Source organism: Cnephaeus nilssonii, assembly GCF_951640355.1.
Source record: "Cnephaeus nilssonii genome assembly, chromosome: 7".
Lineage (NCBI taxonomy): Eukaryota > Metazoa > Chordata > Mammalia > Chiroptera > Vespertilionidae > Cnephaeus > Cnephaeus nilssonii.
The window spans coordinates 79289312-79430190 of record NC_137078.1 but is presented as its reverse complement, the minus strand read 5'-3'; the positions used below and the strand labels follow the sequence as shown (position 1 = coordinate 79430190).

The window sequence follows — 140879 nt, the reverse complement described above, 5'->3', positions numbered from 1 at the left end:
GTTTTATATTGAAATTCCCCAGGCAGCTCCAGCAGAGAAAACAGACACATTTTCGTTTCATTAAAGCAACTTGAGTGAAGATAAAAAAAGAAGCTAAGAAATTAGATTTAAAAACAGAGGGAGAAGCATTTAAAGATAATGAATGAAAATGAGCTACTGCTTGGGCAGCAGAGATCATGGCTCCACCTCTGCGCAGGGGACATGGCAGCAGAAGAGGGAGGCGCCCTGAGAAGGCTGGGCCATGGACTCTCTCCCCCTGAAAACTGGGTGTCCTGGAAGACGCAGGCTAGAGGGTCTCCACCCCGGAGCCAGCAGCATCCGCTTCCTCAAGGACCTCCTGCCTGCGTGACGGTTAAACCAACTGGGTGGTCCTGGATCACCACTTACCAGCTGTGTAATGGAGGGCAAGTGGCCTCAGTTTTCTCATCTGTAAAACAGAAATAATAACGCTACTTCATTTGAGGATTCAGTAGGAGAATACCTTGAAACTCTTAAAACAGAGCCTGGTGTGCAGTAAGTGCTTACTAAATGTTAGCTTCTATTGTCTGATCCTGCTGCTACCCTTCCACTCCATGCTCCTACCACAGTCCCCTCAGCTGAATGCGCCTGCCTCCCTCCCTCATCTACACATTCCCTCACCACTTAAAGGTCCTTCTACTGATGTCCCTACGCTAAAGACAGCTAGGAGGGGTTGGGAGAAGATCTGAGGAGAAGCCCCATTCTATGGCACAATTCTTGGGGCCCTAACCAAGTCATTAAAATCCTATATAATAAAAGGGTAATATGCAAATTGACCCTGTGGCGGAATGACCGGAACAACCAGTCGCTATGACGTGCATTGACCACCAGAGGGCAGATACTCGACGCAGGAGCTGCCCCCTGGTGGTCAGTGCACTCCCACAGGGGGAGCTCCGCTCAGCCACAAGCTGTCAGTTGGACACACACACCCCACCCCCAAGGGCTCCCGGGCTGCCAGAGGGATGTCTGTCTGCCAGCTTAGGCCCGATCCCCCGGGGAGTGGGCTTAAGCCGGCAGGTGGACATCCCCCAAGGGGTCCCGGACTGCGAGAGGGCACAGGCCGGGCTGAACTTTCGTGCACCGGGCCTCTAGTGTTATTATAATCCTTCCAAGGAAAGCCAGCTTCCTTAGGTTCAAATCCCAGCTCCACCAGCTGTATGTTCTTGGACAAGAGTCAGCTGGGCCTCAGTCTCTCCAATAATAAAATGGGAACAATAACTGGATCAGCCACATGTTGTCATAAAGATCCAATCAAACAAGCTCCCGGCACAGCTGCGGGCCCAGTGACTGGCCGTTTCTTCATCAGGTCTGTGGAGGCGGAGGAGGGGTGGGCAGGTGGTTCCATAATCGAGTGACCTCGCCTCCCACTTCCTGGTTGTCGCCATGGGGCAATTATGAATGGTGTTCCCTTTCATTCCCCAGTGTCCGAATCTGATGACTAATGATATGGTCATCCTCCTTCAAATCCCCCACCCAGTGGGGGGCAGAGCTCGCCCGGGAGTTGGGGAAAGGTCCTGATCCTTGACCTGTTTTCTGCCTGACTACTGAGTGCTAACCTTGAGCCCTAACCTCACCCTTGGCTCAAGCTAATGAAGCTCATTACCTCACTTAGCAAGAAAAAGCGGCGGGGCGGGGAGAGTCCTGGGGAAAAGCCAAGGGTGCTGGGGTTGGAGGCTCGGAGCAAATTTACACAACTCCTGATCCTCAACTTCCTCTTCTCTGCAGGAGGAAATTAGCACTGTCTTACTCAGGGTTGCGAAGATCAAATCAAACCAGTGAGTGGATGTGAAAGTGTTTTGTAAAGTGTTGCTCACAGTCTGATGAGCATCCTTAGAAAGTCAATGACGTCTGCTTCAGCCCCCAAAGCAGAATTTCCTACTTCGGTTCCTGGAGGTGACCAGCGAGGGGGACAGAAAGAGTCGCAAAGAGACACAGAGAGGGAAGGAGTCGCCTGCTCAGCTCCTTGGCACATGGAGGTCCTAGAACTCATAGCCTGTGTCCTGAAGACCTTGACCTACTTCCCACAGGAGCCCAACACCTGCCTAGGGCAATCTGGCCCCCTCAGAGACCCTCCCTCCAGACTGGAGCAACGGTGGGCCCAGGCTCCCCCCCATTGGCTGTGACAGCTACCAGGATAGAAGGTGAGTGTGTGGCCTCATGGGCTGCTTCTCAGAAAAGCTCAGAGAGGACCATCCTAGGGGCTGCCAACCAGCACCCTTTCCATTCTAGCAAAATCCTTTTCCAGGTTCCCAATTTGTACACCAGGACTTAGTGACAGTTCTGAGAGTGGGAACAAGTGGGTGGGGCTCCGGGCTCTCTCTCTCCCTACCTCTTCTCCCTATCCCTCCCTCTTCTCCCTCTCTCTGTCCATCTCTCTCTCCTCGCTCCTTTTCTCTCTATATATCTCCTCTTCACTCTCTCAATCTCTCTCCTCTCCTCTTTCTCCTCTCTTTCCATCTATCTCTCTTTCTCTTCGCTCTTTGCCTCTTCAAGCAGAGCAGCTCTATTTTTACATACTCCTCCCAAGATTTTTCTTGCATAAAAATTTCCATCTTGTTTGTTTTCAAAAACACTGTTCTGCGGCTCCCCTCCTCCTTCCTCCCTTCCTAAAGCCATTAGGTGCAGCCGAGCAAGGGAGACATCAGCATGGGGATGGGGGAAGCTTTGAGGCCCAGAGCAGGGAGTCAGAGCAGGGGGTGGGCCCAGTGAGAAATCAGAGGCCCAGCTGGGTGAGGAGGGTTCCGCCTGGGAGAGGGTGTCAGGGCCTGAGAGTGAGGAAGGTGTCTAAACGAAGGGAGAAGGTGACCCTGCCTGGGCGGTCACAGCCTGAGAGGGGGGCAGTGCAGAGAGAGGAGGGGCTGCCCAGATCACCCATCAGTCAAGCCTGCTCTGCCTCCCTGCCCCCCCCCCGGCCCCTCCCCCCCTCCGGCCCATGCCAAACCCTTCTGAGAGCCAAGGAAGGCTGGGAGCACCTCCCCAAGTCAACTGAAGTCATAAATGTTCACCGAGCGCCGGTGATGTGCCTGCAGCGTGCTTGGTGCTGGGGAGAGATCAGGGTGGAGCACAACAGACAGCCCAGCAGGGAGGACGGACGGGGAGCACCCTTATAAAGTGAGGGATCGGAGCACATGGGGGGACAGAGCAGAGGCCAGCTGAGACGTGAAGGAAGATGGCCCCGCCTAGAGGGGCAGGATGCGGGGGCAATGACTCTGGACCCTGTTTCTCCCCTGCCCATCCTCACCCACCCAGGTTCACCCCATCCCCAGAGGCCAGAGCCACCGAGAACCTCACAAGAGGCCTTTCCATCCTGGGCCCCCCAAGGACGCCGCCCTAGTCATGGCCCCTCCGGAAAGACAGGGAGCTTCAGGCCGGCTGTGTCCAGACCCCACTTCAGCTGGGGGCTCATCTGGATGGGAAGGCCCCCCTCTGCTTTCCTTTGAGGCCCCTCATCCACCTTAACTGAGAAACAATTCTGCCTGGTGTTTAACTCGAATTCCTCTTGCTTTCTCTGATCTTAGGAGGCAGGGCTCACGAAGGCCCTTCACCTGCTGAAACAGGGAGAAGAGGGGGAGGAGCCAGCCCACAGGTCAGCGAGCTGGGGCTGCAGCAAAGCCCTCCCCGTCTTTCTTTTCTCCTTGGAAACCTTAACCTACCATCCTTCTCTTGAGGGTCCCTCTGCTCTTCCCAGGCTCAGAGGAGAGCTCCACTCATGCACCCTCCAGCACCACAGCCCCGCCTTCCTCTTTTTAGCATAGAAACCCTGCATAGGCCCCTCTGGCGGGGGAGGGGGGGGGTCCCTTCCATTTGGGCTCAAGTTGGCCCAGCCCAGCCCCGACTCCATCGGACCTAATTTTCATGCTTCAAACGGCCCCAGGAGTTGAGGTTGGACTCCAGCAAAGCACTTTTTTTTTTAATTTAAATTCTTTATTGTTTAAAGTATTACACGTCTCCCTTCCCCGTCCCCCACGTTGACCTCTCCCCAGCCGCTCCCACCCCCCAGCACATGCCCTCACCCCATACTGTGTTAGCAAAGCACTTCTGTTCAGAAAAGTGCCTGTGGAGTCCCCCGAGCTCCGCTCCCTGCGGTCACCAGGAGGGGGCGCCACAGACCGGTTCACGGGTCAGATGATCTGAGGCCCGGCCAAGTCCCCAAGGAGCGAGGGAGGGCCTGGAGGGCCCCGGGAGCCCAGGGGTGCAGGGCAGCTGGGGAGCTGCGGGTCGGAGGCGACACACCCGCGCCAGCCCCGACAGGAGAAAGGGAGTGGCATCGCTTCTGCCCAGACACGGCCTGCGAAGACGCGTCACCTCTGATGTCAGGGCTTCCAGGGGCTTAGTTCCCGCCCCGGGCTCCAGGAAAGGGCGTCACTGGGCCAGAGGTGGCACAACTCCCCAAAGGGCGGGGTGGAAGAGAGGGGTTCGAACCCAGGTCCGTGGGCGCCTGCCGCGTGGGCCAGCGCCCGCCAGCACCGTCCGCAGGTGGCCCGGCTCCGTACCGCCCTTTACAAACCACAGCAAGCGCACCCGCGGCCTTGGCCCAGCTTCCCTCTTTCTCTTCTCTCAGTCTTTCACGGCAAGATCTCCTTGGCAGCTTCATAATAAAAAAGAGCCTCCCGAAACCACAAATGTTTTCAATGAATTCAGGTCCCAAAATACCGGAGTGGGGCAGGCAGGCGGACGATGATGATCATCCTTTCACTGGGCAAGGTGGATGCCAGGGCGCCCGCACCCGCGCTGGCGGGGACCTGAGGGCTCTCCGCCGCGGGGAAGTATCTTCTTTAGAAAACTCTCGGGTCTTTGTGGTCTGAGTGTTTTGAGTTCAGTCCGTTATGAAAAATCTCCTTTTGAGGATGGACATATTCAAATCCAGGTGTTGTTCCCGCAGAACAAAGAGCTCTCTCCAAATTCTCTTTATGGGAAAGCAGCTTCTCGTCCATTGAAGGAATAACACCTCGTGATAAGTGGAATGTTTGATCCCCAAGCCGAGAACCTGCTGCTGGGAATTTATTAAGAACGGTTGAATGGCCTGTCTCCGTTCCATTTCAGATGCAGCAAGGACAGCAAGGACAAGGCAGAATGTCACGGCTGGTGGATCCAATAGATCGAGTATGGCTTCACTAAGAAGAGAATGTTGGCTTTTTAAAAAATATATGTTATTTGTTTAGATAGATTTCATTCAAGACAGATATTCTAATGGGACAAGTGTAAGATGAAACACAGATTGTCAAAAAACCCGGAATCACACACTCCACCTTGCTAATTCAAAAACGCTTGAATAACAACTTTTCAGAAAGGAGGATGCATTAAATGTGCACACTGATTGTAAGAAAGTCCCAATTTCAGAAATATTCATGTTTAAAGTATACTTTTAAATAGGGGAAATACGGATTACGTATCTGTTGACTATAATATGGATGTAATAGCGAACAAGAATTTCTGTCAGCAGGGTCTAGAATTTTTTGTTGAAACTGAGAGCCTGAAGCAGGAGGCCTCTCCTCAGTCTACCTGGACACCACTGGCGATGGGGTGTCCACTGCCTCTGACCGCAGTCCTTTGCATTGTGGGATGGTTCGGGCGGTCAGATTTGGTGCTCAGCCTCTTGTAATCCCCAGGACCCCAGTTCGGCCCTTGAAGCCAGGCAGGGCTGTGCTGCTGCTCCTGCCTCTGCCCCTCTGAATCTCTCTTCTCCCAGATCAGTAACCCCATGTGCTCACTGTCCTTTGCCCTCCACAAGTTGGACTCTGGTCTCGCCCTGTCCCCTCAAAAGTATGGCAACCAGCCCCCTGCCGGGTGGTTTTGTTGGTTGGAGCATCTTCCCATGCACCAAAAAGGTTGCAGGTTCAATTCCCATCAGGGCACATACCCGGGTTGCAAGTTTGAACCCAGTTGGAGTGCATGCAGTAGGCAACCAATCGATGTTTCTCTTACACATCGATGCCTCTCTCTCTCTCTCCCCCCAAAATCAATTAAAACATATCTTTAAAAAATATTTTTAAATAAAACTTTAAAAAATCTTTTTAAAAAAGTATTTAATAAAATCAATAGAAAGCATGTCATCTGGTGAGGATTAAAAAAAAAAAAAGTATGTCAATGAGAAATGAACACAACCCTCAGCTATCACCTCCCTCATCTTCAACTTTATATCTCTATAGATGGAGCCTGAGATCACATTAGTTTGGGACTAAACTAAAGTGTGATGAGGTCACATTAGTTTGGGGCTAAAAATGTAGCACAGAGAGGTCAAGGAAGTTACCCAAGGAGGCCCAGCCGGTGTGGCTCAGTGGCTGAGCATCGACTTATGAGATCAGGGTTCAATTCCCAGTCCGGGCACATGCCCAGGTTGTGGGCTCATCCCCAGGAAAACTCAGTTGGGCCCTTACACCTAATGCCAAAATTAATTCCAATAGATACAAAAAAAAACTATACATAAAAATGAAACCATAAATATGCTAGAAAACAAAGGAAGAATTTGTGTCAGAATCTTGAGTAGAAAAAAAAAATAATAATAATCTTGAGTAGAGAAGGCCTTCATGAGTAGCATAGAAAACCTACCACGCCATAAAGAGAATCATCTGTCTACAGAAAGTTGAAATTTTTTCCTGGGTAAAAAGGAAAAAGAAATTTATATACAAAGCCAAGAAACAATTGACTAAAGGAAAAGAACATATTTGAAATATATCACACAGAGCTAATTTCTCATCTTTAAAGACCTACACATCAATAAGGATAAAAGACCAATAATTCAATAGAAAACTAGGCAAAAGATGTAAACAATTGGTCATAAAAGCAATGCAATATATGAGAAAAGTGAAATACCAGCCGGACTACAATGAGATACCATTTTTCATCTGCTAGGATGTCAAGGATCAACAGGTCTGATGTGCTGGCAAGGATATGGTGACATAGGCTGTTTCCGCATTGCTGGTAGGTAATGTCTATGAAGCGCAACTTAGCAAAATTTTTCTAAAAGTAAATGTTCATACTCTCTTTGTTATGGGTTGAATTGTGCCTCCCCTCCAACTTATATGTTGAAGTCCTAAGCCTTAATATCTCAGAATTTAACCTTATTTAGAAATAGGATCATTGCAGGTATAATTAGTTAAGATGAGGTCATACTGGAGTAGCGTGGGCCCCTAACCCAGTATGACTGGTGTCCTTATAAAGAGGGAAATGAGGACGGACACACACACACACACACACATACACACACACACACACACCCCACGTGACTATCAAGGCAGAGATGGGGTGATGTGTCTACAAGCCAAGGAACACCAAACATTGCCAGCAAAACCACCAGAAACCATGGGTGGAACAGATTCTCCCTCACTGCTCTCAGAAGCCACCAACCCTGCCCACACCTTGATCTTGGACTTCTGGCCTCCAGAACTGTGAAATAATAAATTTCTGTTACTTAACCACCCAGTTTTTGGTACTATGTGACAGTAGTCCCAGCAAACGAATACACCCTTTGACCCAGCAAGACCAGTTTACCCTACTTTATGTTTGCACAATTGCAAAGTGGTGAGTAGTCCAGGGTCTACACTGCACTATTGTTTGTAATAGCTAAAGATCAGAAACAACCTAAATGTCCATCAGTCAACAATGTCCTAAGTCAGTGGTCGGCAAACTGCAGTTTGCCACTCTGCTGACTAATGAGTTTGCCGACCACTGCCTTAGGGAAAAACACTTAAAAAACATTTTAATAATGTACTAATGTCTTTAACCTGAAGTCAAAACTTCTGGGTAAGGGTAATGCCTTACGCAGTGGTCGGCAAACTCATTAGTCAACAGAGCGGCAAACCGCAGCTCGCGAGCCGCATGTTTGCTAACCACTGGCCGAAGTAATCCTTACAAAGGAATAATTTTCAGCTGAATTTTTTTTCAGTAATGAGGCCATGTAACGCATACTTTTTTTTTTAAGGTTAAATATTTACATATTATTTATTTATTCATTTATTTTTTAATGAATCTTTATTGTTCAGATTACAATTGTTTCTTCTTTTTTCCCCCCATATCTCCCCACCACCCAGTTCCCACTCCCCCTCTGCCCTTACCTCCCCCCCGCTGTCCTTATCCATAGGTGTATGATTTTTGTCCAGTCTCTTCCCATACTCCCCACACAGACACCCCTTTCCCCCTGAGAATTATCAATCCACTCCCATTCTATGCCTCTGATTCTATTAAGTTCACCAGTTTATTCTGTTCCTCAGATTTTTAATTCACTTCACTTTTAGATTCACTTGTTGATAGATAGGTATTTGTTGTTCATAATTTTTATCTTTCTTCTTCTTTTTCCTCTTTTTAAAGAATACCTTTCAGCATTTCATATAATACTGGTTTGGTGGTGATGAACTCCTTTAGCTTTTTCTTATCTGTGAAGCTCTTTATCTGACCTTCAATTCTGAATGATAACTTTGCTGGGTAGAGTAGTCTTGGTTGTAGGTTCCTGCTATTCATCACTTTGAATATTTCTTGCCACTCCCGTCTGGCCTGCATGGTTTCTGTTGAGAAATTAGCTGATAATCGTATGGGAGCTCCCTTGTAGGTAACTAATTGTTTTTCTCTTGCTGCTTGTAAGATTCTCTCTTTGTCTTTTGCCCTTGGCATTTTAATTATGATGTGTCTTGGTGTGGTCCTCTTTGGATTCCTTTTGTTTGGGGTTCTGTGCGCTTCCTGGACTTGTAAGTCTATTTCTTTCATCAGGTGGGGAAAGTTTTCGTTCATTATTTCTTCAAATAGGTTTTCAGCATCTTGCTCTCTCTCTTCTTCTGGTACCCCCATAATTCTGATGTTGGTTCGCTTGAAGTTGTCCCAGAGGCTTCTTACACTATCTTCAACTTTCTGAATTCTCTTCTCTTCATGCTTCTCTGGAGGAGTGTCCTTGGCCTCTTTGTATTCCAAATCTTTGAGTTGATTCTTGCGATACTCTAGTCTGCTGTTGGGTCTCTGTATAATATTTTTTATCTCAGTCAGTGTATGTTTAATTTCTAGTTGGTCCTTTTTCATATCCTCGAGGGTCTCATTGAATTTATCGGCCTTTTCCATGAAATTCTTGAAAAACCTTATAACCGTGGTTTTGAACTCTATGTCCAGTCGCTTGTTCTCCTCCATTTCTTTCGTTTGTGATCTGTTTCCTTGCCTCCTCATTTTCTCTGCTTCCCTGAGTTGGTAGGGTAGTTTTGTGTACTAGATGTCCTATTGGTTCAATGGGTCAGCCTCCCAGTTACTTGAGGTGGACACTCTTGGTGTACCCTTGTGTACTGTGTGTCCCCCAGCAGGAGCTACAGCAAGAACTAGTTTTCTCCTCCTTTGCTTGGGTGGTTTTGGAGCAGTCTGACTGGAGCTGCAGTTAATTTGGTTGAGCTGCCACAGAACAGGCCATTTATATGCAAAAGCCGCTGTGTGGAGACTGGGCGGGTTTGTAGAATGTGCAGGGCGGGGTCTCAGGGCGTCACTAGGCTGGGGCGTGGCCAACGGCGATGGCTGGCGTCAGCCGTCTCTGCCTTTCCACGTTTCCAAGTCCCTGCGCCCCGCGTTCCAGCGCAGTAAAACAATGATTGCTGGGCACACCTCTGCAAAAAAGTCACTCTCACTTTCCAACCCGATGGCCGAGAGTCCAGCTTCTCCCCGTAGGTGTCTGGGTCCCCCGAGTGTCCCCAGAAACTGGATTTCAGAGTGATCGGGAGCTTGTCTCCCTTTGGGTTGAAGAAAAGCCGCGCACCCAGTCGCCCGCCGCCAGCCCGATTCACGCGCCTCTGTACCTCAGCTTTTCAGCGTTTGTGGTCCTTTCTCTTTCCTTCTTAGTTGTAAATCTTCCACTCAGCCAGCTTTCCCGTGGTTCTGGGTGGTAGACATTTTGTCTTTTAGTTGTATTTTTGAAATTGTTGTGTGAGGCAGCAGATTAGTTGTTTAACTATGCCGCCATCTTGGTTCCTCGTCCCATGTAACGCATACTGACTGGAATTGTCTCAAAGGTTTATTACGAATTGAGAAAAGCAAGATGCAGTTGGTTGTGTAGGGAGACTCATTTGTATAGAAATAAAGAGCAACAAAGCAAAATCTATATGTGCAAATATTTGCTTGCAACAGCATGGATTCTATCGGGAATGATACATAAGAAGTGGCTAACTGCCATTGTTCCTGGAGAGCAGAATCATTTTAAGGACCGTGGAAAAGATGTTGGTTCTGTTATAAACACACCTGTACTTTTTGAATATTTTACTAGTACATTGTTAATGTATCACCTGTTCAAAAAAAAAAAAACCTTATGTAGAACATTAAGATGTCTCTAGTACTTCAAAACCGACACTAGAAAGAGAAAATATAGTCATTTTAGCTTTTCATCTTTTGGAAATAACAGCTATTCATACTTGAAATGGGTTATTTGAAGAGATGATGTCTTCTCTCTTACCTCCTTGTTTAGAAACAAAGCACAAAATTTGTTTTCAAAATAACTAGGTAAATCACAAAAAATGGAACATAAGATGCAAAAATTCTAAACTCCCAAGCATTGAAAGCAAGTATATCTACTTTTCTAATTCATAGCATGCAGTTAAATTTCAATCTATAATGATAATTTCAGCATACATTCAGTTCCCAAAACAAGCCTCATGAAATATTTTTCATTTATTTGTCCATAAATCTTGATTTCCCTCACAAAATTACTTAAATTCTATTAAACAGTAGGCACCATTTATGAAATAGGAAAGGGTCAAAAGTAGCCTTCAAAAATAGTAAATCTTATTAAATGTAAACTTTTAATACCATCTCTGGGGTCAGACCTGAAATTTTCTCAAGATAATCTTCATCTTACAAAAATGATGAAATTATGTTCGTATTCACAAAAAGGGCTGTAAGGTCACGCATTGCTGTGGAAGCAATCGGAGTGTCCAAACATGTTGAGAAATGCAAGCTGGGCTCACTGTGTATGGTTGGCTGTGCAAGCTGTCAACTGCACAACTCCAGGGGGTGCCATTCAGATCATAATCCCCATCATGAGAAGATGGAGGAACCACGGAAGGCTTTGGACAGGGGAGGGGAGGCGTCAGAGCTGAGGTCACATGGATGGTGAAGCCAGAATCTAATGCATACAGCCCCCATCTCTCTTAGGTTGGCCTCTCTTTTGGAGGCTCTGGCAACAGAAATATCCTCAGTGTTCTCTGAGCTTCCTAACCTTGATTTCCCTAAGGTTGGGGGAAAGGACCCATCAGCCAAGGACGACAATCACTTTCTTGGCCCCTACACCTCCAAGTCCTCTTTAAACACTCACGGTCAGATCACGGTCCTAATCATTACTCCTTCCCGAATGGAGGCACAAGTGGCTAGCACAAGGGGCGAGCTAGAGGGGGCTGAACCCGAAGTGACATTCAGGACTTCTGGCCTCGGGAACCAGCTCTACCACCGCCTTTCTATGGGACTTTCGGCAAATCGTGACGCCTCTCTGGACTCTGCCTTCCTATTTGCAAAATGAGAGGATTATTGCCATTCTTTCTCTGCCTCTTGAAAAAACAGATAAGAGAGGAAAACATGCAGTGATTTCACAAGGAATGCATAGGCATTCAAGCATTCCTATTAGTATCACTCAACACGGAGAGCTAATGGGCCGAGTCACTAAGCCCTACTGAGCAGCTATAAAACCTCAAGTAAATCTCAAGACCTTTTGAGCCTTAGCTTTACCATGTGCCGAACAGTAAAACTTGAACTAGATCAACAATTTGCTGACCTTTCATCACTAAGAGTCTGTTTTTACTCTTTCCAAACCATTCCCACAGACCTCATATTCTGCAAGATTTTATCCCCTAAGCTGTATTTAGGTAATTATGATATGCTTAATAATTATTAAGTAATTATTGTTCCCATTATAAAGGATATTTTTGGTTGTGAGTGACAGAAAGTCTAGAACTGGGAGTAGTTTCAGGCAAGGCTTGATCCAGCAGCTATTACCAAGGCCCTCCGTTCTGTCAGTCGCTTGACTGCCTCCCATGCTGTGTCACAAGGTGGCCTCCTGAAGCTCCTTGCTTTTCTCATGTGTGACTGGCAAGAAACAGAGAGCTTGCTTCCCAGTTGGTTCAAAGACAAGGCCCAGGAGGTGTCATGGAAGGCTTCGAGGGTCCGGAAGTCCCTGCACGTGGCGGGGAGGCCGTGCTGCAGGCACCTCACGCAGCGCTGGCACGGGGCCTGGAACCGCTTTATGTAACTTCTCAGCCAGTCAGGAAGGACCGGACCACGACGTCCGGCATCTGGGGCAGCTGGTAGTGGAGCAGGGCCGTGCTGGCGTGGTCTGCCACCTTCTGGAACACCTGGAGTTGGCTTTGGACCGTATCTTTTAGTGCCGTCTTCTGCGTGGACGTTTTCGTGGTACCCCTTTACTAGCGTTCAGTCGATGAACAGGCTCCGTGTGACGACAACCACGTTCAACACCTTGCCCAAGGTCACCAGAAGCATCGCTGACGTTCCAATGGGTCTTGAGAACTGGATGGACACTTCAGGAAACATCCCATCAACGCGGCTGATCACGTCCTCGACATACTGAGGCGGCAGGACGAGAGCGGTGGGCTGCACCTTCGGTCGGCGTCTCGCAGACACTCCCATCTGGGTAGCAGCACGTTTCAATGACTGTTGATGCAGAAGCCCAGATGCCAGACCTGCATGGCACTGCCGCGTGTTGGACCATGTGTACGCTTGAAGGAGCTGGCTGCAGAGAGGAGTTTGTCCTGCCCAGGATCCAGGCTCAACAGGCCGCTGTTTTGGAGAGGACGGTTCTCAGACGGCTTACCTAGCTAATAGCTCAGACGTTCCAGCTACTTGAGGTCCCGCTTGACCAAGGGCCAGCTGTTCCGGATGTGTGCGATGAAGGCCTCCAGGCCCTCCAGCGTCGCCTTGCAGCGCACGCCATCCTTCGGGCAGTCGAACACCCTGCTCACATGGGCGCGCACGCCTGGATGGCGCTGATGGCCTGGGAAAGGGCCTCCAGGTTCAGCCCAACGCTCAGCACGCCCGCCATGTCCCCGCCGGGGCCACAGTCCAGACCTCGGTTCTTGTCTTCTTGAATGCAGGATTTTGATCAAGAGACCAAGTGTAGAAAAGCAAGCAAGAAGTTACTGACCACAGCAAACACACTTAGGACGGTGAAACAGGAAGGGCATAGAAGAAGCGACCGGAGAGCCTTGGCTGGGCTGCTTTGCTCGAGGGGAAGTCTTCATTTATGTCCTTGGGTGTGGCTGGCAAATGGCACTAATTGGATTTCGGCTACCTGTCTCCCTCCGTAGGGTGACTTAAGCTCTTTACCCTCTGGTTGGGGAGGAGAATCTTAAGTGTTTACTCTTAAGTGTTCTTGGTTTAAGGGAGATAGGATTTACTAGGTAGCTGCAAACCGCTGCTTACCTGTCTTAGTTTCCCTATTCCGCTTGTCCTGGAATGTTCCTAACTTCTTTTACTATCCTAGAACACATCTCTACCTGATTTGACTGAAAATTTTCAGTGGAAACAAAAAGTGATACTTTTGTTTTAAAATCTTCACATACTCTCATTTTTGTTTCCTTGGTACCATAATTCAGTATTAATAAGATGGGCTTGCAGTTTAGTTTGATCGTACAGGCAAAATCGTTTCTATCGTTCTCAGGTACAATTAAAAGATTAACACGTATTCACATAGAATGTTTGAAAAATTTAGAAAACTGCATAAAAGCAACAACTTCACATATCCCCACTACCTTTTCATGCCTTTTAGCCTTTTAAAAAATGCTATGCCAACATATAGCTCTATAACTATATACCCGCATCAACCGGGACTTAAAACAAAAGTGGGGCCATGGCCCACGTGCCTACGTTGGTTGGGCATCATCCCATGCACCAGAAGGTTGCTAGTTCGATTCCTGTTCGCAGGTTTGGTCAGGTGCATGCTGGAGGCAACCAATCTGTGTTCCTCTTACATCGATGTCTCTCTCTCTCTCTCTCTCTCTCTCTCTCTCTCTCTCTCTCCTCCCTCTCCCTCTAAAATCAATTTTAAAAAAAAACACATTTGAAAAAAAAGCTGGGATGATATTATACACTCTACCATTTACTGTTTTTAGTTAACAATAGAATTCCAAGTGGGTATATAAGGAGGAATCACATTCTTTTAGTGGCTCTGTATTTCTGTGTAAATAAATGAGCATGTCATTTATGTAACCATTGTCAAATATCACATTGATAGATGTTTACATTGGTTTTATTTTTTAAATATATTTTTATTGATTTCAGAGAGGAAGGGAGAGAGAATGATGAGAGAGAATCATCAATCAGCTACCTAATGGGGACTGAGTCCAAAACCCAGGCATGTGCCCCAACCGGGAATCGAACCATGACCACCTGATTCATAGGTCAATGCTCAACCACTGAGCACACTGGCTGGGCATGTTTACATGGTTTTTACTTTAAAATGTTTTTTTGGCAATGTTAAGCTATGCTACATGAATATTCTTGGTATATCTATGTGTCTATATTAGTATTTCTGTAAACATACATTTCTAGAAGTACAATTTCTGGGTGGAAAACTATACACATTTAAATTTTTCATAGCTATGACCCTAATATTCTCCAAAAAAACGTGTTATCAATGAACACCCTTAGCATTAATGTGCCAAATAATTCATTTCCTCACATCCTTCTGTGGTCGGCAGTTAGACCGCCATGCGCAGAGCAAGGACGGTGCCCAGGTACAGAAGGTCCCCAGGGGGGAAAGCCCTGGGTGACTAGCAAAGGACAATTATATGGTGGCATCTCACCCTAGGGTGACCTTTTCTCCCCTAGCATGTCCCTGTCATGCAGTTTGGACCCCCTGGCCTTTCCTCCCTCAGGATAACATTTCGGCCTCAGCTGTATTTCAGCTCCGGGCCCAGAAAAGCCATCAAACCAGACCAGCGACCCCCATGGCTGCCCTCAGGACCAGCTGCACGGAATAATGACTCCTGCCCGGGCACCAACCAATTCCGTGGAGACCTAGACCCTGAAAGGACCCACATGGAAAGCTGCTGAATATTCTATTAAGATCTCTCCCTGGGACCTCCCCTACAATCTCCACCCTCCTCCTGGGAGCAGGCCTTCGCCTTCCCCTTTCCCTTCCCCTTTCCCTTTCCCTTCTCCCTTCCCCCCCTCAGGCGTGTTACCCTTACCTTCCTCACTCCCAAGCTCCTAGGTCCCTTCTTCTGCCTCTATAACTGCTTCCTAAGCTCACTTCTTCTACATATTGCTTCTTCTGCCTCTGTAACCTCACACATACTAGTAAATGTTCTCTTATAAAAAATAAAAAGAAGAAGAAGAAAGGTTGGAAGGACCCAGAATTGAGACTCAGATTGGCCTGACGGGGGGTCATGTGCCTTTTTCCAACCAATTACTACAGCTGGGAAAATGCGATATTCTCATTTGCTTAAGCCAGTTAGGTGGCACCCTTAGAACGGGGTCATTTCTGACCAGATCACAAGGCTGGGAAATTCCCAGGACCGTTACGAAGGCGGAATCAGGCAAAGGGTGCTGTAGACACAACAAGTTTCCTACGGCATGTTGATTCGCCAGCGATAGCTCCAACAGCCTGTCAGAACTTCTGACCAGCATGTGAGCTGCCGAGTAGTGACTTCCAGGATCTTGTGAGCTGGTCACGATGACACCCCCATCTGTGGGTGGCCGCCCTGCCCGCAGGAGCTGACTCAGCCCAGCAGGCAGCAAGCTCCTGACTGTGGTTAACCCTGGCCTAGTTCATCCATGTCTGGCTTATTTTTTAAGTTGATTTCAGAGAGGAAGGAAGAGGGAGAGATAGAAACATCATTGATGAAAGAGAATCATCGATCGGCTGCCTCCTGCACACCCCCTACTGGGGATTGAGCCCACAACCCGGGCATGTGCCCTTGACCGGAATTGAACCCGGGACCGTTCAGTCCGCAGGCCGACACTCCATCCACTAAGCCAAACCGGCTAGGGCCGTGTCCGGCTTTTAGCTCTCCACTCCCACCTGACTTCACAGATGGCTCAGCTGAAGACTGGAGGTAGATCTCGAGCTCCCGAGTTCTTAGGCCTGTGACTGCCCTTTTCACGTACAACGAGACCTCCATGAGCTGGACTTGGAAAAGGATGCGACAGAGATGTCCACAGCAGAACATACTTGGAACCACGCAGGCTCACTCGTGCCTTGACTCACCAAGCACCTGTGCCAGTCCTGTCCAGGGATGTGACTTTAAGGAACCAGTCAGGTGGGGGGACGGTGGTGCCCAGACCATTACAGTTCAGATGGGAACACAGTGAGGAGGCAGAAGTGGGGCCCTGGGACAAGGGCAGGCCCCTCCCAGGCCAGAGGGCAAGAACGTCCAGCCCAGCACGTGGAGCAGCAGGGCCACCCCAGCCCTAACCCAGGCTCTTGGCCCTAGGGAAGGCCAGGGCCTCTCTGGCGGCTCCCAGTAAACCACTGACGTTGTGTCCCCCAGTACAAATCAGGAAGTGTTCAACCTCAAGGCTGGGACCCAACGCCTCTGCACACTCTCAGGGCTTCACAGCATTCCCTCTGAGCCCTTCTCGGCAGTGGCTCTGGAGTGGGGGGCAGGGCGGGGGCAGGGGACAGGGAGCAGGCAGCCTCACCCTTTTGCCTTCCTTCAGATCCCACCTCTTCCTGGATCTTCCAAACCAGGTGGGATTCACTGGATAGTGGGGGGGAGGGGGGGGCGCGGGGAGCAGACTGCCATGCCAGCAGGTCCAAGGATGAACCTGAGTGGGGGCGGTGAAGGATTGAGAAAAGACAGACAAGAGAATGAAAGCTGGGTCTCGGTGGGACGCTGTCCTCTCTGATGGAGAGCCTCTCTGATGGAGAGCTAGCGACAGTGCCGCGGACCACAAGCCGTGTCTTTATTTTATAGCCAGATGTCACCAGGCAAAGTAAGGGCGTGGTCAAGATGTTTACAACATTCTCACGGGCTTCAATCCTACTCAATTACATGCACCTGAACTCTATCAAGCCCACATCACTCAGGCGTGTGGGGCCACGTGTTCGGACCATAGGTTCAAGCTTACAGCTACAGCTGTTGGCTGTAATTGTGCTGGGCGGGCTCTGCCCTCCAAGCTGGGCCTTACACATGGCCACGAGAGGACTGTGCCCTCTCATCAGTCCGAGGCTTGAACCTGTCCACACACTGTAGCCGCTCTCCGCAGGGGGGTGCACAGTGAAGCCAAAGGGAAAACGTCACTGCAACCACGCTCCCCAACAGCCACCTGAGAGCGACCATTCCTCTGGTCAGGCAGCGCCTTTCTCAGGTGGGACAGTCAGGCGCCAGCGCTCTGAGCACCTGTGTCATCTGGTCCCCATGCCTGTGGCAGAGCCAGGAATGGAGAAAGTGGAGAAAGCCTGCTGGTCCCATTCTCAGCCTGGACTAAATTAACGTGCCACGTGGCCAGGGGCAAGTTCCTCTCCCTCTTTCAGGCTCCCCGGCAAATAAAACACAGGTTTGGGGCTCCCCCACCCTAACAGTGCACAATGTGAGCATTCAAGGTCCAGAAAAGAGGGAGCAGGGGGAGCTGAATTGAAACAGGGGAGGGGAGCAGGAGGGCCAGCGGGGCAGAGCCCCACAGACAAAAGGTCCCCAAGTTCAGACTTTGGACACTACCTCCAAATGATTCTACTTAGTCATTTCTCTGTGCCAATAGAAATGAACAAAGACATCTGGCCCTATTACCAAAACATACTCCCTGCGAGGCCCGTGAAATTATATTTTTAAATAAACTTTTAAATTTTGGAGTTAACTGTAGATTTACACCGAGGCTGCAGAGATAGCACACACTGTTCCCAAATACTTCTAAGTTTCAGTTTCCCCTCATGTTACCTCACACCATGGTGCCACATCGTCAAAACTAGAAATAGGTCTGGCCAGTGTGGCCCAATGGTTGAGCGTCGACCTATGAACCAGGAGGTCACGGTCAGATTCCTGGTCAGGGCACATGCCCGGGTTGCGGATAAAGGGTGTGCAGGGGGTCCTCTCGCTTCCTCTCTAAAATCAATTAAAAGTAGATAAACTAGAAATAAAAACAGCATTGGTACATCCCTGTCAACTAAAGTCCAGATGGCAGGTGAGCTGAGCCAGCTTTTCCCATCAATGCTCTCTCTGATCCAGGACCCAACCCAGGAAACCATATTGCTTCCGGTCGGCGTGTCTCCCATCCTCTGGCCTGTGATTTCTGTCTCTCCGTGCTTTTCACGCCCCTTTCAGTTTTGAGAGTCCTGGTCAAGTATTTTCTAGAATGCCCTTCAACTGGGGTTTGTCTGATGGTTTCCTCTGGGGTTGTGGGTTTGGGGGAAGAATACGAGGGAAGGGAAGTGCCCTCTTTACCACATAATGTTGGGGGCACATGACATCCATTTAACTTACTGCTGCTGATGTTACCCTTGACCGTTTGGTCAAGGTGGTGTCTGTCTGCTTTCTCCACTGTAAAGTTACTCTGCGACGAGGGGCTAATGAAGCTGGGGGAGGGAGAATCTACAGAGACTGTTTGGAAGATCTGTCTCTTCTCCTGGCCCAGTTTGTTCTTTAGTCAATCACTTATTTCTACCGGAATGGACTCACAGACGTGTACTTTATGCTCATCCTCTGTTGTTTATTTGATTGCTCTCACTGTTGTTGCTTTGGCCATTGGAAGCTTTTGGCTCCTGGGTCCCTCAGACGCTCCCCCATCTTTTTATGTTTTGAGCACTTCCCAACTCTGGTACCACAGTCCTTCCTGGCTCACCTGTCCCCTGCCCCTGCCCTAGAACCAGCCATTTCTCCAAGGAGGTAACATATTTAAAAACAAATCCACCGATCACCTTGTCAATAGTCCAAATATATTGCATTGCAGTTGAATATGTGATGAAAAGACTCCATTTGTTCAACTCCAGTTTAAAACATAGACCTTGATTTTTGTATCTCTATTGCAACAAGTCTTTTTTTTTTTAATCCCGCCCGAGGGTGTTTTCATTGATTTGAGAGAAAGAGGAAGAGTGAGAAAGAAACATAGATCGGTTGTTCCCCCACCCAATGCGTCCTGACTGGGGATTGAACCCACCACCTAGGTATGTGCCCTGACTGGGAATCGAACCCGCAACCTTTTGGTGTATAGAACAATGTTTTATCCAACTGAGCCACCCGGCCAGATAGTACACACTGTTCCCAAATACTTCTCAGTTTCAGTTTCCCCTCATGTTACCTCACAGCACGGTGCCACATCGTCAAAACTAGAAATAGGCCCGGCCGGTGTGGCTCAGTGGTTGAACGTCACCCTATGAACCAGGAGGTCACGGTTAGATTCCCAGTCAAGGCACATGCCCGTGACAAGACTTTTATAAATACACCAGGAGCCTCAAAACCTGAGAGGAGCCGGCCCTTTCCCCGTTCCCAGGCCTTGTTGAATTTAACCTCTGCAGTCACTCTGCCAAGGGTTGGGAGCAGCCTGCCTACCCTTCCCACAGAGGTGACCTAGTTCCTGCATCCACCCCAGTCTGAGCTGCCCGCTGGAGCTACCAAAGGCCAAGGTAATTCATTCCTGGGACCTTTCCCTCTCCAGCCTCCCCTCCCCAACCCTACTCAGGGGTGGCCGGTCCTGGAGCTCTGCAGACCTCACCCAGGCTGTCCAGGTGCAGGCAGGTGGCAGGAAAGCAGGAAAGTTCCAGGAAGGAAGTTGGCAAGCCCAGCCACTGCGTCATGCATGCAAGAGGCAGAGGGGGGTGTGGCAGGGCACCGTGAGGTCCAGAGGGCTCCTGGGCATTGGGGCCAAGGTTTGCAAAATCCAGCTGTAAGTGGAGCAGGGGTTCCGTGGAAGAGGGTCCCCCGGAGCAGCCCTAAGTTCTGCAGAAGAGAGTGGGCTTCTCAGGAAAGAGCAGCCTTTATGCGCCGGAAGAGAGCTAGACTTCACTCACTCCGGGAGGGCACAAGCTGCGTGACTCATCGCCCGGTCCTGCTGCTCCCTCTGGCACAGTGCTGGGCAGCATGGAGCCTGGGAGCATGGGTGGAGTCCCAGCCCAGTCCGGGCCCCAGAGGAGATCCCAAGCAGGCAATCACAATCCAGCACGTAGGGATAGGGAGGGTGGGGGGAGCACAGACGAGGAAGCAACTCAGCATCTAAGGAGTCCGGGCAGGCCTCCCAGAGGAGGTGACATCATCAACAAGATGAATGGAATTGGCCGGGCAGCAGTGGGGTGAGGGGAAGGGGAACCCTCCTGGGCAGGGGAAGAAGCAGATGCAAAGGCACGGAAGTATCTGCAAGGTGCTGGCACGGTGCCCGCCGCCTGGTAAGTGCTTTATACATGGGAGGCATTATCGCTGTGGCATTCTTGACTTATCATGATGATGATTAACCTGAACTCGTTACTTACTATTATTCCTATCTTAAAGCTAGTTATTACAAGGAATAAATGCCTAGCATCACTAAGCTTTTCTCAGCTCTAAAAGGAACTGTTGGGAAGTGGGGGGGGGGGGGGTGCAGCATACAGTGCTCAGTGGGAGTGGCTGTGAGCATGTGATGTGGTTGCACTGTCCCTGGGGGGCCCAGAGGAGGGGAACAGCTTCAGGACAGAACTAGAAATGCGTGCTCCCTCCCTGGGGTGGTCTGTGGCCTCCGGGAACAATGTGGAGAGGGATGCCGAGGAGAGAGCTGTGAGATTTTCAGCTCAGCTTTCTGAATCTCTGAGAGTCCATTCCCTCAACCCTACCACTGCATTAAAACAGGCATGCTCTTTGTAACAGTAAAAAAAAAAAAAAAAAAAAAAAATCCTATAAACAGCAACTAATAACACATTAATGGATTTATCATCCGTGGTATATTCCACAATGGAATATTATTCAATAATAAATATAAAAAACAATGCTGCTCTGGCCAGGTATGTCAGTTGGTTAGAGTGTCATCCAGATATGCCAATATTTCGGGTTGGATCCCCAATCAGGGCACATACAAGATTCAACCAATGAGTACATAAATAAGTGGAACAAGAAATCTCTCTCTCCCTTCTCTCTAAAATCAGTAAGTTAAAAAAAAAATGTTCATGCTTCATGAAAAAGAAAGTCACATAATCATGGAGAATGATTCCACTTGCACAAAGTTAAAAAAAAAGCAAAACTAAACAATATATTATTTAGGGATTCATACAAAGATGATAAAACTTTAAACAGCAAAGAAATTGCCCTAGCTGGTTTGGCTCAGGGGATAGAGCGTCGACCTGCGGACTCAAGGGTCCCAGGTTTGATTCCAGTCAAGGGCACATGCCCCCAACATGGAGGCAGCCAATCAATGATTCTCTTTCATCATTGATGTTTCTATCTCTCTCTCCCTTCCTCTCTGAAATCAATAAACATCAAAGAAATTATTAGCACAATTAGAACAAAATTCAGGAAAGAGGCTGTTCAAGATGAGGGTACAAGGTTGTAATGGAGGCACACGGTGGGCCTCAAAGGTCCTGGCACAGGTCGGTACTTTAAGTTAGGTGATAGGTACGTGGATATTTTATTATTATTATCCATTAAGTTGCACATGTATAGGGTAAATGGTGTCTTTTACAAGAAACGATTTTTGGTTACAACACTAATAACACGTGACCTTACAGGACACATACCTACGATAAGGCAGAGAAAATATAAGTAAAGTATTGGCTCACACAGGAAACTCACTATTGAGTACTTAGCTCCCTGGGACTCAGTTTCCCCATCTGCAAAGTGAGCTGGTGGCCCTGCCCTGGACTGGTCCTCTAGCTTGTGGGTTCCGTGTTTCCTTTGTTCACACACACACACACACACACACACACTTGGAGGCAGGTTCCAGGCCTTACTCCACCAGAAGAGTCTCCCCTCTGCCCTAGGTCACTGGTGGTTTCAAAAGTGGCAAAGATGGCATCTGCTGCCCTGGAGTGGGAGCTCCCGGTCCCGGTTCCCAGTCTTTCCAGCCAGGACATGAAGCCTTTTCGGAATTTCTAGGGTAAAAGGGGCATGATAACCTCTGTCTCCCTCAGCTAAGCCCCAGGGTAGACACTGTACAGTGCTGTGCTCCCTGTGGGATCAAGACTGGCTGACCTGGGAACCTAGGGCATCCTCTGGAGGCCGGGGTGGCCTCAGTTCGGAGCTGAGTGTGAGACAGCATTCCGTGAACATTCTCAAGGTGCCTGGGGTCAGTGCGCCTCCGCTGCCGGCTTCTCCCCCTCGTCACCGTGGATCTGCTGGTTGCGCCTGCCTTTCTCTCCCGGTGCGGTCCCCATTTCAGAAAACGCGTGCCCGGCCCTGAGCGTGGCCCCGCCTCTGTGTGCCTGCTCCTCACGGCGTACCTGTTGAGTGCTCCCGTCTTTATCACCGGGAATGGTGCGCGGAGCACACTCTGTGCCTGAGTCACTCCGTGCGTCCCTGGCTGCACCTTCAGCAGCGGGGCCGGACCTGCCGGGCGTCGGGGCGGACGTGGCTGCACCTGTCCTTCTTCTCGGACTCGGTGCGCGCACCTGCCCCAGCCCGCGCTCACCTTCCGCGCGCGGGCCGTGCACTCCCGCCCTCTCCGTCCCCCCGCCTCCGGGGCCAGGAGGCCCGCGGACTGGGCGTGTCTCGGCGCCCCCAGCCCCAATTCCCGGCCGGGCGGGGAGCGAGCGGGGAGCGGGCGGGGAGCGCGCGGCCGCAGCGGCGGAGCAGGGGGCGGGGACGGGGGCGGGGGCGGGGCGGCGCGGGGCGGAGCAGGAAGGGGCGGTGGCCGACTAGCTCTTCGCCTACGGGGCTTCCGCGTCTGGGTCCTTAACTCAACCTGCCCGCCCACCGGCCGTATAAAGGCGCCACTGGCCTCGCCCCTGGGACTCGGACCCATGGAGACGCCGCCGGCCGCCCTGGGTACGCGGCGGGGTGAGTTGGACGCGGTGGGGCCGGGGCGCGGGGCGCGGACAGGGGAGGGGGCGGGAAGGGTTCCCCTGAACCAACCGGACGGGGAGGCACGTGGGGCTGGTCCCCTCCGGCCTCGAGGGTTCTCGGGACCACCTCCAACTTAGCCCAAGTTGGGGGAATCTGGGGGAAGGGAGGCCAAGCTCCCGAGCGGGGAGCCTAGGGAGCTCGCGGCCGGGACAGCCTCCGCGTCACCGAGCCCGGCAGCCAACCAGAGTTTTCCAGCAACTTTTCTTGCCGGTGGGTCTCCCTGGAAAGTTCTCCCCCAGCCAGTGAGTGCGGCCGCGGGCTCTGCGCCTCTTGGGCCTGGCTCCGAGCGTGGGGCCGGCGGGCGCGGGCGAAGGCCTCAGCGGGGAAGCCCCTGCCCCCCCACCCTCACCCCCCAGCTCCGTTCCAACGCTGGGTTTCCATCCGAGCGCCCCGCCCCGCAGCTGTGGGGGCGCGGCAAGGTCTTCTAAGGCCTCCCAGGACTTCTGGGTCCCTTGGGTTGGTGTGGGGCTGAGCTTGGGGTAGGAGGTGGAGTCAGACTGTCTAAGTTCAAATACTTGCGACACCAGCCTGCCAGCCGGATGACCTTGAGCCAGTGCTTAATGTCTGGGGCTCAGTTTCATCCTTGGGAATGATGACCCCTGGCTGGGGAGCTTTGAGAGGATTACCAGATGTGTTCAGAGTGTTGCCTCCTGATGTTGGGTGGGGCGGGGCCGGAGGGGGTGGAAGAGAGCCCTTCCCCATCCCTAACCCTGTGGTTTTCCTCCCAGGAGCTGTGACTGGTGCCTTCCACCAGTCTGATCTGTGAGTGGCTGGCGGCGAGAGGCCCACCCAGAAGCCAGCCCCCACCATGAGTCTGTGGGAACCTGAAGACAGCCACAGCTGCCAAGTTACCCCCAGGTCAGCCCAGGAGCCCCCCGCGGAGGAGGCCTCTGCTGCCGAGCTGCAGATGAAGGTGGACTTCTTCCGGAAGCTGGGCTACTCCTCCGCTGAGATCCACAGCGTCCTGCAGAAGCTGGGGGTCCACGCAGACACCAACACCGTGCTGGGCGAGCTGGTGAAGCATGGGTCCGCCGCTGAGCGGGAGCGCCAGGCCTCGCCGGACCCCTGTCCTCAGCTTCCTCTGGTCCCCCGGGGTGGGGGCACCCCCAAGGCTTCCACCCTGGAGCCCTCCTCCCTGGAGGAGGACAAGGAGGGCAGTGACCTGAGGCCCGTGGTCATCGACGGGAGCAATGTGGCCATGAGGTACGTGTCACTTCTGTGGCCGAGACGTGGCTGGGAATGGTGGCCCCGTGTCTGCATGTCTGGTAGAGGGGCCTTCGGGAAAGAGTTGGACTTCTTCTCACTTACTAAAGGAAAGGAAAGCCCTTTATGGAGGCCCTACTGTGTGTGAGGAGGCTCCCATAATCCTCATGGCCTCTTGGAAGTGGATTTGCTAGGAAGGTTTTAGGGATGAGAACAGCGGCCCAAAGACCGGCTCGGGGTCACACTATGGGGGGAGCAGTGGAGCACAGATTCGAACCTGGGTCCTCTGTCTCCAGAGCGCACCTTGTGCTCTTGGCCTTCCTGAGGGCTAGCGCTCGGTCCAAGTTCCTCTCCTGTGACTTGAGGCCGTCCCGAGGAAGCAATCAGACCGGCGGCAGCTCACCGAGAAGGGCCTGGAGTCCTTTAGGCTCGCTGAGCCTTCTTTCTCCTCTGTCATCAGGGCTAAGCCAGCCCCAGGTGCTGTCTGGAAGGAGTCACTGCAGTACCTCGAGAGAGGAGCTGCTCAGGAAACAGCAGCAGTTGATTATTCAGGGTCTGGGCTCCCAGGGAAGCAGGCCAGCTCCCGAGGCCTTTGTGGCTGTGACCAAGGGTGATCTCGAGATCCAGTTCTGTGTGGGACCTGTGGGCCAGTGACCTGAGGCTTTGGCTTCAGGTGAGCTGTGCTGCTTGGGTCCATTCTGATTCAGCTAGAGCCACCTGGGCTGGACTGGGCTCTGGGGACTCCCTGGGGCCAGAGCCAGGACTCAACGCCGGTACTCCTTCACCCCATACAGGCTTTAACAGGGAATGGGATGGGCTGGGCCAGGGTTGCCTCTGGCCGAGCTTTCTTCCAGTCCCTCCAAGGAGGAAAAGTCCCTATGGGTGTGGACGGGGAGACCCCAGACATGGGTGGGCTACTGGCTGCTCTTAGGGACCTCCCAGGTGCACTGCCTGAGGCCTCCATGCCCAGCTGGGTCAAGTCAGCTGTCTGGTTGGTCCTGGCCCAGCGTGGCCATCTTTATAGATCAGTCTTCCCACCTCTGAAATGGATAGAAGTTTGGGTAAAGCTGGCTCCCGCATGCCAGTGGCAGCTGGCCACAGCATGTGCTCTGGAAGTCAGAGATTCCCCTCTCAGGCTCCATCAGCCTGTGGCTGGAGAGGTCTATGACTCCTCCCTCTGGAAGCAGGGGCCGGAGTGCTGAGCCCGGAGCAGCCATGTGCTGTGTGTGTTTGTATCCTGGCTGAAGAAGGTGGGGCCTGGGAGGGAGGAGGGGCAGATCGTGGAGGGGTGGCTTGAGGAGCTGGCTGGAGGGGCAGAGCCACCGGGGGTTTCTGAGCTGAGGCTGTAGCCGGAGGGGAATTCCAGCCTCAGACTTCCTGTCTCAGCTGTTTCTGGGTTCCTGCCCTGCTGCCCCCTCCCCCACAGGGGCCGATGGGCCAGCCCACACCGTATGCAAATCGTGGGGAAATTCACCTCTGTTTCCTTCTAAGGGAATTTTTCTCTAGCTGGGCCCAGCCCTGGCAGATCTTTTCACCTGGGTAGCCTGGCTTGACCCAGCCCTCTGTCCTAGGGTGGGAGCCACCGAGTCTCTTACCAGGGTCTAGTTAGCCAGGCTGAGGGGCCCTGACCTTCTGGCAAACAGGACTGCGGTGGGGGTGGGAGGATATCTGGTTTTCCTGAGCGCTTCCTCCATTGCAGTGGGAGGGACTGGAGGTAGCTGTCGGGAGGCACTCCTGGCCGGGGAGGGCGGACTGATGCTCTGCTTCTGCCCAGAGTGAGGCTCTGACCACCTGCCCAGGGCCATTCTGAAGACTAGGGCTAGAGGCAAGAGACAGAACCTGAACCCATGCCTGGGGCCCCCGGATTGCCTTCCTGTCCCCAACAGCAAGATCTGAAGTTCATTAGGAGAAAAGGCTCCCAGACTTGAGTTTGTACCAAGTGTTAGGAGGGAGGGGCAGGCTGAGATCAGACTTGTCCCAGGTTTGATGCACAAAGGCAGTACGCTGACCTGGAAGGCCTGGCATTCCATTAAGTCCCAGGGCTTGAAGATACTGGCCTAGGATGGGGCATATGCATGTACACACGTGTGTCTAGGAGGAGGTAAGCGGGTGCACGTGTAGACTGCATACCTGAGAGAGGAAGCCAAGCCAGGGATGATCACATCCCTGCAGTCCTGGGAAGACAGAGCAGAAGGCCCAGGGAAGGGAGTGAGGAAGCAGAGCACCAGGTCCTGCCCTCCCAGCCTGGGAGTGCCTCCCGACAGCCAGCTTTAGTCCCTCACTGCAGTGGGCCAGGGAAGGCGTCTCGGGGGTGCTGGCCCCTCACGTGGGACCTGATGGAGGAGAAGTGTGCCAGGTGCGTCATTTTTCCTGTCCCCAGCCTGCCCCTCCCTCCTAATACTTGGTACTAACTCAAGTTTGGGAGCTTTTTCTTTTTTTAAAATATATTTTTATTGATCTCAGAGAGGAAGGGAGAGGGAGAGAGAGATAGAAACATCAATGAAGAGAGAGAATCATTGATTGGCTGCCTCCTGTATGCCCTCCTACTTGGGATTGAGCCTGCAACCCGGGCATGTGCCCTTGACCGGAATCAAACCCAGGACCGTTCCGTCCACAGGCCGACGCTCTATCCACTGAGCCAAACTGGCGAGGGCTGGGAGCTTTTTCTCCTAATCAACTTCAGATCTTGCTGTCGGGGACAGGAACGCAATCCAGTGGCTCCGGGCATGGGTTCAGGTTCTGTCTCGTACCGGTAGCCAGGGCATCTGAGAGAAATCTCAGAGCCTTGGTTTCCTTCACTGCAGCTAGCTTGGGAAAGGATGGAGCCAGGAGGTGTGGGATGCGCCTGGCCCCCGATAGGAGCTGGGTACCCGCTGATCCCCCTCCACAGGGTTGGTACCTGTGTGAGCATCGACCTGGTGCTTCTGAGCACAGGCTCTGGGGTTGCATCTCTGTCCCGCAACTGCTGCTGGGTGATGCTGCAACCACTTGTCCTCGGTGGACCACAGTTTTCTCACCTGGCTAAAGGGGAAAGGAGCCGTTAATGGTAGTACCCTCCCGCAGAGGCGTGCTCATAGATCAGGGCCTGGTGCCGAGCGCGCTAGTAAATGTTAACTTTTATCATAAGCAGCTGGCGGATGCACCTGGCGGGGGAGCCCCACCTGGCAGGGATGAGCACTGCCTTCAGGCCGGACTTTGCCTCCCCTGCAGTTTACAGAGACCTTCAGACCCGGGGGTCCCGGCCTCACCGCCAGCTAGCTTCTGTGCCCCCCAGCTGCCCTGCCTCCCCACCTTCTCTTGGGGCTCCAGCTCTCACCCCACCACCACCAAAAGCCACCCACAGGATGTGGTCGGCCACGGACTTGAGTCTTTTGTGTAACGCTTATGCTCTTTTATTTGCCAAATAGGAGTCTGAGTTGTTCACTGAGGGGTTAGTGGGAGGCCAGCAGTGTTGGGGAGAGATCCCCAGCTGGCCTCCTCCAGCCCCCAGCCTGGTGCGGAGCCCTTCCACCACACCCAGTATTACCTGGGACCCCCCACCCCCACACCCCCAGGAATCCAGCGAGACCCTCCACTTTGGCCTCAAGCAAACAGGAAAGTTGTCCCACTGATAGGGGCCCTTCTTAAGGAGGCTGCAGATGACCGGGCCCATTTTTCAGACAGAGAAACTGAGCCAGAGCAACCCAGCAGCACCTCAGGTCATGCCCTGCTGAGAGCGGGGAAGAGGAGACAGGGCAATTTAGGCATTTTGGGGAATTGGCGGTCTTGAGAGGAAAAGCTGTGTGTGTCCTTTCACTTTCAAACTAAAAGGCTGGGCGGCAGCCTCCCACATCTGTGGCTTGCCTGCCCTCCCGGGAAGGTGGGGATGTGGCTCCTTCCCCTTCACCCTCCTCAGCCCCAGCCCCTGAGGTTTAGTGCAAGACTGAACTTTAATCCAGAACAATCTGGTTTCTCTTCTGTTAGCGGGGCGGGTGCCTTCCCCACCCCCACCCCTGGATGAGGGAGGGTGGTGACTCAGTCTGCCTGTGTACATCTGTGTCCCCTGGTCCCAGCACCCTGGGTGGGGCAGGAACCAGAAGTCTCCAGCGCCTTTCCCCCACCCCCAGGTGTGTTGCAAGCAGCCTGACCCTCCCCCACATGGGGAGCGAGTGCTGCCAGATTCCTGGGCGTTTCCTCACTGTTGGGAGATGGGACCTCAGGGAAAGTCCCAGGTCTGGTCATCCTGGGCGCTGTGGGAACCAGCAGGGAATGCAGGCTGGGCCCCAGCCTGAAAGGGGTGGGCTGAGCCAGGGCAGGGGCTGGAGTGGGACCCCCTCCCTGCTGACCCCCCGAGTCTCCCCCGCAGCCACGGGAACAAGGAGGTCTTCTCCTGCCGGGGCATCCTGCTGGCCGTGAACTGGTTTCTGGAGCGGGGCCACACCGACATCACAGTGTTCGTGCCATCCTGGAGAAAGGAGCAGCCCCGGCCCGACGTGCCCATCACCGGTGAGCGACGCCTCTGGAGGGGGGCGGGCGTGGCGCCCCGGGAGCCTGCCTCTCCCCAGAACGGACCCTCTGTGTGTGACCAACCCTCTGTGTGTGACCGTAGCCTCTGCCTCTGAGCACTGGGCACCTCCCTCCTCTAAGGGTGGGGCGCTCTCTCCACACCCCCAGGGGCACGGGGCAGCAGAGTGTGGTGGCTGAGCCCGGGGGCTCTGGAATCCTGGCCCTGGCCCTTCTGGCAACCTTGCTCAGAGCCACTTGCTCCTCATCTGAGACAGGTGGGGGGTGATAATCTCTCGGGGTTGTTGTGAGGATCGTATGCGTTAACGATGGTGAGTGCTTACTTCGAAGGGTGCCTGGCACATAGTAAGTGCTCACACATGCTAGCTGCTAACCATTGTTCTTGCAACAAGAGCCCCTAACCGTTGAGAGGAAAAACCCGAGTTGATTTCCCTGTAAGCCTTGAGATCTGGGGAAGGCTGGCTGGGGCACCCGCTCTAGGAAAAGTAGCCCCTTCAAATGGGCTCTTGTCCTGGCTACACAGGAGACAGAGCCGAGACACGTCTCCACGCACGCTGGGGCTCATTCACGGACCCCTATGGGATTGGCCGGGTGAGCCCCTGAGCCGAGCCCCTCTGGCATGAACAGGCTGATGTGCAGGAGGAGAGAAGGAGAAGGCCCAGCTCTGGGCTCCGGAGCCTTTGCTGAGCGGACCTACAGGCCTGTTCTCAGATGTGCTGGATTTTTAGGCAGCAAACCGTGTGCAAGGCCCAGGTGAGGGGCTGAGGGTGACAGTGGCCTCAGCAGAGCCGCGTCCATCCCTGGAGCTCTGTGCCAGCCGCCAGGAGGTTAGGGGGCCCAGTGGCCTGGTCCTGGGTCCAGGCTGGGCTCTGACCTGAACCCCTGCCCCTCCCAGACCAGCACATCCTGCGGGAACTGGAGAAGAAGAAGATCCTGGTGTTCACACCGTCGCGGCGCGTGGGTGGCAAGCGAGTGGTGTGCTACGATGACCGCTTCATCGTGAAGCTGGCCTTCGAGTCTGACGGGGTGGTGGTTTCCAACGACACGTACCGGGACCTCCAGAGCGAGCGGCAGGAATGGAAGCGCTTCATCGAGGAGCGGCTGCTCATGTATTCCTTCGTCAATGACAAGTACGTCCCGCCAGAGGGAGGGGCCTGTGCTGGGGGGAGCCGGGCAGCTTTGATGGGGAGATGGACACAGCACCGCATAAGAAGGGTCAGGCTGGGACCGGGCTGAGGCGGGGGCGTTTTGATTGGGAGGGCAGAGCTGTAGCATTTTTTTTTTTAAACCTTTTTATTGATTTCAGAGAGGAAGGTGGGGAGAGAGAGAGAGAGGTAGAAACATCAATGATGAGAGAATCATTGATCAGCTGCCTCCTGCCTCCTACTGGGGATTGAGCCCTTGACCGGAATCAAACCTGGGACCCTTCAGTCCTCAGGCTGATCCTCTATCCACTGAGCCAAACCGGCTAGGCCAGTGGTCGGCAAACTCATTAGTCAACAGAGCCAAATATCAACAGTACAACAATTGAAATTTCTTTTGAGAGCCAAATTTTTTAAACTTAAACTTCTTCTAATGCCACTTCTTCATAATAGAATCGCCCAGGCCGTGGTATTTTGTGGAAGAGCCACACTCAAGGGGCCAGAGAGCCGCATGTGGCTCGTGAGCCGCAGTTTGCCGACCACGGGGCTAGGGCTATAGCATTTTTTTTTTTTTAATCCTCATTTGAGGATGTGGTCGGATGGTTCCCAGAGAGCCTCCAGGTTCCCAGCACTGAATCTCTGACCTGAGGCCAGTGGTCGCAGCCTTCGGTTCAGATTTTCAGGTCACCCACTGCCCTCTGGCCTCCGAGAGCGCCCAGCATGAGGGTTGCCCAGGGATGCCCTGCTGGACGGGCCCCAGTTTTAGGAGCTGCCCTCCTGTCATTCCAGGTGAGGCTCACTGTCCAGCCCCCTCCCAGCACTGGGAAGTCCCCCTCATGTCTCCCACCTCTTCTGCAGGTTCATGCCCCCCGATGACCCCTTGGGCCGTCACGGGCCAAGCCTGGACAACTTCCTGCGTAAGAAGCCACTCACAGCCGATCACAGGAAGCAGCCATGCCCCTATGGTAAGAGACCCAGCTCCACCCTCCCTGGCCCTCCTCATCCTTCCCCTTCCTCTCACCTGTCGGCCTGCACCCAAGTTCTTCCTCATAGGGACCGCCCCCCCCCCCCAGGTCCTAGAGATCCCCTGCTTAGAGTCCCCCTTCCTTCTCTCCAGGAAGAAAATGCACCTACGGGATCAAGTGCCGGTTCTTCCACCCGGAGCGGCCGAGCCGTCCCCAGCGCTCCGTGGCAGATGAGCTCCGTGCCAACGCCCTGCTCTCGCCCCCTCGGGCTCCCAGCAAGGACAGAAGTGGCCGGCGGCCTTCTTCTCCATCTCAGCCCGGCTCTCTGCCCCCAGAGCGTAAGCAGTGTAGCCTGGAAGGGAAGAAACTGGGAGCCCAGGCACCCCCAGGGTCCCACCGAGAGGGTCTGACCCAGACCTTTGTCCCAGTAACCACAGGCAGGAGCCTCCCACCCAGTGGGGGCAGTGGCAGCAGCTTTGGGCCCACGGACTGGTTCCCACAGACCCCGGATTCCCTCCCGTACACCTCTCAGGACTGCCTGGACTCGGGCATCGGCTCCCTGGAGAGCCAGATGTCAGAACTGTGGGGGGGTCGAGGAGGGAGCCCTTATGCTGGCTACAACCCCTATGGGGCTGAGCTCCCAGCCACCCCGGCCTTCTCTCCAGCCTTCGGGCGGGCTGTGGGTGCCGGCCACTTCAGCGTCCCTGCCGACTACGCACCTCCACCAGCTGCCTTTCCACCTCGAGAGTACTGGTCTGAGCCGTACCAGCTGCCCCAACCCACCCCAGTCCTGCAGGAGCCCCAGGTGCCCAGCCCAGGGGCCGACAGGGGCACCTGGGGTGGGGCAGGCGGCCTGGCCAAGGAGCGAGCCAGTGTGTACACCAAACTGTGTGGCGTCTTCCCCCCACGCCTGGTGGAGGCCGTGATGGGGCGCTTCCCACAGCTCCTGGACCCCCAGCAGCTGGCTGCCGAGATCCTCTCCTACAAGTCCCAGCATCTCAGTGACTAGGAAACCTCCCAGGGCGGTCCGGCTGCACTGCGGGCCCGTTCTCAGCCCCACGGCCCCCCCTGGAGGCTGGAAAGAGGGAGGATTAAAGTAGGGAAGGCAACCCACAAACCAAAGATACTGTAGGATTGGTTCTGACCCACTCGGCACCTCTCGCTGTCTGCCTGAGTGGGTCAGAAGTGATCACCCTGTTGATGCACATTGTATCTCTGTAGTTTAAGGAGACGCTGCCGGTAACGGCCGTCGGTCCGTGGCTAAAGCCCAAACCCTCCTTTCTCTCAGGGCGGGGAGGGAGGCCGGGGGAGCAGAGGCCTGGGCTGGGGGCCCTGTGCACGGCCCCCCGCCTCCACCCCGTCCCTGGGGTGCCAGTCTTGGCTGGCTAGTTAGGCACCGTGTGCCTGCCCTCCAAGGGCCCCTCCTCTAAGCCAATGAGGCCTCATCCGTGCTCTCTCGGGCATGAGGCTTCATGTTAGTAAGCAAGATGCTTCTTAATAACCCACCTTCTGTCCACTCAGTGCGCCTGTCCCATCACCCTCGCCAGGTGCCAAGAGCCCTCTGCCCCTGACCCTCTCTCCCTCCCCCTTCCTCTGCACTTGGAGTCATCTCGCCCTTCCCCGCAGTGGGGGGGAGACATATGTAATGTTAATGTTTTAAGTGAAAAGTCCTTGCCTCCCTAACACATCAATAAAGTACAATGTGAGCCCTTTTAAGGGGTGATGGTCTTTGTTGTGCTTGCGGGTTGAGCTGGTCTTTGGGGGATGGAAGGTCAGAGGTGTGCACACGGACCTGCCAAGCCGCACCAGGACTGCTCAGTCCCTTTGGGGCAGAGGAATCCTCTCTCTCTCTCTCTCCCCCTGGGCCAGGCCTTGAGAGGAGGCCGTGGACATGGGAGGGGTGGAGGGAGGTAGGAAGCAGAAGTAGAGCTGGTCCTGAAATTGTGGTGTGGGGAGGCGGTGGGAGTGGGGGGAGCTCTTCCCCTTTTAGGTCCTGTGACCAGAACTGAGGATGGGAAACCACCTGGCTGAGAAGTCGGCTTCCAGGAGAGCTGGGTGGAGGGGGTAGCGGGAGCCCTCGGCCTCTGGCCCCATCCTCCCAGAGATTGTGTCAGAGCAAAGAGCGGGGCAGGGGGCGCTGGGGCAGGAGCAGCTGGAGAGGCAAGGCCAGGGTAACCTCCAAGTGGGAGGGTAGAGGTCCCGGTCCCAAACTCAAGAACTGGCTCTGCCACCGATGGTGTCACCTGGGGCAAGTGACTCCTCCTCTCTGGGTCTCAGTTGCCTCATCTATGAAGTGGGGATAATATGGTACCTGGAGGGTTGTAAGGAGTACGTGAGGTCATACGTGTTGGGAGTGTGTCCCAACGCCTGGCACATATTAAGTGCTCATTAAAGGGCCTCTGGTGTTGGTCTGGGTGGGCTGTGTTCACCTCCATCCACCATCTCCACCTTCTCATCTGCCCCTAGAAGGAAAGAGGCCAGGCAGGAATATACATCTCTCTCTCTCCGTCTTTTGCAGATTAAAAAATGAGGTGTAAATGTTAACTAAGTAAAAAGCTGGGCTGTCAGATGATCCCCAAACAGCACTATCAGCAGGGAAAAGGAAAAAGTAGTCTTAATAATTACATCTTTGAACATCTCACCTAATTTGTGCTTATTGTTTGTGAAGCTTTTATGGTATCTGTATTTTTTTCTGCTAAGAAACTGCTTTGCCACAGAACAGCTGTGCAGCATGTTGGAGAAAATGCCACATTGGCAGTCTGCACACAGGGCCCCACCCGCTTCTTCACACCAAATGTTCTTTAGACGCCTGCACTGGAGGCAGGAATCCATGGACGATCCAGTGTGCTTGCCGAGGTACCCCAGGCCGGTCGTTCGGCCTTCTCGGGAAGTTTATCTGCACAAAGAAATGTCATTGCCTTATTTATATTAAAAAAAAAAACTTTTTCCCAATCAAGAAGTGTACTCCAGGTTAAAAGGCTATTTATGGGCCTTTGTTTTTATGGGACAGGAAGCTAACATACTGGACCGTCCTGTTCGTTATCAGCCACTGACAATGCTGAGTGACTGACTTGCCCAAGGTCCCACGGAGAGGAGTGGACTGGGGCAGGGCCTCAAGTTCAGGTCCCCTGAGGAAGGGAGGGCCCGGAGAGGGATGGAGGCGGTGTGCTCAGCCTCGCACCTTGCAACCCTCTCTGTTTACATCACTTACATAGGAATCCCTCCAGCATGACTGACATGACCACCTCCCACCTGCTCAGCAACAGGCACCCGGCAGCCCCAGCCACCCAGCCTCCCCTGTCTGTGTGAATGGATACAATGGAGCATGAAGGCAGTGAGGCCTCAGCAGTGGCCTGGAAGCAGAATAGGATGCCTTCACCTCTCTTCCCACCCCACCAGCCGCCTGTCCATAGACTTGAGAGCTTACACTTAGTCCTTGACCAGAGCCGAGTTCTTGGTCATTTGCTGCTTCTGCTTGGGGATGGGGGCGGGGGGAGGAAGGGGAAGATCCTACAGGAGTGGGCAGGAGTGGCAGGTCCAGGCTGGCTGTGGCTGATGTCTGGAGGCCGTGTTTGTCCCTGACGGCTTGTTGACAGACACCAACAAGGGCAATGGAGCCCAGGTGGCAGGTGCCAGCTGGGCCTGGGCTCCGGGGAGGATTGAGGTCAGTGCAGTGCCCTGTTGGCCGGAGCTTGTATCCTGTGCTTTCCGGGCAGGGCTGGCCATCCAGGGTGTAGCCTGCCCTCCAGGCCTCTTTCTCAATCTGACTTCTGGGCAGAGCCACTCAGAGGCTGCCAGGCCAAATGCCCCGGATGTCTCTCCCACGAGTTGAGTTTTAACTGGGAAGTTCTTCCCACCATCTCTTGAAGCACCTTTATGAATGGGGCCTCGGTGACCCCACCTGTAAAAGGGACACGAGGATCCCTGGATTCGACAAGATGATACCTCAGTTCTCATGGCAGCAGCGTGAGAAGAAGTCCCCCGCCCCCTGGCTGTGTGGCCCTGGGCAACTCCCCTCTCCCACCGGGAGCCTCAGCTCCCTGGCCTGCCCCACCGGACAGCTGTGAGGTTCCCATGGGCTGGTGTGGAGGAGCGGGCGGCAGGGCCTGGACGTGATTCTGGGACAGAAGCTCTAGCACTGAGGCACTGCAGGGGATCAAACGCCTCAGCTGCCCTGCCTGCGTTCCTCCTCTTCTTTTCCTGGTTCCAGAAGCCGAGAAGCTGATGGGGAAACCAGCGAGTATGCAAATTCCCGCTTTGCTGGGAAATGATCCTGGGGAGCTCACAGAGGAGGGCCTCCTGCCAGCCCTTCCCTGAACCCCACCGTCTCCCCACCCCACCCTAGGGCTGCCACCAGCAGGGCCCTCAGCCTGAGTCTTCTTGCAGGTTCTGTCTCTCACACGGACTAACCCCGCTTGGGGTGCTGGACGACTGTGGAGATCACAGCCACCTTGGCAGAGAACAAACTGGCCCACAAAGGGATGAAATTCCTTGCCCTGAACGTCCCCACCCACTCTGTCCCCATATCACTCACCAGCCCGAGAAAAACCCCAGCCGTCCCTAAAGATCTAGGGACCTAAACTAGGAGAGCTGTGGGACTCCAGGGGAGCACCTATCCCAGGGCCCCCCAATGCTACTAACACCCCAACCACGGCTAGTCTCCGGCAGGGTGGTTGTGGGAGTGGCTAGGAAGAGGCGACCACTGCAGCTGACCCTTCCACTTCCCACCAGCAGTCTGTGCCCACCCATCTCCCCCACGTCGCCTGCAAAAGCTGGAGTTGATCTCCCCAACACACAAGGGCAAGATCCCGGCCTGAAGGAGGTGCTGCACCCATCTCTGTCAGAGACAGAGTGAGTAAGCAAGAGAAACTGGGATGCAATGGGACAGATCTGGGGACTGGGGGTGCCCCCAGTCTGAGCCCTGGGTCCAGCTGGTCTCCAGGGCCTTGTGCTCCCAAAGAAGGCGGGCCAGGGATCAGCACTTTGCCCCAGGGCCTCTCAAATCTCTGGCTCATTATTTTTTTCCTAGAACACAGCATAGTGGGTGGAGTAGAGGGTGGTGAGTAAGAGCCGCTTCTGCGGACCTCCTAATTCATGGGAAGGGTGTGGGAGATTTGGCTGAAAGGGACAGGAAGTAGGGCCCTACAATTAAGAAAACCCAAGCCATCGCAGGTCATGGTATGTAAATCCTCCCAGCTAGTTCCTGGATGGGGAGTAGGCAGCAGGCTGTCACCCTGAGGTGTGACGCCTCTTGAAGCCCACCCTCCAGGCAGCCGCTGGCGATTTTCAACTGCTCACTCACTTAAGACAGGACTGCAAAACTAGGTGGAGAAAAGGATCCGGAACCCCACCCCCTCCCTGCTGAGTTGGGCTTGCTGCTGGGAGGGCAGGTCACTGGGAAAGGGTCCAAAGGCTCTGGTTCTGGCTGCTCTCCAGAGAAGAGCCTCACAAAGGCCCGGGCACTGGCGGGGCGCTGCCTGCCACCTGCCGGCGCCTCCTGGTATGACAGCCTGTGGAGCTGGAGGCTGGCTGAGCAGCCTGCACCACCAGCACTGGCCTGAATGAAGGGCCTAAAGACAAGGGTCTGCAGCTCCACCCTGGAAAGCAGCACCAGAGGTCACGGTCGTGCTGCCTACAAAGTTTAAAGTTCCAGAATATTCCGACTGTTCTGGGTAACAAATTGCCCAAGTCAAATTCTCAGGAAGTGGAGGAATAAGAAAGGAAAAGGAGAAAAAAAATACAAGTATCCTTTTTTTTTTTTTAATGATCAGGACGATGAATGAGTTCCATGTGTTTAAGCCCTTTGACAGATCCCCTCTGGCTCAGCAATCCCAATGCTAATCATCTATCCTACAGGTATTCAACACACTTGCAAAATGAGGTGCATAAAGCACCATAGGAGCCCTGGCCAGGTGGCTCAGTTGGTTGGAGTGCTGTTCCTACACCAAAGGTTGTGGGTTCAATCCCTGATTGGGGCACTAATGGGAAGCAATCAATCGATGTTTCTCACACCAATGTTGCTGTCTCTCTCTCAGTCTCTCTACCTTCTTCTCTCTCTAAAATCAATACACATCCTTGGGTGAGGATAGGAAAAACACTATATGATCCAGCAAAAGATAGGCAACAGCATTACTGCCAGCAACAGAGAACTGGTTAAATAAATGTTGGTATAGTATACACAGTGGAATGTTAAACAGCCAATAGAAATGAGGCAACTGCACAGATAGGACGTTTTCTAAGCTATGTTGCTTACATGGAAAAAGCAAGGATACAACAGTGTCACTGTGTGCTACCATTTCTGTAAGAGACACGTACACATTGCTCATGCGTACAAAGTTCCTCTGGTTAGGATACACAAAGAACTGTCTCTGGGAAGGGCGGCTGGTAGCTGAGGGACAGGTAGACTTACTTTTTAGTGACCACATTTCAGTACCATTTGAATGTATGCCATTTGCACGTATTACTTATTCAAATTAAACATCATAAAGCCTCCTTGGGGTACAGAACTAAGTTACGGGTGTGGGGGTGGGGACTTGAGGACGGTTGTATTGGCCAGAGTCTCCCAAGTTTATTCTTGGACACGAACAGTAAAAACTGAGAGCATACATGTTCCCAACAGGTATATGTTGCCAATCCATGATAATTGCCATTTTTGAAGATGGAAATGATTATCAGCAATTGCTGTGGTTCAACCTAATATTTATTTATAAATTATCTACCTGTGCTAATGAACTAAGATGTGAGTCTATTTTATAACACACTCAGAGTGAAAGTAAATATAAATCAAAGGCCTGCTATGTTCCCCCGCCCGCGTGAGCCGCCCTCCACACCACGCCTGCCCTGCGACGTGCGGCTCAGAATCCCCTGCACCGCAGCCCAGCTCAGCGGGGAGAGCTTTTACTCCACAGAAGCAGTTTTTCAAAGTGAACACCGTTTCTAATCACGCCGCCTAGCACTCGTTTAAAATTCAGAAACAATAGCATTAATTTAGATCATTATCTTTGCATCGTCCGTGCACATCCCCTTCCCAGGCACCAAATACACGTCGAGCCTGGGAGGAGCAAAGGTGTATGAAGCCACGCGATCCGCTCTCTCCACGCTGCACTCACACCAGGGCACTGTCCGGAGGGGGCTCCAGGTGGGCATTTTTAGTGTAGCAAAGCCCCAGTAATTTGGAGTTAAGGATGAGGGGCAGGAAAATCAGAATAAAAGCAAAAACTAAGTCACAGACTATTTCAAAACAGCATACTCACTGCTTTCAAGCTCAGGCCACTTGTTTGAGTCCCTTATTCATTGCATGAGTCAAGGAGTCAAGAACAGTCTTTCACCCCGCACCCAAAGGCCCCAGCTTGGAGTTGGAACTAATTCCTATGCCTGCTTCCTTCTCTTTCAAAGCAAGGGATTATTTTCTTAAGCAAACAGCATGAACTCAGTTGTGGGGAGAACGGTTAACCTACTTTTTGGTAAGTTCTTAAAGCACCCTGAAGACCCCCAAGCTATGTGGACAGCTTTCAAAGTCCGTGCTCTCTGAACCCACACTGGCCCTGTCCAGATTCATGCTTCTCTTCAGCCTCTCCCCTGGCCCCACACAGCTTCTAATCTTTTCCTTTATGGGTTGTTCCTACAGAGTTGCTGTGGACAACTTGTAGGGGAAGAGTGCTTGGTTTTGAGTTTGAATAGACTATTAGTATTTCCTCAGCCTCTGGAAGAGGACCCTTGAGACTCCCCAGGAAGCTTCGTACAGATGCCACCTCACAGGATAAGACATAAAATGTAACTACAAAACGCCTGGACTTTAAAACGTCTAACTACCGCCCTAACCGGTTTGGCTCAGTGGATAGAGTGTCGGCCTGCGGACTGAAAGGTCCCAGGTTTGATTCCGGTCAAGGGCATGTACCTGGGTTGCAGGCACATCCCCAGTAGAAGGTGTGCAGGAGGCAGCTGATCGATGTTTCTCTCTCATCGATGTTTCTAACTCTCTATCCCTCTCCCTTCCTCTCTGTAAAAAAATCAATAAAATATATATATATATATATTTTTTAAATGTCTAACTACCAAAAGGAGCAAAGGACAACCTATCCCCATCTTAGAGATGAGAAGGCTAAAGAAGAGAAAATCAAGTTTACCCAGATGGCAGGAATCAGCCAGCATGACTGCCCTCAGCCCTCCAATTCCATTCTTGTTTCCGTGAAGTGCACGAGAGGAAGAAGGGAGAACATATTCTGGGAATCATCTTCGTATTTGGCTCTAGTTCTTTGAACCAATTCATTCTCTGTCCCTAAAACCTGAAGCAAAGTCCTATTCCAAACCCAGCTAACCGGAAGGCAGGCCCAGAAGGAAGCCCCTTCCCAGTGGTCCTGGCGGTCACTGTTCAGGGGGCCACCCGGCAGACTACCCCCATCCAGCTTTAACAGGTTCTAGGAAGGCATCTGCCACCTACATAAATGCGTCCCTCCGTGTTAGCACTTTTGAGCAAGACTTATCAGTCATTACCTTATCTTCTTTTAAAGTCAAGCAAACTGTTTATAATCCAGGTTACAAGTATGATAAGCATGGCAGACAGTATCCTTTGGTGCCTTTTTCTAAACCACCCCAATGTAAGGGACCAACCTTTCAGGACTTGAAAAGCTCCAGTATGCCTGGCCAACTTACAGAACTGGGAGGTTCCCCGAATCAATGATTAAACCTCACAGAGAAAGCAGCCTGATTCTATGATCATGTATACACACGGGTGTGTTCATGTGTACATAGATATGCTTTGCAATAATATACCTTTCGAAGAGCAGTCCTAGTACATCTCCAGCAAATGTCAAACTGAGAAATGTTTCCAGGTTTGCCAGGTGCTTTCCTCAGAGTTAAGGAAACTGTAGGTCCCCTTCCCCTCCCTCCTGGAAAGGAGACAAACTGACAAGGATACTGGTTTCCACTGTTTTTAGTTTTTCTTTCTTTTTTTTAAAGGAACAATCTACATATAAGAAACTATTTCCTTAAATACCCTGACATTAGAGTTCTGCTACCAAAGACATAGCCAAAGACATCTAAATAGCCACAGGGTCAAAAAAAAAAAAAAGGAAAGAAAGGTTTATTGAGAACAAGAGTGAAAGCTTTTGTACATCTGACAAAGTAGAATTGTTCTGATAATCGACATCACCCACATTCAGCTCTACCAATAATATCACGAATGGAACATATTTTTTCTAACAAAGATATAGGCATAAGTAAAGGACTAGGACTAAATACAGTCCAAGGGAAGGGGAGGCCCCAAGTCTTATCCCTTAGACTGATTCACAACACAGGATTTAAGTCGAATCATCCCATCTCCTAACGCAGTGGTTCTTAACCTGGCTTCCTATCAGAACCCAGGGACTCTCGGAAAAAGAGATCCCCATACCAGACTGTACCCTCGCCCAGAACCTCTGGGGTGGGACCCAGGCATGAGTATTTTTCTGAGCTTCCCAGGTGATTCCAATGTGCAGCCAAGGTAGATCACAACTGCTCCACAGGCAACAACGATCAGTAACAATGATCAGCAAGTTCCTGGGCTCATAACCCCCCGAGAAGGGGGATCTGTTGGGCGATACTGGCTCTCGTTGATGCTCTCTCTCACTCTGCTCAAGAACTCTGTGTGGTTATCAGCTTTGAGTACAATTTTGAGCCTTTCCATATGCCTTAGTGATTTTTCAAGCACTATTTAATCAGGCAAATACCAGCAAAGAGAGAAAAGTGGAAAAAGAAATTTCCATAAGGCATGATATGAATAAATAAGTGAAAAAAAATCTCAGGTTTAAAAGTAAAACATGAGAAGTCAAATCCTGTGAATTTTTATTTATATAAAAAGAATAAAAATATTTTAAAAGGACTGATTTAAACTTATGTTTTTAAGCTTTTCCTATTCCTTGAACATGAAACTACTCCCAACTCAGAAAGAGTTAAGGTAAGTAATTATTAAATAAACACTCTTTAACTTTCCCCTGTGAAAAACCAAAGAGCCAAGTTCCCCATTTTGTTTATGGTAAACCAGGTCACTTTCAGTTTAAGAACATTGGCAACTCCGTGAAACAGATTATTAGATATGTCCGCCGGAAGGTATGAGCTGTACAAAGTCATTACAAAAAACCCCCAAAGAAATAAGATGGTAAAAACAACAATAGAAAAATCATGAAACACAAACAAAATAAGAAAATGACAGGTATTTACAGCCTCCCTATGAAATGTGATCAGTGCTCTACTCTCAGCATCAAATAAAAGCAGAGGCCATTTCTCAGTGGGTCTCACAGATGAAGCTGGTGCTGGCCAGGTTGCGGGGAGATACTTGTTCCAAGAAGGGAGAGAATTCAGTTAGCAACTTGCTGAGATTATAACCAGGTCTTGGTTTTCCTGCAGTTCTGTTACTAAGAATGACACAAAGTAAATGATCCAATGTGGCCTTACAGAAATGACTTGTCACCACATTTCAGAACAAGCGACTCAAGAGTCACAGGCACCGGGTCTGGGAAAGCAGAGGTGGATGGCCACACACTCAGGCAAGGGATGTTTATCTTTGTGAGGCCGGAGGAGGGAAGCAGGGCTCTACAGCCTGGAAGCTTCTGCACTAATGAGTCTTCTAATAGTCCTAAAGAGAGGAAAAACAAAGTCCCAATTTATTCTCAGCAGAACATTGGTTTGAACCTAAAAGAAAAAAAATCGCCTAAACAACTCTGCTAGGCTATTGTTCTGCAGCCAAAGATTCTATTTCAAATGTAATGTACAATAATATTTCACCCCTGAAAATGACCTGTCTTCTGAATCCACAAAGGGACTGAAAAACCAATTGTGTCCTAATTATTAGACATCCTGAGCTCACCAGTCAGAAAAAAAAGCTAATATTAACAATTTATTATTTAATCATTCAGTAAAAATGTGCAACTCCTTTCTCTCTCCAATATAAAAAAATTAAGTTGCCCTGACCAGTTTGGCTCAGTTGATAGAGCGTTGGCCTATGGACTGAAGGGTCCCAGGTTCGATTCCAGTCAAGGGCATGTACCTTGGTTGTGGGCACATCCCCAGTGGGATGTGTGTAGGAGGCAGCTGATAGATGTTTCTCTCTCACCCGATGTTTCTGGCTCTCTATCCCTCTCCCTTCCTCTCTGTAAAAAATCAATAAAATATATTTTTTTTAAAAGTAAGTTAACACCTAAAAGTTGAAGAGTATATATACATGGACACCCCAGATTTTTAAATTACAGTTGTGACCCCAGGTTGTGACACTCAAGCTCTGAGGACATTTTTCTAATCATTTTCCTAATCATCAACAATATTACCAGCCTCTCTGAAATGGCCTGGCTGATACTTACAGCTCGTGGTTTTTTGTTTAACTTCAGATCAATCCTGTATGAGAAAGATAAGATATTTGCATTTCAATTTACAGAAAAAGAGTCCAAGAATCAGCTACTGCATAGGGCACAAGCTATAACAAAGACTATTTGGTTAAGTAAAATCCACATTCTTCATTAGACTATGTCATATTTAGTTGTTTATCCAGATATTATTAAGCAAGTATTTAAAAACATGAGCAGATATTCCTGCCACGAGGCAAACTTAGATGACTCAAAAAGAAATATACAGCAGTTATGAAAGCCATATAATTCTTAAAAATTATTCCAAAATTACACGTTAAAGAGACTGAATTAAGAGGGCATGCTCTATGTTACTGTGTTAGCTCTGTAACTATATCACTGATAATCAATGAGACACATGTGATTAAGAATAGGAAAGAGACTAGGAGCTTGTATTTTCAGACATGAAACACAAAAGAAATTAAACAAATTTCAATTTTTAAATCTTTCCAAAGCAAAATATCAAGATCTTAAACTATTAATCTCCTTATGAAGCAAAGCCAGAAAATCAATTTAAATATGAATTAAAGTGAAAGTTATCTATTTTAAAAGCAATTAAAATGCATAAAAGTGAAGTTTACTTAATTTTGCTGAAGTTATTAAATAAAATGTTACCTCCATCACGTTTTTCTGTTTTTAAAAAAAACTTCCCAGCCTAACCTAATATACATACCTACAATTAAACAGATAAACTATGGGTTAGAAAGGTCTCAAAAAGGCATATTGGTCTCTACACACTAAACAACACAGCACAAATACTAATTCAAATCAAACTTACTCAAAGTCATAATCAAACATGCCAGACGGGCTGAGGGGCAGCATTTGAAAGGAAGAAAGCAATAGAAATTAATATACTAATTGAATAAATTAGTTGATTAGCCACCCTAGCAAGATTTATAGAAACAAAATCAGCTTTAAGAATCTTAAGCCATAAAGTTTCAAACATGAAAGCACCAAAGATTTTGTGGTTGGGAGATTCCCTTCCCTCAATGGTTTTCATATCGGGAGAGCAGACTACGAAAGGAAGTTATTTCATTAGAAAACTAGACACCTGCAGGCCTTCTATTAGCTGCCAGATTCAGAGTTAGAACTTGGAAAATATTTAATTGTAATGACAAGTATAATTAGGACATTAGAAGAAACAGAAAAAGAAGGGTTTAGTCATATGAAAGGTGCTTTGAAGACAGTACTAACAACTCAGCAAAATATACTTGCACTAAAACAAAAGATAAAAAACATCATACATTTTTTAAAAGAAAACATTCTGCAACTTTTAACTCAAGTTTTATGTTCTAAACAAGTTATATGTTCTAAGCATGTCCAGGGAACATGGCACTCCTTGTCTACAGCATTCATTTTAGAAGCCCAGGGTCGAATGAAGGAACTTCAGTGACAGGTGAGTCTTGTTCCAGAAACTGGAGAGCCTGCATTGGTGATGGCAGTTAACTGTTTATGTCAGGGCTGCAGTTATGGGACACCAAAGTCTGCAGCACCCCTATGAAAACAAAGAAAAGTTGACACCCACAAGCACCCAAGCCTCAGGGATCCGGATGGGAGTAGTATGAAGAGAAAGTAATTCGGGGCCATCACTGATAACCACGGTGTGGGCAGACCTCCAAAGCAAACAGAACCCAGAGTAGGACACCAACCCTGCTGGCTCCAACCTTTCAGACTATAGATAGGTGGTAAAACAATATGCAAAATGGCTATCTTTTCCTCCTAACCAATGTTTGCAAGAGTGAAGCTGGAAGAATGCTTAACGTCAATATCCCTTATGCAACAGTTTCACTCAAGACATTGGGAAAGAGTATACAGTGGTGTACAAACCAGGAACTATTAAAAATTTTTCTTCCAGCCTCATTTAATCTTATTCACAAAGTAGACTGTACCTACTTAATGAAAACTTCACAAATCTTGAGGAATTCCAGGGGTATAGTAATAAATACCTAAAAGAGCAGCTGTAAGTTATTATTTCAACTGTTTTCTTTAAAGATACTGAAACTTATCATTCAGATAATTTATGAATATTAAATATTACTTGATAAATTTTCATATTCCTGAAGAGAACAAATTCAAGTTATTCCTTTTTGCTAAAGTAACTTATTTATTTCCACTTTGCTTCACTCACCGCTAAACAGTACCTAGCACATAGTAGGTACTCAGACATTTGTTGAAATAATTTACTATTGACTTTATCTGAATACATGTGTGGCAGGTTGGAGAAGAAACAAGTACAAATATGTACTAAGTGCTCCATCCGGCCACCCCACTCTGTCAGACCCACTAAGAAAGACTTTAGTCAGAGGCGAGGGGTTTGGGCCACACATTTCCTGACTAAAGACGGCGGAATCTGAGAATCTTCACTGGCCACTGAGCTGCTAGTCAGGCACACTCAATCTGTTTTCCCGAGAAAGAAGGTAAATAGCTCCACTCTGCTCCCTTGGGGCAGGCGAGAATCTAAGTCCAATGGAGAAGCCCAGCCAGATTAAACCAGGGAAATGGTCAAAGGATCCTGCTTTCCAAACAGAAAGCACCATTTGTGAACAATAACTAACATCAAAGATCTTTATAAATCCTAGTTATTTTTCTGGAAGGAGTTAGCTTCTAAGGCCAGGAAAAAGGGGTAGAAAGAAGTATAGTTCCTATGGAAATCTACTACAAACCTTCAAGAAGAAAGTTAGATTCAAGTTCTAATTCCATTTTATCACCAGCTGATCATGTCACTGAAGGAAATGAAGTATTACCTGAAATAAACAATAGCTATCTAGAGAATGTCTATTGGTATCAGTAACAAACCTTCATGGAATTTCCCCCCTACTCTAGACACTGAAATTGGAAAAGCATCATTTCTTTAAAATGACACTGGAGTAAATTTTAGTAAAAGCAACGGAGAGCATAACATTTAATTTTCTTGACAATTTAAAAATATTTTTAAGAATATGGTTCTCTGCTACTATTTGTGATAAGCTAGGATGAGTCCTATCACAGTGATCAAACACACAGCCTTACAAAAATGAAAAGATATGTAATTTTTGCTATTTCTTTCTGCACTTATGAGATTGGCATGGTGATCTGTGGTTTGCAGGAAAATGCTAAGCTAGCAGTCCTTAGTCTCTATTTGGAGGAAATACTTTTTCTGCAGTCTAAAAACCACACCACCATCGACAATAAAAACTCTTAAAAGAATGAAGATTCCAAGGAGGCTTAAACCAGTTAGAGTTGATTTTATATTATCCCTGTGTGCCACATCCACAGAGCTAACAATGTAATGCCTGGGTGCATGAAGGAAAATCCTACAGGTTTGTAAAACAATCCATCCCAGAAGCAAACTGGAGGACAGGGAACCCCACCCATCCCTTGCATGCCTCCTTTCATCTCCTCAGCATGCAGGCTCCCAGAGAAGCGGGACAAAAGCCAGCCCATAAAGAACTGGTTTCCATGCCTCCCAGAGAAGGTCTTGAGGCCAGGGCAAGATTCCTCACTCTAGAAACTATAACCTCTCTGAATGCAGCTGTATAATTTCCAATTATCTGAGTTAATAGGCCCGTATTATCATACAAACCCCACACAGAGTGAATACTAAATCCTCTCTGGTGATACCTGACCTCTCTGTCCACTGATGCCATTCCTATCTCATTATGCACTGCAAAAAAACACAGTGGACAAACGTTACCTGGGAGGCACTCTCATATCTTACAGACTTTATACTCTTCCTCTGATATCTGGAATCAGCGTATTGCAGAGGTACATAAAAACAGAGAATCACATGCAATAAAAAAAACTCATATTTAAAAAGAAAAAGACACATCAGATCGGTTCTCTCCATTCACCAGGAAACAAGAGTAGGCAGGGATTGGGATTAAGAACAAAGGACTTTATCCCACTTTGCAGCTGCCCAACATGGACTAGGGGTATTTTTCAAATACTATTACACAGACTCTGTTTCTATTTCCCTTTTTCCACTTCTAAAAGGATTCCAAATTCATTATATTAAACAAATTTTTTATGGAACAAAATTCTTCTACATTAGAAACAGTGAGAATGCTGTCCTCCCGCATGGTTATGCTAAAGCCCACTAATTACTCCCCTAGAAAGAGAAAAATTATTGTTTCATTTGTACCAACGGAAATTCTTCCCAACAGCACAGAAGAACTAAACCAATCCTGAAGACTTTTCATTCTAGTAAAATCCCTTCATAGCAATGGTCATGGAAGCTGTGGGCGGGTGGGGGTTGGTGGGGCGGGGGACATATGAGGTGGGAGGAGGGAGGTGGTCCCTGCCACTGACCTGTGCCGGTTTTTATTCTTTCGTTTTTTATGGCTGCTGTGATGGCTCCCTGAGGAAGAGGAAGCAGCCTTCTGGGGTTTCACTCCCTGCACAGATCCGTCCAGATCCTCAGGGTCCTCCGGGGTGGGCTCATTTTCCTGATTGTGGAAGTCTGGAGAAGTATCGCTTTCCGTCCCACTTCCTGGCTCCCCTTGAGGGAAGAAACACAAATCCCCAGAAGCACCATCAGTACTCGGGCAATCTGTCCGTCGGTCAGGAAGGATTTTTTTGAGCACTAATATATAAAAAAGACTACATTCCTATACTCATTGATCACACCATCTAACTAACAAGAAGATACATACAATCAAAGCTTCGAAGTTACCAGCGTTCCTGACATGTAATCAGAAATAGTGTAACCAGAGGCAGATCTAAGGAGAGCTGGGAGATGGGGACACACAGGCAGGATAGCCTCACTGCATAAAGGTTCTATAAACACAGAATATATTAACGGGATTAAGAATGATGCAAGAAGGTGACAGTGACCTTGGAAAAACTTCCTATAGCCAGCCCTGATTCCTTTCCCCAAACCATCCAGGAATCCTGTCTTTCTGTCAAGAAAAGAGGCCCATGAGAAAAGTCCTACTACCTAAATCACTCTGAGAAATATTAAGAGTATTATTTTTAAAAATAGCAATAACACTCTTCAGCTGACACATATTCCCAATTTTACAACATCCCTTAAATATATTATGCAAGATAAATAATAATTTATATAAAATATTACATATATTTTGGTAAATGTATACTTTTTTTCTGAAAGGAATTTCTTGAAACTCTTAATAGAAAAGGATGGGCGAAGATTTTCACTTTGCTCACTTCTGATGTCTTTGTATTATAAACTGCTGGGAAGAGACTTTAAATTGAGTAGCACATGGACACAAGAAGTAAAAGAAAGAGATGGTTCCCAAAAGGCAAAAGAGAAACAGAACCAGATCTCAGAAATCATGCAATACTATTTTTTGATCACTTCATGAAAGCAACCAGAAGAGGGAGCTCTAGAACTACAAAGCTAGAAAAAGTGTATTGATCTGGCCCTTCCACAGTTCAGAAAAAAACAGATTTCACAGAAAACTTAGCAAAAGAACGCAAAACTTACCCATAAAACTAGAGTAACCAAAAGTATGTAGTATTGGCATAAGAAAAGACATACAGAAACCAGGGAAGAGAATTCAGAGGCCAGATACAAACCCTTAACACCAACTGATTTTCAACAAGGGTATATTGACCAACCTGGCCCTTCTAAGTTTGACGGGCAATTCAATTAAAAGACACTGATGAGCAAAACGAACACTTATTCATTGCGGGCCAGATGCTCTGGGAGTACTGGGAGTAAATGGATGAGTTGGTCATAGTCTATAAGGTAAGCACACAAGTGCATACAAAACAGTGTAAATCAAAGCCCTAGGAATGAAAAAGGTAACATGCCAGGCAGTAACCCATGCTCCAAAGTCCTGATATGGCTTTTAAGTATCATCAGTCAGAGAAGAAAGAGTGAATTCCTCAGGAAAAGCTTCATTGAAGGGGTAGACTTTAATTGGACCTTGAAAAAGGAAAAGCCAAAGTAAGGACACAAAATAAATAAATAGCACAAGCAAAAGTGTAGAGATGAGAAAACACAAGGTATATTTGGGACAAATGAATCAAACAACATCATTTAAACAGAGAGCTTGGGAAATGAGAGGTAAAATGGAGTGGCAGGTTAAGAGGACTCATGTAAAGGATTTCATTTCGGGAAGGTGCTGGTTAAGAGAACTGACTTGTAGTTTAGCCTTTCTAAGCCTGTTTACCCATTTGTAAAGTAAGAATTCTTTCTTTCATGTGTTCAGTATCTCTTATGGACAAGGCATTGGGGTCGACATTGAGCTACCACAACATTCCCTATTTTCAAGGAGTAGTTTTAAAGATTAAATGAGATAATGCAAGTACAGTGTTTACTTGGTGACTAGAACACAGTAAGTGTTCAATCTCAGTATCTGTGAGATCTACAAGCATGCAATAGGGTGGTGAAGACCTAGAGGGAGGGGAAGGGCTGGAGGGGGAGGGGTAAAGGGGGGGAAATGGGAGATATCTGTAATACTATCAACAATCAAATATATATTCTTTTTAAAAAGAATCTCTGAACAGAGAAGTGACATCCAACAATGAATATTTATGAAGTTCTGTATAAATCTCTGTTTTAGGGTTATTAGGCTAGAAGTAGTTTATAAGAGGATCTGGAACCAGGGAACTAAACACCATTAAAGTGAGCTCTGACCAGCATGGTTCAGTGGTTAGAGCATCAGCCTGCACAACGAAGATCTCGGGTTCAATTCCCGACCTTGATGTGATCAAAGGCCCGTATCTGGTTAGCAGGTTCAACCCCCACCCCGAGTCAGGGTGGGTGCAGGAGGCAACCAATCGATGTATCTCTCTCATATTGATGTTTCTCTCTCTCTTTTTCCTTCCTTACATCCCTCCATCCCCCCTCCCTTCCACTCTCTCTAAATATCAATGGAAAAAATATCCTCACTCCTCAGTGAGGATAAAAATAAATAAATAAATAAAACACAAAGTGAGAATAATTTTCTTCCTCGGCTCAGGGAAGCAGAAGAGGAGTGATGACAAAAGGGCTGGGTGACAACATCTCAAAGTGCAGCGGTGAGTCAGCCAACCGCAGGGTGCTGCCACCACAGAAAGACCAGCACGTTTGTTTCTCACTCACATAAAAGTGAGCAACTCCTTTTTAGAGCACAGAACATCAGATTTTGATTAAGTTTAATAAATCTACAAATGAGACACTCTACTTATTAAAAGAAAGGAACAGCTATTAAACAGCGTCAAGGCAGTAACTTCTGAGCAGCACAAACAGAGGAGGAAAGGAAGGGACCAAGAACAAAGCTTCATGCAGGCGTACACTTACCCACAGGGCAAAGTCAATGCTGAGGAGATCTGGCTGGATGAAAGCTCCAGAGGAGTCCAATAAAAACAGTAGAGACTGTGCTGATCCTTTATTTCTACTTTTTTAATTAAGTATTTTATTTTACTTGTATTACTTTTATTTTTGTTAATCCTCACCTAAGGATATTTTTCCATTGATTTTTAGAAAGAGTGGAATGGAGGGAGAAAGATCAAGAGAGAAACATCAATGTGAGAGAGACACATAGATTGGTTGCCTCCCACACACGCCCTGATCAGGGCTGGGGGTCTAGCCTGCAACTGAGGTACGTGCCCTTGATTGAAACCGAATCTAAGACCCTCCAGTCCCCAGGCTGATGCTCTATCCACCAAGCCAAACAGGCTAGGGCTATGCATATCCTTTAAAGGAAACTGGATACAACCTACCTGTTTTGTTTTCCTCTTATTCTTTTAAAAATATATATACCATGGTTCACTAATCTGCATAAAATTCCCCTTTAGGAATGATGCTAACCCACTTTATTATTCTAATTTGAGCACATCCTAAGCCAAAGGAAGCAGAAAGCAATGCATTTCTGAGGAAATTTTTCAAAATGGTTTGAAAATAAAATGCCAAAGGTCTAAAACTTGCCTGGCCAGCGTAGCTCAGTGGTTGAGCACCGACCTATGAACCAAGAGGTCACGGTTTGATTCCTGGTTAGGGGACATGCCCGGGTTTCGGGCTCGATCCCCACTGTGGGTGTGCAGGAGGCAGCCGATCAATGATTCTCTCTCATCATTGATGTTTCTATCTCTCTCCCTTCTTCTCTGAAATCAATAAAAAATATTTTTTTAAAAAAGTGTAAAACTCTAAAATCTTTGAGATCTAAGGATATATGCAAATTAGAAATCTAAAAAAAAATGTTCACTTCATTGCCACTAAAGATCAAAAACAGAGACATCGTTCCACAAGGTTTGTTATATAGAAATTCTGAGATATTGGAGAAATTTTCTACAAAGGAAAATATATAGAGGCAACATAGACCATTCCTTCCTCTCATGGAATTAGAGCTTAGTTTGAGTCACTTGGGTCACTTAGACACACTCAAGCCTTGAACTTGGTCTAAAGAGGTTTGAGCACCTAACAGAAGCAAACATTAAGTCTTCTCTGGAAGACAGCACCTTTATCCTTGCCTTCAAATTATTCTATGAATACTTTGTTTTAAAATATGTTTTTATTGATTTTAGAGAGAGAGGAAGGGAGAGGGAGAGAGACAGAAACATTGATGAGGGAGAAACATTGATGGACTGCCTCCTGCACACCCCCCACCGGGGATCGAGCCTGACACCTGGACTGTGCCCTGACCAGAAATTGAACCTGAGACCTCTGGTACCTGGGATGATGCCCAACACTGACCAGGGTCTATAAATACTTTTTTTTTTTAAATCCTCACCCGAAGATATTTTTCCATTGATTTTTATAGAGAGTGGAAGAGAGGGAAAGACAGAAAGAAATATCGATGTGAGAGAAACACATCAATTGGTTACCTCCTGCACGTGCCACAACCAGTGCCCGGACTGGGGAGGAGCCTGCAACCAAGGTACATGCCCTTGACCAGAATCGAAATAGGCACCCTTCCGTCTGCATGCCAATGCTCTGTCCACTGAGCCAAACCGGCTAGGGCTATGAATACTTCTAATAATAATGAGCAGTACACAAAGATAACCAAGCACACAGAGAAATTAGATTCCATGGGTAATGACTAGTAGAAATAAACAAATAGGTCATTAAGGATTTCAGAAATTGAAGTTAAATACAGACTATAAAATAACTACACTTACTACACTTAAGCATAAAAGACACGTTTGAAAATAACTGCAAAAAAAGCTATTGGAAAATGACATACCAGATTTTTTAAATAATTAAGTAGAATTTATGGAAATAAAATTGTAATAAGATTTAAAATCAAGGGAACAGCAAGTCAGATTTAATTGAAAAGAGAATTAGAAATGGGTAGATCAGGGGTGGGATGAGGGCATGCGACAGGGTGTAGGGGAGGCTGGGGGGAGGTCAATGGGGAAAAAAAAGGAGATATATGTACTAATATATGTAATATTTTAAACAATTAAAAAAAGTGGAAACAAAAGAAATGGGTAGATCAAAAAAAAATTACTCATAATGCAGCACAGAGACAAAAAGATATAAGGTGCAGAAGAGATAATAAAAGACATAAAGGTTAAAACGACAAGAGTTAACATACATTTAACCACATTACAGAAGGAGAAGAGAGAAAGCATGAAACAAATAGAGTACCTGAAAAGATAACAGCTGGGAATTTTCCAGAACTGATAAAAATACCAAACACAGTTTCAACAAGTCCAGTGAAACCCAAGCCAGATAAATGGAAAAAATTCATACTTAGACACAGTGCAGTTAACTATAGAAAATCAAGACAAAAATAAAATCTTATAAATAGCAGTGGGAAGTGGTAATGGTGGAGGTGGTGAGATAAAATACAATAGAATTACTTTAAAAGGGCTCCAACCATTTGAATTAATGAACTCCAGCATTTGTGTAATTCTCTGCTTTATTAAAAAAAAAAAAAAAAACCTAGGCAACTTGCCAAGATTCATGTCATGTAATCCAATAAAATAAATTTAAAATGAGATAAGGCAAAGAAGAACAGAAGAGGAAAGTAAGCTGGATGAAGTACTAAGATTCAGTCCCCAAATGCATGCTATAAATTCCTATCTGCTTTCTAGAGGGACACCACAAATTTGGCTTTACGCATTTTAGCACCCATACATAGAGGGAAACAATTACAGGACTTTCAGTAAAAAACAACTAGGCCCTATTTCTAAAGGAATGATAACAACTATTTCTAAAGAAATGATAATTAGAATAATAATAAACAGCATTTGCCACATCCTCTTACAATAAAGAGAGACACATTTTACAAGACCAAATGCAACTTCAGAGGGAAGACCAAGGAATACCAATATGGAGGCTCAATCTAGGAGGAAGATTTTAGGGTAATGGATGGTCTGCATATGCTTCAGAAAATCTTTCATACATAAGCACTTTCTCAGGTAAGCTTCCGAAAGGAATGGCTTTAAGAGCCTTTTCCTGACTGGTACCGAGGTGTAGGTGCTCTGTATGAGTAATTAGGTAACAGAGCACATACTAAACTATCTACTAAGCAAGGGGCAGGGTAAGAGGCTCTTATGAAAACTGAGGAGTCAGACATCATTCCATCTGAGATTCAGAAAGTTCCTTAACCAGCCTCATCACTCTACAAAGTAGGTGAAATGGCTCTACATTCTACAAGTGGCATTAATTGAAAAGAAACAAGATTTACTGGGCCTGCGTGGCTCACTGGCATATGCCCTGACTGGGAATTGAACCATGACTTATGAATCAGGAGATGACGGTTCAATTCCTGGTCAGGGCATATGCCATGGTTGTAGGCTGAATCCCCAGTGGGGGGAGTACAGGAGGAAGCCGATCAATGATTCTCTCATCACTGATGTTTCTATCTCTCCCTCTCTCTTCCCCTCTGAAAGTAATAAAAATATATTTTTTTTAAAAAAAGGAAAGATACAAGATTTACCTGACAGTCACAGCAAAAGAAAAAAATTGGCACAATTGATTAGGTTGGCAAAAATCAGTAAAGATGCCTACAAAGTTTTGAATGATGAAGAACAGAAATACTATAACAAAAATTGGGCAGACACATTTTGAAGGAAATAGAATGGCTCAGTTTTAGACAAAATGTTTGGGTTTGAATATCTGAATGGAAATGTACAGAAGACATTTTCTAGAAGTTTCTAGAAATGTATCACTAAAGGGGTTAAGGATAGAACTAAAAATTTAGAAATCTGTACACAGAGATGAAACTGAAGTCGCTGAATGAGTAGTTCTAATTCCCACACCACCAAAATCTCTTCTCCTCAAACAACTGCAAACAAAAGAAGTGGATCCCACAAGATATGCCACAGCCATGATACAAAAAGCAGGTTGGATTTCAAAGTGAGGCAGTGCACAGGGAGAACATTCAATACAGCTACAGAGTCTGACTCAGAAAGATAAATGTACAGCTATATATGCCATCACTAAAAATGAGAACAGAATTGCACTATATGGCTCATTACAGGGAATGCCACAATTGCTCTATCTATTGTCCTTTTTTATTTATTTGTTTGTTTGTTTATTTATTTATTTATTTTTGTTAATCCTCACCCCAGGATATTTTTCCATTGATTTTTTTAAATATATTTTATTGATTTTTTACAGAGAGGAAGGGAGAGGGATAGAGAGTTAGAAACATCGACCAGCTGCCTCCTGCACACCCCCTACTGGGGATATGCCCGCAACCAATGTACATGCCCTTGACCGGAATCGAACCTGGGACCTTTCAGTCCGCAGACGGACGCTCTATCCACTGAGCCAAACCGGTTTCGGCTTTCCATTGATTTTTAAAGAGAGTGGAAGGGAGGGGGAGAGAGAGAGAAACATCGATATCACATGGATTGGTTGCCTCCCGCATGTGCCCCAACCAGGGCCAGGGATAGAGCCTGCATCAGGTATGTACCCTTGACCAAAATCAAACCCGGGACCCTTCAGTCCGCAGGCCAATGCTCTATCCACTGAACAAAACCAACTCGGGCTCCATTTTATATTTAAGAACACAAAGGTACATTCTGCTTGAAAGATCAAATTTCCTAAAAATTATTCATTTGGGTACATGGGGATTTATTAGATATGTCTGAAATTTTCCATGATAAGAGTTTTTTGAAACTTATAAAAAATTCCCTAAGACTTATCAGGAGTGAAGACATACCTTTCTGTCTTTGAGCAGCTAACATCAACCTTCCTGTGATACAAGAGGCAGGAAGGAAGGACATGGTCATTTCTTTCTCATAAGAAAGACAAGATTAAAGATACACAAGGTTATTAACTTCTAGAAAGAAGACACAGAGTGTAAGAGATGCAGTCTTCAGATACACCGTTGGAGAGGTGTTAAAGATAGGAACTATAGTAGCTTTTATAATAAACTAATAAAAAAAAGTAGAAAAATAAACTTACTCTTTTCAATGAGCTGGTCCTGAACTCCTGCCAATGCACTTACTGCCTGAAAGAAAAAACCACTGGTTACAAGAAAAATTATCACAGACCTCAGGAGAGCACTCACAGAGGGAGGGAGAAATAAAACTCACAAAAACGCATCTGAGGTTTTCCTAAATAATGGGCCACATAAAGATCCCCCCACCTCACTTACAGCTGCTGAAGTAACTGAAGATTTACTGAAGAGCCGCTCAGCTTCCTTAAACTTCCGGTTCCTTCGATCATTTTTGCTATTGGAGTTCCTAAAACACACACAAGGATTCATTATGAGCACCAAGCTTTGTCTATGGCTCAAGCTGAGGATGTCCCAGGGAAAATGTAAGGAACTTCTTTGTTTTTGTTCTTATTTTATTTTTTATTTTTGTTAATCCTCACCCGAGGATATTTTTTCATTGATTTTTTTTTTTTTCTTTTTAGAGAGATTGGAAGGGAGGGAGAGAGACAAAGAGAGAGAAACATCAATACGAGAGAGACACACCAACTGGTCACCTCCCACACTCGCCTGAGGCATGTGCCCTTAACCAGAATTGAACCCAGGACCCTTCAGTACACAGGCCGATGCTCTATCCACTAAGCCAAACTGGCCAGGGATCCTTTGTTTTTATTACTTCCACCCACTTGGATTGACCAAAACCACCTTTATGCTGAATGCCTATGTAGATAGACAACAACGTGCTCCACAGTGGTACCTGAGACTGTTAGTTGGCTCATAATCATTTTCATTTTAATATGTATATACTAGTGGCCCAGTGCATGAAATTCATGCATGGGGGGGAGGGGCCTCAGCCCAGCCTGCACCCTCTCCAATCAGGGACCCCTTGGGGGATGTCCAACAGCTGTTGCCCTTAAAACCCCTCCTCAGCCCCATCTTAGGTTCTAAACCAGCAGTCGGACATCCCTCTCACAATCTGGGACTGCTGGCTCCTAACTGTTCACCTGCCTGCCTACCTGATCGCCCCTCACTGCCTCTGCCTGCCTGCCTGATTGCCCCTAACCCCTCTGCCTTTCTGATCGCCCCTAACTGCCCTTCCCTGCCAGCCTGATCTCATCCCCAACTGCCCTCCCCTGCCGGCCTGATCTAGCCCCCAACTGCCCTCCCCTGCCGGCCTGATCTCACCTCTAACTGCCTCTGCCTTGGCCCCCACCACCATGGCTTTGCCCGGAAGGAAGTCGGACGTCCAGAAGATGGCTGGTTGACCCGGTCTAATTAGCATATTACCCTTTTATTAGTATAGATTTTAACGATTTTAAAAACAACTAGCATAGACTAGTGATATGAAGTGTCTGTTAACTTAAATCTTAAAATTTTAAAGAAAAAAAACAGGATTTCTTAGAAAAATGGTCTGGGACAAGAATAGGAAAAGGTGGCAGACAGAAACAAGGCACTCAAACCTACAGGATCATGTCAAAAGGACAAAGGAAATCGGCTTAAGGAGGCTCCTTCCGGCCATGTTTGGGATAAACTAAGCATCAAAAAGAATGACGGGAGCCCTGGCCCTGGCCGGTGGCTCGGTTGGTTGAAGCATCACCTCATACACCGACAGGTTGTGGTTCGATTTCTAGTCAGAACACACACCTGTGTTGCAAGTTCAATCTCCAGTTTGGGTGCATACAGGAGGCAACTGATTGATGTTTCTCTTTCACATCAATGTTTCGCTCTCTCTCCCTTCTTCTCTCTAAAATCAATAAATACAGGCAGTACTCGGGTTATGTCAGACTCGACATACGTCGTTTCATCGCCATCTCCCATTTACTTATAAAAAAAAGTTCCGTCATTTCGACGTATGTACATATGTGCTTTATGTTTTTTATTATTTATTTACCACAAGTAAAGGTCAGGAATTGTTATCTTTCACTTTAGTTTTTTTTTACTGTTTCACTTCATTACTGCTGTGTATGTGCTCCATGTGAGTGACGTAGGTGCTTATGTAGGTGGGTTACGACTTACGGTGAAAATCGCGTTACGTCAAGCCGTAGGAACGGATCTCCGACGTAACCCGAGGACCTACTGTTATTTCAATAAATTAATTTATACTAAAAAATAAACCTCTGTAATAAAAAAGTGACAGGGCTAGATCCCAACAGTAATTTTTTAAATAAATATTTGCTATCTTTTTTAAAAATATATTTTTATTGATTTCAGAGAAGGGAGAGAAAGATAGACACATCAATGATGAAAGAGAGTCATTGATAGGCTGCCTCCTGCATGCCCCGCACTGGGGATCTAGCCAGCAACCAGGATATGTGCCCTGACCAGGGATTGAACCTTGACCTCCTGGTCCATGGGGCAACACTCAATCACTAAGCCACACCAGCCGGGCCCAATGGTAATTATTTTAAAAATCCATGAGTATATAGTGATACAAGAGAGAAAGAGACAAAAAGGATGAAAGAGAATGAAGACAGCCGGCTGGCGAGGCTCAGTGGTTAAGCGTCGACCTATGAACTGAATAAAAATGGGGGGTGTAGTATATTACTACTATCGAAAAGTATGAGCTCTAAATTTACATAGTTAATTACAAAGAGAAGAAATAAACTTTACAATGGAGAAATCACATGGTCAAACTTATCAGTACCAATAGTAGGACAATCTGACATTATGTGCCTCCTGATGAAATAGAGGTAAACAACAAGAGGTACACAAATCACTAATGCAACATTTCTGCAAAAAATGTGTAACGGATCTCTCATGAGGTGGCAAAAGAAAAATCTGGAATTGGGACATTCTACAGGACAATGTCATAAACAACTTCCCCACCAAATAGGGCGGGAAGCTCTCCTACCTTAAGAGACTAAAGAGACATAGCCAAACGCAATGGAAAACTCTGACTGGATCAAAATAAGGCAGCAAAACATGTGGAGGACAATGAGGGAAATTTGAATAAAAACTGTATATTAGATGATACTATCAATGTAGTGCTAATTTTCTTGGCATAATCGTGGCTAGGAAAAAAATGTTCTTATTTTTGGAAGATAACTGCTGACATATTGAGGGATAATGTGTCATGATATCTGCTTCTAACTTTTTCTAAAAAATATTTTTTTAAACCTATTTTTATTGATTTCAGAGAGGGAGAGGGAGAGATAGATAGAAACAACAATGATGAGAGAGAATCATTGATTGGTTGCCTCCTGCAAGCCCCCAACCGGGGATTGAACCTGAAACCTCGATATATGCCCTGATCAGGAATCAACTGGGCACCTTGTTGTTGTTGTTAATCCTCACTCAAGGATATTTTTTCCATTGATTTTTTTAAAGAGAAAGGAAGGGAGGGAATGGGAGGAAGGGTAAGAGAGAGAAAGAGAGAGAGAGAAATCAATGTGAGAGACACACATATATTGGTTGCCTCACGCATGCACCTGACTGGGACGGGGATTGAACCTGAAACCCAGGTACACGCCTTTGAACAGGAATTGAACCCTCAACTCTTCAGTGGGCAGGCCGACACTCTAACTACTGAGCAACACTGGCCAGGACTCGTACCCAGGGCTCAAACCTGGCACCTTTTGATATGCTCCAACCAACTGAGCTATACAGGCCAGGGAGGGCTCTTGCAATTTTTCTATACTAGTATATTTAAAATTTTTTCAAAGTTTAGAAAGTTTTTGAGAATACTATTACTAAATAAATGGTGGTACAGTTGGTACATATGTCTAGAGGGTGGAATTCATGACTGATTAAAATGTGGAAAACACTAACAGAATGCTGTGTGTAAGGTATTATATGCTGTATTTCATTTAAGCCTCACACACCCCTGTGCCATAGACAGGACTCCCCCTATTCTACAGATGTAGGGTTTGTTTAGGATTACTCAGTGAGGCTGAACCAGAATCCAAGTTCAAGCCCAAACCTCTTCCCACACTACCACCTATTATATCCCCTCCCTACAAAGTTGCTACCAAAAAATGTACACAGTCTTAAAAACAAGTATTAGCAGGTCACAATACAAAACACCACAGGTTTCTGACACTCACTTTTGGTTGGTCAGATACCTATCCCAGCCACGAATGATATTGCCATACATCTGGGTGTCTTCTAGGTAGCTTCCTTCAAAAGCATAGATCTGTCTCTCCAAGTTTGCCAGGGTTTCCTGCGAGGTGAAAAACAAGGGAATGGGTAATGCCTTTTAAATGCAAAATTGGGTCTGACCAAACTGAAATCTTGCGATTAGATTTACAAACTCAAGCAGAAATACACTCAACCACCCTTGTGGAGAGACGGGTGATACGGGGAGGAGCAGGCAGATTAAGGCAGTCTAGAATTGTCCTCTTGGATCCCTGCGAGAACAGAATGAAGCAGAGCCTGTCCCATGAAAAATGTATGCACATGCACAGTTCTGGATCTACCACAGAGGGCTCATGGAAACCCAACTGCGGGAAGCCTGGCTCCTGCAGACTCCACTCCCATGCATCAAGGTATTGCTGGCGGGAGGGAAGGGCGAGCAGCCTCCCAGCGCCAGCCAGCTCGCTCCCCTCCCCTCCGAGAGGCCGCCAGCACTGGACAGCCAGTTGCTATGGAAACCTGGAAGGACAGCTTCAGGTGAACGGGCCTCACGGGTGCCCACGCCAAGACTCGGGGGTGGGACAGGTAGGACTTGGCCACCAGGGTGCATGGGACCCTGGGTGCACCTCACAATGCCTAATTCCCCGACTGAGTCCGCTCCCCTCGCCCGTCACCTTCCTGACGTTCCCACACACGTCGCATCCCTGCCCATCAGAAATCCCATTCAATGGGTCTACTAGTTCCCAGCGGACACCCGTCCCTCCACCCTCCAAAGGCCAGACGGGATGACTGAGTCCCCCTCCCACAGCCGCCTCCTACCCCGCCGTGCCAAACCCACCAGCAAGCCCGAACCAATCTGCTCCAGCCTGCCGACACGCCCGCCCTCACCACCCGCCAAAGCGCACGGGCACTAGCCTCTCCAGGGCTCCCACACACAAGCCCACGGCGCCCCGCGCCACCCTCCCTCCACGCCCCCCGGCCCCTCCCCGGCTCCGCGCCCCCGCCCCCGGTCCCGCTCCCTCACGGCCGGGAAGCCGCGGCGCCGGCGGGCCGCGAATGCGCAGCCCAGCCTCAGGCCGCCGGCTCCGGGCTGCCGCGCAGCGCCCGCGAAGTAACGGCCTGGCGCGGCGGGGCTGGCGCCTGGAGGCGGGGGCAGGCGCGGGGTCCTCACTCGGGCTCCCCCGGTGATAGCCTCTCACCGCCAGCTCCTGCTTCCGCTTCACGAGCTCCGCCAGCTCCCGCCGGGTGTCCGGGATCTGCGGTGGCGCTGCCTTGTTGTGCATCGCCATGTTGGGCCGAGGCGGGCAGCGGCGGCGGCGCCGGGCTGGGGGCGGTCCCTGCACGCCGCCGCCAGGGGGCGCCCGCGCCGCACTGCGCCTGCGCGCGCGGCTTCCGGAGCCGCGCGCGCCCTGTCCGGGGACCCGGTGGTGGGGCTCCCTGGTCCTGGTACAGGCAATTCTGCCCCTGGTGGACGGTTTACCTTTACCGGCACCGCAAACACCGAGATGACTCACTGTCCCCCCAGGAGCCCAAATCAGAAACCTTCGTATTCTCACCCTCCTTCACACCTTAATCGTGTACCCTGGCCGGCCTCCGGGAGACCTCGCAAATCCATTTGTTTCTGTGGGCCACCCCCCACGTTCATCGAGGACCTCCCTATTGTTAGCTACATTATTCCAACAGACTTGTTTCCACACTTAGCTGCATTTAGTCCATGATCCACAGTGATGCCAGGATAATTTGATTTTGGGAAACAAATGTAGTGTCATGCCCCTGGCTTCCCATTGTCCTTTATAGAGACAAGTACTAAGAAATGTATATAGAGTTTTTCAAAAGAGCCAGAAGTATCTTGTTCAAAATCCTACCTCTACCACTGATATCTGTGCCACCTTGGGCAAGTAGCCAATTTCACTTGTCTCAACTTCCTCATCTGTAAAATGGAGGTAATAAATAATACAATTGCTGTGAGGAGCAAATCACTTGTCTGTCCAGGCTTGGCAAGTACTGTAATAACACTACCTAAGGGTTAGCTTTTAACATTAAGTCCAGTCTCCTTAACTTTGTCTTCACTATCATGAATCTAGGTAGGACATTTTTCCTTCCCTCCCTCCCTTCCTCCCTTCCGATGTTATTGGAAAGGGGACCTGGCCCTGTGCAGGTCTGCTTAGGGCCAGCTGGTAGTGTGTGTGTTCTTGACTTCGTGCAGGAAAGATTTCACAATGAGTCCAGGTGATTTTGAGACTACAGGGTCTTTTATTGTGTGCTTTTTAAAAAAAGAAAATTGTATCATTTGGGGGAAAATTTGGAAATAACTGGAGGGGAATTAAAAAGTCCCTCTAAAGAGTATTTCACCTATTTCTGACAGACACCTGAAGGCACTACTAGTACAGCGTCATCTTAAATGGAGTTCAAGGCTTGATGTTTCCTGAGCTCCCAGGCTACAAATACCTGGGAGGATTCTATTTCTGATCCACTCTTTTATTCTGAAAATTACAGCCCGTTGGCATGCCAGCTTTTCATAGGAAACATCTATTATACTACCCATTGTATGTGGGTTTTGACTTCTATCTCATGCAACCTAGAATAAGGTCTGATTTGCTAGTATAAATATGGTTTGCCTTTAAATCAAATGTGGTTTCAAAAATAACTTAATCCCTCATTATCAGAATCCAGAAGTCACACTCACCCTTTTCTCCCTAACTGAACTTTAAGTACTTCCAAAGCCTCATTAATTTACCACCTCAGGTATTTCCTAGTGCTAGTCTCTCCGCCTAGAAATGTGTTCCTTTCTTTTTTCATCCCCACTGGCCTCTTTTGAGTAACTGCTCACTCTTCCATGACTACTGAGGCTTCGTTGAATACTATTTCTGAGCTTCCGTAACTCCCAATGCTTCTTCTATCTAGCACTGTGCGTAGCTCCTGGTTATATTGTTCTGTGAGGGCCAGACCTTATGCATCTCATAACTATAAACGGCAATATAGCCCTAGTCGGTTTGGCTCAGTGATTAGAGCATCAGTCCAGGGACTTAAGGGTCTCGGGCTCAATTCTGGTCAAGGGCACATACCTCGGTTGCAGGCTCAATTTTGGGAGGCAATCAATCAATGTTTCTCTCTCTTTTTTTAAAATATTTTTATTGATTTCAGAGAGGGAGAGGGAGAGATAGAAACATCAATGATGAGAGAGAATCATTGATCAGCTGCCTCCTGCACACCCCCTACTGGGGATCGAGCCAGAAACCTGGTCATGTGCCCTGACCGGGAATCGAATCTTGACCTCCTGGTTCATAAGTCAATGCTCAACCACTGAGCCACACTGGCCAGGCCACTCTATCTTAAATAAAAAAGGGAGGGGAGGTCAATATATCATAGTAGCTAAGAATGTGGCATCTGCAACCAGAGTGACTAGGTTTGAATCCATCCTACCTACCACTGTGAACATAACCTCTCTGTTCCCGTTTTCCAGTCTGCAAAGTGGAACAATTAAAGAAGCCTGCCTCACAGGATTAAGAAATGAATTAAAGTATGTGTTAGTGTACATGTAAAATGCTTAGAACTGTGCTCATACATAGAAAGTGCTCCTAAATGTTGGCCAGTTTTATTATTGAGGTCTCAGTTCATAGCCCTTTTAGGCACCCAATTATTGAATATTTATCTATTTTTATTAATCAACATGATCATTTCCAAGCAGCCCTGGCTATGACTTGGTGGAGTGAGGATTTGCCCTGAGCCACTCTCTACCCTTGAAAATCCCACCGTGATTTCCTTGAACACTCTATGAATAGGACAGCCTACTTCTCTTAGGTCTCCCCAATAAGCTCTACTAGGGTGGTGAAAAGCAAGGGTCCAGAGGAAAGACCACTGAACCTGGACTGAGGTTCCTAGCTCTACCAACTTGCTGTGGGTCCTCAGCTAAACAGCTAAATTTTATAGGATCCTTTCCACATCCTCACTCCAGTCCTGCTGTCCCCTGGACTGCTCGGTGTATAACAATGCCCTCCTCCACTACTGGTTCAAAACCCACTTAGTCTCTAAGACATACCTTAAATGCCATCTCTTGCCCACAGTGCAGCCCGCCTCCATATTATTGCTCCCTGCTTGTAACTTACAGTTGTAAACCAAGTGCTAGCATAGCAAGCTTATGCAACTATTGCTTTAGTGAATTACTTAAACTTTAGAGTACATGTGAACAAATCAACTGTCATAAAATTGTTTACCATTTAATAAATACACTGGAAACTTCACCCAAGAGATTGAATGAAGCTTTCAATTCCAAAGCTTTAATTTAAATCAAGTAGCCCTTTCAGTTCATATAAACTCACATGTCCAGGAACATTGTGGGCTCACAAGTAGGCACTGCTGGCATGTTGTGTGTGTCACCCTTTGATTAACGTCGTATCTTCTTTCTTCACATCCATAAATTTCCCCAAAGGGAAAGATGTTAAAAAATATTACCATTTGGGCAACATATTGAATGATAATCAACTCAAAATATATAAGTTCTAAGCCTTTTGAAACCAAGCCATGTTGTATACTAATATACTCAATACAATAACATAATTTTTAAAATGTTTCAGTTATCTGAATTGCTAGCTTTCACTTATCACCAGGATACAATAAAAGTATTTTAAAGTTACCAGCTACGCCTGGCCGGTGGCTCAGTGGTTGAATGTCGAACTATGAACAAGGGGGTCATGGTTTGATTTCCAGTCGGGGCACATGCCTGGGTTGTGGGATCAATCCCCAGTGGGTCAACCCTCAGTAAGGGGCGTGCAGGAGGCAGCTGATCAATAATTCTCTCATCATTGATGTTTCTTTCTCTCTCCCTCTCCCTTCCTCTCTGAAATCAATAAAAATATATTTTTTAAAAACAGTTACCAGCTGCACTTAATGAGCTGTCCTTGGTCAATGTTAGAATGAGGGAACGAGAAGATGACTAGGAAAAGGCTTGAGAAAATCTGAAGATCCTGTCCCATACCTCTGCAAAAATGTAGAACCACCACAGAGGTTTTGGGGAAGGGTCCCAGAAGCAAAGGGCTGTTTTACATATTACTTGATTTTGACAGTGATTTACAGACAAGCCAACCAGAGTGGAGAAAAGATAGGGAATGAAGAAGTTGCAAATAGCTTAGATGAACATGAGTTTCTAAGCAATAAATGTACTAAAAAAAGAAAGCTTTAGGATTATGTCAACTTCAAATGAGAAGCCTGCTGGTGATATCTGCCTCTGGAGATGGATGTCTTTCCTTTAACCCTCTTTCTTAAAAAAAAAAAAAAAAAAAAAGAGGGAGAGCACCTTTCTAGGTATTTGGCATGAAGAATCTCTTAATCCAGGAAGCAAAAGTTTACTACACAATTGGGACCTCTTATTGAAAATGTAGGCAAAAATGGTCATCACAGTGCCCACCAGGATGGCATTTGAAGCAAAGCCCAAGGCCTCCAGGAAGTAGTAGGAGTAGCACAAACTGAACAGGAGGCCCTGAGGTGAGATGCCAGATTAGTGCCTAAAACCCTGAAAGACAAAACCATCAGTCTGGATCAACAGAATAATCCAAAATCCATCACAATAAAACACACCTTTTAGACATGCACATATGTAGTTTGTGATCTATGGCACATATAAAAATTAGAAAAATAGCCATTACATGAAGCCCATGTAGAACACAGTGGGGATATGGTAATTGCTCTTACATGTTTATAGCTTCCCTTCATCTAACCTTCCATCTTACTAACCTTAAGTGTTCACTCTTCAAAGAGGATCTTTTCATTTCTTTTGAGTAAACATTAGTCAGCTGCTCCCCCGAGTACACATGGGTGAGACCTTAATGGAAAAACAATATAAAGACAATCTAATAGTATCGTAAGTTTCAACCCAAGAGGAATAGTTAGCAGCAGCAATGATTGAGTTATATGATCTCTCCTTTCTCTCCATCCCACACCCCCATCACCACCTGAGGGTGAATTAGTGAGGGCAGGGATAAACTGGTACAAGGCCCACTATGTATAACCTGACCCAACTCTATTCTGGGAAAGAAAACCCCTTAACTGCCAATACAGAAAGCACTGCCGCTTCAACAGGACCAATACTCACTTGCCAAGATATGGGGCTATATTTACAAATTTTATTATTTTTTTATCCCAAAAATACATATAAATGAAAACCTGCTCTTCAAATGCAGGGAGACTTTACCTATAATGTAGCATTACATTTACATCACAAAACATCCTCATATGAAAATCAATTGCAGCTCTTTCACACACAATTAGATATATATTCACACTATATATATGTAAGTAGTTATGAATTATCTACTTACACAGATTCCTTTAGTGGAAAATTAGGAAATTCCCATGCTTTCCAGCCTTGGGAAGGTAAATACAACCTCTCTAGATGTTTTTAAAAAGATGAAACATGTAAACTACACAACCTCCTTTAGACATGTACACAAGTTGTTAGAAGAAAGGACCCTGCCACATAAATAATAGTGTGTTTCTCAAAAGAGAAAGAGATTTAACATTTGAATAAAAATGCAAAGTTGAAGAACAAATAAGATGGTCAAAATTGTTCTGTACATGCTCCATGGAGAAATCAGAATTCTCTCACAGGAAACAGATCCTCGATGCATCTCAGCCTCTCGTGACATTAAATCGGCCCCCGCTGGCAGTAGTCATGATCTTCCTGTACAGTCAAATGCTTAATCAGGCTCCTTAAAGCATCTGTTTAAGTCCAACAGTCAATAATGAGGTCATGTGGTAAATTCCCACCCCCCAAAAAAGAAGTGCAAAATCAACTTCTGTGACTCAAGAGCTCAACCAGGTCAAAGCTTTGGTATATACAGGAGGCTGTTTTGGTGATAACCAAAGCTTAGAAAGAGTCTGTTAAGGGATTTGCCCCAGGAAAAAAAACGAAAAACAAACCCAGTCCACAAAGCCTATAAATAAAGTAACTGTACAAAGAGAACAAGCCACAATTCCCCATTAGATAAGGGTTTATAGTTTCGTAGGCAGCAGTTCTGAAAGCACCAACTAAAGCCACGATGCTTCTACGAGAACACGATGTGTTGGTGAGACTGCTCTGAAAACATATGCCCACAGGCAAGTGGGTGATGTGCCACAGAAAAAAGTTCAAACACGTCAGTTTTCTTACATTATAACATAAGCTGGTCAGCAACCGAGGAGAGACTTAAGGCAATAAGAGGCATTACAAAGAGCGCCCCGGTGCTCTTGAGTCAATCACAAAGCCTTCTCAGAAAGGAAAGGTCTCTCAAGAGTTTGGGTCGTTTATTAGTTTGCTAGCTGTCAGATACTTCTTCCTCCTCCTCCTCATCCTCGTCTTCTTTCCTGTCTACTTCAGAGGTGTCAGAGGACTCATGAAGCAGAACATACTCTCTGCTGCTGAACCCAAATTTAAGTACATCTTTTTCCTTCAGTTCGTAGTATCTCTGTGGCTCAATGCGCTTGTTATTCAAGAATGTTCCATTGCCTGAGCCAAGGTCAATGATGTAGGGCTTCACCCTGCGGCCAACTGTCCCATCAGCACGGGTGTATTCCACAAGCCTAGAAGAGGTAAGAGAGAGAAACCTAAGGGGGGTGAGGGTAGGTAGAGGAGGACATAGGAGGGATAATGATGATGGAAGACTTGACATATGGTGGTGAATACACAATACACTATATAGATGATGTATTATAGAATTGTACACCTGAAACCTCTAATTTTATTAACCAACTAGAGGCCCAACACAGAAAATTCATGGAAGAGGGGGTGGGGGGTGTCCTTCAGCCCGGCCTGCACCCTCTCCCAGTCTGGGAACCCTCGGGGGATGTCTGACTGCCAACTTAGGGCGGCTCCCCACTGCTGCACTCACCAGCCATGAGCCCGGCTTCTGGATGAGCAGAGCTCTCCCTGTGGGAGTGCACTGACCACCAGGGGGCAGCTCCTGAGTTGAGTGTCTGCCCCCTGGTGGTGAGTGCACATCATAGTGACCGGTCGTTCTGCCATTGGGTCGATTTGCATATTAGCCTTTTATTATATAGGACTAGAAGCCCGTTGCACGAAGTTTCGTGCAATAGACCTTCCTTCACCTGGCTGCCGGCACCCGTTTTCCGACAGCAGCAGTTTTCCTCTGGCCACCTGCCGATCGGAGCGCCTCCCGCCAGCGCGATCGGCCACCCTGAGAGGAACTCCGATTAAAAGGCGTTCTGATCGGCGGGTAGCCAGAGGAAAACTGGTGCTGGCGGAAAACTGGTGCTGGCAGCCACGCAATCGGCCACCCCGAGTTCCGCCACCGGCGCCTTCCGCTGGCTCCATCAGTCCTCCCGCAGTGCCGGCTGTTGGGGCCTACGGGAGGAACGCTCATCCTGTCAGCCCAATTGGCCACCCCGAGTCCCACCCCCAGCCTGCCGCTGGCCCAATCGTGGGTGTAGCGGAGTGATGGTTATTTGCATATTTCCCTTGTATTAGGTAGGATGTCACCCCAATAAGTTCAATATAAAAAAAGAACAAGAGAGAGAAAACTGTGGGCCAAATCTTGCCTCTGATCATCCAGCTTTTTGTTAACACTGCCTACATGTGGTAAATACCTGGCTTCAATACAGCTCAAGTTCAAACTAAGAAACAAGGAGAAGATATGCCCTTAAATCTAGAAATTAGAAGCAAGTTAAATAATACTTAGTAAAAAGGTGAGACCTAGTACTTGGTGGACAGGAAATTCATGGTAGATCAAAAGCTTAAAAGGCAGTCCCTGCCAGGTAGCTTAGTTGGTTAGAGCATTGTCCTGATATGTGAAGGTCATGTGTTCCATCCCCAATCAGGTTACATATATAAGAATTAACCAATGAATGCATAAATAAATGGAACAACAAATCAATGTTTCTCTCGTTCTCCCTTCCTCTCTCTAAAATCAATCAATAGCCCTAACGGGTTTGGCTCAGTGGATAGAGCATCAGCCTGCAGACTCAAGGGTCCCAGGTTCGATTCCAGTCAAGGGCATGTACCTTGGTTGCAGGCTCATACCCAGTAGAGAGTGTGCATGAGGCAGCTGATCGATGTTTCTCTCTCATCGGTGTGTCTAACTCTCTATCCCTCTCCCTTCCTCTCTGTAAAAAAATCAATAAAATATATTTTAAAATAAATAAATAAATATCAATAAATTTGCCATAATTACAAAAAAATTTTGTGTTTATAATTAATATAATATTTCTTTCAACTATATTTCAACATATTTTATCTCCCATCCCAAAGGGAATAAAGCAGATTTAGACTTCAAAGTTAAGGGCACTAGATTTGAGCCAGATTTCTATTATGGGGACCACTTACTAGGCAAGTCACTTGGCTTTGCTGAACATTAATCTTCTCACCTATCAGATGGGGACATTAGTACCTATGCTATCCGCCTCACAGGATTGATGGGAGGATCAAATAATAGCAGATATACTATGCAAACTGTCAAGATACAGACACAGCCAACACATTCTCAATTATATTTCCATAATAACCCTGTGAGGAAGGTAGAAACTGAGGCCCAGAGAGTGGCTTGTCCCAGGTCAAACACCTGGCAAGTGGCAGTGGCAGGATTCCCAACACCAAGTTCAATGCTCTTATACAAATATAAGTAATTATTTAAAGGGTAATTAGATTAATACTCAAGAGGAATATTAGATTTGAGAGGTATGGATTCTTTTGCATATACATGCACACAAAACTTAGTAATCCTAACTGAGACACTAGCTTCTGCTCACACTTGAGTTCCTTTCTGCAAATGTACTTACCTATACTGAAAGACCGCGTGCTGCTTTGAACAAGAGGGATGATCGATTGGAATGTCTGCAATACGGCGGTGTCGCCCCAGGAGGTAAGCGCTTTGTCGATGAATGTACATGATTGGAAGCACCTCATCATTTTTAAATGGGTAGAGACGCCACCGTTTTTTAGGGATACGTGCTTCGGGGGGCTCGCTGTATTTAATGACTACACCTCGGAAGGTGTTCGTGTCCTCAAGAAGTGCCCCAGAAAGTTCAAAGCTTGGCTTTTCCTTGACGGGCACCTCTTTGTTCTTGTTGTTGCCACCAGGTGGAGGAACCAACTCCTGAGACTCGTTTCCACTGGTACTGCCTTCATTCTTTTGGCGGTGCTCCCGCCTTCGGGCATTATAAAACTCCCGCTCTGCTTCCTGAGCGGGCAGGTTCTGAAGGTCTCGATCTCGTCCCTGAGCCGGCCCACTCCCAGCTCTCTCGTTAGAGGTTCTCCTCTGGTGGGAGTGGCCCCTGTGCCTGCCTCGGTCACTACTCCTAGCTCGCCTGTGTTCCTGTCCTGATGCTTCCCGGTGCTGCCGATCTTCCCGTTCTCTCCGGGGTGGATGATCCTCACGTTCCTGAAATTTGAGCAGACTCAGTAAATTCAAGGCAGTCCAAAATCTATGAACAAGCTACATTCAAAAAGTCATTTGTGATTTGGACTTTGGCATTCAAGAGCAAAATGCCGCCCAGCCAGCCTGCCTCTGTGGTTGAGCTTCGGCCTATGAACTAGGACAGTGGTCGGCAAACTCATTAGTCAACAGAGCCAAATATCAACAGTACAACAATTAAGAGCCGCATGTGGCTCGCGAGCCACAGTTTGTCGACCACTGAACTAGGAGGTCATGGTTCAATTCCCAGTCAGGGCATATGCCCAGGCTGCAGACTCAATCCCCAGCTGATCAATGATTCTCATAATTGATGTTTCTATCTCCCACTCTCCCTTCCTCTCTGAAATAAAAAAATATATATATTTTTTTTAAATGCAAAATGCCCCACAGAAATAAGGTTATCAGTGGTGGTTATGTTTCCATGCAAGGCCACACTGACTGTGTATCCCATGCTGTTGCCCAATTATAGCTCTAACAGTGCCAGCCCATGTTCAGAGACCTAGAAACAAGAGTATCTGCAGGCAAACTTAAAAGGGATCATATACAGAAAATAGAACTAACAAAGAGAGCTAACTAGTCACAAACAGGATAAATGTGTAAAGAAAAAGCTAGCTTTCTCGTATGCCAACAGTAATTTAAAAATGTCTCATTTCAGCCCTAACCAGTTTGGCTCAGTGGGTAGAGCATCGACCTGCAGACTGAAGGGTCCCAGGTTCGATTCCGGTCAAGGGCATGTACCTTGGTTGTGGGCACATCCCCAAGTAGGGGGTGTGCAGGAGGCAGCTGATCGATGTTTCTCTCTCATCGATGTTTCTAGCTCTCTATCCCTCTCCCTTCCTCTCTGTAAAAAAACCAATAAAATACATTTTTTTAAAAAAGTCTCATTTCAACAGTAACAAAAATTATTCAATACCTAGGAATATACTTAAGAAATATGTAAAAAAAAAAGAAAGAAAGAAATATGTAAGATCTGCACCAGAAGATCCCATTTGATTCCCGGTCAGGGCATATTTTTATGTCTTGACTATATAGAGGTCACCATTGCGAGAAACAAGGCAAAGAGTATACGCCTATATTAGTTTTACAACTGCAGGTGGATACGCTTTCATTCAACAACAAAAGTCACCCAGTTTTGAGAAAATCCCATTGCCGATACAGGTGAATACATGCACAAGACTTTAGCTACGGTGGCAACAGGCTCTAGATTCAGACCCTGCACCAAAACATCTCAATCCACTTACCTGCTTCACTTTGACTGTTGAGTGGTGAGGACTTCGGCTTCTGTTACTCCGAGGAGACTTGCTTCTTCTCCCTGAGGACTTTTTCTTTTTGGCTGGGGATCTGTTAAGAGAATGGTACACACAGGATTTTATCTCCATTTCCCTCCCCCATGTAAATTACCTTCAAATATCAGACTTACCTACCATGCAGACATCACATTTGTGAAGGTCTCTGCTTTTCTCACTGTAGGAGTCAGGAGCTTCACCTTCCTACCCACGGTCTCCCCCGAATTCCACACCCACAGACATAACTGCCTACCAAACCTTCTCACACTTAGATAACATAACTCTTGATTCTCAACCCTCAAAACTTTTCCTCTCTCAGTCTTTGCCATGTCAGTGTCACCACCATCCACCCTGCTCAAGCCAAAAACCTAGAAGTCATCCTTGATCCTTTTTTCCCCTCACCAACAGCGTCCACACCCCTCCCCCACAGTCACATTCAATCCGTCAGCAAGTCCTCTCCCTCTGTCTCCTCCCTCATTCCAACCATTCCCCTTGATCACCACACTGGATTTTTTTCTATTTCTAAAACAATCACAATTGTCCTGGCCAGGTAGCTCAGGTGGTTAGCGTGTCATCCAAATACACCAAGGTTGTAGATTCCATCCCAGCCAGGGCACATACAAGAATCAACCACTGTATGCATAAATAAGCGGAATAACAAATCGATGTTTCTCTCTCTCTCTCCCTTCCTCCCTCTCTAAAACCAACCAATAAAAATAAATAAGATTATCACAATTGATTCCATTACAGGTTCTTTGCACACATTGTTTCCCCTGCCTGGGTCCTTACAAGGCCAGATTAGTCTTATCATTCAGGTCTCAGCTCAAATGGCACCTTTTCAATGCGGCCTTCTCCCACTTCCCTCCAATCTCTATCACATTAAATGTTTTAACTTACTCGTAATACTTGTTACTAACATACTTTTTTTTTTATTTGCTAGTTATTTTGTCTCAGGGTCATAGGACATCAATTCAAAAGGGTAATGTCCATCTATATTTTATTTTTCAGAGAGAGGGAGAGGAAGAGGAGGGGAGGGAACAAAGGTAAGGGGGGTGAGGGGAGGAAGAGAGAGACATCTATCTGTTGTTCCACTTACTTATACAATTCACTGGTGGGTTCTTGTTTGTGCCCTGACCCGGGATCCAGCGGGAACCACACGAGGCTCTAACCAACCGAGCTATCCGGCCACCCTTTCAGCCTCAGTACCCAGGGCGGTCCTCAGCACAGAACAGGTATTCAGTAAAACTATGTGGAATGAATAAATGAACGCGTCTAGCAAGAGACAACCCTAGGCGCTCCATGCGGAAACCTTTTGGGGCCGATCATTAGAAAGACACCGCCCACACTCTATTTGCAGGCAGACAGGGAAAACCTTTCATTTCCACTTAAAATGATCCTTGCCAGCCGCTAAGTGCTGGGCACACAGACATGAAGAGGTGGGATCCTGTCCATTAGGCCCTTAACGCCCAGCGACAACGCTAGTAACAAACAAACAATAACACCAGCACCGCCGCAGGGTGAAGTCCAAGCCGCTGCGCTCTGCATTCCAGGCGTGTGTCTAACGCTGGCTGCCCACCCCGGCGGCTGCCCTCTTACCGGCTACGCCTTTGCGCTCGGTTCCCGCGGTGACCAGGGCGGCCAGGCTCGCCGGCTGGCGGGGACGCGCTGCCGCCGGAGTCCGGGCGGCGGTGAGCGGGAGGCGCGGCCTCCGGGCTGAGGCGTTCTTGCTTCACCACCACCACCGCCGCCGCCGCCGCCACGTCCTCGTCCCGGTGCCTGCGCCGGCTCCCCCGCTCCCGCTCGCTCTTCACCTCTTTCATGATGAGATATCCGCGGAGCGCTGGGAGAACTCGGCCGTTGCGCTCCCCTCCGTAGACAGGAAATGACGTGCCAGAGCCCTGGACTTCCGCTCTTGGAGTACACGCTCTCCCAGAAACCCTCGCGAGGCAGAGGCTAAGCACGTGACGACTCTGTTGTGGGCGGGGCCGTCTGGACGCAGCTCGGGTGGCGGGAGTTTTAAGTTTCAAAAACCAACTCCTGGGGAAAAAGCTAGGCTCCAAGCTGTTGCCGCGCCATTGGTACTTCCTAAACCCGGAGACAACCGAAAAGCTCAGCAGTCGGGCATTGTTTAGTCAACTGATGGATGTTACAGCGCCATTGGCAATGCTATCTACAAACTCTATTATGACAAAAACAAAACAAAACCCAGACGTTAAACGAAAGAAACAGGATACAAAATTGTGCGCAAACTGGGCTTACATTTATGTTTGGAAATACGAAGAGAAGAAGGGAGTAAATGCAATCATAGATAGTATACCGTGGGCAAATCATTAGTATTTCTCCAACTGTTAGGTTGTCTTTCCGTCACTTAATTAAAAAACATGATTTTTAAAACCTGGGAACTTCAGATGTCTTCCACTAGGACTCCCACTTTGCAGATGACAAAATCGGGAGTCGGAGAAGGTGATCTGCCACCTCATTCAAATAGGGAGCTAAGCGTGGCACAGGAACTCGAGCCCGTTTTCCCTACTTCCAAGAGTAGAAGAGCGACCCGTGGAGCAGGAAGCCTGCCTGCCAAGCTCAGCAAGGAAGACCCTTACCCGGATGCTGCGCCGAGAGAAACTCGCGCGATGCTGGCCCCGCCCAACTCCAAAGCCCCGCCCAGGCCTGGAGGCTGGGAGGAGAGGTTTCCATGGTGACAGTAAACAAGGCCCTGCCTTCGAGGGGCTATTGCTGGGCTACTCTCCGGCACCATGATTCCCCCCGCGGACTCTTTACTCAAGTATGACACCCCGGTGCTGGTGAGCCGGAATACGGAGAAACGGAGCCCCAAAGTAAGGATGGGTCTTAGGGGCAGGGGAGCCCGGAACTCCTATGGGGAAAGACAGATGCCTGCGTTGTTGAAGATCCGGAGTCCCAAGGAATAGAGGCTGAAGCAACTGAGAGTAAAGAGAATTGGGATATGAAAAGGAGGATAGGAGAGCGGATCCAGAAGCCCAGATGTTGGGCCACTCCAGAGGGTAAATTTAGGACGGGGAAGTCACAGGGAGATGAATGGGATTCACCGTTTTTTCATGGTAGTCGGTGCAAGAATAGATCTGGTAGTGAAAGCAGACGCCTGAGCTCCCAGGCCAGAAACATCGGTTCAAGGAGATACAAGCGTTGGATTGGGGTGGGACCAGAGACTCTTGGCCTCCTTGCGCTCTGAGACATAACTTCTGCTGAGAAGACAGATGGGGAGAGTGTGGGGGAGACCTGGACCAAGGGCCAGAATGTGTGGTGCTTAGTATCTGAATCACCTCCTGCCCTAATGTGTCTCTTCCTCCCAGGCTCGGCCATTGAAAGTCAGCCCCCAGCAGCCTGGACCCTCAGGTCCAATCCCACCACCACCCAAGACCAAGCTCTCAATTTCCTGTGTCCCAGATCCTACAAAACAGGCAGAAGAAATCTTGAATGCTATCCTGCCCCCAAGGTGAGAGGAAAAAAAAATTTTTTTTAATAAGCAGGAGTAGTGGCCCAGGCTTTTGCATCCCAGAACTTGGGAACATGGAAAGAGGCATGCTGTCTCTGTTCCTGGCTGATCTTTCCTCCCAGTGTCTCTGAGTTCCTAGAGCTTACAGATGGCTGGATCCTGGGAAGGTGGGGCTACCTTGTTCCCTATCCACCCTCATTTCCAGAGTGCTCGTGGCTTTAAATGCCATCTGTGTGCGGAGGCTCTCAAATGTATATTTCCAGAGCTGTCCTCTCCTCTAAACTCCAGACCCATATATTCTACTACTGCTTTACTACCTTCATGAAGATGTTAACAGGGCACTCAAGCCACCCCATCCACTTGGCTCCACATGTCCAACCCTAGCTGGTTTGCTCAGTGGTTAGTGCATCGGCCCATGGACCGAAGGGTCTCGGGTTCAATTTTTGGCAAAGGGTATGTACCTCGTTTGCACATTTCCCAGCCCTGATAGTGGCATGTGTGGGAGGCAGCAAATCGATGTCTCTCTCTCACGTTGATGTTTCTCTCTCTCTCTTTCCTTCTTTCCTCCCTTCCACTCTCTCTAGATATCAATGGAAAAAATATCCTCGGGTGAGGCACACACACACACACACACACAAAAAAAAAAAACAAAAACAAAAAAACCTCAACATGTCCAAACTCATAATTTCTTCCTTACCCCCACCTGCTCATCCCGTCTTCCCTTTCTCCTAGGGGCTCAGGCCACCTCTCATCCCTCTTGGTCTTTCACATCACAGATGTTACCCTTTATCGATTTCTTTTGGCCCCACCTTGAAATCATATCCCAAACCTGACCATTTTTCACCAGCTCTGCTTCCATCCTCTTGTTTCTAGTCACTGCTTATCACCTGTACTACTGCAGTGGCCTCCCACTGAAAACCTGGCTTCCCCTCTTTGCCCCTACAAGCTATGCTCCACACAGCCCCCAAATCAGAAGTCAGACCATGCCAGGCTTCTGCCAGAAACTCATGGCTTCCCATCTTACTCAGACTAAAACCCACAGTCTTTTGAATGGTCTGTAAGACCTGGCATGATCTAGCCCCAATATACCCGGGATCTTATCTCCTGTTATTCTCTTTCTTGTTCACTGTGCTAATGCCACAGCGGCCACTGCTTGCTGTCTCTGAAACACTTCACTCTTCCACCTCAGGGCCTTGACAACTGCTATTCTTACTGCCAAGGATACTCTTCCCCTAATATTCACCTGGTTCTCTTCCTTTCTTTACTCTGGTCTTGCTGAAATGCCATTTCTTCAAGGAGGACTTCCTTGAGAATCCTTATAAAAGAGCCCCTTCTCCCTCCATGATCCCTTTACTCTGCTTCTTCTGCAGCCACATTTATCACTGGCTGACGTGCCTCTTCCAGTTTTTTTATATAATACGTTGACAGCACAGTTTTTAAGGCTATGATGAAAAGAGAGACTGCAGTGTCCTCTCAGATGGAAGTCAAAGAAAGTGGAGGGGTTGGTTTTCCTGTGGATTCCTTCCCACCAATGCATGGAAGTCCTCTCCCCCATGGCGACTCTGCCCTTAGGCTCCCTCCCTGTGATTCTAGAATCTGGCCACGCCTCTGACCCAAGGTTTGCTATGAGGAGCTACATGCCTTTAAGAACGTCCCTACCCCCCACTGCACACATGCACCTCTTTCTGACTGGCACAAGGTTTATAGTGCTGTGTCTCCCACCCCACAAGTCAGTGGGCAATTTCCACTGGGCCTTCTGTTCATATCAAGCAACAACCATACATTTGTCCTCAACACATCAGGAGGGTAAGATCTGGAACCTGGGTGTTGATTTCACAGAGGGCTGTAGGAGAGTGGAGCTTGCCCAGCCCCGACATAGGGGCCCTGTGGAGCAGCTGAGTGGGTGTGGCCTTGGGGCCACACACTCCCTAAGGAAGAAGGAAGGATGGAGGATTCTGAGGGGTTGGTGACAGAGCTGCCCCTCACTCCTGCCCAGGCAGAGAGCTCAGAGGGCCATCTCTGCTCATGCCCTGAGGACCCTCTCTGGCAATGGGTTTCTCTCAGCCTGGCTGTGTCTGTGCCGCAGGGAGTGGGTGGAAGACACGCAGCTATGGATCCAGCAGGTGTCCAGCACGCCCAGCACCCGGATGGATGTGGTGCACCTTCAGGAGCAGCTGGACCTGAAGCTGCAGCAGCGGCAGGCCAGGGAGACTGGTATCTGCCCTGTCCGCAGGGAGCTCTACTCACAGTGTTTTGGTGCGTGGCCAGGGGGGAAGGATGCACTACACTCTGCTACCTCTTTCTCTTCTCCTTCAGCACAGCCCCAAGCTCTGAGTATCCCTGAGCTGAAGCCCACCCCATCCTGGAATCATCTGTGCCCCACCACCTGTCTCCCCCCAGATCTGCTAAATGCACCCTCTTCTCCCTCCCAGCCCTGCCTTTCCCATCAGTCCCCCCACTTGCCGGTCAACCTGACAACTTGGTTCCTCACCTCTTAGCAGATATTGGAGTGAATGAGAACTTCCATTTTAAATCTTTGTGTTTTTTTTTCAAAGATTTCTATAATAAGCATGTGTTAATTTTTTAATCAGAAAAATTTATGTGCTATATTTATATCCATCTATCAACATTCAGCCCTTGGTCCAGAAAACACTTCAGGGTAATTTGTTGTTAACAGACAGGATTTAAGTTCTCCCTCCTCAAGTGCAGGTGTGAGTGGCTGTCTGTCCTCTGCCCAATATCACTGGCCCACATGGACTTGGACATGCAAACCACCTCCAAGCCTGAGGCAGCTGCAAGGGCTGCAGGCTCCCTGTGGTCTGAGTGTGACTGTGGTTTGTCCTCCAGGACAGCATTTATGGAGGAGATAGGTGGGCAGGCTGTAGACTATGCTGTTTCCAGCCCCAAACCAGTCCAGCCAAGGAGACACATGGGATTTCCCAGCTGCTTTAAAGCAGCCACCATCTTCAAATGGAAAAGTCAGGTTTCTTTGAATAGTACCCAGTTCTTGGCTGAAGATGGAAGAGAGGGGCCTCATGCTGCAAGCAAACCTGGGGCTCCTGTCTCCCTCTGCCCTGGGCTTGCCGACTACCAAACTCCCAAGTGCCAAGTTCAGAGCAGTGGCTACATGGCAAGGCTCCTGGGACCACTGAAGGCCCCTGCCTGAGATCTGTCTCCAAGTGAGGAGGACACCTTTCCAGTAGGAAGGGTGGTTTGCAGTAGACAGGTGCATTTCCCCTCCTGCCTACCTTCTCTGACCTCTGTGTGTGTGTGCATTGGAAGATGAGCTGATTCGTGAGGTCACCATCAACTGTGCGGAGAGGGGGCTGCTGCTGCTGCGAGTCCGGGACGAGATCCGCATGACCATCGCTGCCTACCAGACCCTGTATGAGAGCAGCGTGGCGTTTGGCATGAGGAAGGCGCTGCAGGCTGAACAGGGGAAGTCAGACATGGAGAGGAAAGTGAGTGGGGTTTACACAAGCCTTTGGCCCTCTGGACTCCTCTGTCTCAGGGTCACATGGTTGTCATTCTGGCACTAAACTCTGGCCTCCTAGGGTGCTCTCCATCACCTCAGTGAGGACCTTGGTTCAGAGTGTAAGGGTCGCCGCAGGGTTGTCTCCACTTGGACGTGCTGTGTCAGGCACTGACCTCCCACTGGGTGGCAGTACAGACCTTGGCAATGTCTTGGGTTGGACAGCTGTGTTCCAGGGCCCCTCCACAGGGCACTAAAGCCGCCCCCTCCACTTGGCGACGTCCCAGGATGACTGGGGTTCTGTCCTCAGATTGCAGAATTAGAAACGGAAAAGAGAGACTTGGAGAGGCAAGTCAACGAGCAGAAGGCAAAGTGTGAGGCCACGGAGAAGCGGGAGAATGAGAGGAGACAGGTGGAGGAGAAGAAGCACAACGAGGAAATTCAGTTCCTGAAGCGGACGAATCAGCAGCTGAAGGTAATCATCGCACAGACCCAGGTGGCGGTGCACGTCCACCCGCCCTCCAGCCACGTAGGCCAAGCATTTGGTTCTTTTTCCTACGGAAGACTATTGTAAAATCCTCACTGGAGGACATTTTTTTCATTGATTTTTAGAGAATGAAAGAGAGAGAGAGAGAGAGAGAGAGAGAGAGAGAGAGAGAGAGAGAGAGAGAGAGAGAGAGAGAGGCAACATCGATGTCTCACATGGACTCGTTGCCTCCCACATGCCCTGACCCGGGCTGGGGATCAAACCTACGACCCTTCAGTCCGAGGGCCAACACTAACCACTGACCTAAACCAGCCAGGAGTAAAGGAAGCTAATTTTTTTTTGGGGGGGGGGGGAGGGAGAGTAAGGGAAGAAGAGGGTTCATTACCTGGATTCTCCATTCTTCTGGTTTCTGGAGGGGGCTCTGTTCTCAATTCTGAACCCCCATGATCCCTCAGTCTGGCTCTCCAGTATATTCCCCCCCCCCCCCTGGAAAAGTTGCCCATTCTTGGGAGAGGTGGATATGGCAAAAAGCAGAACTTCTTCCCCAAGGCAGCTGGTGATCTGGCCCTTCCTAGAGTGAGCAGAGCTCTCAGCGGGCTTCCGCGGGAGTGCTTGCCCACCTGCAGTCAGTTCCCGCCTAGGCCCTGCATTTGGGGCAGTCAGGGAAGGCCCTTTGAGAGGGAAGAACCGTAACAAACCAGGATGTGTGCTCAGAGGAACTCGTGTTTTTCCTCAAAGCCCTCTTGCAGATGTATACTTTTATCCAGCTGAGCTGGAGGGAAGGGAAGGAGGGGGGCTGGTGAAGAAAAGGGCTGAGCAGGGGCCAGGCCTCTGAAACTCAAGGCTGTCTGGTCCAAAAGTTCTCAAAGACTGGGTTCCAGCCCTGGCCCGTGTGGCTCAGTTGGTTGGAGCATCATCCTGTACACTGAAAGGTTGTGGGTTCGATCCCTGGTCGGGTGCATATGGGAAGGCAACCGATCAATGCTTCTCTCTTCCCCTTCTCTAAAATCAAGAAGAATGTCCTCAAGTGAGGATTTTTTTAAAAAGGTTGGATTCCAGACCAGCATTATTCTCATCACAGATGATTGGGCCCACCCCAGACCTACCAAATCAGAAACTTTGGGGTTGGGGTCCAACAATCTATTCTAACAAGGTCTTCAAGTGATTCTGATGCTTGCTACAGTTAGAGAACCACTGTTCTAGATATATGGCCTATTGACATTTAGTGGCTGTCTCCCATGGCCCTTAGCCAGAAGGGCCCCCTGAATTTTTCTCGCTCTCCACCCTAGTCGCATAGAAAATTTACATTCTTGGGACTGGCAGGCTTGTTGGCACTACAAACCAAGAAAGGCACTTGAGATAAAGAAGGGCTTGTATTAGCGGCTAGTGCTAGTGCAGGATGACACGGATTTTCTTGTTGCTGAGTTTAACAACAAAAAAGCTACATTCACTGCCAGATGTGCATCTGTTTACTTAGCAGCCTCTGAAGCTGCCTCCCTTATCTGCCATCCTCCTTTATCCTAAGCCCAAGTTCCTCAGTTCCTCTATAGTACTGGCAGCTAGAGCACCTTGGCATCTTTCTAACATTAACAAGCAACGCTATAATCCCCAGGGTGAAGGACTCTTTAGAAGTGAGTTATTTTTATTGGCTCAAAACTGCACTGCAAATAAAGCAGTGTTTGCAGTCCCCAGGATAGACCTACTTAAAGATCTGTCCACACACCATGATAGTAAATCATGTTACTGGCTGCCAGAGGAACAGAGCAAATAACTCCCAAGTGTCTTCGGCTTTACATGCAAGACAGACAGCTCCCTACTCACTGGTAGCAATTTTCTCTAATTGGGTGTCAAGTTGTCTCAGTGGCTGAAAATTTGCTGTTTCCCAAACCTCTTGTCCCAGCACAGAGCTCCCAGGATCCCAAAGTTTAACTTAGCAGACATGTTTAGGCCTGAAATCTGAGCCATGAAAAACCACTATTTCAACAACTTTGATTCAATTTCCTTTTCAATGCTTTATATTACGCACTGAGCCATTATTGTATGGAAACCAGCACAGCTCTGGTTTCTCCTAATGTAGCAAGACAGTATGCCAAGCCAGAAACCAGCTAATCTAGAAAATATGGAGTTGGGAATGAGGGGGGGAAGGGGGAGATGTTTGGAGTGGCAGCATTGGGTTTATCCTTCCCAGAGACTTTTATCACCTCTCAGCTATTTGTGTTAGGCTGCAAGTTTTAAATATTAATGAAGTTTGTTTTTGCTTTGCAGGCCCAACTGGAAGGCATTATTGCACCAAAGAAGTGATAATTTCCATATGGGTCCCACAAACACTACTACCCCATCGTAAGCCCTTTGTAATAAAAAGCTAGTTTCCTAAATGAACAAAGCCATACGCTCCCCTGATCACCACCTACATATTTGTCAGAAGTCACACCATTGACCCAGTGTCATGAAACACCTAAGTCTGGCAGCCAGGCTCCTGGTTGGGCAATGGAAGGTGGTGAGGCCCAGGCAGTCTGTCTCTGGCCAGCCTTGGGATTTGCCAAGTCAAATAGTAAGACTTAGCACCCACCCTTCCTGCTGCATCCCTCTTAGGTGAAGCGACTGCTTTCTCATCACTAATCCTAGCAGGACACAGCTGGTTTCATCCCATTCTGGGTCCACAGTTCATCTTGTACCTAACTTGGGCTCCTCTGGCCTCAATCTTTCCCTTATTTGATGTCTTTTCACCATCCTGGCTCACAGTTCTAGTAACTCATTTTGAAGGATAGATTTATACTGTATCTGATCTCCGCTTGTCAATTGGACCCCTTCCTTAGTTTCAGACTGCCTAGGTGAGAAGACAGTGGCAAACCCATGGCTTTTAAGTAAATGTTTCCTGGAAAGAACTCAGTGTCTACGGTGAACTGCTTATACCTCACCTCTTCCTCCAAAACCAATTTGTTCACTTTCTTCTGCTGAAAATCAAACCCTGGCCCTACACCCCTCTAAGTAGCTAAATGTAGTTAACAATGGGAGAGGTGCCCAAACCTACCTGCAGTCCTGATTATTGTCAGGCTACGACCTGCTGCATTTTACTATTCCTCTTAAGTTAAACTCGAAGCCTGGAGGCACAAGTCTCTTCTGGCTTTGTAGACCCAGACTACGTAAGCGACAAAAATCTTTAATTCAGGGCAGACCAGGGAGGGCGAGGGCAGCAAGCTGCGTGACTTCAGCACCCTCAGCTGGAATGTTTCCCAGCACTCTGTATCCCCCTGGAGATGTGAGGGAGCCTGATCTGCCACCATCCTGGTAGGGTTTCCAGGCTCACTGACAAACTGCAGACCAAGAGCTACCTTCACCTTCCACCAAGTCAAACGCCCCCATTTAACTCTCAAATTTGAAGGCACAGCTTCCCCTTGTCCAGGGCCCTGAGGAGTTCTCAGACTCCCTCTGCTCTGCATGCTGTCTTTTTCATGGGAAAGAATGCCACTCACTGAGATGTACTAGTGCCACGCCTCCTTAACAGTATAGCACGCACATCCCAACTGGACCCACCTACCAGATGCAATGAGGGGCAAGAGAAGCTGCGGTAGCCTTTTCTTCATATTTTGAAGCCTAGGCCATGCCCACTACATCCTTGAAATTTTGTTCTTACTGTTCCATTCCAACAGCTTCTGTTCCATAATGCTAACTGCTGGGACAAAAGTAACACCACCCTCCCCATTCTATAGATATCATCCCTGTTTCTGTCAGACATTTACGTGACAGAGCTTCTCTCTGGAGGAACCACACGGCTGATCCCAGTGGCGGAAATGCCAATGGACTCCATCGCTGAAATTCCTGGGGTCGGGGGCTGGCACTGGTGAATGGTTTCAGCTGTCAAACCTCAGAACAAATGCACTGTGGCCTTAGAAATGCCAACTGGGCAGGAAGAAATTGAACAGTTTCTAATGCATATTTTTGTATAATTTAATAAACAGCTTTTAAAAAGTTACTGCTTATGCTTGAATTTTTTGTGTTTGTGCTTCTGTCCCTCTGAGTCATTGGTCTTCTTTTTGTTCCTGTTCCTGTTTTTCACGTTGTGTGTTTCATAGTAGCGGACACCAACTTTTCTGGGTTGTTGCTTCCGTGCTGCTCGCCTCCGCTGTAAAAAACGGCAAAACAAAAAAGGCAAACCATTCAAACTCTGAAAATCACAAAACAGGCCCCCGTTTCTTTGTGCTCCATCCCCAAGCCACCTCCACAACTACTAGAAGCAGTCAGTGCTAACGAGGGAGGGTCCATCTCCCAGACAAAGTTTGTGCTTCCACTGTGATTTGTGACAAGTCCAAGTTACAGACTCAATTGGTCCAGCCCTCATCCAATGTTTAGATCCGTTCTACTGCACTCCTGCCATGTGGCCCCCTGGTCAAAGGCCGGACATTTCCAGCAAGCTCTCCACCTCCCACGAGGGCCCATTCCAGCTCTGAGGAGCCCAGTTACGGAGCTAACTTTACAGGGAGCAGAGATCCGTCTGCCTAGTAACAGCTCTGCTCACTGTGCGTCATTTCCCTGGAGCCACATAAAACCAACTGATGCTTCCAGACGATAGGCTACATTTGAGAACAAGACCTTCATGCACTGGGCCAACTCCTGATCCTATTAACTGTCTTCAACTCCATCACTTGGGACTGGGGTTCCTTGAACTCAATTCTAGGTGACTAGTTTTAGAAAGAGTGCCCCGTAAGAACTAGGCTCCTCCTCTCTACTTTCTATACCTGGGTGATGCTTAAGATAAAAAACACATACTTCCTTAGATGTCAGCGTCTTTCGAGATTTACTTGAATGTTCCTCTTCCCTCTGTGCCTTCCTCTTCTTTCCCTTTTTGGCAGGTGCTAGAAACATTGAATACACACACACACACACACACACACACACACACACACACACACAAAATTACAAATGTGCCTATGAATCCTAAGATGGGAAGGAACTTGATGCGTTGGAAGAAGGAAAAAGCCAGAGTGAATGGAGTATGGCGAGCAAAGTGCAGAGTGAAGCAGGATGAGAAGAGGAGGGCATCAGGCCAGGAGGGACACCTCACAGGCCGTGGCAAGGTGTGCATTTATGTCATGAAAACACACTCTTGATTTAGAAGCTGTTAGTCCAATGCAATAAAAAATGCATGAACCACCTTGCCCATCACAAAAAATAAAGTGTGCCTGCAGACCCACCCTTAAACTGTAAGGCTAACAATGTACCCTGTTGAAGAGGGTTTCCTGAATTACCAATTTAATCCTAAGAAATGTGCAGAATAAAAAGTGGATAATCCTATTTGTATTATAGATTGTGGAACCAAGGTAATTTGCCAGATATAAATAATTGTATGGAAGTGATGGTACAAGAGATAATCTGAAGATTTAGCTTGGATTTCCTGAAGATGCCAATCACATCTAAATGATTTAATAATTTAACTCTACCCGTATCTTCCACATCTTCTTCAGCTGTTGTTTTTTGCTCTTCAGATTTTGCAAAAACCATTTCACTTAGTCCCTTGGATATTCTGAAACAGAAAAGCAAAATGATGAAGCTGTCGGACATTCCCCTCCACGGCTCAAGCCACGTGCTGACTTGAGACAGTCTTACAGGTTAAGACAACCCACTCCTGTTCACCGTTACCACCACTGGTAGGTAGAAGGCAACACTCCACAGTTTCGCAGCTCCCTGAGCATTTCTAAAAAACAACCATGAAGCTTCTCATATTTTAGGGAGCTGAATTTTGAAAATCTAACAGACCACTTTTTAAACTGTGGGCAATACCCCCTCACTCCCCATCCCCATAAAAATGTCACTCTAGTGCTCATGGCAAGCTTCTTGGAAAGAAAAGAGCAGACTGCAATTTGTGGGATGAAAATACCTGACTGCTGAGAACTTTTTCGCTTTGGCTTTGTTTAAAAACTTCTGATATTTAGCGATCTTTTCATCCAGGGCTTTAATCACTGCCTTGGTGTCGTTTTCCTGGTGTTCTTCCCGGGACTCTGAATACTCTTCCTCCTCGCCCCCCTGTTGCTCCTGTTCCTCCTCCTCCTCCTCCTCTGCAGAGCTCTCTAGCTCCTCATCCATATCTGACATCTCCAAAGGAACCAGGTCATCCCCAGAAAACTCAGGCACAACGTTGATTTTGCCGAAGTTCTGCCGAACCCGCGCAAGGATCTGCTGCATCTCTGAGCTGGCGTCACAGGGACTGTTCACTCCTTCTTCCTTCTCGAGGACAGATTCTGACGCTTCACCTACAGTTTCTGTGATGTCCTCTTCTGGGTTGTTCTGGGTTGTTTCAGTGGCAGCTTCCAAGGATGATGAGGATGGAAGCTATTCAGGCCAAAGGGTGGGGGAGAGAAATCAGAAAAGAAAAATGGAATTTCTGAATTTATACCTTGCTCTCAAATGAGGTAGTCCTCTTCTTAGGACTAAGGGGGAGTGTTGAGAACACCCAAATTTGTGTCATATCACTATCTATAATAGTAAAAGTGTAATATGCTAAATAGACCAGATGTCCTTCCTTCCAGACAAAGCCACAGTGGGCGGGGGCCGAGGCAGAGGTGTCAGAGGCCCCTGGCCGCAGTGGCGGCGGGCGGAGGCCGGGACCAAGGCCCTTGCACAAATTTCGTGCACCGGGCCTCTAGTCTATTATAAGCCAATGTGCAGTAAACTCAGAACCCAGCATTAAAGATCAAAGAATTATATTTGCAGTTCCAGAGGAAGAACCCACTGTAAAAGTATTTAATCATTATAACCAAACACCTACTTACTGCTGGGTAAGATTCCCTACAACTTCCCTGAGGATTGTAAGGAATGGGTGTTGTGGAGAGAAGCACACACCACTACGTAAGAATGAAAGCAGCATTAGTTTAGGGTGACCAGTGCTAAGGAGAGGCACTGGTTAGACATCTAGAAGGAAGGTATAAGGTGAGTTCAGAAGGAGCAGGAACATGAAAATGACAAGCCTGTTTCAGATAATGATGTGAAGAGATGTACCAGACTTTATACTGATGCTTCTCAGATGCAATATTTTATTCTTGTAACTGAAACTCACAAAACGTGATTTTCCAAAAAAAAAAAAAGTGCTAAATAGTTTAGAAATCTATAAAACTCAGGAAATTTTATAAAATGGATATACCTTTATGTACATTTTTCTAGTAAAGTGATTTTTTAGCTTTTGAATTCTCAAGGGGGTTTCTGCCACCACCACAAGGCTGGGTCTAATGAATGTCAGTAAAAGAAATGAGTCTTGGAAATGCCTCTGTTCATTAAGCGTAGGAAAAGACACAAGTACCAGAAGAGAACTTACATTTAATGAGCCCTCTTTTTTCAAGGCCCTAAAGACTAGTATTTAAATTTGGTCTTCTAGCCGGGCAGGAGTGGCTTAGGGGCTGAGCATTGACTTATGAACCAGGAGGTCACAGTTTGATTCCCCGTCAAGGCACATGCCTGGGTTGTAGGCTTAATCCCCAGTAGGGGGCGTACAGGAGGCAGGTGGCCAATTATTCTCTCTCATCATTGATGTTTCTACCTCTCTCTCCCTTCCTCTCTGAAATCAATAAAACAATATATTCTTAAAATTGTTCTTCTGCCCTAACCGGTTTGGCTCAGTGGATAGAGTGTCAGCCTGCAGACTAAAGGGTCCCAGGTTCGATTCCGGTCAAGGGCATGTACCTTGGTTGCGGGCACATCCCCAGTAGGGGGTGTGCAAGAGGCAGCTGATCAATGTTTCTCTCTCATCGATGTTTCTAACTCTCTATCCCTCTCCCTTCCTCTCTGTAAAAAATCAATAAAATATATTAAAATTAAAAAAAAGAATCTGGAGATTCTTTCAAAAAGAATTGGTCTTCTACCATACATCTCCTTTCCGGTTTCCAAATGCCACCCCCTGTAAGGTCATGGTGATGGCATTCTGGACTGGGAGACAATGCAACTGAAATATCTACCTGGTAAAGGAGGGCAATCAAGACACCACACCTAGGCCAGTCACCATGCTTTCCAAGAGGTGGGTCCACCCTATACTCACCTGGGGGGCTGTAGAGGGCTCTTCAGGGGGGTCTGCATTGGGTGGCTTGACAAAGAAAGGAATGCGGCCCCTCTGCCAGTCATTGAGAACCATCTTGCCCACAGTCTGCAAGTCAGGCTCACCGCCCTGAAACCACAGAAAGACTCCCAATTAAATTCGAAGACCAAAACCAGCACCCAGTTTGGAGGCACATCAGCAGTTGCTCATTACCATCTACTTGCCATCAGGTTACATGCTGCTCACACCTCCCTGACAAAGGAAGGTCCAGACCACATCACACTGCCTGCAGATGTCCCCGTCTGAAATCTCAAAACCCTGGCTCACCTTTAATAACTTCCCTGTCCGGAAAGCTAGCTTCTCAAGAAAGTCCTCGGCATTCTCCCAAGAATCAATCTTGTATGTCTTGCTGATATACTCTGGTTTTGCTCGTTCGAGTACAGCACCAATGTGGTCTTCAGGAGCCTTAATTTTTTCAACTTGAACCTAAATGTTAATAGGAAAGCTCTTGCTTACAAACCTTATTATGGGAGCAGGAAGCTCACAGTACTGTTTGTAATAATATCCGAAAACAGATTTCAAAACCACATAGCAAGTGGGTCTTGGCAGGAGCCCGTCTCTGAGGTGGCTGGACGTGGTGGGCCAGAAGAAGCGCCGCCGAAAGTCAGCCAGAGCCACGGAGCCCAGGACTCAGCTCTAATCCCAGTTCACCACAAACTAACTGAGTGGCTTCCACAAGCAGTTTAAACTTGGAATGCTTCGTGCTACTCACTGGCAGAAATGGTTAAAAGACTGCCAATCCTAGCACACAAGGAGAACGGAGTAGCTTGAAAGAGGAGGGGAGGAATGTGCACAGGATGTATAGCCAGCAACACTGGTTAAGGTTAAGTGGAACCAGTTAAAGTTTTCGATCGTATTCAGAAACAAGTGAGGAAATGACTGAGTTCCAAAATGACTCAACCCGTAAACCCACAAGGATGAATTATCACTAAACATAAACAGGCCCTGCTTCCCTTCGGATCCTCTGTGTAAACTACAAACTCTTTTGTGGGATGACATTAACCAGATATGCCCATGGTTCCACTAACTCCTCAAACAGGCTTAAGGGGAATGGAGAGGGTGCCCTGTTCAGCATCATGCTCCTAAAGTTTGGTAAGACAGCTTGACCCCAAACTGTCTTCCAAAGGAGTGAAAAGCAAAGGTATCCAGTGTCCCCCACAGAACGTTTTCCCCTAAAGGCAAACCAAGAGCCTGTAAGGACCAGAGTACTTACAACTCCTTTCAGCACAATGTCTGTCTCCGAGTCCTCAGAGGGGTAAACCACGCCTGGACAGTCGATAAGAAATATCCGACGCATCAAGGTAATATACTGCCAGACCTGAGACAGAAAAAAGCCAGAGACTTCCCAAGTCAAACACTAGGGAGTCTAATTTCACAAACCCCTGATGCTCATGAAGGGGGCGCGGGAGGGGGAAGAGTCACAAGAAGCCACCTGCTGAGTAACGAAGCTAGGAAGTCTCTCCTCTACGTGTGCCACGCATGAGGCACTTCACGAAGTATAAACTACAGTTCCCATCAGCTAAGGTTCTAAAAATAATGCAGAGACAGGATCCTCATCTAGTGTTGTGCAATAACATCCAGCAAACCTCTCCCTGATTTTGTAAGTACTCTTGGAAGCTTAATACTCTTTGGATTCTCTTCCTTTCAGCAGAAGTATGCTGCCCCCAAATATTCTGTGTTCCAGGGTATGACCCCCAAATGCCAACAACTACCCTAAAGTTGAGCTTTCTTTCTTAACCCATTGGATATTCTTGAGTTAGCTTTGTGTATTGAAGTAAAAGGTTGCAGTGACAATTTAAAATAGACTTAAATATAAACAGCACTTACCAAATGCCAAAGCCTCATAGTAGCATACAAAGTACTCTTAGTCTTATCGAAATGGGCAGAAACCTCTCAGCACATTTCAAACTATTATGTTGAGACTAACCCTTCAATGGTAGTCTTCATTCAAGAGCAGCAATAGAAATCTCCATGTCCTACATAATCACCCTCCATGGAGATAAAATTCTTGGAAGTAAGTAAGACCCCCCCTCAAACCAGACGTACCTTTGTTTCACCTGCAATGGGGGCCACGTTGCACACTTTCTTGGAGCGTAATGTGTTTATCACAGAGCTCTTGCCAACATTTGGATAGCCAATGAACCCGACACTGATCTGTTTCTTGTCAGTATGCAACTGTTCAAAAAAAGAATACACACTGCATAAGCGCAGAAATGAAAATCCCTTTGGACAAACAGGTTGTATTACTTTGCTAATATAAAGAATATAGTGTGAAAGTGTTGCTAGAATTTTATTTAAAGCATAGACACACACCACCTACATAGTCAGAGCAGGCTGGATACATATGCTTATTAATAAATCAGAGGTGAGTCATTTCCTCAATCATCCATGTGAAATTATTCTTGAATGTTTTAAGGTTAAAAGTATGTAGGTCAAGAAACAAAGGAAGAAACAGTTTGTTAGTCATCAATTTAGAAGAACACCAACCACTGATAAAATGTCTTCGGGGAAGAGAATCTTAGCAGATGCACCAACTGCCAACCCCAGACCCATCCCTTTTCTCTGCACAATACATTTTGTGTTTTCATTGCCAAAAAGAAATGAAGGAGGCAGAGCTCAAGAAGAGGGTCTACAAATGGATGGGGACTCTGACTAAAGGTGGCAGAGTAAACATCCATGTCTACCTCACTGCTTCCCCCAACTCTCCCAGAATGACAGCAGTGGGAACGAGTACCCATAGAACCAAACATTTAAAACCAAAAATGAGCTGGAGATGAGACAATAAACAGTAACAAGTGATAGTAACAAAACACTAGCAGCTAAAAAGTAGTATCTAACTTGGCCCAATATGAAAACTAAGTGGCTACAAAGGAAGAAAAACTAAAAATCCAGCAAAAATAGTGTCCATGAATCGCAAAAGACCTCGGAAATTAGCAATGCAGATGGCTCTGAGGGCTGGACTAGTGGAGAGTTTGTAAAAACAGTCACTTCTCCACCCCTGCCCTCACTCATCATGGGCACAAAACTTCCCTAAACCCGAGCCTTAGGGGATAATGATATTTTTGAAACCTTGCATTTCTGAAAAGACCTTTAATTTTCAGACCTGAAAGGGACCCTAGATTTAGAGTTAACAGTGGCTGAAAGCAAGTGCTCCCTAAATGATTAACTGAAAACTTAAATAGTGAATAGTGAGACCCTCAGGCTCTTACTTTTACCGAGTTCCCAGAACCTTGGCCAGGCTTATCCACCCCTGAGCTGGAGATCAAAGACTTCTTTCTGGGGGAACTCACAGGCTCAAGAGTAAAGACCCATAGACACTGACATCTAGGGTGTCCTTCAACAAACTATTGGGTTTCTATCCAATCACCCTACAGTGAAGTTTATCATTCAACAACCTCCCACCCCCAACCAAACTATATCAGCTTTTTGTAGTGGCTCCCTCTTAAATATGAATGGAGAGCCAAGAATAACCAAACCTTTGAAGTGTGAGTATAGTAGAAAAGACAGAAACACACACAAAGAAACTGGAGGAAACAGAGTCAGTGTAAGGAGAGAGGAAAATTTCAAAACACCACTATCATTCTCAGAGACAGATGATATTCCATCTGTGAAAAAAGAATAGGTTGTAAAAGGGGGCAGGACAATTCAGAGTTAAACAAGAGGTCTCAGGAATTAAAGTGAGAGGTAAAATTAATCTTGCAATAAAACAGGTAGATGATCAATTCAAAAACTGCCAAGAAAATAGAGCAATATGTCATAAATATACTGAAATAAAGATAAAAAATCCAAGAATTAAACCAGGAGATAAAACCAAATTCCTGAATGAGAACAGAGATGACTTGGGGGTGAGGATGGGGATTTCCAAAAAATAACATAGGACAATATCAGACTGAAAGTCCCATCCAATGTCTGGCTCACTGAATAATAAAAGAGAATAATAAAAGAGCCATCATAAAGCACATCACTATGAAATTTTAGAACAGAAATTTTTAAAAAATTCCAGCCACAAAGGATTAGGAGTCAGAATGGCCTGATTTCTCCAAAGACATGTCAAAAGACAATGCAACAGTACCCTAGACTGCTGTGGAGAAATGCTGTAAGGGAAAGATATTTCCAGAATGCAAGGTCTCAAAAAATGTTCTTCTAAACACTGCTACTCAGAAGTAAACCAAGAAAGAAGAAAAGGGACCAATGCATAAGGGACCCCACACAGGAAACAGCAGATGGTGGTGAAAGGCAAGCCCGGAAGACCCTGCAACTGGCCGGGAGCAGCCGGTGCCCCTGGAAGGGAGGTGCCCGCTCATCCTAGGACAGTGGTCGGCAAACTCATTAGTCAACAGAGCCAAATATCAACAGTACAATGATTGAAATTTCTTTTGAGAGCCGAAAACCGACTTCTGCGCACGGGCCACGAAGTTTCAATCGCACTGTACGTGCGCGTCCGCACGTGGTATTTTGTGGAAGAGCCACGCTCAAGGGGCCAAAGAGCCACATGTGGCTCACGAGCTGCAGTTTGCCGACCACTGTCCTAGGAGGTTCCACTCCACCAGGGAATCTGCTGGGCCATTAGTGACATATAAAATAGAGCAAGTTAACATCAGAGAAAACAGAAGGTTTGATTAGAAAGCAATTATAATCACAGTACTATGTGGATCAACTGCAACTGATATTTTAGTCATGATGCAAACACTGAATTTAGCCAACATATAATGATATAGGCAGAAGAGAGGGAGGGTAAGTATGCGTGCAGGGAAGGTATAAGAAACCTAATTCTCATTTTCCATCATAGGAACTTAAATAGCTAAAACTGTGGGGGTGAGGGGAAGGGGAATCAAGAAATAGACTTATAAGCATGTGTTCAAATATGGAAGGCTAGGACAGAGAACATGTGTCTTTTGTTAGAAGCCAGGTAGAATTAAATACGCAAAATTGCAAGTTCAGAATATGAAGCTTTGAGAACATTTGCTAGGGTGATCCGATGGGGTTTCAGGGCTTCCCTGAGGAACTGACATCTGACCAGGAGTTTGGCAGGGTGCCTTCCAGGCAGAGGGGACAGAAACAGCTCAGGCCGTGAGGGCAGAGGAAGCGTGGCAGGCCTTGAAAGCCCGGGGCAGGGAACAGAGTGTGAGCTCAGGGGTCCATCATCAAGTAGAGGTTGGGCCATAAAATGCAGAGATATGGCAGAAAGGAAGCAGAGATATGGCAGAAAGGGAAGCAACGCTGGTCAGGGTGGGAGCCAAGGTTGACCTAGAAAGTATTTCAGAACCCCTTATAATCATGAGGCTCTATGGCTTTTTTCCATCACCAGAACACACGTTTCTCATTACAAAGAAGATGTAGGAAGTAAGGAGTGTAACTTTCTCACAGACTGGCAAGAGAAATTATTAACACAAACCCACAGCTTCACAACTGGAGAAACAGATCAGGTCTGAATACCTTTCCAAACTGCCGTAGAAGCTGAATAAATGCTCCTTTTCCAAAGGGGTTAGTAAGACTTGCATGGAAAGCAAGTGTTGGATAATCCTGGGAGAGGACAGCAACCCATCGTTTCTAAGGAGGGAAAAGAAAAGATGCTGGTAAATTGTAATTTGTTTATTTACAATACAGGAAGAATCAGAGCTTGAATTACAGGATTGTGCTTCAAAAATACACAGCTGTCTATGGAAAATGTTAGCTATAATTCTTTGAAATGTTTTTTTCAAGTATGACAGTTAATGCTTTGTCTTTTGTCTTCTAAATACAAAACAATATTCCAAAAATGCCCTCATTGCTACTAAATGCAATTAATGTGACATGATGTGAACAGGCCAGTGGCTGTGGCAGCCGCCTCCTTCTGAAGCTGCCCCGCTACCAACCATCAGAGGAGAAAAGGTAAAGCTGTCCAATCAGTGAAGCCCGTTTCAGTTGTGTTTTCAATGAGAACACTTCAATGACTATTATCGCAAGAGTACCATGCTTGCCCCCAGTCCTAGAAGCCACAAAACTAATAATTTATGGACACTCAAGGCTTACACAAGTTGAGTAGCCTGGGAAGTCTGTTTTGCATTAGCAGCTGTACTCACTGTTGCCCAGGTTGGAACAAGGTCACATTTGTTAAGAACAAAAATGAGGTGTTTCCAGGGCTTTTCCTTTTTCAAGTAAGTCTCGATGTGAGGGGAACGGGTACCCATTGGATCTCTAGCATCAAGAACTTGAACAACAACATCTGATGAATCTATCACCTGCAAATTCAAAGAGGTGAAAATGATTTGTTAACGTACAGGGGCAAATGAACAAGGGCTGACATTTAAGAGGACATGGGGAAAATAAAACTACAGCAATCTTATGAGAGTTGAATCTAGACAATCTCAATGCTCAGTGATCAGAATCCCAAAGTTTTTGTTTTTTTTTCATCCTGGGTATTTGAAACTTGTCGAATTTCAAATAGGAAAACTAGTAGCTTAGATGAAATCCATCTTATTTCATGACTACTATGCATTACTGAACAGAATCATTTACTTCTTAAGACTTCTAAAAGTTTCTACCGTTATAGGTTTTGTATATTTTACAAAAAACTAAAACACTTAGTTTGCTCTCACTATACTATTACCTATTATGTTACCGTTTAATGATGCAACTATGCTTGAAGGCCTTTGTTACTGAAATGTTACTAGTGTGTAGATAAAACTCAGCCAGCTGTAAAGCACTGGACCAGGACTCAGGACACACAAAGACTTCACTAGCCAGCTGGTGAGCTGGGTAAGGTATTCAACCTCTCTAGATTTGTGTTCTATGAAATAAAAGGCCTGGACTAAATAACTTAAAAATTCTCGCACAGAATGGTAAATCTAAACAGGACTATCATTTTAGCAGGTAACCCACAAAAATATTGACAGAATATATGAATGTATATAAGGTACTATTATACCAGTAATAAAAATGCAGTTATTTAGACAGACGATAGTATGTTCACAGCTATATCAATCCTAGTTTCTCTGAGGGAGAAAGAGAATGGAATAGGTAGGAGATCCTGCACTTTATCTGACAGAGTTTCAATACATCAAAATCAGTTTTCTCATATAAGACTGTAAAGCCAAAGTCTTACCTTGTAGAGCTCACCCCATATTCTTTTGGACTGTCCCTTTTTATAGATCTCCTCTTGGGCTTCATTTCTAAAGAAGAAAGCACCCAAAGTGAGCAATTGGAGCACTGTGAAGAGTAAAAGGATTTTTTGGGGAAAGTCATCCATATTCCAAAGGAAAAGGGTGTCACAAGTATTTGCAGATGGACCAAAAAACCCCTTAATTTTACTATGGTTTTGTTTTTTGTTGTGTGTGTTGTTGTTTTTGTGTTTGTTTTTTTTTGAGAGAGAGAGAGAGGAAGTGAGAGGGATAGAGAGATAGAAACATCAGTGAGAAAGAAACATCGATTGGCTTCTTCCTGCATGCCCCCCACATGGGATCAAGCCCACAACCCGGGCATGTGCTCTGATCAGGAATTGAAACGGTGGCCTCTTGATTCCTGGGTTGATGCTCAACTTCTGAGCTACACCAGCCGGGCAAAATAAACTTAATTTTAAAAGTGACTCTAGCCATAACCGGTTTGGCTCAGTGGATAGAGCGTCGGCCTGCAGACTGAAGGGTCCCAGGTTTGATTCCAGTTAAGGGCATGTACCTTGGTTGCAGGCACATCCCCAGTAGGGGGTGTGCAGGAGGCAGCTGATTGATGTTTCTCTCATCGATGTTTCTAACTCTCTATCCCTCTCCCTTCCGCTCTGTAAAAAATCAATAAAATATATTTAAAAATAAATAAAAGTGACTCTATCCACATGTCCATCAACAGGTGAATGGATTAAAAACAATGTGCATACTATTCAGTAATAAAAAAGGATAAAGCACCGATTAGTGCTATAACATGGATGACCTTGAAGACATTATAGTAGTGAAATAAGCCAGACACAAAAGAACAACTACTGTATGACTGTACTAACATGAAGAATTACTCGTAAGAGCAAACTCACAAGAGACAGAAAATAGAATGAATGGTGGTTGCCAAGGGTTGGGGAGAGGGAGAATGAGGAGTTAGTGTTTAACAGTTTCAGTTTGGGATAATGTGAGAAATTCTGGAGTGGGTAATGGTGATGGTTTCATAACCATGTGAATGAACTTAATGTCACTACATTATACCCTTAAAAAAGGTTAAAGTGGTAAGTTTTATTATGTATATTTTACCATAATAAAAATTTTTTTAAAGCACGCGTAATCAGGGAATTATGAAAAGGAATTGGCAGGACATGAACCATAATCTATGCTCCATCGCTCCTATGTAAAGTGAATTTTTTCTGATTAGGTTAAGAATCTGTTTATTTACTAGCTTAAATGGCTTTGAAACAAAAGTAGTTTTGTGTCCCTCTCCCTCCTCCCACTCCCCCGATTACCTACTGTACCTTTTGGGGGAAGAAAGTAATTCAAATCAGCAGAACACAGTCAATTAAAAAGTCCAAACAATTATAAGAATAAATGAACTTGCTTGCTGCCTCTTTTTGCTAGGCCTCAAATGGCTTGACATTTCCTCTGGGAGGCCCACAGCTTGGCACGGGCTCACAGCAGCACTGATGTGGCATTACTGCACTCAAGGACAACACCTCTTTGCTAAGGCACTTAAAAGACATGAGAGCCCTGGCTGGGTAGCTCAGTTGACTAAGCATTGTTCTGATATGCCAAGGTTACCAGCTCTATTCTGGTCAGGGCACATACAAGAAACAACCAATGAATGCATAAATAAGTGGAACAAATCTCTCTCCCTCTCTCTCTAAAAATCAATTTTTTTTAAAAAAAAGAAGACACAAGAGAAAGAATGGGGACTATCCGGCACTGCTGGAGAAAACTAAACTGGTGACCTCTTTCTGGAGGGCAATGTGTCAACCGCTCAATGCAGGCACAGTCTTTGATACAGTAACCTTCACCATAAGAGTTTACCTCTGGGTAATAATTAAGGATGAGAATTACTCTAATAATAAACAGTGTAAATGTCTAACAGTGGGACTGGACACAACAAAGCACTACTCTGACATTAAATATTACATTGCTGTTAAGGACTGACATGAAAACATACTCTTAACCATTTGAAAAAATGTATTAAAAGGCAAGTTAAAGTACAGTCTTAGGATATTATATTCATAAATAAAAATTGAGTGTAAGAAAGATTTGGAAGAAAATAAGTACTGGTGACTGATTCTTAACCTTCTTTGGGGTATGGAATCCCTATGAGAATATGTTAAATGTATGAACCTTTTGTCTCCTCCCACCTCCCCAAAACAATACAAAACAAAAATAAAAATCTCACACCTTTATATATGTACATAAATCCTCAAAGGGTCACAGAAACCTCAAAGGCCACTCATGAATCCCCAGTGGTCCAGACTTCTGGTTAAGGAAGCCCTGATCTTCACAACACTTAACAGAGGTTGGGATTATGAATTCTTATTTTTTGCTGCATTTCAACCTTAACTATACTTCCTAATTTGCCCATGATAGAATATACTGGTCTTAAAATGAAGACGAAAATGTTACTTATTTTTACTCTGGGGACGAAGAGACCTGTAGTAAACAAGTCCTCTTAAATTATTCAGTCTGGCCTCAATTTCACTATATTTTCTAGTCTAAGGGAAGAGGATAACTCTCCACCTATGAGTTAAATCACCGAGCTTCGCACAGGCAGAATAAGGGTAGAGAAAATGTTTTGTTGCGGAAGAGCAAATGATGAGACTTATGTGAACTTCAAAACTGTACCTCACACCTGTGTCTTCAGATACCAAGTCCCGATCCTTGCCCTGGTCATAGCTCCCAGTGGACATTTCTGCATTTGCTACAAGAGACTGCATGTCACTGGCAAGTAAATTTGGTCGCTTCCTCTGAGACTTAGGGCCAAATGTAGTTTCAAAGCTTTCAGTATCGAGAATGTGCACCTTTGAGTTCTAAAGAGAAAGAATTATTGGTAAAACTAGGGAAAGTACTAAAATAAAGCAAAAAATTAAAAACCTACCTAGGAAAGGCTTTCTGCTTTTATTATCCCAAAGCTCAAACCACACCGAAATCAACATGGATGCAGCCCGATTTCAAATCAGAAATGCTTGTTTAAATAGCAAAGGCACTTGCTCCTCTACCCTGAAGTTCTGAAACTTCCTTGGAGATATACAAAAGTAAGACAAATAGTCAAAGAAGAAGAAAAAAAAAAAGTCAAAGCAAATATGAATAGTTGTGCAAGACCTGCCAAAAACTCTGCTTTATTTCATTTATCATAAACTTTAGTCAAATGTAATTAAGGCTACAATACTGAAAATTAACTTATCTTTTCTGACTTTTTTTTTTTAGCTTTCAAACAAGTGCATAAAATATGCCAAATTCACAGATTTTGTCAGGGTTGATCATACTCAAATTTGTGTTTTTTTTTAAACCAAGTGTAAATGCCAACTTTTTCTTGGAAGTTCATTTCTTTCATGGCTAAAAGGAATTGCTTGTTTTGTAAGATGCATTTTAGTTTCAGATAACATTTTCCCTAATTTAGGTAACATTTTTATTAAATGCACATGGAAAGCCTTCAGATGAAAAACATCTAGCAAAAGTCCAAAATAATAGTTTAGATGTGATAAAAGGAACCTGATACTAACTAGAACTTGATGTGACTGTAAAGGAGTCACGGGCATAGGAATTTTTGAAGCCGGATAAAAGTCAGAGTTTGAGTTAGCGTCTATCACGTAACAGAATGTTAACAGCCGGCAGATGATATTCTCAAAAAAAATCCACCACCCTCTGCCCCTCAGTAAGCACAGCTACTAACACAGATGAAGGAACAACCCAGTGACTTCTGAACTTTAACAGATCCTCCCTCCACCTCCTAAAGACCCTTAAGCTGTTATCATTTTCTCAAATCCTCCAACACAGCTCTTAGTTCAGTTTTACTTGCTACCTTCCAACAAGGGAACATCTCCAAACATGGATGCGTTTACACGGGAAGTAGGTTCTAATGTCACTGGGGAAATGATGATCAAAATTATCATTGAAAATCTCTTAAATAACCTAAAAAGTACAGTACACATGGACTTGTGTGTATAAATCTACACATTAGTAAACAATAGTAATATGTGGTACATAATGAAGCACACACAAAATAAGTATTTTTAATATAAAGCTACAGAAATATAATAATTATAATGCACATTTAGCTAAATGTGCAAAAGTGAAAACCATATCTGATTTGACTACACCCTGCAGCAATCTCTAACTTAGATTTTATAACATGTAGTAGATGTCATGCTAACATAAAAGAGGTATGGTTTCGCCCTGGCCAGTGTGGCTCAGTGGATATAGCGTTGGCCTGCGGACCAAAGGGTCCTGGGTTCAATTCTGGTCAAGGGCACGTACCTCAGTTGCAGGCTCCTCCCTGGCCTGGGCCCTGGTTGGGGTGCGTGCAGGAGGCAACCAATCAATGTGTCTCTCTCACATTAATGTTCCTCTCTGTCTCTCCCTCTCTCTTCCACTCTCCCTAAAAATCAATGGAAAAATACCCTCGGGTGAGGATTAACAAAGAAAACAACAACAGAAAAAAAAAAAATAAGAGGTACAGTTTCTTGAGACGAAAGCAGAAAACTCATCAATTGCTCTGAGTGCCTATCTGCATCAAGATGCAAGCTGACTGCTCTGGCTGAAGAGCCTTCATTCTTCAGATCAGATAGTTAAGCACTGGATTTTGAAAGCACTGAAAGACTGGAATGGGCAACAAATCAGTAAATCCATAATAGAACCTCTCTGTTCTTCCCATAAACAGGATTCAATAGTTTGTTGAAAGATGGCTTTAGGGAGAACAGACAAAGGGAACAAGGGAAATGAGCAACTTGTCTGTGGTTCATGAATTACACTCATCTGTTTCCCTGAAAGAAAACAGTCATTCCCCTAATAGGTGCCATTCTTCCAGTCTGTCATAAAACAAAGCATAATTGATAAAACCTGAGGCAATAACCAGGCCTTGGTTTTTATTTTGTTCTGCAAGTAAACACTTTTCTTTGAACTGTTAATCCATGTATGCATGTCAATGTTTTCTTCCCCTCCTTATACTGGAACTGAAGCTTATGCACTGGCTCTGTTTCTGGGAATTATTATTCAATGTAAGTAAAAATGTGCAGGAAAACATTAGGCCACTTTTTGGATTCTGTGTGAAACTCATTCTACTCAAGCCAGACTCAGTTCTTACTGTACTTTGAACTTCAATGATTAACAATCAATCTAACCAGCATCCTTTCCTTCAGTTCAAAAGAATCTCCAAGGATCTTACAAAATCAAGTACACACCACCAAAACTCTCCCTCCTAACAACCCAATCCTAATTCTACATTTCCCCAAAGTTTGATGGAATTGCCACTTAAACAAGTTTGCCTACAAAAGAAGTTTAAAACAGTATTAGTGATAGCTATGATCTACTTAGCTCTGATTAGGTGGCGGGCTGTGTGCTCACTGTGTGCCAGGAGCTTTACTGACGTCTCATCTGCATCCAGTCACCCGAGAAGGTGGGTTATCTTGATTTTACAGCTGGGGAAGTGAAAGCTCCGAGAAATGTAACGGAAGGCCATAGGAAGCGCAAAGATAAAATCCAGATCTCACTCCAAAGCCGGGGCTTTGATCAACATACTACTGAACCTCCCTGACAGAATGCGATTCATTCGAAAGGTGAAGAGAGAAGTCTCAGAAAGCTCACCAATTCTGCATTAAAGTCACTATTCTCTATGGAAAAAACAATAGACAGATATGGTAGAGAGAATCGGCATGGCTCTGCCAATGAAATTCCATTGCCAGGGATATCTCCATCTTACATGAGGCTGGATTCGATCATGGAGAAGAGACATAGGTAACTTGCTCTGCTTCATGACAACTTTATAAGGATCCTTCATAACTGTATCCATTTCCTCTTGAAATTTCTGTAACGATGACTGCTTAATCACACGTGTGTTTCCTGTTTTACAAGAGAATGTTGCCATTTACTAAACAATTCCTTTTTGCTTTTGCATCCATCTTCCCAATGACAGAGTGAAAGGCAAGATTTACATTACCCTTGCTCACCTAAACACCTAATACATTCATCCATGCAGTCATTTTTAAAACTTAAGAGGAAAAAGCCCTGTCCAGTGAGGCTCAGGGGTTTAGACTGTCCGCCCACGCACTAAAGGGTCATGGGTTCAATTCCCGGACCTGGGTTGTAGGTTCGATCCCTGGTCCCAGTGGGGGCTCATGAAGGAGGCAATCAACCGATGTGTCTGTCTCACATTGATGTTTCTCTCTCCCCACCCCCTTCCACTCTCTAAAGATCAATAGGAAAAATATCCTCGGGAAGGATTAAAAAAAAAGAGGAAACAACAGCAACAAAAAGTGCCTCTCCTGCACTCATTACGCTATGAACTAATCCACCAACCCAGACACATAAAGGATTTCAATAGATTTCCAAGCCCAATTTCCTGACTGGATGAAACTGAAAAATAAACATCACTGAATGGAACTCAGATTTGACAAATGTCCTATTTCCTGTTAGATCTGACAAAGAAATTTGGAGCCAATCACAGCTGATTAGTTAGAATACACAAGGAATCCCAAAGCACAGAACCTAGGAGTCGGTTGCTGTTTTTAGGGTTTGAAGGGACTAGTAAATGAACCAATAAATCACTGTATGGGAACAAAATAAAGGTATATAACACCAGCTGGAGAACACCTTGTAAGTGAGAGATCCCAAAGAATGTATTCAATTAAGCAGTATGGTGCAGCACAACACAAAACTGAAGATGTTGATTATGACAGTGAAATGCTGATGTGATAGTGGTTCATGCTTACATATATATTTTATATATTGTACTTACAGATAGCTAGGCACTATTCTCAGCACTTTACTCATTTAATTACCACTAAAAATGGGTACCATTTTTATCTTCATTTTAGGTATGAGGAAACTGATGACCAGACAGATTTAATAACATGCCCAGTCACAGAAATGGTAGCATCCAGAGGATTCAAACCCAGGTGATCTGGATCTAGAGTCACAGTATCCAGCCACCATGCTGAAGGCCTCTCTATGGAGTTTTTTTTTTTTTTTTAATGCTTTTCTATGTTGCAGTTTCCTAGGGGGAATCCCATCCGAAGATGTTAGAGATATCAAAGGTAGTTGCCATCGGCCTCCAAGCAGAGAGGTCAAACAGGAGACAAAGGGGTCCAATCACCTGCAGGCCCACACACCTTGCAGGGGCTAAGGGAGAGCCTGAAAGCCCGGACTGAAAGGAAGGTGACTTTCCAAAGGAAGCCTGAGCCCTCTGTGACTCTACAGATACTCTACTCACTCCTGGGAAGAACCAACGTTGTCACTCAGTTCAAATACAGCTCCATTATAGACAGTGTTTCAGAGGAACTTCAAGCTAATGCACTCACTCTGCAAGCAGCAGCCCAAACACACCCACAAGGCACCTCTCAAACAGTAACCTGTCCACATGACCAGAAACGAAGGGATGACAGTTCTAAGGTCTATGAATGGTGGTCATTGGGGTCTTATCTGCTTAAGAGGGTCACTTAAAATTAACAACCATGAGTTCTTTTAAAAAGGAAGTTATTTGTGAAATCTACCACCTCTACTTTTCTTATTCCCTTTCTCATCCAATCCTTGACAGTTCCACTCACCCCAAAACTCCTGCCTTCCAGACACCTGGATATCTACCCTTCTCCACACAGCACACATTTTGTAGAGCAAAAGTAACAGATAATACTCACCAAACCATTTAATATTTGGCTCCACTCTTGCCACTGTGCCAGAAGCCACCGATGATTGATACTGCAGAGGCTTAATCACTTTACCACGACTGTTCCTAAATTGAGGAAATTAACAGGCTTTGGTTGAGGACAGAAGAAAGGCAACAGCAAAGTTTGGTTTACAGAACACCCTTTCCATCAAAAGGGCCTTTTCTTTTCTTTCTTTGTTTTAAATGATCATGAAATACAGATTTCAATAAACAAAAAGTACTTCTACATTTAAAACAGATTGTCCAAAAGCCATTTATCCTCTTGCAACAGAGCACGTAATGATTTCTGCTAGATGAATAACAAATAATGCCAATGTTTAAAAATCTGTTTACTGTTTCTTGCTTTTAAAAAAAAAAATCACATACTTGAGTTTTTTTGAGTAATTATTCGAAGGCTGCTTTAAATGAATTTTAAGTAGAGGGTGATTTATGCTGGAACTCAAAATTCTAAAACAAACTACAGGGTAGGTGACTAAGGCAGATTAAGTTCATTGACATTTGTGTTTGAGACACATCTTTTAGAACGGATGGAGATTCTTATTACTAAACAAATTAAGCCCAGCCAGCAAAATGCCACAACTCAGCAAGTCTCCCCTACAGAGGCTGCCTCAGCAGAACTGAGCTGTGATGAATTTTCAAGTGCCACAACGTTGTGATCAAAAGTTTGGCACTAAAAGACAAGTTTTCTGCCCTAGCCGGTTTGGCTCAGTGGATAGAGAGTTGGCCTGCGGACTCAAGGGTCCCAGGTTCGATTCCAGTCAAGGGCATGTACCTTGGTTTCGGGCACATCCCCCGGTGGGGAGTGTGCAGGAGGCAGCTGATCGATGTCTCTCTCTCATCGACTTTTCTAACTCTCTATCCCTCTCCCTTCCTCTCTGTAAAAAAATCAATAAAATATATTAAAAAATAAAATAAAATAAAAATAAAAAACCAGCTTTCTGCTGCTTTTATGACTACAGTCCTATATGCTTTGTTCAAGAAAACCAGATTTCTGTCCGACAGGTACTGAACCTGAGATTTAACATGCCACGCGTGGAGGCCAAGGCTGTGCGGAATAAGACCTCTAATTGTTGTAGGGCACTATGACAGAATCACAATCACACCACCCACTACCCTCATCTTGAACCCAAAATTCACAATCTGTCATAACCATACCCATATAAAATGATAGATGAAAATATACTCCGCCTATTGGGGAAAGAAGGGGTGAGAATATCAAAGGTTTAATGGTCTCCAGCTACAAGTCATGGCGGAAAGGGGAACAGATGACAGTGCCCGGTGCTCACCTGCGCTCCTTCTGCCTGTACATATTCAGGCGCCGGATTGTGGCCCGGTCCCTCATGTTTTGGCCTCCTGCTCCCTGTACTCGATCTAGGAAACACAGAAGTAGGCTGATGGCACACTATTTGATAACCAAGTCTAAGGATGAACATTGCTTCAAGCACACCAATTAGTTCCCTTAAGAGTAGGCAGGCTGACACCTCATGGCAAAATCTCTCCTTTCTCCATGTGCTGTTCCAACAGTCATTACTGGGAGCTACGTGGTATGACAAAGCTGACCTAATCTCTGATCCTCAATAGGACTGTACTTGATAATGATCATGGCTAATATTTTTGAGCATTACCTAAGGCACTGTCCTATCCGCATCACAGGCACTGTCTCATGCAATTCACACAACAATCCTAAAAGATGGACACATTATCACCATTCTGCAGGCTAAGAAACGATGCACAGCGTTCAGACGCTTTGCCCAAGGTCACAGAGCTACTAAATGGCAAAGCCACAATTTGAACAAAAGCATTTGACCACCATCTGTGGTCTTACCTTCTAAGACACCTACCTCTGGGTCTCGGCTGAACAGAAATACTGTGTCTGCTACATGAAAAGCACCATGGAGACTCTAATTTTGATGCAGCCATGTTCCTAATATACCGGTTTCCTAACTTTCTAATGTTTGATTTTAGTTTGAGCAACAGCTAGTAGTTCTTGCCTTACGTCTCAGAGAGAAAGAGAAGGACAAATAAGCATGGTAATACTAGCCTAGTTTCTCATTTTGGGATCCCTTCAAATCACCCGTCTACTCTTAAAACGATGCAGTGAAAAAAGAAAAAAAAAAGAAAAAAAAGGCTAAAATCACAGAACTGGTGGCCCTTCTGCTCACTAACTGTACCCATTGTAACAGCCACTTCCCCTCTTTTGGCTCAGTGTCATCACCTACAACATCATGATCTCTAAGGGCCTTTTGGGGTCTCACATTCTAAGACTCCAGTCTACCCAAATGGAAAAATTTATCGGTAACCCAGAGAAAACATTGGACATGAATTAAAATCATCAAAAACTTTAAGTCATGTTTAAAAACAAAGTTTTACTAACCAAACCCGAATGGAAGGGGCTCCCCCAAAGTCCACCTTGTTCATCCGATAGGTGGAACCTCCACCAAACCCACACACCGCTTCAAAAACACCTTTCTGTAGGGTTTTCTCTGAGCTTTACTACATGGGGTGACTCCAAAAGCCAAATCTACAATGTCTTTCTCGTTTAAATGGCCAGAGCTGAGGTGGCAGGCAAGTGTGGTCACGTATAAAAGGCCAGCTGGGTTGGCCTACACCACTTTTAACCTGACTTTATTTACTTCCGGAAATTCCTTGGGCTGGAAAGGTGGAATCATCCCAAGACCGAAATATACTGGGGGAGGGGCTTCATCACCTGATCCACACCCGAGCACAGGAAGAGGTCAAGGTCAACTGCCCCTTCCCACTCAGAGCTGCCGAATCCAGCACCTCACCACGGGGGCCGCCCCCCGGCTGCCAGGCCCGAGTGTCCCCCCTTCCCCGGCTTCAGCCCCGGGGCCTGACACACAGCCCTGACAGGCGTGCGGGACCCTGCCAGCCCTCCTCCGTGCCCCCGAGAGAGGCAGCCACCTTCTCACTCCCCAACAGCCACCCGGCTCCAAGTCCTTCCGAGCAATACCCCTCGCGTGTCCCCCTCCCCTCGGAGCCTCGCCCTCGGCTGCCCCCAAGCTCCGCCTTCCGCGAGCCCGCCGCCAGTACCCGGGTTTGTGCTGGCCTTCGACGGGTTGATGGTGCTCCGTCCTTTGTACTTGGGCTTCACCATCTTTGCCGAGGGGTTGAGGACCGGAGCGCTAGGCTCGGCCTATCTCAGGTAAACGAGCTCGTCACTTCCCGGACCCGGCCGAAGGGACCCGCGTGAACTACGCTAGAACACGTGTGCGAGCGCGACGTCACTTCCGCTCGCGCCCCGTCTTTCCCCAGAGCGACTTCCTGCGAACGCGCGGAGCGCGCCGCCGCACTCCCGGCTCCACCCCCGCCCCCGCCGCTCAGACCGGGACCTGCGCGGAGGCCGTGCCCCGCTCTCTCCCTAGCAACCGCCAAGCTGCCCCTCCATAGCAACCGCCTAGATACCTTCTTAGACTGAGTCCAAGGGCCCAGAGTTCCTAGTTGGGTCCAACCCCAAACACAGGGGTCTCGCCCCAGGCCAATGCACAAGCTTAAGTTTAATGATCTGAATTTGTCTTGTAAGCCCTTCTAAAAGGGACTGAACACACAGCAGCCGAATACCAATCAGGTTTTGTCACTCTCTCCCTAAAACTCCAATGGTTTAGAGTTAGAGAGAGACAGACACAGAAATCTTCTTGTCATCCCTACAGAATTTTGCGTGATCTGGCCCCTGCCTATTTATTTGACTTCATCTGTACCTCCCTCCCTCTGATTATTCTGACATTTACACTGGATGTTCCCTCTGCCAGAATCACTCTTACCCTAAGTCTTTGCTTAGTTAGTTTCTCCTAGTCATTCAGTTCTCAGTTCAAATGTTACCTACTGGTAGGGTTGCAAGATTTAGCAAGTAAAAATATGCCCAGTTAAGTTTGAATTTCAGAAAAACAATGAATAACTTTTTTTAAAAAATTGATTTCAGAGAGGGAGAGAGAAGAGAATCATTGATTGGCTGCCTCTTGCACTCCCCCTACTGGGGATTGAGCCCACAACCCAGGCAGATGGGTCTGGAACGGAACCTGTAACCTCTTGGTTCCTGGGTGGACACTTAATTGCTAAGTCACACCCAGCTGGGTGACAATGAATAACTTTTAGTATAAGTATGCCCGATGCAATATTTTGGACATACTTATACTAAGAAAAATGTATTGTCTGAAATTCAAATTTACCTAGGCATCCTGTATTTTATCTGGCCTCCCTTCCTACTGGGAGAAGTCTTTCCTGTTGTTAAAAAAATAAACAACAGGCCAAAATGGAGCCACTTTTTAAAAATATATTTTTTTATTGATTTCAGAGAGGAAGGAAGAGGGAGAGAGAGATAGAAACATCAATGATGAGAGAGAATCATTGATCAGCTGCATCCTGCACACCCCACACTGGGAACTGAACCTGCAACCTAGGCATGTGCCCTTGACCCTTGACCAGAAGCAAACCTGGGACCCTTCAGTCCACAGGCTGATGCTCTATCCACTGAGCCAAACCAGCTAGGGCTGGTGTCACTTTTGCTAAGTTACGTCACTAAACCAAAATTTAAAAGCTAACCTAATTGCAGTTTCTGCCTTTCCCAGGAATGGGATTTTAAACCAATCAATCTGATCAACAATAGTGAGATAATCTACCTGAAATAATCCACTCTTTTAATTTCTTAGTTCCACTCTCTTTCTGCCTATAAAAACCTTCCATTTTGTATAAATCCTTGGAGTGCCCTTCTAGTTGCTAGATGGGAAGCTGCCTGATTCATAACTTAATAAAATCAATTAGATCTTCAAATTTACTTGGTTGAATTTTGTTCTTTAATACTGTCTCATCTATCTAAATCAGCCATCTCCCACCCTTCTGCAGTTATTCTGTTACATATTGTTTTATTTACTTCATGGCATTTATTAGTAGCCAAAATTATGTTATTTACAACTTCATCTGCTGCTTCCCCAAAACTAGAATGTAAGCTTCCTGAGAGCAGGGACTTTATAAGTTTGTTCACTGATGTATCTCCAAGATTTGGAAAAGCACTTGAAGCTTAGTAAGAACTCAAAAACTATTCACTGAATGGAGGAATGCATAGATGGTGTCTTAGCTCATCCCGCTGTAACAAAATATCAGACTGGGTGGCTTAAACAATATTTTTATTTGTTTTTCACAGTTCTGGAGTCTGGGAAGTCCAAGATCAGGGTGCCAGCCTGTTTGGGTTCCTGGTGAGAATTCTCCTCCTGGCTTGCAGACAGTTGTCTTCTCACTGTGTCCTCACATGTTGGAGAGACAGGGAAGGCTCTGGTCTCTTCCTCTTCTTACAAGGGCACTAATCCCATCATAGGGACTCCACCCTCATGACCTTATCTAAACCTACTCACCTGCATAAGGCCTCTCTTCCAAGTAATGTCACACTGGGGATTCAGCCTTTGAATTTCAAGAGGACACAAACATTTAGTTAATAGTAGAAGGGAATGCTTCTTGCCCCGAGTGGGGATGAGGGTGATAAGACCCAACAGTTTCTGTTTCTACTAGTCAAAATAAAGTTTCTAGATGCCAGTATTTCAACCAATAATCCCTCCCTCTTTCTTCTTCTTTTTTTGGCACCTCAAATTGCCAGGAAGTGCCCACCACTATGCTTTCAGGATAAGCCAGAGAAGAGGTGGTTAGGCAGGAGGAAGGTGAATTCCAGCCTGTCGTGAAGCTCATTCTGTAAAAACAAACAACCTAGTATAAAGTGAGTTATCCTAATTGTGGGAGGTATGATTGAGTCTTTATTTCTCTGAGTCTGAAACAAACAAACCCCAAAACATTCTTCCTGGAGCAAAAGAAGACGGTGTCCTAAACAAGGGCGGGAAGTACCTTCTCTCCCTTGAGACTCACGTTTATTGCCCCCAGGGCAAGTATCATGAGATTAAACACAATTTTGCTACGAACGCCTGACCCTGACATGGGGTCCCAGGGAGTCTTTGAGAGCTGATCAGAAACTTTTTGTCCAGTGAGGATCCAAAGATGTCCTCCTCTGCCTCACACTGTCCCTTTGATCCCCCAAATGAGGGTGCAATAGCCCACTCCCAGAGAGAAGACCAGGATAATGTGTTTCTGATGCCTCAATTTGGTTCAAACCAGAATAAACACGAATGGCAAAAATCAGCCCATGAGCTCATTCAGGCTTTGATCAGAGACATAATTTCATTATGAAATTTTGAATCAAGCTGTTGTGAAGTCTTGCCAAGGAGTTTCATTTTCCCAGATGATATGGTGGGTTGTTTCTCTCCTGTTCTCATACTCAGCTTGCATTTATCATACAAACTTTCCATCTATTTTTATAACCTGGTCCATCAATCCTTTTTCAACAGTATTTGCTGATCCTGACAACCAACCTCAGTTCTACTAGCCAAAAATAAGCTTGATCCTGGTGGGTCAAGCTAAACTTATTGGTTTGGTTTGCCTTCCCTGCTTATCACAGTTGAAATACACTGACTATTTTTCACTCCCCTCTCTGATGTCGTGGTAACTAGAGGAGGCAAGATACACCTTCAAGCCTACAATTGCTCAGCTTTAAAATAGACATGTCGCTGAAACCGGTTTGGCTCAGTGGATAGAGCGTCGGCCTGCGGACTGAAAGGTCCCAGGTTCGATTCCGGTCAAGGGCATGTGCGTTGGTTGCGGGCACATCCCCAGTGGGGGGGTGTGCAAGGGGCAGCCGATCGATGTTTCTCTCTCACCGATGTTTCTAACTCTCTGTCCTTCTCCCTTCCTCTCTGTAAAAAATCAATAAAATATGTTAAAAATAAATAAATAAATAAAATAGACATGTAACTACCCTGAAAGACTGCTGAAAGCATTTGTAGACATGACACAGATGGGCTGCTTTCTCCTTTCCTACGGACTCATGGTTCGCCCTCATTCCCTGCACCCCTGCTTCCAGGAAGCCACAGGTTAGTGTGAATGGAAAGACCCCAAAGGAACTGCCCAGAAATGCCACTTTTCTGAAGCAGCCTCATGCCAAGTTCTGATAGGAAACTATGGGCTGGTGTTTCTACAGGAAGCAGAGGATCCTGACCTCACTGTCTTCACCATTCTGTAACAACACTTTCATTAGGATCTCATGGGCAAGGAGCAGCAGCTTCCAAAGTGACGTTTTTCCAAGTGTGGTCTGAGGGCCCTCAGCATCAGGATCACTTGGGGAAAGTGGTTAAACATGCAGACTCCTGGGCTTCGTCCTAGAGCTACTGAACTTAGACCCGCTGAAGGTGGGGCCCAGAGAATACGCATTTTAAGGAGCTCCTCACATGCTTCTTGCTTTCACCAAACTTGGAGATCTGAAAAGCAAAGTCTTTCCCAAAAGTTGCCCTGAGGCTCTCAGACCCGATGACCAGAAGGCGGCCCTGGTAAGGCCCAGCTCCTTCCCCACCTATCTGAGATCCTCTCGTTTTTCTCGGCAGAGCCAGGGTGAGGAAGGCTGCAGCAGTGTCTAATGCACTCTGAAAATATATGTCTTGGCTCTGCCCCAAATGCCTTGATATTTATGCTGCAGCTGGAGGGTCGTTATCCTTTGGCAACGCTCCATTGTAAGGCCATTAGCTCTTAATTAGTGCCAGCTTGTTGGTTTAGCCTTCCCAGTTGAACCCAGAGCAGAGGCTTCTCTATGCAACCTCCTGGGTCTCTCCTCTGGCAAGTCCATGAGGAACTGACCCCTGCCTGCTGGGGCCAAGAGCTGGGCCCTGGAGGGGCTGCCGCTCAATGTGAAACAGTTACTAGCCCCCAAGCAGAGGCTCTGGGACCCTAGAAGAATAGGGAAACCACTTGGAATATGTTTTCAGGGTTTTGTTATTGTGTTCCATTTGTAGAAAAAAAAAGATTAAGAGTGTCCTTGGCCTTACAACCTCAACAGTTTACAAGGGAATCTAAGAAAAGTAAGGTGCATAGCCCTGCCTGGGTAGTTCGGTTGGTTAGAGCATCGTCCCAATACACCAAGGTTGCAGGTTCGGGGCACATACAAGAAGTAACCAATGAATGCATGAATAAAGTGGACCAATAAATTTCTCTCTCTCTCTCTCTCTCTCTCTCTCTCTCTCCCCTCTCTAAAATCAATCAATAAAAATAAAAAAGTAAGGTGCATTGAATTGAAGCTTTGTGGGCCAAATGGCCCTTATTTTTTAGTCTAGGATGCCTGGGAAGTTTTGGGACAAGGATACAGCAAGCTGGTGGCCTGAATGGCTATGAAAAATGGCTGAGGGACTTACCTCTGGGAACCCTAAGAAACTTCTCTTCATGGATGATGTATCTGGTCACCACTTCTAAGTGGGGAAAACAGTATGTATTGGTCTTGGCATTGATCTCATTGCTGGGTAAGAAGCTCTTCAAAAAGATCTCTAGATTAAACTTTGGAAAAATAACTAGCAGCATTTTGCTCCTTCCTATCACCGAATCCCCGTGGGCCTTAGCATATGCCCCTTAAGAAAATCTGAGAAGTCATTTTATGAGATGCTATTAATGGCCTTTAATTTTCAGCCTGGCTTAGATAACTCAGGATTGCTGGCTGCGTCCTGAGAAATGGATCCAGAACACACATCAATGTGGGAATTTAAAGTATAATTCCAAATCGTAGATAATTGTTTACGCTCCAAGACAGCTGGAGGGCCCATATTAAGTCATCTCCCCAGGATCAGTGTGTTTTCTATTATACTTGATACCTATCTGTCCAATGATCCTTTTGATTTTTAAGCCTTTAGACTAAATCTTTGTATAATTCTTTACCCGCTCATCTCCTGCATACCCCCCCACCCCCTTTTCCTTAGGAAAACACTTTTCTAAAATGTTAACCAGGTCCCTTGGATTGTTTCCAGAAGAATAATGTCACATTAAAGAATCTGAAAAGTCAACTCCCAAAACCAGTGTGTCAGGGGGACTTCTGTCTGTTAGAAGGTCAGTCTTGCCCAGCAAGACACTCAGGTTTTCATGGGCTCCTGCACCCCTCTTGCTCTCTTGTCTGGTCTAGTCTAGCCTGGGAACAAAGTCTTATTTCCCTAGTAGATACTCAGACTGAGGTGTGGAAGAAAGGTAGGATAAATACCTTCTCAAGCAGCAGAGGAAGAAGTGGTCAGGACCTACATTCATGTGCCTCTTTAGAGCCTTGATTAGAGAAAGACAAGTACACCACGCCTTCACCTCAAAAAAGTAATCCTTCCGACTGTGTAACCAGGTTCGAGGAATCTTCTAGGGGCTTTAGATGTCTATTTGAGCAACTTCAGAGTTGTCCTTTTTGCTTCCAGCCAGAGCTCAGCATATCCCCAGGATACCTGGCCACTGTACCCAGGACCTGGGGACTTGGGATTTTGCTGTGCTCTCCCATCCCCCACCTCCCCAGTGCACAGGCATAAACCAAGTAGTTTATCTCCAAGGACAGGGATAATCAACCTACAGCAATCCCTCCAAATCCCACCAGCCTCCTGTTTTCATGTGGCCCATGAGCTTAGAATGGTCTTTATGTTTTTTTTCAAATGTTATGTAGTACTTTATTTTTTAAAATGTTTTTATTGATTTTAGAGAGGAAGGGAGAAGGAGAGAGAGATAGAAACATCAATGACGAGAGAGAATCATCAAGTGGATGCCTCCTGCACACCCCACACTGGGGACTGAGCCCACAACCCGGGCATGTGCCTGGAGTATTAGGGGGAGGAAACAGCTTGAACAGCCTGTGGGCGGCCCAAGGGAATCGAACCATGATCTCCTGGTTCATAGGTCAACACTCAACCAATAATGAGCCACACTGGCCCGGCAGTCTTTATGTTTTTAAAATAAGAACATTTTATGACATGTGAAGATGACATGAAATGCAAATTTCAGGGTTTATAAATAAAGTTTTATTGGAACACAGCCACGCCATTTGTTTACAGATGGTCTATGGCTGCTTTTGAACTACAGTGGCAGAGAAAAGTAGCTACCCTGCAAAGCCTGAAATATTTGCTACCTGGCCCCTAACAGGAAAAGCTTGCCCACAACTCTGGCCTATGGCTCTGGTGTGTGTTCTGTGCATGGAATAGGTATGTAACTGACTATCAGCTGACCCTTTAGTTGCCATTGTCCTCTGAGAGTGAACATTGCCTGTCCCAATGTGGAGATTGGTTTGTTTGTTTGTTTGTTTATTTATTTATTTTCTGCTCTGAGGATTCAAATGAGGGGTCCACTACATATCTGAGTGTAGCTGATACTTTAGTGGACCAGCAGGGGGCACTCTGCCAGGTTTAAAATTGCATGGGGAGAAGACAGAGGGAGCCTGTGAGAAGGAGAAAATAGGGTCTGGGAAGAGCAAGACGGGTCTGTCAGTCCCTGGCTCAGCCCTGGGATTTTCTTTTTTCTTTCTGAGCCCAAAGAAGAAGGGGGCTTCAGACAGAAATCCAAAAAGCTCCTTGGTCCCGAGTCTTTGTGAGACAGGTTTTGGTGACCTTGAGGCAAAGCAAGACACAGGTAGAAAAGAGACTCTTGGCTTTGCCCAACCTGGTTCTGGTGCTTTGGAGTCTTCAGGGGCTGCACCAGGGTGGGCAGCTTCCCAAGTGTCCTGAGGCCGTCCTTGGGGCCTGAAGGCTCACATGCTGACAGCCATGCCAGGGTCTGGAGCAGCTTCATGAGTGAGGGATGCTGACGAGGGACTGGAGTGGAGAGGGCCTTGCGGATGCCCATGAAGACCTTATGGCATTATCTGTGAGCACGTGGGATCCATCCTCTGGCCCCCCTCCTCTTCCCAATAAGTGAGTGAAACTCTGAACAGGCTGGGTATCATGGCACGCAGGTAGGGAAAGGACATGCAAACTGTGAGTTTTCACACAGCTAAGCAGTAGTGCAGAGAAACTAGCCGAGTTCAAATCCCGGCTCCACCATTTAATAGCTGTGTGCTCTTGGTCACATCACTTCACTTCTTTGTGTCTCAGTGTACTCTTCTGTAAAATGGGCGTAATAACAGTATCCACCTCTCAGGGCTGACTTGAGAAATGAGTGAGGCAATGGCCAGTAAAGGGATTAACAGTTTAAGTGCTATATAAACGCCTGCTATCTATATCTATATATATAAAAGAGTAATATGCAAATTGACCGAATGGTGGAACGACCAGAACGACCGCTTGACCAGTTGCTATGAGGCACACTGACCACCTCCCAGTCCCTACCACCTCCCCACCCCCACTAGCAGGCTCCAATCCCGCGATGGCAAAGGGGAATGGGGGTGGGTAGCTGGCTGTTGGCAACTGGGGAAGATGGCCTTGATCACAGGCCAGGCCTAGGGACCATACCCGCGCACGAATTTTGTGTGCCGGGCCTCTAGATGTTATTGTAAGTCATGTCTCCAACTGCACACAGAGCTTTGTGAGACTTGAGAAAGGACAGGGAATGCAATAATGAATCCCACAGCCCCTGTTCTCAGGAGTTGACATTAGGCTGGGGGCAGAGACGTAGATGTGATAAAAGTGTGCAGACAGTCCATAGAATCACAGAGGGGGGAGCAACTGCCAGTGAGGGGACCTCCCCTCCTTCACATAATAATTTGATCCAGGTATGAAGTATGAGTATTAGGGGGAGGAAACAGCTTGAGCAAAGACACTGAAATTTGAAAATTCCTTTATATTGGGCACCATCGAGTAATTCTGAGAAGTTTAGATGGGAGGGGGGGTGGGAGTGGTAGGAGATACTTCTGGAAAGCTGTGTTGTCACAACCCGTTGTGGCCAAATGACAAAAAGATCAAAGTCAAGTTGCTTTCAGTCCAGTGCCCTAATGAACTTTGATGCTGGCCTTGTTTTTCCTCCCAGAAGGAAAAAGGAACAGGTCCTATCAATAACTATGATCTCCAGGAATCATATGAGAATAAACCCATGCCAGTGGGACCTTTCCATTCATTCAACAAACATCTGGCCTAAAATGACAAAAGACAAATGCAGTTGGTCAAATATACAGGGGAAATGGAGACGGGGCAAACCATGGTTATGAAGAACCTGTGGCTGCACATGAGGAGGAAAGGAAGACAAAGGATGGTGGTGGGCGGGGGTGTAAAGTTCTCAGGAGTTGAGTAGAAATGCCTAAGTTAGCCAACATGGAGAGAATCAGAAGGACCAGAAGGGTGAAACAGGTTTAAAAATAAAAAGAGGGAGTTCAGCCAGTGTGGCTCAGTGGTTGAGCATCGACCTATGAACCAGGAGGTCACAGTTCAATTCCCAGTCAGGGCACATACCCGGGTTGTGGGCTCGATCCCCAGAGTGGGGTGTGTAGGAGGCAGCCGATCAATGATTCTCTATTGATGCTTCTAGCTCTCTCTCCCTCTCCCTTCCTTTCTGAAATCAATAAAAAAAATTTTTTTTTAAAAGAGGAAAACAGGAGAAGGGTAAACCATGGGAATGTGAAGAGAGTATGTTTGTGAGAAATTGAGATGCAATGTCTGTGGACATTTTGTTGGTTTGGGAAAAGAATTGTAAATATGCATGGTAGGCAAATACCTTGTACAATAAAATACCTTGTGAAAATGAATGTGAGGGCTCAAGAGAAATCAAACACAGTCTATCGGTAATGGTCCTGCCCTTGGGAGAAAGGCCAAGTATATATTCAAGGCAGTTGTTGCCAGTCTCCCAGCCCTGGGGGCAGATCCAAAGTCTGAACCAGATGGGTTATGTGTATCTCAACTGGCACGAGCAGCTGTGGAGCCATCATCCGGCTTTTCCGTCCAAAGTGGGGGGGGGGGGGCGGGGGCGGGGAGGTGCTGCTCCCCTCCCTCCACACGGTGCTCAGGCCAGGCCCAGAACGGGACTCATTTGGGGCTTTGATTGCCATTGGTCCCTCAGTCCCACTGTGCATCCGACCAACTGAGTTGAGAGCCATCTGATGCCCTTTGTGCTCCTGGCAACAAAAAGCACAGAAGTGAGACTTGGGCTCAAATCAGGAACAATTATTCAAATGCAAAGCCCTCAGAGATCAATCTAATGATTGAGACGGACACATTAAAATGCTGGGCTCTGCAATCATGAGCCTGCTCTTCACTTGGCCTTAATATCTGAGTCCTCCCTCCTTGAATCCTCGAAGATGAGGCAGTGACATTCAACTGCCCAAATGGCCATCCTCATGCGCCCAGGCCTGCGGCCAGTGGAGCCAGAGCTTGCGGATCTACCAACCCAACTGGCCCAGCCTCGCTCCATGTCAATGTCTTGCTCCAGCTCCCAATCCTTGAGAGGACACTTCCCATGGCCCCTGGGATTGTGACACCCTCATTGTCACCAACTCTGCCAAGTGAGTGTCCCAGGGCTGGCCTGGGAAAGCACTTTTCTTTGTTCCTTGAGCTGCCAGCTTGTTTGACAGGCTTTGGACCTGGTCTGGCTGTTCCAGCATCACTGAACCCCCTCCACTGCCCCAAACCCCTGTTCCCCCCTCCTCCCATTCCTCTGCCCTGAAGGCTGCCGGCTTATTCCTTTTGGAGATGAACTCATTGTTGACTTTAACTCACTTCGATGTTTCCCAGGGAAGCATGCTGGCGGGAGGCCCACCGCAGCTCCTTGAAGAAGACAGCGGGTCCAGTGCCAAGACTGGGTGCCAGGGGCCTTGGAACTGCCAAAATGCCTCCCATTTTATGGACAGGCCTGGCTCGACCTGAAGACATTCCAAGTATTTAATCAGCAGCCCATGGTACATATTGGGTTGCAGAGGGAGCCCTCAGAAGCTAGCCCTTCCAGGAGATGAAACTTAGCCAGAGGAAGGAGCTGGCCTTCTCCATGGGGGCTGATGCTCCACAGATGGAAAAAGTGCATCCCAATAACAATAATCAATAACCAAAGGCTGGCAGCGGCTGCGGCAGGCTGGGGGTCCTTTGGTGGGGGTTGGCTCTGCCCTTGTTCTCACACCAGACTGAGCCCAGCCAGGAACCCATCTCACTGACCTCCCCTCACCAGGCTCCGGGAGAGTGGACAGGCGAGGGAGGAACCATATTTCACATACTTTCTCTTTTAAAATGTAGCCCTGTTTCGCAATTTCCTACTTAAGTTCTGGAAGGCTCTAGGGTAGGACCCAAGCCACCTTCTCCAGCCATTGACCTGGCTCTCTTCTCCTCCTCGCCACCAACCTGGTAGGCTAGTGATACTAGACAAAGGGGCCCAGGTCATGGCAGTCCCGCCACCCCCATCAGCGGCTGCTCATCTCAGGTCTGTGTGATGCTGAAGGAGCCTCTACAAAACCTCCAGCCAAAACCTGGTGATTCTTGACCCTCTGCTGCCTCTTGGCTCTTTCTCTGGGGAGAGCCAGGAGGTAGACCTAAACAGGTTCACCCAACTCTGGTGTTCCGTCTCAGCAGCCCCGGAGGCATCTCATCTTCAGATCTCTGCTTCCCTACAATAAGGCTTTTGTTCTCACTCACTTTTCCTGGCCGGACAGTCCTCCAGGCCCTTTGCAATGAACCCACTCCATCTTTGAAAATGGAACCTGTCCTCTCTGGTTTTCTTTTCCTCCTTTGCCATCTTGCAGCAAGGTTTCCACCCGTAGTCTGTTACAATCTGGTCTGGACCACAGCTGGAAGTGTCAGGGGCAAAAAAGCCAGCACTTAGGTGACTGGCTCTGGGTCAGGGACCTGACTCAGGGCCCAGGAAGCTGACCCCTTTCCTAAATCCCCTCTTAGTCCTTCTAAACCAAACCAAACGGGACCAGAGGGAGGAGAGAGAGAAAGACTTAAAAACAAACAAAAAAAAACAGACAACGCAACCCCATCACCCAAAATATTGAAATGGAAAACCAACCCTTTCTCCGGAGACCTGGTCTGAAACATACTGAGCTGACACTGGGTAGGGTGGCCAAGAAACGTGTTCATCTGGACAAGTCTGGGACCCTGCAGAGGAAAAGGCTCACATTTTCCAAATGAACCTGTGGGCAGGTAACAGTCACAAACACACCATGGGCTAGTGTTGCCTATATCTTGGGAGCAGGGCTAGGAATTGTGACATGACCCCCTCTCTCCAGCACCCCACTCACTCTGAAAATCACGTGTGACTTCTGATCAATCCTTATGGTCTCTGGCCTCAGGGGGGCTGCTTCTAGGGCTATGAGCAGGTAACTGCCCACATCTTGAAACTCACATCCCAACTCCTGCTTGAAAAAAAAGTATGCTTGCCCTAGCTCAGTGGTCGGCAAACTCATTAGTCAACAGAGCCAAATATCAACAGTACAACAATTGAAATTTCTTTCGAGAGCCAAATTTTTTAAACTTAAACTATATAGGTAGGTACATTGTTATGAACTTAATTAGGGTACTCCTAAGATGGCCTTTGCTAAAAACTCAAGGGGCCAAAGAGCCGCATGTGGCTTGCAAGCCGCAGTTTGCCGACCACTGCCCTAGCTGGTTTGGCTTGGTGGATAGAGCGTCAGCCTGGGGACTGAAGGGTCCCGGGTTCGATTCCAGTCAAGGGCACATACCCGGGTTATGGGCTCGATCCCCAGTAGGGGGCGTGCAGGAGGCAGCCAATCAATGATTCTCTCTCATCATTGATGTTTCTATCTCTCTCTTCCTCTCCCTTCCTCTCTGAAATCAATAAAAATATATTAAAAAAAGAAAAGCTGACTTTACTTATATATAAAAAAAGTATGCTTACTCTTGAAAGCGCAGAGTGAGAGAGAGAGGAGTAGGTCTGGGTAGGGCTGTTTTCAGGGAGGCATGGGGATTGCACCTGGGAGCACCCAAGTATCAGTATCAGGAGAATCCCCTCCCACCAGCATTTTGCAGATGCGGAAGCTCATGATGTCCCCTCCCTTCGCTGCCTAGAGCCTCAGGAGCAGCTTCAGGAGAGAAGCCCGATGCCTCAGAGCATCCCCAAGGTGATGCAGGAGATACATCCCTTGTTGCTGAGATTCTGGATTTTTGTTTTGATGCTGTTTTAGAGGAAAGCTTAAGGTGATGCTTCACCAATGTTTAACATGCACAGGAGCCCGGCTGGCGTGGTTCAGTGGTTGAGTATTGACCTACAAATCAAGAGGTCACAGTTTGATTCCCCGTCAGGGCACCTGCCCCAGTTGTGGGCTTGATCTCCAGCGGGGGATGTGCAGGAGACAGCCGATCAATGATTCTCTGTCATCATTGACATCTCTATTTCTTTCTCACTCTCCCTTCCTCTTTGAAATCAATAAAAAAAATTATATATATATAAATGTCTTATATATAAATTTTAAAACATGCACAGAAATTACCTCGGTGATAATCTGTTACAAGGCAGGTTCAGATTCATTCAGTCTGGGAGGACCCTGAGATTCTACATTTCAAACAACCCCCTTTCCCCCCATGAGGTTACTCTGAGTAGCGAGGACCTAAGGATCTGGCAGATTGGGGCAAATCAGAGCCAGAGACAGCCAAGACACACAGGGATTGATGACTGATACCCAGAAGAGAGACAGAAAACCAGAGACAAACAATGGCACATACACGTAGAATCAGAGGCTGAGGTGGGAACAGAGAAAGACGGGGTGATGAAAAGAGAGACAGAGAAGGGGACAGTCAGAGAAACAGAGAGGGCAAAAGCAGAGAGAACCAGACCAGAGATGGAAGACCGATAGGGCCAGAGAGACTCGCAAAGACAGAGCCAGGGTCAGGGAAGGAAGGCAAGGCGAGGAGCTGGGGGAGAGGCCAGAGGTGGCCATGGGCAGCCCGTGACCACCCAGGCTCCTGACCAGCAGTGAAGGGGCTCACAGGTGTGGGAGGGACGTGCTCACGGGTATGGGAGGGACGACCCCCCGGAGTTTCAGGTGCGCAGACCTGAGGTGCCCACCTTCCAAACCTCTCACACCGATGCCACCCTCCCCTGGCTCCTGTAGAGCAGTCCCTCCCTCGCCTGGAGCCTTCCACTACCCATCCCCTGGTCTTTCCTGTGTTCTTATTCTTCTCTTAACCGGATCCTTTCCAGAAGGTTTTAAACATGGTTAAGTCTTTCCCAACTAAAAAAAAACAAAACCACAAAACAACAACAAAACTCTCCCGTGATCTCAGGTCTCTTTCTAGTCCCTGTCTTATTTCTCTCCTGTTCTCAGCTAAACTCCCTGAAGGGGTTGTTTGCACTGATTTCGGCCTCTTGTGAAGGTCCCTCGTGGTACACATGCTGTCAGCCCAACCGTCAATTTCCAGTCCTCATCTTCTTGGTACCTTAGCAGCCTTTGGGCCTCTTGATCTCCCCTCCTGCTTGCTGGCTTCCGGGACATGATCTTCCCCTGGCTTCCCTATTGCCTGCTCCTTCTCTGGCTCTTTTCCCCACCAAGTCTCCGTTATCTGATCTTCGTACTTGAAGACCTGAGCTCTCTCATCACCTGGCACTCTTTTTAGTCAACCTATTCCAAACCCTAAGCAGCTTCTCTCCAGGCTGTCTTCTACACTACAGCCAGCATGATCCTGGCAAAATGCAAATCTCGTCATGTTGGCCTGCAATTTAAAAAACCCTTCAGCAGTTCCCCTTGGCTCTGAGAATGAAGACCCAACTCCAGGTGACCTTTCTGCCCCGCCCCCAGATGACCTTTCTGAGATGATCTCACTTCACTTGCCCTCTAGGCCTTCTAGCTATATCGGCCTTCTTTTAGTTCCTTGAACACCAAGCTCCATTTTACCACAGGACATTTGCATGTGCTGTGCCCTCTATATAGAACTATGCTGTGCAATACAGAAACCACTAGCTGCATGTGTCTAGTGAGCACTTGAAGCATGGCTTGTGCAAATGAAAAACTGAATGAATTAAACTGAAAAAAAATTAAATATTGGCAAACAACTGTTCTTGAAACAACGTATGTGAATTCACTTTTCAATGTTAATTTTTATGATATCTAAATCTAGCTAAACTATTTCTGGTGAAAATTCAGTGTAAAAAATCCGTGTCAAAGACTCAGTTCGAAAAAAAATGTAAAAGATCTCATTAATAGTTTTTGTATTGGTTACATGTTAAAAAGGTAATATTTTGCCTATATTTCGTTGACTAAAAGATATAATCAAAATTAATCTCACCTGTTTCTTCTTACTCTTTAAATGTGGCTACTAGAAAAATGTAAATTACGTAATTGGTTCATATTATATTTCTATTGGACAGCACTGGTCTAGAATGCCATTTCTTCTCTTCGTCTTAACACTTTCTACTTGTCCTGAGCTTGGCTCAAATATCACCTCCTTTGAAAAACTTTCCTGAGATCGTCTTTTATATTTATTCACTTTCATAGCTATGTGTACGTGCCCGTGGTTGCCTCCTCTTAACTCCGCCCCGTTGTAATTATACATTTATTCGAATAATTACTTGATTCACCTCTGTCACCCCCACCAACCTCTAAGCTCCATAAGAGCAAGGGCCATGTCTGGTTCCCCTCCTGAAAGCAAACACTTAGTCCAGAGCCTGGTGCTTGAGTGGCCACCAGTGGACACTTCCAAATGCCACAAGATGTCTTCCACCCGCTGTCCTCCCTTTGGGCCCACTGTCCCCAGCCGTCTCAGAGAGCCTGAGCCCCCTTCCCTAGGAGCGCCACTATGGCCCTTCGCAATGGAGACGGCACCTCTCCCAGACGGAAAGCCCTCCTCTAGAGCTGACCGGAATCCCGCCATCCTTAGAAGTAATTAGAGCTTCTCAAATTTGACTGTGACGCCAGTCTCCTGGAGCCTCTTAAAATGCACACCTGGCTCATCGGGTCTGGGATGGGCCCGAGAGTCTCATTTCTAACAAGCTGCCCAGTGATGCCGTCAATGCTGGTCCGCAGACCACACTCTGGGTAACAAGGCTAGAGAAGCTGGCTCCACCGTGAGTATCCCCAAGTTTTCTCCCTGCTCTGTCCAGGGGGCCAGCAGGGGTCTCTTAAAACTCAGCCCTGTCTCTTCCTGCTCCCATACGTGCCCCACCAAAACCTGTGCCCTGAAAAAGAATGTGGTGCCTGGGGCCACTGTGGTCATTTAGTTTTTGTTTTTAATTGGAAATAAACCTTGAAGCAGTTTTCAGAGTCGGGGCAGCCCTGATGTGGATCATGGATGGGTAACAACGATCAAGTCACACAGCTGGAAATGCAGAACAGTCCTCACGCTTTGGCTCCTGTCTGCCGCACGGGGCTGGTCCTACCGGCTGCTCCAGAAGGCTCCCCTCCGCAAAGGTTGGGCCTGGACGCCGGGAAATGTCCTCTCCGCCGTGTCCGCAGGGAGCATCGCAAACCAAGTGTGTGCTGCCGGGTCTCCTCCTGGCGGAGATGACCCGTCCACCTTCCTGCCCTGTTCATATCATGAGGTCCGAGGGATAGAAGTGTCTTCCGGTAGCCTCGAGTGTGTATGTGTTTGTGTGTGTGTGTGTGTGTGTGTGTGTGTGTGTGTGCATAAACACGTTTGCATGTTTATTGATTCCATGTTCGGACATGGGGGTCGCTGTGTGTGTATGTCCATGTATGTGTGCAGAGTGTGTGTACATGTTGCCCTCCAGGGCTCCAGTTCAGTAAAGCTTCCGTCCCTCTTTCCGCACAGGCCTGGAGGCTGAAGAGGGTCCCTAGGTGGGCCCTGCAGATGTGAGCGGCCCCACTGTCCCCTGCTGCTGCTGCTGCTGCTGCTGCTGCTGCTGCTGCTGGCCCTTGCGTCTCCGAGAGCCGGTGCCTGCCTCCTTGCTCTCCTTCCTGCTCGGGTTCCTGTTGGCCTTGTCCCTCCGGCCCTGGCCTCCCTTCCTCCTCTTCTGCCCTGCAACCCAACAGCAGGAAGACTCAACACAGGACATCTTGCCACAGCAGGGAGGCCCCGGGCATGGCCATGGGCCCCGGGAGGGGAGTGGTGAGGAAGCTGGGCAGGGGCGGCAGCGGGGAGGCTGGGATCGCTGCCTTTAGGCAGTCAGGCGCCCTTAGGCCTCCTCTGACCATCGGCCACGTCAGAGGACCCTGCAACACGGGCACTGAGAGGGGTCCCAAGAGCCTCTTCATCCTCCACCCCTGGATAAACCACACACCCTCCTCCTCCTGTCTTCCTCAGACCTGGGATCCCAAAGGGCCAAGAGGTTCAGGGCAGTTCTTAGGACCCGCAGGATGGCCCCGCCTCCTCTGGGGTCAGCCACCACATCATTGCCAACTGCAGGCTCAGTGACCTTGATCAAATCACTACCCCCCTCCACCACCGTCCCCAGGCTGGAGTGGCTCAGTGATTGAGGGTCAACCTGTGAACCAGGAGGTCAAGGTTTGATTCCCGGTCAGGCCACATGCCCGGGTTGTGGGCTCAATCCACAGTGTGGGGCGTGCAGGAGCAGCCGATCAGTGACTCTCTCTCATCATTGATGTTTCTGTCTCTCACTCCCTCTCCCGTCCTCTCTGAAATCAATAAAAACATGTTAAAATGTTTTTAACCGCCACACCCCCTTCCATGCCCTATCTGACCTCGCAGGGCCCTCCCAGGGCCCACAGCTGCTGGCTCAGAAGAAATGGAGACACGGGAAGGATCTCCACACGGAGGTGTCCAGCTCCCACCACACAGAGTTCTGGGTCTCTGCCAGGCCTGGCACCGGATGGCACGGCATGGGGTCTTGAGTTGGGGATGCCCCATCTGGCCGGGCCTGAGACCCTCTCCTGGGCCACAGGCAGGAAGCAGAGTGGTCCCATCTCTGTGGTTGGGCCTGGGCCCCGACTCCGGGGAGGCGGAGGCGGAGGCTGCAGCTCACCCTCAGGACAGGGCGTCCTCCGCACTGTGCACCTCCGGATCTCTTTGGTGTCGGAGCAGACGGCGTGGTCCCCCCCAGGCGCGTGGAGCACCCTTCGCGTCCGCTCCTCAGAGCCCCTCCGGAAACCACAGAGCTTCTTCCTCTTGGCGCACGGCCCCCACGGGGACCACTCGCTCATTTCACATTGTGCTGGCAGGAAGGGAGAGGAGAGAGAGAAAGGAGAGGAGGGTCACAGGATGCCCCAGGGGAGCTTTTCCCACCGGCTCTCTACCTGGGGCTCAGGCCCAGAGGGCAGGAGAGTCCTGAGAGAAACCCCAGAGGGTGGTCTGGGGTGAGCTTTCTCTGGACAGTGCCCCAGCCACACTCTCCCTGGCCTGCCCTCCTCCGGGGGTCCTGGACCCTCTGCCCGCAGTGCCCACGCGCCGTACCAGGACTGCTGCACTCCATGGTGCCGTTGGCAGCTGCGGAGCCCTCGGGGCAGGCTGGGTAGCAGCGGCCCTTGTGCAGGTACAAGCTCTCCTTACACTTGGTGCAGAAGTTGTGGCTGAAACAGGCCTCGCAGTGCTCAATCTTGCATTCTGAGGAGAGGACCAGAGTGGGGGCCTCTGGCTCAGCCTCCCCTCATCCCCATCCCAACACCCACCATGCCGCCCACCCACACTGAGAGCAGGACGGGGGTCCAGAGCGGTGATCCCTGCAGAGAGGTGTGTTGGGACAGGGCGGGGGCGGAAAAGGGCCAAAGTGGGCACTCTCTGGACTGGCTGGGCCTCACCAGGGTCAGCTAATCCCAACCCAAACTCAATTCCAGGCCTTGGAACCCAAGGTAAGGTCCGAGAGAGCCAGTTTCGGGGGGGGGGGCAGGACCCCCGGGGGATGAGTGGGGGTAAGAGAGGAGGATCCCAGCATCTCATGGAACCCCAAGGGCCACCTCGTCAGAGCTGGACTGAGGGATACAGTGACCCCCTGACCATGGCTGTGTGGTCTCCTCTTCCCCCACTGCTGGGCATCCACAGACCCAAACCCTGGATCTCCTCCTGCCTGGGGCAGAAAGAATGGGTTTGGAGGAGGGAAGCCATCCCAGGGCAAATTCCTCTCCCTCCACAAGGCGAGTTCCAGGAACCGCCTTGGTTGTACTCCTGGGTCCCTCCCCATCCCCTCCTGCCAGCTCTCCCTCCTCTGGGGGAAGAGGGGGGAGGGTGGGTTCAGGGCTGAAGGAGCAGGCAGGGTCTTTCACAATCTCTCCCTTCCCAGATTGTGGGCAGGGCTAACTTCCTCCCAGTCTCTGGCACCTGGAGCCTGGGCTGCCAGTTTCCCAGGAGCTGGCACAGCCAGGAACTCCCCACCCCAAATATGGGGAAGAGCCCAAGAGGGCAGCCCCAGGGTCCTACCTCCAACCTCACAAGCTCCCCACGCCCACCGCACCCTCCTCTGTGCCTCTTGGCCTCTGTGGCTTTATCTCCGCTTCCCTCCCTCCCTCCTTCTCTCGCGCTCTGATGCCTGGGTTTGGCTGCAGGTGGAACACAGTAAGAACAATAACAGCTACCATTTATTGAATGCCAGACGCGAAGGGCTTTACATATGCCTCCCACAACAACCCCAGAGGTAAAAAACGTGTACTCCCATTTAAAATATGAGATCTTGGAGAGGTTACGACACGCCCAAAGTCACACAATGAACTAGTAGCAGGGTTGAGAGTACAACCCCAGTCGGCTGATCTGGGGTCAGTCGTGTTCCTTCCAGCCTCGCTGTTATCAGCTATAAAAAGGTACCATCACCTAGATCCTGTCTCCCTCCAGGGGGTGTCGCGGACTCAACTGATATGAGATCCAGAAACGCATCCTAAGCTCCCAGGCACTGAGCACACCGGAGGGGCATTGGTTTTGTTCACTGGAGTGTGTTCACCGCGTATCCCCAGCATGTCACAGCCGAGATGGATGGGTGTGACAGCAGGTGCCTGGGAACTGTGGCTGGTATGGGAGAAAGCTGGAGAGTGAGGAGACCAGGGGGAGAAGGAGGCGAAAGCAGGCTGACCGGGGCTTGAATTTCTCTGCAGTCAGTAGAGCCAGTGGCGGTTTTTAAGCAGCAGTGTGATGGAATAGGCTGTGTGTCTCAGAGGCATCTTTCTGGCTGCAGTGCGGAGGCGGGTGGAAGGAAACCAGATGAGAGTTGGAGGACAGATCAACAGGCTATTGCAATAGTTCAGGGGAGAGATGACGGGGGCCGGGGTGAGACAATGGCAGTGAGGACAGAAAGGAGATGGAGCCCAGCTCAGTGACTGAGCACCATCCCATGTACCAAGAGGTCTCTGGTTCAATTCCTGGTCAAGGCACATGCCTGAGTTGCGGGCTCGATCCCCAGCAGGGGGCATGCAGGAGGCAGCCTATTGATGTTGATGCGCTGATGTTTCTATTTCTTCCTCTCCCATCCTCTCTCTCTCTAAAATCAATAAACACACAAACACACACACACACACACACACACACACACACACACACACACGAAAAGATATGGAGCACGCATGGTTCAGTTATTGGGTGGATGGGGAATAGCCCAAATGAGAGGTTGGCCCTCAGGTCTATTGCTTGGGGGATGGCTTGGGACACAGAGTGGCCTGTGGGAATACAGGTGGGTGCAGGTTTGGATGGAGGAGATGCAGTTCTGATACAGACACACTGAGTTGGAAATGTGGAAGGGGTATCGGGGGAGATGTCTGACCAGTAACCAGACACTTGAATCAGAAGCCTCCTCTTCCCTCATCTCAGAATCCCCCCTCCTTCTCTTGCTGGCCACCAACAGTTCAGAGCACCCTCCCCCAGTGACCGGCGTCCCTGTGCCCTTCTCCAGCCCTGCCCACACTCACTGATGCACTTGTTCATGTCGGGGTTGCGGGCATCGAAGTATCCAGGCGGGCAGGACGGCAAGCAGACGCCCACCTGGCGGATGTCGTTCCTCTCCAGCAGGATGAACAGCTTGGGGGAGCACTTGAGGCAGCCGTTGACCTCAGAGCAGAGCTCGCAGCCTTTGGCGCAGGCCTGGCTCCCCTCGGCACTGACTGCAAAGGTGGAACAAGGGTGAGAAGGTGGCTGTAGGGGAGAGCTCAATCTCCCACGAGGATGGGAAGCGAGTTGATTGGACTTTTCTCCTACAGAAACACTGTGTTTCTCAGAAAGCACAGGTCAGGCTGGCAGCTCTCTGCAAGACTGCTTTCTGAACCTCCCCAGGATCCTCTCTCAAGGGAATGAGCACAGACTCCTGGAGCAAGACTCCCAGCCATTCTAGATGCCTCCGTAGCTCCAGGCGCAACACAAGCTCACCCGCCGGGCTCGCTTCACCATCCTCAGAGAAGCTACTGGAGCTGCACCCTTCCTGGAACTTACCCCTACCCTCTCCAGAGGAAGGAGGCTTCTTATCCTTGAGAAAGTTTTAAGGACAAGAAGGATAATGGTTTAAACTATCTGAGAAAAACATCACCTGCCCAGAGACAAGAAGACAACTAGAATAACCTATGTCTAGAACAGTAGTTTCAACCAGAGGCAATATTGCTCTCCAGGGGACATTTGGCAATGTCTAGAGACTTTTTCCCCACCAAAAAAAAAAAAGTTTTTATTGATTTTAGAGAGAGAGGAAGGGAGAGGGATAGAGAGATAGAAACATGGATGAGAGCCAAACATCGATCAGCTGCCTCCTGCACGCCCTGTACTAGGGAGCAAGCCTACAACCCGGGCATGTGCCCTAACAGGGAATCAAACCAGGGGCCTATTGGTTCAGGGGTCGACACTCAACCTCTGAGCCACACCGGCTGGGCTAGAGACATTTTTTATTGTTACACTGGAGAGGGGGGTACTACAGGCATCTAAGGGAGGCCATAGATGCCAGTCAACAGCCCGCAGTGCATGAGGCAGCCCCCACAATAAATTATCTGGTTCAAAGTGTCAGTGGTGTTGAGGTTGAGCAACCCTGGCTTAGAACCACCCGTTGAGGTAGTGTGATCTCCAGCCCCGCATACCTTTGATCTTGTTTCCTCATCCACTTGTTCAACCAACACTTACTGAGCCCCTCCCAGGTGCCAAATGCAGTGTGAGGGCTGGGGATGTGGAGGCAAAGACGCCTAGTCACTGTGCCCTGATCCTCCAGTGGCACAGACAGACCCACAAACAGGCAAATGCTGTCAGCCACCAGACCAAGCAACAGTGGATCCAAAAGGAGAGAGAGAAGGAGTGGCACAGGGGGTGCCATTTGGGCCAACTCTTGAAGAATGAGTGCATTTGTCCATTAGGGAGTAGAGGCAAGGGCCTTCTAGGAGCAGGAATACAGAGATATAAAACAACCCAAGGGGAATAGCAGATAATTGGGTGCAGGAGGGATGGGGGAGGGGGGTGGTGAAAGATAAGGAGTCCTATCTTAAAAGGACTTTTAAATCATGCTAAGGAACTTGCACTTGATCCTGCCAGGCAGAGTATTCCTTGCAACATGATTCCCCTAAATCAGTGGTTCCCAATCTCTTTTGGCCATGCCCCACCTGAGCATCTCTAAAATCCTGATGCCCCCCGCCCCGTGACATATAATTCTTATTATTCAAAAAGTGAACTCCTATTCACGTGGAGGAAGCCTAAGAGGCCATTAACTTCATCTAAACAAGCTTCCAAAGAACATGGCACCCATAAAAGAGAAAAAGAAAAGAACGAAAGGACAGTTGAAGTACTGAGGAAGGAATTGTTAAAAATAATAATAATAACATGAAGTGATAGGAAAAAGTAGCAAATAAAGTTTCAAAACATATAATAGAGAACTGAAATGCATAAATATGTCACAATATATATTTATATAGTGTATATGAGGCCTCTAGAACCATAAGAAATGCAAAAAATTCACTGTTAATAACTCATTCTCAAATCCCCCCCCCCTTAAAAAGTCAAACTGCCCCCTTGTGGGGGGTGTGCCCCACGTTGGAAACCACCGCCCTAAATGATCACAGGGGCCCACTGCATCAGGTAAGACTGAGAACCACTGGGTCCAACACTCTAAACAAGATTCTTTTTCTTTTTCTTAACTATCACTTCTCTTTATTATTATTTTTAAAAAATACTTTTTTATTGATTTCAGAGAGGAAGGGAAGGGAATAGAGAGATAGAAACATCAATGATGAGAGAGAATCATTGATCGGCTGCCTCCTGCACACCCCCAGTTGGGGATTGAGCCCGCAACCCAGGCATGTGTCCTTGACCAGAATCAAACCTGGGACCCTTCAGTCCGCAGGCCGGTGCTCTATCCATTGAGCCAAACCAGCTAGGGCTAAACAAGATTCTTTACTGTAGGGCTTCTTGCACCCTCTGTGATGCTCCTGAGTCAACTGCCATTCCAAGATGAGGACAGAGAGAGCTGCATTTTCCAAACAATTTGGCCACAGAACCCTGTTTTGCAGAGTTTTTCTTGGGACCTTTCTCAGAGCTGATAAGACAACAGGGAGCCGTTGGCCAGTTTTAAACAGGAGCAAGAGCTGCTCTGATTGACATGATGGAAAGGTTCCCTTGGCAGCCTGGGAAGAGACCAGAGACTGAAGGACCATTTGGAAAGAAGCTGACCAGGTCATCCAGGTGAGGAAGATGAGTCTCACAACAAAATTTGGTTCAGAAATGCTTAGGGAATACAATCAGTAGGCCCTGGGGACCAATAGGAGGAGGGGTGGTAAGAGGAGGAGGAGGAGTCTGGAATGCAGCCCAGTATTCAGGCCTAAGGTATGGGTGAACGGTGGGGCCAGTCACTAAAAGAGGCTCATAGGAAGAGAAGCAAGTTGAGAAGGAAGGAAAGTAGGTATGAGTCACTTAGGAGGAGCCAGGCATCGAGAAGTTGTAGATATCGGCTGTAGACAGAGAGCTGGGGCCTCAGAACAGAGTCGCAGGAGATAGTGCAGGATGCGGAACTCAGGCTGCAGAGTGGGCCGGACCTGGAGCCAATCCCCAGCCTGTGACCCAGGGTGAAGCACTGCATCTTGTGAGCCTCCCTCTCCCACCCCTGGAAAAGGAAGACGTGGATGCCCACTCGGGAGGGCCATTGGGAGGAGCACCCGCTCCATGCATGGTCCTTGATTTCACAACAGGAGAAGGAGTAAGACTTAGGAAGGTGAGCAGAAGGGAAGAGGAGAATAACAAACACAACGATAACAATAACAACAAAATCAGCATAATGGCAGCTTGTTAGTAAATGTCGAAACGGATTCTGTGGCAGGCGCTGCTCTCAGGCTTGACAAGTACTGACTCATTTAGTCCTTACAACCCATGAAGTAGGTACTGCTATTTTCTTTTCTTTTTAAAAAAATTTATTTTATTGATTTTTTTACAGAGAGGAAGGAAGAGGGATAGAGAGTTAGAAACATCGATCAGCTGCCTCCTGCACAACCCCTACTGGGGATGTGCCTGCAACCAAGGTACATGCCCTTGACCGGGATCGAACCTGGGACCCTTTAGTCCACAGGCCAACGCTCTATCCACTGAGCCAAACCGGCTAGGGCTGCTATTTTCTTTTTAATCCTCATTTTTCCAGATGAGAAAACAGAGAAGCTAAATTACTTGAACAAGTCTTCAGAGAGAGTATGTGTTCTAGGCAGAGGGTGCAGAAGGCCAGCGGTAGGACATTACAAGGGGATGTGGAAACTGAAAGTGTGACTAGACTGATTTTTAGGCTTATTTGTACAGAGTTGATATTATTTCATTAATCAATAGATTTAAAAATTAATATTGTTCTTGGTTTAGTTATTATGAGAGCAAAAATACTCCAAATGTTGTATTGGATTCATGAGAGAACCCTAGGGATTATTTTTCCACTTTGGACCTTTGTTCAGCTATATTACAAATTAATTATATCACTGGAGTTGTTAGATATCATTTCTACTTCAAATATATTAAATCCTCTATTGCTCAAGGTTTTTACTTCATTCATTGTTGAAATGAATGTTCCCTCTAGGTTTTTGCCTTGGTTTCAATAATTGAAGTCATTCAGGTGTCCCATTTAAAGCCTCAATAGCTATGTTCCCATATTCACTTATTCTTTTCTTATCACTTTTGTGAGGGACAGATTTGCAGAAGGCCTTCTCAGAATCCTGCTGCCTACCTCCCATTCAACCAACAACAAATCTCTGAGTGTATTTCCCTTCAGATCCATGAAGAATATGGCAAGAAAGAGTGGGGCACATGGGGATCTGAAATTAGATCAGCACGATTGGAACCTGGAGTGAGTGGTCAGACAGGAAGCTGGAGAGGGAAGCAGGGGCCAGATGAGGAAGGGTCTTAAATGTGTAGAGAGGAGTTCGGACATTATCCTAAAGGCAGTGAGGAATTACTGTGGGCTTTAAAATAGGAGACATGGTCTGGATTCCAAATTAGAAAGATCACTCTGTAGTGTGGAGAATGGGATTGTAAGGAGGGCATAATTGGAGGCAGAAGGACTCCCAGGTTCAAAGACGTGGAGCTGAACCAAGAGGATGGAAGAGAGTAGACACGTGTAAGACATTCAGGTGGTAGAATCAGCAAGACGAGGTGATGTCAGGGAAAACACAAGTCAAGGGTGACTTAGAGGTGTTGGGCTTGGGTAACAGGGTAGCCGTGGGCCCTTCACCCTGAGAGGGACCACAGGAGGAAGAGCAGGTTTGGGTGGGGAAATGATGAGTAGTTGAGTTTTAAATGTGTTGAGGTTATGGTTCCTGTGGGACACCCAGAGGAAGGTGTCTATTAGGCAGTTGAACCTGTGGGTCTGGAAGTCAAAAGAAACATTATGGCTGGAGATTGAGACATGAAGTCCTTAACATGTAAATAGTCATTAAAGGCATGGAGGTCCATGAGGTGGCAAGGAGAGTGGGTAGAGAGAGTGAGAAGAGGAATAAGACATTTAAGAGAAGGGCAGAAAAATCGGGGTAGCTTAGAGGCCGATAAGGAGCAAGCAGACAGGTAGGGGACACTCAAAAGCACAGTGCATCATGGAAGCCAAGAGAAGAGTACACTCAAAAGAAGAGGGAGGCATCACACACCACATGCTGCTGAAGTGTCCCATAAAGAACAGCAACATATAGGTTATTGGTGCCTTGGTGGGGGTGGAGAGCAGGGACAGTGGTTGAGGAGTAAAAGGAAAGTGAGGAAGCAGGGCCATCTTCTTTTAAGAAGCTGGCTGGGGGGTGGGGAACGATTCGGGATCCATCCTGGGAGCCGTCATTGGGGTTAAAGCCATGGGAGTGGAAGGCACCCCAGGGTAGAAGCTGTGCAGCTGGAAAAGACAGCACAAGGCTGAGGCCTGGGCAACATTCATGTTCAGCAGTGGAAGAGGGGCAGAGAGAAGCTGAGTAGGAATCCTTGGAGCGGTGGGAGGAGACCCGGAGAGAATGGGGCTAGAAGCCAAGTTGGAAAGGGAGAGATCACAGGGACCAGAGCTGGGAGGAGACCATGGCTGTGAGCTCTGAGGCAAATCTAAGGAGGTGACCTTGCATTAGGAGGTGCCCTTGAGAAAAGCAGTTTTGGTGGAGTGGTAGGGATGAGAGCCAAACCACAGTGGGCTGAAGAGTGAGGGGAAGGGACAGTGGTGGGGGTAAAGCAAGGAGAGGGGCAGAGAGAGTCAGAGAACATGGAAAAAGCAAGGGGAGAGACCAGCTGAGAGAGAGACTATGATAGAAGTCTCAGAGGCAGGCTAAAGGCCCAAGAATACTGGAGGTTCAAGATATAGAGCTCAGGTGTAAGATTGGCCTTGAGGCCAGGGTCAGGGACAAGGGACTAGGGAGTTGAGCTCCATGAGGTTTGGGGGCTCAGCAAAGAGAAGACAGGTTTAGTGATGGGCAGGGGTGAGTCCAATGAGGAAAGGAATGCTTATCAAGGGGGTAGGAACCAAAGGGTGTTCTCAGCTTAGCAAGGCAAATGAATGGGCAAGGAGAGGATGGAGAGCCAGGGGATGGGGGTGGGAGGGTTAGGTGTGAGTGTCCAAGAGATGGTGGGTGATATGGGGTGTTGCATAATGATTCAAAGGAAAAAGCCAAAGTTAATTCATCCCATAGATGTTTGTTTACTGCACACCTACCACATGCCCAGAGCTGCTAGGAGCTGAGAATGTGGAGGTGTAACAACAAAAACCCACCCAGGAATGTGGGAAACAGGGCTGGCTATGCACTGTGGTGAATGGAGGAGCAATAGAAGGCACTCCCTTACCCAGCCGGCTAGGTGAAGAGGGTGTGCCAGGCGGAGGAATGGCCTGTGCAAAGGCTCTGAGGCACTGAACATCCTAGATGTTCATGGATTTGAAAATAGGGCTTTAGCCCTAGCTGGTTTGGCTCAGTGGATAGAGCATCGACCTGCGGACTGAAGGGTCCCAGGTTCAATTCCAGTCAAGGGCACATGCCTGGGTTGCAGGCTTGACCCCCAGTAGGGGATGTGCAGGAGGCAGCTGATCAATGATTCTCTCTCATCATTGATGTTTCTATCTCTCTTACCCCTCTCCCTTCCTCTCTGAAATCAATAAAAATATATTTTTAAAAAATAGGGCTTTATTCTGCTGGCAGGGAAAGGGACCACAGAAGGGCACGGTCAGATTCCGTTTGATAAGCTCCCTCCAGCTCCTGTGTCTATGATGGGAGCTGATTGGGGGGGGGGGGGGTATGCAGAGGAATAGTCTTGCAGGGCTATAGCTTGGCCAAGGAGGTTGGGTGGGCTCAGTGGAGGGTGGGGCTCAGAGAGGGGGTGGCGCCTTCTTCCCTTCTTCACAAACCCTCCTCACACAGCTCTGCCCTCCACCACCCCCTTCTCACTCTGCTCCTGAGCACTCAGTGAGCCCATCTCACTGAGCCAGGAAGGCAAGGAGAAAGTGCCCTCCTCACTTCCTCTGCTGCTTCTCCGCCTCCTTCATCCTTGTCCAAAACCCTGCAAGTTGATGTCCCTATAATCAGGTCTTGCCCCAGGGTGGCTCAGTGGCCCTGCCTCCTTGAAGAATGGCTTCTGGCCACTGACCTTTCTCCCCAAGGCTTGTCTTCTCCCAGTTACTCATCTTCCTAAAACCAAAACTCTGAGGGTGTTACACCCCTGCCTAAAATCCCTCAATAGCTCCCTATGCCTGCAGAATTAAGACTCAGCTCCTCCACTTCTCTTAAAAAGCTTTAGCCTCAGAACCAAAGTCACCTCCCCCAGGCAGTGTCTCCTGATCTTGCCTCCCTGAAGAGTCTGGACGGAGTATTTCTCTGTGTTCCCACGGCCCCCATACTTAAAGCCATCATGGTAGACATCACCACGTGTCATTAATATCTTCTGAAATGTCTTTTTTCCCCATTAAAAAGAGCTTTACAGGGCGGAAACTGTCTCATTTTTTAATGCGAGCCCAGTGAAAGGATGAGGGACCCCCCAGAATGTAGGGCTGAGGATGTGGTGAGTGAGACAGAGGCTCAGAGAGGCAGGTATATGAATGGAGCTCACTGAGTGTTTGATAGATAGAGTGTGGGGAGAGGGATTAGATAGGAATGGGGACTCAGGGTGGGTTGGCTGAAAGTCAGTGAGGGGTGGAGAGGAACTCACCATGACCCAGAGGAGGGATGCCCTTGGTATTGGGCTGGTATCTAGCCTTGGAGGAACTAGATTCAGTAAGTTGAGGGGGGGGGTGTTAAATTGGTAGGGGTGGGAGTGGTGGTGACAGGGAATGGGGCCTCAGTGAGGGGGTGGGCATCTACTCCTGGTGCCCAAGGTCATCCCCGGTAGGCCCCCTGGGAAGATCCAGCATTCTTTAACTCAGCTGGGAGCTTAGTTTAGACCTTCATTTTTTTCTCATCTGGGCCCAAATGCATTTTAAACTAATTTGTTTACCTCCCACCTCAAACCACCTGCCCTCTGTCGGACCCATAGCTCAAGGCAGGTCAGGTGCAGACTCCTCAGCCTGGCGAGTACAAAGAGCCCCGCCCCGCCCCGCCGTCTGACCTCTGCCACTTCTGGAGCATCGTCCCCCTAAAACACTCCCTAGGCCCAGGCAGCTGTCTGTGCTCTGTCCTGAGAGGTGTTGGGCTGTTGGTTTTAGCAGCACAACCCTTCTTTTTAATAGGAAAGATCCTCCATGTATAAAATAGATATGAGCACAGCTGCCCCAGTTAAAACCCTAGAGCTCCCCAGAACCCCTCTTAGAAACCATTTTTCCATCTATGATTCCTAGCTGTACCCCATTTCCTGAGCAAACAGTCTCTGCCTCCCCGCAAGTCCACACCTGTGCACACGCTGGCCCCTCTGCCTGGAATGCCCTCACCCTCATCCACTCCCCACCCCTTGCCTAGAGATCATCTACTGGTCTCTAAAAACACAACTCGGAGGTACTGGTTCTGGGCCCTCCCAGCTCTCCACCTTCACCCTATTGTAGCATGGAGACACAAGATTAAAATTGTCCCCCTTTTCCCCCTTCTTCAGGATTCTTTTCTATGACTAAGGCCACGCTTCATAGGTTGAATGTTGGTGGAATGGCCCATGGAATGAATGGGCTTCAGTGAGGGAAGAAGGACTAGTGATGGTCAGTGTAAGAGGGGACAAAAGCTCCAGATGGAGGATGGGGCTGTGAGAAAGGACAGAAGTGGGGGGGGGCAGCTTCTGGAGGAGTCAGGGAAGGAATGGGGGCTTCATGGGGACAGAACTGAACGAAGGGGCCAAGGAATCTGATGGGAGAAGGGTCTCAGTGCGGGAGGGGCACTCAATGTGAGGGACGGTGAAGGAATGAGGGCTCCATGAGGGGCAGGAAATGTAGGTGGGAAGGTGGTCAGGAGAGGGTGGGTGCTAGTGAGGGTGAGTGAACAGGAGGCTTGATGTGGGAACATGTCCTCAGTAAGTAGAAGAGGAGAAGGACGCCCTTTGAGGGTTCATAACTCATAGCTAAAGAATTCTTTGCTCGGCCAGGCGATTTGGTTCAGAAGCTGAGCATCGACCTATGAACCAGGAGGTCACAGTTTGATTCCTGGTCAGGGCACATGCCCAGATTGTGGGTTCAATCCCCAGTGTGGGGCATGCAGGAGGCAGCCGATCAATGATTCTCTCTCATCATGATGTTTCTATCTCTCCCTCTCCCTTCCTCTCTGAAATCAATAAAAATATATTTAAAAAAATAAAATTAAAGCCCTAACCAGTTTGGCTCAGGGGATAGAGCGTCGGCCTGCGAACTGAAGGATACCAGGTTCGATTCCGGTCAAGGGCATGTACCTTGGTTGCGGGCACATCCCCAGTAGGGGGTGTGCAGGAGGCAGCTGATCAATGTTTCTAACTCTCTATCTCTCTCCCTTTCTCTCTGTAAAAAAATCAATAAAATATATTTTTTAAAAATTAAATTAAATTAAAAAGCTTAAAAAAAAAGTCTTTGCTCAACTTCTGCCCCTCAATGCAGGGAGGCCAACACTCGTACCCGAAATCAGCCATTTCTGGGCTCAAAACTTGTGTGTGACTTCGGATCAGAATTATATCGGTTGGCTTCTGGGGCCCTATCGACACTCAGTCACGGGATGCTGGACAGAGCCAACAACTTGAGGCTCACATTCATAGCAAGCCTGCCTCTGCCCCGAAGCCTGCCCAGTGCCCTTCCACATGGTCAGGAGGCCAGAGAAGCCAACATAATGGTCTGGCTCCTCTCTCTTTTCCCCTCCCCCCCCCCCACCACTTCCCTGGACACCCTAGGGCAAAATGGTCCACACATTGTTTATGTAACAATCACATGCCTCCTGAAGTCAACAGAGAGCTTGCTATTTCACAAAGGATTCACTACATGTAACACCATCTCATGCAAGCCTCACTATATTCCTAAACAACGACACTTGTAGCTTAATGGTCATTCTTTAAGCAGTACTGCCCAGCAACATGCACCCTCATCTCTCTCCGAGCTCATGTCCCTCTTAGACTCTCACTGCACCCCAAGTTTTTCCCCTCACCTTACCCCATTCTCATATGTCCCCATCAAGGATGTCTGTCACACACCACTTGGTAATAAAAACTGGGTTACTGCTGCCGAGGCTGTGGGATGTGGCTATATCAAAAGCGTCATAATTGCTGTATTCGATTGGTCATGGCTGGGGCCGAGCCCTTTCTGATGGCCAGGCCAGTGCTATTTTTTTTTTTTAAGTACAATGTTTAGAACAACAAGTCTGACCTCTGGTTTAGGTGGGTGTGTGGCTCTGCACACGTGAGGGGCAGTGTGATCACTAGTGCACATCACATGAGCGCGAATGGCTCCACTCATGCTCTTCCTCTCATCTTGGAAATGGAGGAGATATTATAAACCGCTAAACTGCATCTGGCCCGTGGAGTCCAAAATGCTGGCTGCGACAGATGAGAAGGGAGGAAAAATCAAGGTTTCGATGCTAATTAAACCTAACCGTCTCTAATTGTTTGTTAAGCTAGGGATTTTCAGCTCCACCAGTTCTCTGAGCTTCTGTCCTGGGCTGGGTTCTGCCCTTGGCTGCTCCCCTCGACATCCGACCAAACTCCTCTGCCTTTCGACCTTTGCTGGCAGCCTGGGTCTCCGGGCCTCAAAAGGGAAGCCAGAAGTGGCTGGGCCAGGCTTCCGAGGAGCTGCCTGCCCACGTGCGTGACCTCTCTGATGGGGATGTTGAAAGACAGACCTTAGGGTCGTGCTCAGGTCTGTAACACAGGCCTCCACCTCACTCCTGACACATCTCTCACATGTAGTGGCCACACCAACGGGCTGGTACAGAGCCCCCATCACTGCAAACATTAGGCAGAGGCTAGAGGACCTGCTCTTGGGAGCGCCTAGAATGGGGCTCTGAGGGACTCTGTGAGGGACAGCGAGGGCAGCGTGGACAAGTTCACCTTGAACTCTGTCAAGCTCTGTTTCCAAGAAGACTGGGCTCACAGGAAGTAGGTGTGTCCTTAGGACTGTCATCTCTTCCCCTCTCCAAGCCTCAGTTTCCCCATCTGTACAATGATGGTTTTATTTTATTTTGAGAACCCTTTCTTCCAATGATATCGCATGTGGAATCTGACAGGACGTAGGGAAAAGCAAAGTTGCTCTGGTTGGAAGGGTGGTAGGGCCTGACTCCTGCCCACTCGCCTCCCCTTCCCTCCCCCAGGGCAACTCCGAGACTCCCCCTGGGCAGGGTTCAACACCATAGGAGTGGGCAGTCTCATGAGCTCCCAGCTCCACCGTGCTTGCCCCATGATCTGGGCAGGGAAGGCTGCTGCCTACCACCAGGTGGGCAGAACTCCTGGCCCAAAGGGGTTGAGGCTGCACTTCAGCCACCACTGAAAGAAAGGGCCCTGAAGTGTCGGTGAGGAGGGAACCAAGCATCTTGGAGCAGGGGGACGGGGGATCATCTCCATGGATACCACACAGAGCTGGTGTTATGATGTCAGAGGGCATAATCCACACACTGGATCCTCACAAGAGAGGGGTTAATCTAGAAAGCAGAGTCTACAAAGGGGGAAATAGACAAAGGGCATAGTCTACAGAGTGCACAATCTCAACAAATTAATCCACAAACTGGATAATCCACAAACAGAATAACCTATCGAGTGCTCTACACAAGTACAAATCAGCAGTAGTCATCACAGAATAAAGCCACCGAAGGCCCTCTAGCCCCCCAAGTTGCCCCCTACCATGCCCCTAGTTCCAAGGCCCTCCATGGTCCAGCCCCGTCATTACTCACTCCGCCTCTGTCTCTTCCCCTTGATCCCCCGGCTGCCAGCAGTGAGATGCATCCAGCTCAGAATGAGGGCCACCACACACAGCCCAAGCCGCATAGTCACTCGCCAGCTCCAAGCCCCTGGCAGGAGGGGTGGTCTTTGGGGTGATGGATGGCGCAGGGCTCTCGCTAACGCCTCCGGGGCTGGGTCAGCAGCAGGAGGCCCAGGCCTGGGCCGTGTCCCAATTCCACCATGATTTCAGCTGAGGAGTCCACTTCTCTATCGGCCCGTAAGGTGGGCCAGAGAGCTTTCCTCAAAGGCACTTGGCAGAATTTGTCACTTCAGCAGGGACACCTCCAAAACCCAACCTGTTGGGGGAGGAGAGAGAAGGATTAATTCTGAGGGGCCAGGAGGGCGCCCCCCTCCCAACTTATGCCTCCTACCATCCTGTCAAGGAGACTATGAGAACTCAGAATGTTTGGACATTATAAGTTGCCCACCCGGCACCCCTATAGAAGAAATCTGCTCCCTTTCCTGTGTTGCAGAATTCCCTGGGACTAGAGCTACTCAAGCAGCTGGAATACAGTATACCCTCAAACCAAGCTTGTGGGTCACTGGGAACCAGTTGGCCCCACCCCTGCCCAGTACTGGCCAGCTCTGACAGAAAGCCTTTAGGTCTACTCTACAGACCTCATGCTGCAGTTATATCATGTCTCCTGAAGATGAGCTCTCTGTCCTTCTGTGAGTGACCCCTCAACTTTCTTTTCCTGGTGTTGAGTCACCCCTGTGCCTTTCACCGGTCCTGGAGCTAGAACAGTGGCCCCGACAAGCCAGCAGACGCTGCGTGGCCCTCTGGGCTTGGCGAGAGGAAAGGAAGTAAGGCTGCCCCAGGCCACAGAAACTCTGACACAGCAGGCCTGGCGGGCCTGGCCTTTGTGAGAGGATAAAAGAGGCAGCTATGCCCGCCCTGGTCAGAGACCCAGAGAATGGGGATAATCCCCCAGCCCAGTAAGAGCCAGGTCTCTGGACTGCTGGCTGGTGATGGGGGCAGGGAGAGCTGGTCCCTCCCCAACAAAATGTGTCTGGGAAGTTGGAGCCCAACCTGGGAGTCAGAGGATGAAACTCCGCTGCACACTCACAGGAACACGTGCTCCCAACACACAGCAGAGGCCAGCCCATGCATCGCCCACACCCACCCACACTCACACCGGGACAGGAGGAAACAGCGAGCCTCCAGGAAGCTTTGTAGACGCGAGGGCAGTATCACCCTCCCCTCCACGGGTTAGAGATCTTTGGACAAGTCACAGCCTCTCTGAACCTCAGTCTCCTCATCTATAAAATGGGGATAGACATGCCTATTTCACAGGCTTGCTCTGAGAGTTTGCTGAGTTTTGGTTTACAAATGAGAAAGCTGTATTGCTGGAGTGGAGGTGCCCTTCCCAGTCCCTGTCCCAATCCTTTCCCCTTGGCCTCTCAGGGAGGCCCCAGGAGAGCCCACCTGCATGGGAGATAAATCATTATCCCACAGGGGAGCTTAGCACCTCCCTCCTCAGCCTCTCCCACCAGCTTTGAAGGCCAGACACACTCAAGTGGTTAAGCTGCCTGTGAGAAGTGTTTACACAAGGCTGATGGATCCCACCTGGTGCTAGGGCCAGCCACCCCCCATGCCTGTCAGCTGCCAGCCCCTACCTGCCCCTCCAGCGCTCCCTGCACGACCTGCTGAAGCCTTCCCACCCTCCCCAGCCCCCACTACACATTTCCATCCCCTTCAGCTCATCAAACTGGGATCTTCAGTGCCAAGTATATGGTCTCAGAGGTTGGCCATGGAGCATGATGGTCAAGGGCATAAACTTCAGAGTCAGACTGCCTGGTTTCAAATGTTGGCTCTCCTACTTATTAGCTGTTCTTGGGCTAGTTGGTTAACTGGCCTGGGCCTCAGTTTCCTTATTTGCAAGAGGGTTGTTGTTGTGTGTGTGTGTATTTAATATATATATATATATATATATATATATATATATATATATATAATATTGATTTCAGAGAGGAAGGGAGAAGGAGAAACAGAAACATCAATGATGAGAGCCACCTCCTGCCCGCCCCCTACTGGGGATTGAGCCCGTAACCTGGGCATGTGCCCTTGACCAGAATTGAGTCTGGGACCCTTCAGTCCGCAGGCCGATGCTCTATCCACTGAGCCAAACTGGCTAGGGTGGTTGTTGTTTTTTTATAGCTTAAATGAGTTAATACATGAAACCGCTTAGAATGGTGCCTGGCACATAGGGAAGACAATAATATTTGTTGTGTTTTCTATGACCAAGTCTTTATTTTGTGCCTACATTCCAATGGTCATCTAAGAAGTAATATAAAGTTTTGTATCCTCTAGATACGCATCTTAACACTGAGCCCTGGTATGCAATTTCCATATTTGTATTTATCTCTATCATTGATCGCCTTAGCCCCAAAGTGATCACTCAAAGTGATAGGGTTAACCTATAATTGCAGCATTTTTCAAACCGAGGTCTGAGGACCCCAGGCAGATACACTGGACAGACCCTGGAGGAGAAAGAAGACCACACCAGACACACCTGGTGGTAAACCCTGGGTCTGTGAGCCCTTCTCTGGTCTCACTGTGGGATCAGGACTCCTGGGGTCTGGGTGCAGAAAAGGCCTCCTCTGACTCTCTGAATCCCCTCTGTCTGCCTTGCATGGAACCTGGCACTTCAGGGTCAGTGCTCAGCAAAGGTTAGCTCCCTTCCTCTCCCTTCCTCTCCATTCTCCCCCCACCTCCAATCTCCCAGGTCTTAGCTGCAGCCCATCTTGCCCTGCTCACCCAGTCCTGGCCAGTGAGGACCTTATGGTCTATTTCCACCTGAATCACCATCAAACCAGGATCTCAGCTGGGAAGTAGGGAGGAGGATCCAGATCTGAATTTCTCTGGAGCAAGGGACACGGGCCTGTGCCACCCATCACTAGATAGGCAGAAATAACGACTCAATGTTGCCTGATCTTCTGATTTTTTAAAAAGTTGAAAATTCAGAATTTTATGTGAATTCTGATTTAAATAGCTGGGTAGGTCTCAGACTAGGAACCCTGCAACACCCACCCCCTACACACTTGCAATGGGCGCGCGCGCACACACACACACACACACACACACACACACCCATGAGGACAGGCTGAGAGAGGAGATAGGAGCTGATGGCTTTCTTTTAAGTAGCCCGCCAGCCTCATTTCTATTAGTTCCTCTGTCTGATTTCCCTGGTCCCTTGGGCTACATGGCACAAGCGGTTCATTTCTTTGAGGCCACGACTCTGCACAGGCAGAGCCAGCAGTGGGACCTGCTGGCAGTGATCAAGGTCTCAGACATCCGTGGGGGTGAGGAAGGGCAGTTTGTGTCCGCCAGGGTGGGGGGGGAGGGATCCACATTCAGCACCTGCCATGTGCTAGGTCCTCATTTACTCCTCGCGGAGGAGAGTAAAAGCCTTCCCATTTTCCTGGCACCAAGAGGTTAAGGGTCTTGCGGTGACCACCTACCCAGTGACCAGCCGGTTTGCTCTCTAGACTGGGGAGCTGGAGGGTGGGGCAAGAGGCTGGGAGCTGGGGCAGGGGGTATGACCCAGCCCGGGGAAGGTGGTGGGAAGGGCTGGAGGCAGAGGCAGACGTGGGGCAGGAGACGGAGGAGAGAGGATGCACGTGCCAGGTGGTCTGGGAAGAGCAGGACCCGAGCTAGGGAGGGGGACGTAACTGGGGGTGGAGCTGAGGGCGGGGCCTCGTCCCACCACCCCACCACCCCACCACCCCACCGAGGGCTGAAATACCTTTCACCTTCTTGCCTGCAGCACTATCAGGATAAATTAGTATTCCATCCGGGGCCGGACACAGACCCCAAAATGTAAACCATCCACATCGTTTCTCATTAGCCCTCCCGGAGACCCGCTACGGGTGGAGAGTTTTGGCCGCCGAGTGGGCTGGCGGGTGGAGGCCGAAGAATTGCGGGGCAGCGGGAGGAACCAAGGGCGTGCCTGTGGGGCCTGTCGGGGTTAGAGGGTCCCCCAGGGCTAAGGCAGGAGGTGCTGTCCCCCGCTCGCCCCCCAAAACGGAGAGCAGCGGGGAGGGCTGCTTCTCATCCCTTCATCTCCTCTCCAAGCGTGTAAATTCTCACACACACACACACACACACACACACACACACGCCCCTCCATCATCCGGAGAGGCCCGACAGGTGCAGGGGGAGGAGAGGCGGACTTGAAGTCCCCGGACTGCCCCTCAAAATCCAAGAGTGCTCGCCAAGCCCGAGAGGCCAGTTTCTTAAGAAAACTCCTGCACCCAAGTGCTCGCACCCACAACCCGCCGTTGCCCTCCTGGGAGCCCCGGGCAAACGCACAACCCACCTCTCCCCAGCCAAGCAATGCCATGCGACCCGCAGCGACCTGCCCCGCGGGCCACTGAGCCGCGCCACCCCGCAGTGCAAGGGGGCGGCCACGCATGCCCCTGCCACGTCGGACCCGGGCCGAGCTGCGCGACTGGGGTGGGGTAAGCCAGGGCCGTCGGCTGGGGGGAATCCGCGGTGCCGAGACCAGGAATCAAAGCCTCAGGATGGGGGTGGTGTGAATAGGGCTGGCGGACGCGGGGCGCTCAGAACTACCAGTGAAGACGCCCATCGGGGCTGCGGGGCTGAGGGGAACCCGAGGCAGCAACCGGGAGGGGGCTGCCCACTGGCTCGAGGGGTGACATGGGCGGGCGAGGGGCGGCAGGACTTGCAGGAGGGGCTCCAAGTGGCGTCCTCCTCCGCCCTCGCTGACCAGAGAGCAGCCAGAAGTCCTCTCCCTCTCGCTGTCTGCCCCCCAACTCAGCTCGCCTGCGCCCCGACGGGAGAGCCCGTGGCGCCCCAGATCCCGGGGAAGCGGCGCCAGGAAGGAGCACAGGGCAGCTCAGGGGGGACTCACCTCCGCGCCGCCAGCCCGGCGGTAGCAGACCCGGGAGGGGCGAGGGCGCGCCCGTTCACCCGCCGCCGCACGACTGTCCTGGGCTCTCGCGCGCTCCGCCCGCCGGTTCCCAAGTTGCTCAATCTACGAGCGGCTCACGCCCTCCGGGGCCAGCGCCCCACCCGGCGCATCGGTCCGCTGGGCGGCTCGGTTCGGCCTCGCTCTCCCCAATGCCCCGCTCGGCGGT

At 48.0% G+C, this 140879-nt stretch overlaps 6 protein-coding genes and 1 pseudogene across 12 annotated transcripts; 2 read left to right on the top strand and 5 right to left on the bottom strand.

Annotated features, from left to right (window-relative positions):
* Positions 1-11818: 11818 nt before the first annotated feature.
* On the bottom strand, positions 11819-14054 carry LOC307102502 (mediator of RNA polymerase II transcription subunit 27-like; annotated as a pseudogene). The gene has a single exon. The product of its transcript is annotated as a mediator of RNA polymerase II transcription subunit 27-like (transcript).
* An 8710-nt stretch (positions 14055-22764) lies between these two features.
* ZC3H12A (zinc finger CCCH-type containing 12A) lies at positions 22765-32540 on the top strand. Of its 3 annotated transcripts, none has more exons than XM_079777180.1 (6): positions 22765-22871; positions 23666-24140; positions 28486-28625; positions 29539-29773; positions 30644-30750; positions 30903-32540. In XM_079777180.1, the coding sequence occupies exons 2-6, from the start codon at positions 23746-23748 to the stop codon at positions 31757-31759; spliced, it is 1734 nt and encodes a 577-aa protein (XP_079633306.1). In that variant the 5' UTR covers positions 22765-22871; positions 23666-23745; the 3' UTR covers positions 31760-32540. The 3 variants fall into 3 exon arrangements, with proteins under 3 accessions (XP_079633306.1, XP_079633308.1, XP_079633307.1); XM_079777182.1 differs by having other exon boundaries at positions 22807-22859; XM_079777181.1 differs by lacking the exon at positions 22765-22871 and having other exon boundaries at positions 22911-24140.
* Positions 32541-36470: 3930 nt separating this feature from the next.
* MEAF6 (MYST/Esa1 associated factor 6) lies at positions 36471-59783 on the bottom strand. Of its 4 annotated transcripts, XR_013813775.1 has the most exons (8): positions 59656-59783; positions 58429-58544; positions 54608-54695; positions 54415-54460; positions 46413-46602; positions 42741-42798; positions 42084-42117; positions 36471-41362 (listed from the first exon to the last, which is right to left on the bottom strand). XR_013813775.1 is itself a non-coding variant. In XM_079776879.1 (7 exons), exons 1-7 carry the CDS (start codon positions 59743-59745, stop codon positions 41354-41356), a joined length of 573 nt encoding a protein of 190 aa, XP_079633005.1. In that variant the 5' UTR covers positions 59746-59783; the 3' UTR covers positions 36471-41353. The 4 variants fall into 4 exon arrangements, 3 of the variants coding, with proteins under 3 accessions (XP_079633005.1, XP_079633006.1, XP_079633004.1); XM_079776879.1 differs by lacking the exon at positions 42741-42798; XM_079776880.1 differs by lacking the exons at positions 36471-41362; positions 42084-42117; positions 42741-42798 and adding an exon at positions 42815-45515 and having other exon boundaries at positions 46409-46602.
* On the bottom strand, positions 58486-72009 carry SNIP1 (Smad nuclear interacting protein 1). The gene is made up of 5 exons (XM_079776877.1): positions 71739-72009; positions 70098-70197; positions 68222-68823; positions 64187-66010; positions 58486-58544 (listed from the first exon to the last, which is right to left on the bottom strand). Exons 1-4 carry the CDS (start codon positions 71960-71962, stop codon positions 65746-65748), a joined length of 1191 nt encoding a protein of 396 aa, XP_079633003.1. The 5' UTR covers positions 71963-72009; the 3' UTR covers positions 58486-58544; positions 64187-65745.
* Positions 72010-72889: 880 nt separating this feature from the next.
* On the top strand, positions 72890-81363 carry DNALI1 (dynein axonemal light intermediate chain 1). Its single transcript, XM_079776330.1, has 6 exons — positions 72890-72976; positions 73472-73614; positions 75701-75870; positions 76897-77075; positions 77397-77561; positions 79839-81363. Exons 1-6 carry the CDS (start codon positions 72896-72898, stop codon positions 79872-79874), a joined length of 774 nt encoding a protein of 257 aa, XP_079632456.1. The 5' UTR covers positions 72890-72895; the 3' UTR covers positions 79875-81363.
* A 140-nt stretch (positions 81364-81503) lies between these two features.
* Positions 81504-103694, bottom strand: GNL2 (G protein nucleolar 2). Its single transcript, XM_079776329.1, has 16 exons — positions 103510-103694; positions 101745-101829; positions 100430-100524; positions 98497-98636; positions 95424-95608; positions 92738-92804; positions 91716-91874; positions 91090-91203; positions 87700-87828; positions 86867-86971; positions 85921-86079; positions 85597-85722; positions 83449-83900; positions 83012-83094; positions 82341-82426; positions 81504-81696 (listed from the first exon to the last, which is right to left on the bottom strand). Exons 1-16 carry the CDS (start codon positions 103571-103573, stop codon positions 81544-81546), a joined length of 2202 nt encoding a protein of 733 aa, XP_079632455.1. The 5' UTR covers positions 103574-103694; the 3' UTR covers positions 81504-81543.
* Positions 103695-119940: 16246 nt separating this feature from the next.
* On the bottom strand, positions 119941-135824 carry RSPO1 (R-spondin 1; the record flags this gene model as incomplete). The annotated part of the gene is made up of 5 exons (XM_079777779.1): positions 119941-120125; positions 121090-121278; positions 121518-121667; positions 123950-124141; positions 135731-135824. 5 exons carry the CDS (start codon positions 135822-135824, stop codon positions 119941-119943), a joined length of 810 nt encoding a protein of 269 aa, XP_079633905.1.
* Between the last annotated feature and the right edge of the window lie 5055 nt (positions 135825-140879).

Excerpts from the sequence above, each read along its gene's own strand:
- ZC3H12A (XM_079777180.1), top strand. The coding sequence starts at position 23,746 with ATGAGTCTGTGGGAACCTGAAGACAGCCACAGCTGCCAAGTTACCCCC. Across the intron at positions 29,774-30,643 it reads TATTCCTTCGTCAATGACAA|GTTCATGCCCCCCGATGACC; the intron begins GTACGTCCCGCC and ends CCTCTTCTGCAG. Across the intron at positions 30,751-30,902 it reads GAAGCAGCCATGCCCCTATG|GAAGAAAATGCACCTACGGG; the intron begins GTAAGAGACCCA and ends CCTTCTCTCCAG.
- MEAF6 (XM_079776880.1), bottom strand. The coding sequence starts at position 59,745 with ATGGCGATGCACAACAAGGCAGCGCCACCGCAGATCCCGGACACCCGG. Across the intron at positions 58,545-59,655 it reads AGCGGAAGCAGGAGCTGGCG|GAAACCCTGGCAAACTTGGA; the intron begins GTGAGAGGCTAT and ends TTCACCTCGCAG. Across the intron at positions 54,696-58,428 it reads AGGTATCTGACCAACCAAAA|GAACTCCAATAGCAAAAATG; the intron begins GTGAGTGTCAGA and ends TGTGTGTTTTAG.
- SNIP1 (XM_079776877.1), bottom strand. The coding sequence starts at position 71,962 with ATGAAAGAGGTGAAGAGCGAGCGGGAGCGGGGGAGCCGGCGCAGGCAC. Across the intron at positions 68,824-70,097 it reads CAACAGTCAAAGTGAAGCAG|GAACGTGAGGATCATCCACC; the intron begins GTAAGTGGATTG and ends CTCAAATTTCAG. Across the intron at positions 66,011-68,221 it reads CACGCGGTCTTTCAGTATAG|GCTTGTGGAATACACCCGTG; the intron begins GTAAGTACATTT and ends TACCTCTTCTAG.
- DNALI1 (XM_079776330.1), top strand. The coding sequence starts at position 72,896 with ATGATTCCCCCCGCGGACTCTTTACTCAAGTATGACACCCCGGTGCTG. Across the intron at positions 73,615-75,700 it reads AATGCTATCCTGCCCCCAAG|GGAGTGGGTGGAAGACACGC; the intron begins GTGAGAGGAAAA and ends TCTGTGCCGCAG. Across the intron at positions 77,076-77,396 it reads AGTCAGACATGGAGAGGAAA|ATTGCAGAATTAGAAACGGA; the intron begins GTGAGTGGGGTT and ends TTCTGTCCTCAG.
- GNL2 (XM_079776329.1), bottom strand. The coding sequence starts at position 103,573 with ATGGTGAAGCCCAAGTACAAAGGACGGAGCACCATCAACCCGTCGAAG. Across the intron at positions 91,204-91,715 it reads TTGTTCCAACCTGGGCAACA|AAACGATGGGTTGCTGTCCT; the intron begins GTGAGTACAGCT and ends TTCCCTCCTTAG. Across the intron at positions 87,829-91,089 it reads TTCTACGGCAGTTTGGAAAG|TTGCATACTGACAAGAAACA; the intron begins GTATTCAGACCT and ends TTTTTTGAACAG.